General features: G+C 39.5%; 1 protein-coding gene across 3 annotated transcripts; it reads left to right on the top strand.

Annotated features, from left to right (window-relative positions):
* Positions 1-43,905: 43,905 nt before the first annotated feature.
* SLC38A4 (solute carrier family 38 member 4) lies at positions 43,906-136,698 on the top strand. 3 transcript variants are annotated; one of them, XM_049882911.1, is made up of 16 exons: positions 43,906-43,929; positions 104,022-104,252; positions 107,164-107,254; positions 107,757-107,872; positions 110,923-110,996; positions 111,454-111,546; positions 117,471-117,552; positions 117,641-117,723; positions 117,837-117,895; positions 118,901-119,176; positions 119,303-119,382; positions 120,642-120,763; positions 123,809-123,933; positions 130,891-131,035; positions 132,926-133,023; positions 134,722-136,698. In XM_049882911.1, the coding sequence occupies exons 2-16, from the start codon at positions 104,134-104,136 to the stop codon at positions 134,821-134,823; spliced, it is 1,665 nt and encodes a 554-aa protein (XP_049738868.1). In that variant the 5' UTR covers positions 43,906-43,929; positions 104,022-104,133; the 3' UTR covers positions 134,824-136,698. The 3 variants fall into 3 exon arrangements, with proteins under 3 accessions (XP_049738868.1, XP_049738869.1, XP_049738867.1); XM_049882912.1 differs by lacking the exon at positions 43,906-43,929 and adding an exon at positions 86,169-86,359 and having other exon boundaries at positions 120,663-120,763; XM_049882910.1 differs by lacking the exon at positions 43,906-43,929 and adding an exon at positions 86,169-86,359.
* Positions 136,699-144,179: the final 7,481 nt, after the last annotated feature.

Here is a 144,179-nt window from a genome sequence, read left to right as displayed (position 1 = left end):
TGCTGGAAGTTGAGCCATTAAACTTTGATATGAAATTTTAAAAGTAAGCCAATTATTTATGCTGGTTTAGTAGATCAAGGCTCACTGAGTAGCAGACTTTGCTAGTTGTGTTATGGCTTTGGGGGATATAATGGGTCCCATAGTAATTCCAGATAATAAGACAGTATGCATATAAAAGAATTCATTTAATAGGGCGCGTAACAGTATAAAACCGTTTATGGGTATAATTGAACAAGTGTGGTAGTCTTATTACATCATCAGGGTTCTTAGTTGTAGGCAACAAGGCCAAATTTAGCTGATTTAGGCAGAAAATTTTATTAAAAGGAGCTTAGGTAGATATCTCAGCCACCCACTGAAAGGGCAGAGACAGAGCCATCTATGCTTACAAAGCCATGCACCTGACAGGAGGGGGCGCTGTTTTGTTTTCCACATAAAAGCCTCAACAGCTAGCAGCGGTCTTCAGTGGCGAATCTGGTTCAGGATGACAAAATCTAGAAAAATGCCCCAGTCACGCTGCAGAACTGGTTTGGGAATCCATCGGTGTCACCTCACTGAGCTCTGCAGCCTGCAGCCTGCAGGGTGACTTAACCAACACCAAGCTCCGGTCTACACCACAGACCCTGCTGCTGCTGTTGCCAGATAGAGCCCTCTACAACCAGGGCTGTTGCATGGGTGTGTTGACAAAATCTAAGTCACCTTTGGCCCTAGTTCCAAAGGAGGCGAAGAAAGCAAGTTCCTGAAAATATTCACCTTCAGTAACGAGCAGGGTCTGGGCCGCCCACCCATCGAAGTGGGCGAGGAATTCTCCAAATATAGAAACAGAGTTCAGACACTGGACAGGTAAGAAAAATGCCACACACATATTTTGTAATTGTTTCTGTCTTTGTTTTTAACCTTTCCCTTGGCATTCTAAAACACTGACAAATGAGATGGTACCTGAACACAATAAAAGGCTACAGGAAATGAGCCCCAAGGTGCACAAGGATCAGACCATGGATATGAGGGCATTCACAGAAAGGAGAAATTGTTTTTGCAATAATCGTATGGTCCTTCAGACTACTGGTAGTCCTCCATTCTCGCATGGATCACTGTGTGACGTGAGGAGAGGTGAAAATTGAGGTGTTAGTTTAAAATGAAAGAAGTAGGTATGATTAAGTCTAACTCAGTATCTTACTTATGAAAGAGTTTAACCATGCAATATTGTTATTGGTATATAATACTGGTATGTATAAAACCATTCTTGTGATTCTTCTCTCCATTTCGCTTCTGTTTTCTCAGCTTATCTTGTCTTTTGCCTCCTTCCTTTCTTCCCCCCCCCACCCCAGTCTTATTGATTCAATCTGCTGCCACAGCAGCTTGTATCTCAACCATCAATGACACAGCGTTAATCCTGGTTCAATTTAATTCAATTCAGTAAATGTCTATTATTTGCCAACTATGTTGCAACATACCACAGATGTGACTACAAATCTAGCAGCATGTATTTTCTCTCCTTGTCTTCCTTCTCACAATTCATAACATATGGAGATGCCTCAAACAGATACTTGATAAAAACAAATAGATGAAGGAAGAGATTGATACAGACGAGGTACATACAAAAACATGTATATTAAAGTCAGCCACAAAATACCAGGAAAATACTTCTCTCTGTCACAATCTCTTTTGTTGTTTTTGTTATTCTTTAATATATGAAAATGCCCTGATTTTAGCTCACCATTCAATAGCAAACTCTAATGCATTTAGAAATTTACTATAGAGAAGACAAAACTTGTAATGGATAAATACAACAAGAAATGTTAGAGATGTCTATCTTATTTTTAATTCACTTCCAATATTCAGCAAATATATTCTCATAAAATAGTGAATGATATTAAGAAATGTGTATCTGAGATTAAGAAAAAGTTCTGAGGCAGTTATCATTTAAAAGAATTTAATTAAGATGCATTTGTTTAGACCTATTAGGTACCATTGCAGTCAATTTATTGGCAATATTGTGCTTTTTGCGTAACCATGGCTATTGTTGTACCCTAGGAAGGCAATGGTCCCATGCTTGCCAAGGCTCAGGGGAATAGGGCTAAATGGCTCCTATGAGTAGCATGTTAAAATCGAATTAATAACCTAATAAGGACACAGTTGTATTGCTTTTAATCTAAACATTGACCTTGTCACTTAACAGTCCTATTGACATGGATTAGCTATTTCTAGTGTAATTACTGTGGATTGAAGATATTTCTGTGAAAGAAGACTATTATTGGCAATAGAAGTAGTGATGACTAACAAATACTGAAATAAAAAGGGTCTGCTATTTCAAAGCAGTTATGTGACACATATAACCAGCTTAAAATTGAGCCCTGGTGGCACAGTAGTTAAGAGCTATGGCTACTAATCAAAAGGTAGGCAGTTTGAATCCACCAGCTTCTCCTTGGAAACCCTATGGGGCAGTTCTACTCTGTCCTATAGGGTCGCTATGAGTCAGAATCAACTCAACAGCAATGGGTTTGGTTTGGATTTGGTCTGAAACTTAAATCTGAGGGTGTTAAAGTGAAAAGTATGTGTAGCTCTGCTTTCTTTTATATATTCGTCATCTGTACAGGGTCCCCTTTCCCCACAGCTGCTCTTCCAAACCTTCATCATTCAGACACCGGGCAAGTAAGTCTCCTGCCCAATTCCAACTCCTCTTTGAGCAGATGACCTTGCCTCCTATGTTTCAGCAAAAACAAGGCTAGAACTCTCCCAAGACACGATTTTGTACTGACATAAAAACATGTGTAATTATTTGCTTGATTTCTGCATGTCTAGCCTGCTAAATAGAAAACTCCATGAAAGCAGGGATGAAGCCTGTTCATCAGTGTCCCCAGCACCCAGCACGTGGTCTACCAGGGGCTCAATAGGCATCTGTTGTGTAAAATGAAATAAAAACGAGCAGTTGATGATGCTCTTTATGTACACACAAACACCTCTCTGGATCTGTTTTCTTGGTGTGAAGGTTTAGGGTCCTGGTTTCACAGGACATCCAGTTAATTGGCCTAATGTTGTTTCTCAGTGCTTCTGTTCTACCTCTCAGTTAGTAGTGTAGTGCCTGGGATCTTAAAAGCTAGCAACTGGCCATCCAAGGTACAAGTGGTCTCCATTCACCTTGAGTGGGAGAGGAAGGAGAATCAGGAATCAGAGGAGGAGGTAGAAAACATGTCTGGTTGCCTCCATGAACAACTGCCTCCTTTGCCATGAGACCCAAAGAACTGGATGGTGCCCAGTTACCATTACAGAATGTTTCAATCAAAGATTATATAAAAGAATCCTGATTAAAGGGGAGTGGTGGGGAGAATGAGGAACAGAATTTCAAACTCTCAATGGAATCCAGACTTTCTGGAGACATTGAGGCTGGGTGAAACTATTGCTCTGAGATAATCTTTAAACTTTAAACCTTAAACCAAAACTATCCCTTGAAGTCCTCTTCCAGCAAGGCGTATTTTACTAATTAAGCTAAGCCCAACAATAGCTTAGCTTAATTAGTAAAATACACCTTCCTTGAGCATTGTGCTCTTTGAAAGAATTATCTATGTGAGATCGAATTGACAACAACTCAGAAGGTTAGATGAAAAGCTTAGGGAGCAGTGAGTTTAATGGTGGTGGGATAATTTGGATGGGATAGCAAGAATGGTTGCACAACTTGAAGAATGGAATAAATGCCACTGAATTTTACAGGTAGAAATTGCTGAAATACTATATCTTTTGCCATATGCAACCTCACCAAAATTTTTTAAAAAGGGTATCTGTCGTATAAATTAATGAGTATACTTCCTTCCCCTCATCTATAATGCCTTTAAAGCAGTTTTGCATTTAAAGTAAGATATATTAGTGGTAAAAAATCAACATAGTACATGATTGCATTAAAGGGAATGTTAAAGCCCTCCTCCCAGCTCAATTCTACTCCTTTCCTTCCTCACCTTCTTCTCTCCAGCCTCAGAAACTAATCTTCACCCTGTGCCATGGATTCCATCCTCTCACCCTCATCCTCTGGTTGTGGACTCCTTTAGAAAGCACTTCCCCTCTGCGTGGACAGCCAGGGAGGGGGGACTTGGTGGACAGTTACTCAGAGTAGCCAAAACAGTTGCAACAGCTGAGGGCTAGGACAGCAGTGTGATCAAGATGAAGAGTGACCAGGTGCCAGAGAAGTTAAATCAGTCATCAGTTCCTAAGGGTTAGTGTAGGCTAAAGAAAATAAGAGGTAAAGCAAAAGGTCATGGAATGCAGCAGGAGGTCAAGAATGTAGATGCAAGACCAAGTGACAGGGTCCAGGGCCATGAAGATGGATGGAGAAGAGATGCCCAGATTGCATTTTTTTTTTTTTTTTTAATTTTGGCAGAGCTAGCTGTGGGGCATACCAGTGCATGGTAAGGGCTGGGCTGATACTCCAACATCTCTTTAAAATGTCAACTGTATTAATTATCCCCTCTCTCTCCAGTATATTGGGCATCTCCCTTTTCCTCTCTTTCTCAGACTATACATGTGCTAGGTCTCTCTTACCTACAAATAAAACAAAAAAACACACCAAAAACCCTGTTTCTCAACCCTGTCTCCTCCTCCTGTTACCCCCACTGGATCTTTCTTTCACCAATCCTAGACTAGCTTCTTAAAAGAATCAGGTAAGCTCACTCTCTGCATTCTTCACCTTCCACTTGCTGCCCAACTAAGTTGATTCTGTGATCTGCCCCAGCACCTTGCTGAAAACTTTGCCAAAGTCGCCAACGACCTTCTCGTTAGATGCAGATAGTGTGTTTTTGTATATATCTGTGAATTGAATCTTTGAAGGTCTGACACTGTTGATTGCATCCTGTCATTGGCCTCTGACGTATCCTCTGCTGGCTCTGCTCCTCTATCTCTGGTTGATCCTCTTATTTTCTTTGTGAGGCTCCATTTCTCCATTCATCACACACACACACACACACACACACACACACACACACATATGAGCCCTGGTGGCACAGTGGTTAAGAGCTTGGCTGCTAACCAAAAGATCGGCAGTTCAAATCCACCACCTGTTCCTTGGGAACCCTATGGGGCAGTTCTGCACTGTCCTACAGGGTCGCTATGAGTTGGAATTAACTCGATGGCAACAGGTTTGGTTTTTGTTATGGCAGACACCCAGGTAACTGTATGGTAGCCAACTGGTTGTTTGGGTCTTCCCATTCCTGACCAGTTAACAGTAGTCAACCTGCCCAAACACCATCCCCTGAAACAATCCTGCTCTAGATTATTGTCCAGGATTGATTCTCCATTTATGTTAAATCTTCAATTCCTAGATGACCTTTTTTTCTTACAAGAAAGCATACTTGGTAGTCACTTTATGACATTATTGTTATTATGATTACGATTCATTAAGCAACCATTATTTGTCAGGGCCTCCACAGGGTCTTTCACTTTCAGTTATTTCCTTATTCATTCAGTTATTTCTTAGTCTGTAAATATTGACTGAATCTTACTGTGGTGCAGGCACTGTGGATGTATAATTTCTTATGATCACAACTAATTTGCAGGATAAAGCCAACCAGTTGCCATTGAGTTGATTCCAACTCATGGCAATCCAATGTATGTCAGAGCACAACGGTGCTTGCTCCATAGGGTTTTCAGTGGCTGAGTTTTTGGAAGTAGATAACCAGGACTTTTTTCCAAGGCACCTCTGGCTGGACTTGAACCTCCAACTTTCAGTTAGCAACCAAGCACATTAACTGTTTGCACCACCCAGGAACTTCACTTGAAAGAGAGTGTGTTGGAGGAGGTGCAGCCAAGATGGCAGAGTAGTCAGACACTTCCTGTGGTCCCTCTTACAACAAAGACCAGAAAAAACAAGTAAATCAATTATATATGACAATATAGGAGCCCTGAACATCAAAGGCAAAGTTGAGGAATCAGAATGAGTGGCAGGAGGAGGGAGAGATGGTTCAGAAGCACCAAGGAGTTGCCAGACCTGACCCAGCAGGAGCCAGCACCCTGCAAGCTGGATCGGCTGGTGTGCATGGTGAGGCATGCAGTGGTGCTCCGGGGGTGTTTTCCACATCAGGAGAAACTGAGCAGTGGAGAGTCTGCTCAACCCTCCAGAACCAGTGAGAAGTGGCGCTCAATTGGGAAAAGATAAGTACATGTGTGTAACCTACCATGTGGATCAAAAAACACCTCCTTTGGGAATAACCTCATTCCCATTTACCCACCCCTCCCTGCTCTGGCCAGCTTCAGCTATTGCCATATCCCCCGGGCTGGAAGTATAACCTGTCCCACGCTCTGAGCCATTCTCCCAGCTTTGGAGAGGGAACAAATTAACAAACAAGGAAAAAATAATCTGCCAGCTCCCCTAAGCTGGAAACTCAGGGCAGGCACAGCTCCTTTGCCTAGGCACAGACATAAGGGGTCCATGGACTTTGAATCCCTTTCACCCCTACATAGAACTATGTGTGCCCATTTCAACAGCATAGGCCCTTGTTAGCACAGTACAACAAGGTATATATCTGAAGCCTGATTTCAACTACATCAGCTATATGATGGAGTGGCTCTGCCCATCAAGCAGGGTCCTCACCTATCCACATCAGGGGCCTGAGGACTGGTGGCTCCACCCATGCCGCCTAGCCACCTGTGACAGGGATCCAAGAATAAGTGGTTGCTCCCAGTCCTTACAGCCAACAGCATTGGATGCCCGTGGTCCAACTGCAAAACCCACCCACCTAAGTGCTGTAGGAAACAGGGGCACACTTTCCTCGCAGACACTAGGGGCAGCCATGAGCCCCCTGCCTTGGTCAGCTTATGATTCCCTACTGCAGCCAGATACCTGTACCTACTCCAATCACCCTGCCCATCTAGAACTGTAGGTGAGAGCCTTTGCCACACACTTGGTGACCAACTACCCGGGCACCTGAGCTGAGTCCATACAAGAAAAGTAAATGGTCTTCTGGGCTCACATATCTAGTAACAGCTCTAACCACCTGGTGACAGGACCTGAGAGCTTCAAAGGCACCAATAATCAAACTAGCTCACACGAGCAGCCTATTTGAGCATATCAAAACAAAACAAAATAAGATAGGGTACAGTAAGCAAACATAAAATAAATATAATTACTTATTGATGGCTCAGAGACAACAATCAATATCAAATCACATAAAGAGGCAAACCATGATGGTTTCAGGAGCACTTAAAATGAAGAATCAAGAAATCTTCTGGAGGAAAAGAACTTCTTAGAATTACCAGAGTTAGAATTCAAAAGATTAATGTACAAAGCTCTTCAAGAGATCAGGGAGGAGATCAGGCAAAACACAGAACGAGCCAAGGAACACACAAATAAAGCAGTAGAGGAAGTTAAAAAGGTTATTCAAGAGCATAATGACAAATTTAACAGTCTGCAAGAATCCATAGAGAGACAGCAAACAGAAATCCAAAATATTAAAAATATCAGAATTAGAAAATCATATGAACATAACCGAGGCACTTTAAGTCAGAATTAGTGAGATTGAAGATAAGGCAGTTGACACCAACTTATTTGAGGAAAAATCGTATAAAAGAATTTTTAAAAAATGAAGAAACCCTAAGAACTATGTGTGACTCTATCAAGAGGAATAACCTATGAGTGATTGAGTATCAGAACAGAGGGGAAAACAGAAAATACAGAGAGAATTTTTGAAGATTTCTTGGTAGAAAGCTTCCCTGATATCATGAAAGATGAGAAGATATCTATCTAAGAAGCTCATTGAACCCCATGCAAGGTAGATACCAAAAGAAAGTCACCAAGACATATTACAATCAATCTTGCCAAAACCAGAGATAAATAGAGAATTTTAAGAGCAGCTAGGGATAAATGAAAAGTCAACTACAAAGCAGAGTCAGTAAGACTAAGCTCGGACTACTCAGCGGAAACCATGCAGGCAAAAAGGCAATGGGATGACATATATAAAGCCTTGAAGGAAAAAAAAATGCCAGCCAAGAATTATAAACCCAGCAAAACTGTCTTTCAAATATGATGGTGACTTCCAGCCAACATGGGGCCATATACAGACGCACCACACCGTCCCCCCACAGCAAAGACCCAAAAAACAAAGTAAAACAGAGACAAACATCATTCCTGGAACCTGAAGTGCCAAATGAAGAGAGAGAGAACTCAGCCAAGCACCGAATGGAATAAGAAACTGAAAGAGGACTGGAGAGTGAGGAGAGATACATGTGGAGGGCCCCATCAGCTAATGCAGTGTGGATCCGCCATCTTGGACTCCACTGGGGGATGGCAGACAGGGAGTACAGAAAGGCAGCTTTGCAGAACTTGCAGCAGAAGACAGAGCACCCTATAACCAGACACACACGCTTTCCCACCTCCCATTCTCTCCCTGCTGCTCTACCTCCAAGCTTTCTGGCTGGCTGTGGTGGCTCTGCTGGCCAAAAAGTACAGCGTCCACTGCTTGGACTTACCCCACCCATGTCTGAGATCAGCAGACAGGGAGTAAGGGAAAGCAGCTTCACAAACTTCCCAGCAGGAGACAGAAAACCCAGTAACGTGCAATATATGCTTTCCTAACCCCCACTCTTCTTCCCCTCTCCCTTCTGCCTCCTCTGCTTCCTGCCAGCTGTAGTCTGTTGACCGGGAGGCAACTGCTTTGGCTTCAGGCTGCTTGGACTCGCCCTGCCCACACTGGCTGGGCCCCTGAGCTGGTGTTGGTTCTTTCCATCTCTTTTGGTTTCTTCTGTGCCTCTTACCACCTCCCCCTCCTTTCTCTGGAACACCCGGCTCTGTGTGCCATCTTTGCTTCTTCTTGAAAGACTGTGAAGCCATGCTTCACTGGGGAACCACTCCCCTGGCCTGTAACACCACACAGGTGGGATCCCTGGGGCTTCCCCCCACCCCCCCCCCCCCGGCCGCCCTTGTTTTGCTTTGCTTTGTTCTTTTTTGTTTGTTTTCTTTTCGCACCTTGGGAGCCCCTTCTAGGCCAGCTGCACTGCATAGCTTAACAGCCAATCTGTGCAGCAGCATAGCTGGGATGGGATCCCTGGGGGCATTTCTTTTTTTTTCTTCTTTCTTTCTTTTAATTTTCCTTTTCTTTCTCTTTTTCCCATTCTGTCTTCATTTCTCAGTTCTCATCTCTCTACACTTATCTTGTTTTCCTGTCTCCTGAATACCTGATGCTGTGTGACATCTATACCCACTCTAACCAGCCTATACTGTGCAGCCTGGGAGCCAATTCCCCGGTGTTAGCAGCCCCACTAGTGGGACTCTGGAACTCAAGGGGGCTTTCCTTTTCCAAATTTTTATCTAGTTTTTTTCTTTCTGCTTTTCTCCATTTCTCAGTTTCTCATCTCTCCACTCCAATGGCAAGCTCCCTTAGCATTTTTTATCTTTCTTTGCTTGTTTGTTTTTGGCTCTTGTTTTTTCTCTTCTTTCCCACACCCCATTAGGTCCACACATCACAACTTCCCCCCTCTTTCCTGCCTACCTGCACTGTGCACTAAACATCACACCCCCGAGCAGCACAGGCATGGCCTACTGGAACCTGCCCAGCACTGATTTCTGGCCTGCCCTGTCAACCATAGTACGTGCCTCAAACAACCCATCACAGGCCCTCCCCTTCAGCTGGACCCACCCTGCTATACCATAGCCAAATGACTGGCCCTGCCCATTGGACAAGGAGGTGAAAAGTATCATGTCTACAGATAAGCAAACAACAAAGAACACACAGCCCGCCTGCTCAGACATAACCAAACAAAAAAGCAGAACAAAACAATCTATAATCAAGAAACAAAGAAAATAACTACTGAATGTCCCAAAGACATAAAAAAAAAAAAGGACAGGATGGGTCCAATAGGCATCCAAAATAAAATACCAGATGACTTTCCAGTAGAAGAAAAGGCATTAGAACTACCTGATAGGGAATTCAAATCTCTAATATTCAGAACAATCCAAGAGTTGAAACAAAAAGCAGATAAAAATGAGGAAAAAAAGAGACAAATTTTTGGAAAAGATGGACAAATTCATGGAAAATACAGACCAAAAAAATGGAACAATTCAGGAAAGTAAAACAGGAACAAATCGCCAAAATAAATTTACAAGTAGAAATAATATAAAAACAACAATTAGAGATCCAAAAGTTAAAAAAAAAAATTCATAAGATTTCAGACGTAGACGGTGTCATAGAAGGGCTGAAGAGCAGGTTTGAAACGATGGAAGACAGAATCAGCAAAATTGAAGACAAACACTTGGATATAACACTGTTTGAGGAAAAATCAGACAGACGAATGAAGAAAAATGAAGAAACCCTGAGAATTATGTGGAGTACAATCTAAAGCAAATATTTGTGAGTGATCAGAGTTCCAGAACAGGGAGAGAAAATGGAAAACACAGAGAGGATCACTGAAGAATTGCTGACAGTAAACTTCCCTAATATCATGAATGATGAAAAGCTGACCATCCGAGACGCTCAAAGAACACCATATAAGATAGACCCCAAAAGAAAAACACCAAGGCATACCATAATCACACTCGCTAAAATCAAAGACAAAGAAAAAATTCTCCAAGCAGCTCGAGAAAAACAAAAGTCACATACAGAGGAGAAACAATAAGACTAAGCTGTGATTATCCGGCAGAAACCATCCAGGCAAGAAGGCAATGGGACGACATATATAAAACAAAAAAAATTGCCAACCAAGAATGATATATCCTGCAAAACTTTCATTCAAATATGATGGTGAAATTAGGACATTTCCTGATAAAAAGAAATTAAAGGAATATGTAAAAACCAAACCAAACTTACAAGAATTATTAAAGGGAGTCCTTCGATCTGAGAACAAATATCAGAAACCACAGCCTGAAACTAGGACGTGAGATTGTACTAGCCAGATACAACCTAGGAAATGAACTGTCAAGGACTATCCAAAACCAAAGCAATTGCAACAGGGAACCAGAGAGGTTAATCTGTAAATGACACAACATCAGAACAAGAAAAGAGGGAATAAATGGAAAAGGTATAGAACTTTCTAATGGAGAGGAAGACAAGACGATACCAAGTAATAATAGACTGGTTCAAACCTAGAAAGATAAGGGTAAATTTCAAGGTAACCACAAAGAGAGTTAACAGACCTACTTATCAAAATAAAGAAGAAAAACATACAGTCTCAATAAAAACAAAATCTACAAAAATAAAATAAATTAAAAAAATTCACAAACAAAAGGAACTCAGCACAGAGCATTATGCTGAGTGAAATAAGTCAATCACAAAAGGACAAATATTGTATGAGACTGCTACTGTAAAAACTCATGAAAGTGTTTACATACAAAAAGAAAAAATATTTGATGGTTACAAGGGAGGGGAGAGGTAGGGATGGAAACAATAGACAAAAGATAAATGGAATCTTTGGTGAAGGATAAGACAGTACACAATACAGGGGAAGCCAGCATAACCTGTACAAGGCAAGTCCATGGTAGCTCCACAGACACATCCAACTCCCTGAGGAACTGAACTGCTGGGCTGAGGGCTGTGGGAACCATGGCCTCAGGGAACATTTAGCTCAACTGGCATAACATAGTTTATATAGAAAATGTTCTACATTCTACTTTGATGAGTAGTGTCTGGGGTCTTAGGAGCCTGTGAGTGGCCATCTATGATACTCCACTGGTCTCACTCCTTCAAGAGCAAGGAAGAATGAAGAGAAGTAAAGACACAAGGGAAAGATTAGTGCAAAGGACTAATGGACCACATCTACTATGGCCTCCACCAGACTAAGTCCAGTACAACGAGATGGTGCCCGGCTACCACCGGGCTCTGACAAGAATCACAATATAGGGTCCCAGGCAGAGCTGAAGAAAAATGTAGAACAAAATTCTAACTCAGAAAGAGAGACCAGACTTGCTGGCCTGACAGAAACTGGAGAAACCCTGAGAGTATGGCCCCTAGACACCCTTTTAGCTCAGTAATGAGGCCACTCCTGAGGTTCACCCTTCAGCCACAGGTTGAACAGGCCCATGGAAAAAAAACAAGACTAAAGGAGGATACCAGCCCTGGGGCAGGGACTGGAAGGCAGGAGGGAACAGGAAAGCTGGTAATAGAGAACCCAGGGTTGAGAAGGGAGAGTGTTGACATGTTGTGGGTTTGTAACCAATGTCATAGAACAATGCGTGTAATAACTGTTTGATGAGAAACTAGTTTGTTCTGTAATAAAAAATAAATAAATAAAAAATATGATGGCAAAACCAGGGCACTTTCAGATAAACAGAAGTTATGGGAATTTGTAAAAACCAAACCAAAATCATAAGAAATACTATACTAAAGGGAGCCCTCCAGTTAGAAAATGAATAACATCAGATAACAGCCCAAGACTAGAACACAGGACTGATCAACCAGATATCAACTCAGACAGGAAAGTCACAAATAAATCAAATGTAAAACACTGAAAATAGGAAACTGGAGACTTCAATATGTAAAAGATGACAAGATTAAAAAAAAAAAAGAGGGACTAAATAATGAAGTCATAGATATTTCATATTGAGAGGAAGTCAAGGTGATATCAAGAAACAAAAGATTTATTTAAACTTAGAAAAACAGACGTAAATATTAAGGTAACCACAAAGGAAACTAACAATCCTACACTTCAAAATAAAAAACAAGAAAATGTAGTCAACAAATACAAAATCAACAAAAATGAAAAGAAAATACATAAAGAATAACAACTCAGCAAAGAAAATTGAATGGAACAAAGAAACTGTCAACAACACACAAGTCCATCAAAATGACAGCACTAAACTCATACCTATCCATAATTATGCTGAATGTAAATGGACTAAATGCACCAGTAAAAAACAGTGGCAGGATGGATAAAAAAAAAAAAAAAATGATCCATCTATATGCTGCCTACAAGAGCCACACCTTAGCCTAAAGGACACAAACAAAAACTCAAAGGATGGAAAAAAATATATCAATCAAACAACAATTAAAAAAAGAGCAGGGGTGGCAATATTAATCTCTGACAAAGTAGACTTTAAAGTAAAATCCACCACAAAGGATCAAGAAGAACACTATATAATGATTAAAAGGTCAATACACCAGGAGGACATAACTATAATAAATATTTATGCACCCAATGACAGGGCTCCTAAATTTGTAAAACAAACTCTAACAGCTTTGAAAAGAGAAATAGACAGCTCCACAGTAATAGTAGGAGACTTCAACACACGACCTTCGGTGAAGGACGGAAAAGAAAGAAGCTCAATAAAGTTATAGAAAATCTAAATGCCACAGTCAACCAACTTGATCTCATAGACATATACAGAACACTCCACCCAACAGCAGCCAAGTATGTTTTCTTTTCCAACGCACATGGAACATTCTCCAGATGAGATCACATATTAGGCCATAAAGTAAACCTTAACAGAATCCAAGGCATCAAAATATTACGGAGCATTTTTTCTGACCATAAAGCCATAAAAGTAGAAAACAATAACAGAAAAAGCAAGGAAAAAATCAAACACATGGAAACTGAACATCTTGCTCTAAAACTACTGGGTTATAGAAGAAATCGAGGACGGAATAAAGAAATTCATAGAATCAAATGAGAATGAAAACACATCCTGTCAGAACCTGTGGGACACAGCTAAAGCAGTGCTCAGAGGTCAATTTATCGCAATGAGTGCACACATTCAAAAAGAAGAAAGGGCCAAAATCAAAACATTAACCCTACAACTTCAACAAATAGAAAGAGAGCAGCAAAAGAAGCTCTCAGGCATCAGAAGAAAGCAAATAGTAAAAATTAGAGCAGAATTAAATGAAATAGAGAATAGAAAAACAACTGAAAGATTTAACAAGACCAAAACTCGTTCTTCAAAAAGATCAACAAACTCGATAAACCACTGGCCAAAATGACAAAAGAAAAATAGGAGAGGAAGCAAATAACCTGAAAAAGAAATGAGATGGGCAATATCACAACAGACTCAACTGAAATTAAAAGAATCATATCAGATTACTACGAAAAGTTGTATTCTAACAAATCAAAAACCTAGAGGAAATGGACAAATTTCCAGAAACACACTACCTACCTAAACTAGCCAAACAGAGGTAGAACAACTAAATAAACCCATAACAAAAGAAGAGATTTGAAAGGTAATTTAAAAACTCCCCCCTCCCCCCCCAAAAAAAGCCCTGGCCCTGGCGCTTTCACTGGAGAGTTCTATCAAACTTTCAGAGAAGAGTTAACACCAGTATACTAAAGGTATTTCAGAGCATAGAAAAGGATGGAATGCTCCCAGACTCATTCTATGAAGCCAGCATAACCCTGATACCCAAACTAGGTAAAGACACCACAAAAAAAGAAAATTACAGATCAATATCCCTCATGAACATAGATGCAAAAATCCTCAACAAAATTCTAGCCAATGGAATTCAACAACATATCAAAAAAATAATTCACCATGACCAAGTAAGATTCATACCAGGTATTCAGGGATGTTTCAAAGTTAGAAAAACAATCAATGTAATCCATCACATAAATAAAACAAAGGACAAGAACCACATGATCTTATCAATTGATGCAGAAAAGGCATTTGACGAAGTTCAATACCAATTCATGATAAAAACTCTCAGCAAAATAAGACAGGAAATAGGAGGGAAATTTCTTAACATATTAAAGGGCATTTATACAAGCCAAGGAAAACCTGGTGTCACAGTGGTTAAAAGCTATGGCTGCTAACCAAAAGGTCAGCAGTTCAAATCCACCAGGCTCTTCTTGGAAACCCAAGGGGCAGTTCTACTCTGTCCTATAGGGTTGCTATGAGCCAGAATCAACTCAATGGCAATGGGTTTGGTTTTATGGGTTTTATACAAGCCAACAGCCAACATCATTTTAAATGGAGAGAGTCTGAAAGCATTTCCCTTGAGAATGGGAACCAGGCAAGGATGCCCTTTATCACCACTCTTATTCAACATTATGCTGGAAGTCCTAGCCAGAGCAATTAGGCTAGAAAAAGAATAAAGGGCATCCAGTTTGGTAAGGAAGTAGTAAAAGTATCTCAATTTGCAGATGATATGCTTATACACAGAAAACTCCAAAGAATCCACGAGAAAACTACTGGAACTAATAGATGTCAGCAAAGTATCAAGATACAAGATAAACATACAAAAATCAGTTGGATTCCTCTACACCAACAAAGAGAACTTTGAACAACAAAGAGAACTTTGAAGAGGTAATCACTAAATCAATACCATTTACAATAGTCCCCAAGAAGATAAAATACTTAGAAATAAATCTAACCAGAGATGTAAGAGACCTATGCAAAGAAAACTACAAGAAACCAAAAGAGACCTACGTAAGTAGAAAAACATACCTTACTCATGAATAGAAAGACTCAACATTGTGAAAATGTCAATTTTACCCAAAGCAATCTACAGATACAATGCAATCCCGATCCAAATTCCAACAGCATTTTTTGATGAGATGGAGAAATGTCATGGATTGACTTGTTTCCCCCCAAAGTATCTGTCAACTTAGCTGGGCCATGATTCTCAGTATTGTGTGACTATCCACCATTTTACGTGCTTGTCCACCATTTTTGTGTGATTTTCCTATGTCTTGTAAATCCTATCATCGTGATATAATAAAATTGATTAGTGGCAATTATATTGATGAGGTTTGCAAGATTAAATAATGTCTTAAGCCAGCCTCTTTTGAGATATAAAAGAGAGAAGCAAGCAGAGAAACATGGGGAACTCATACCACCAAGAAAGCAGAACTGGGAGCAGAGTACGCCCCTTGGACCTTAGGTTCCTGCCCTGAGATACTCCCAGGCTAAGGGAAGACTGATGACAAGGACTTTCTTCCAGAGTTGACAGAAAGAGAAAGCCTTCTCCTGGAGCCGGCACCCTGAATTCAGACTTCTAGCCCACTGGACTGTGAGAGGATAAACTTTCTTTGTTAAAGCCATCCATTCACTTGTGGTATTTCTGTTATAGCAGCACTAGATGACTAAGACAGGAAACAAATCTCCAACTTCATATGGAAAGGAAAGAGGCCCTGGATAAGTAAAGCATTACTGAAGGAGAAGAACAAAGTGGGAGGCCTCACACTACCTGATTTTAGAACCTATTATGCTGCCATGGTAGCCAAAACAGCCTGGTACTGGTACAACAACAGAAACATAGAACAATGGAACAGAATTGAGAATCCAGATGCAAATTCATCCACCTATGAGCAGCTGGTATTTGACGAAAGCCCAAAGTCCATTAAATGGGGAAAAGACAGTCTCCTTAACAAATGGTGCTGACATAGCTGGATACCCATCTGGAAAAAAATGAAACAAGACCCATACTTCACACCATGCACAAAAACAAACTGAAAATGGATCAAAAGCCTAAATAAAAAATCTAAGATGATAAAGATTATGGAAGAAAAAATTGGGACAACACTAGGAGCCCTAATACACGGCATAAACAGGATACAAAACATCACCAGCAATGCACAAACACCAGAAGAGAAACTAGATAACTGGGAGCTCTTAAAAATCAAACAGTTTTGTTCATCAATAGACTTCACCAAAAGAGTAAAAAGACAAACTACAGACTGGGGAAAAAATTTTTGGCTACGACAAATCTGATCAGGGTCTAACCTCTAAAATCTACAAGACATTGTAAAACCTCAACAACAAAAAGACAAACAAGCCAGTTAAAAAATGGGCAAGGGATATGAACAGGCACTTCACCAAAGAAGACATTCATTCAGGTGGCTAACAGATAAATGAGGAAATGCTCACTATCATTAGCCATTAGAGAAATGCAAATCAAAACTACAATGAGATATGATCTCACCCCAACAACGCTAGCATTAATCCAAAAAACACAAAATAATAAATGTTGGAGAGGTTGTGGAGAGAATGGAGAAACTGCTGATGGGAATGTAAAATGGTACAACCACTTTGGAAATTGATTTGGCACTTCCTTAAAAAGCTAGAAATAGAACTACCATACAATCCAGCAATCCCACTCCTTGGAATATATATCCTAGAGAAATAACAGCTGTCACACAAATAGATATATGCTTACCCATGTTCATTGCAGCACTGTTCACAGTAGCAAAAAGATGGAAACAACCTAGGTGCCCATCAACAGATGAATGAATAAACAAATTATAGTACATACACACAATAAAATACTACGCAATCATAAAGAACAACAATGAATCCAAGAAAAATCTCACAACATGGATTAATCTGGAAGGCATTATGCTGAGTGAAATTAGGCAGTTGCAAAAGGACAAATATTGTATAAGACCACTATTATACGAACTCAAGAAAAGGTTTAAACACAGAAGAAAACATTCTTTGATGGTTACAAGGGTGGGGAGGGTGGGAGAGGGATATTCACTAACTAGATAGCGGACAAGAGTCATTTTAGGTGAAGGGAAGGACAACACACAATACAGGGGAAATCAGCACAACTGAACTAAACCAAAAGCTAAGAAGTTTCCTGAGTACAACTATCTTAGGCTATTGTTGTTGTTGTTGGGTGCCGTCAAGTCACTTCCGACTCATAGTGACCCCATGCATAACAGAACAATACACTGCCCAGTCCTGTGCCATCCTCGCAATTGTTGTTATGCTGGAGCTCGCTGCTGCAACCACTGTGTCAATCCACCTTGTTGAGGGTCTTCCTCTTTTCCACTGACCCTGTACTTTGCCAAGCATGATGTCCTTCTCAAGGGACTAGTCCCTCCTGACAACATGTCCAAAATATGTAAGACTCAGTCTCGCCGTGTTTGCTTCTAAGGAGCATTCTGGCTGTACTTCTTCCAAGACAGATTTGTTCATTCTTTTGGCAGTCCATGGTATATTCAATATTCTTCGCCAACACCATAATTGGAAGGTGTCAGTTCTTCGGTTTTGCTTATCCATTGTCCAGCTTTCACATGCATATGATGCAACTGGAAACCCCGTGGCTTTGGTCAGGTGCATCTTAGTCTTCAATGTGACATCTTTGCTTTTCAACACTTTAAAGAGGTCCTTTGCAGCAGATTTACCCAATGCAATGCATTGTTTGATTTCTTGACTGCTGCTTCCATGACTGTTGATTGTGGAGCCAAGTAAAATAAAATCCTTGACAACTTAAAATCTTTTCTCCATTTGTCATGATGTTGTTCATTGGTCCAGCTGTGAGGATTTTTGTTTTATGTTGAGGTGCAATCCACACTGAAGGCTGTGTCTTTGATCTTCATTAGTAAGTGCTTCAAGTCCTTTTCACTTTCAGCAAACAAGGCTGTATCATCTGCATAACGCAGGTTGTTAGTGAGTCTTGCTCCAATCCAGTCCAGCTTCTTGGGTTATTTGCTCAGCATACAGATTGAATAGGTATGATGAAAGGGTACAACCCTGACATACACCTTTCCTGACTTTAAACCAATCAGTATCCCCTTATTCTGTCTAAACAACTGCCTCTTGATCTATGTTTAGGTTCCTCATGAGCACAATTAAGTGTTCTGGAATTCCCATGATCCACACAGTCAAACGCCTTTGCATAGTCAATAAAACACAGGTAGATATCCTTCTGGTATTCTCTGCTTTCAGCCAGGATCCATCTCACATCAGCAGCGGTTCCACGTCCTCTTCTGAAACCAGCCTGAATTTCTGGCAACTCCCTGTTGATATAATGCCGCAGCAATTTTTGAATGATCTTCAGCAAAATTTGGCTTGTGTGTGATACTAATGTTATTGTTCTATAATTTCCACATTTGGTTGGATCGCCTTTCTTGGGCATAGGCATAAATATGGATCTCTTCCAGTCAGTTGGTCAGGGAGCCGTCTTCCACATTTCTTGGCATAGACGAGCGAGCACCTCCAGCACTGCATCTGTTTGTTGAAACATCTCAACTGATATTCTGTCATTTCTGGAGTCTTTTCTTTTTGCCAGTGCCTTCAGAGTAGCTTGGACTTCATTCAGAACAATTGGTCGCTGATCATATGCTACCTCTTGAAATGTTTGAATGTGGACTAATTCTTTTTGGTATAATGGTGTATTCTTTCCATCTTCTTTTGATGCTTCTTGCATCATTTAATATTTTCCCCATAGAATCCTTCAGTATTACAACTCAAGGCTTGAATTTTTTCTTCAGTTCTTTCAGCTTGAGAAAAGCCAAGTGTTTTCTTTCCTTTTGGTTTTCTATCTCCAGCTCTATGCACATGTCATTATAATACTTTACTTTGTCTTCTCGAGCCGCCCTTTGAAATCTTCTGTTCAGTTCTTTTACTTCAGCATTTTTTCCTTTTGCTTTAGGTGCTTGAAGTTCATGAAGAAGTTTCAGAGTCTCCTCTGACATCCATCTAGGTCTTTTCTTTCTTAGGCTAGGTCCTCTAAAGAAGCAAAAGCAGTAAAGCATATAAATATACAGAGAGAGAGACTTATATCAAGGAAACGGCTCACATGATTGTAGAGGCTGGAATGTCCCAAGTCCATGGATCAGGATAGAGGCTTCTCTTGATTCACATAGCCACAGGGGCCAGCAAACCCAAGGCCGAGAGGTCAGAGAGCAGGGCTCTTGCTCATGGGCCATGAAGATTGATGAATCCCAAGATTGGCAGGCACGACTGCAAGGCTTCTCCTGATTGACGTGGCTGCAGGGACTGGCAAACCCAAGATCAGCAGGTTGGAGAGCAGGACTCCTGCTCACAGGCTGTGAAGATTGATGAATCCCAAGATTGGCAGATAAGCTCATAGCTCAGTTCCCAAGAACTGGAGGTCAGATGAACAGGAGACAGCCACAGGATCCAGAATAAGCAAAAAAGCCAGAACGTCTGCTTATATTCAGATGCAGGCCATACCTCCATGGAAGCTCCCTTCAACTTACTGGCTACTCATAGCAGATTCGATCATGGGAGTGATCACATATAAATGCTGAGAATCATGGCCCAGGGAAATTGACAAACAATCTTAAACACCACAACAACCAACCATTTCGAGGAACAGAATAGTAGGGGCAGTGGTCTGGGGACCATGGTTTCAGGGGACATTTAGGTGAATTGGCATAACAAAGTTTATCAAGAAAATGTTCTGCATTACATTTTGGTGAGCGGCGTCTGGGGTCTTAAAAGCTAGCGAGCTTCCATCTGAGATGCATCGATTGGCCCCAACCCACCTGGAGCAAAGGAGAATGAAAGACATCAAACACACAAGGAAAATATTAGTCCAAGAGACAGAAAGGGTCACATAAACCAGAGACTCCATCAGCCTGAGATCAGAAGACCTAGATGGTGCCCAACTACCACCAGTGGCCACCCCCACAGGGAACGCAACAGAGAGTCCCTGATGGAGCAGGAGAAAAGTGGGGTGCAGAACTCAAATTCTAGTAAAAACACCAGACTTGATGGCCTGACTAAAGACTGGAGGAACCCCAAAGGACATGGCCTTTGACTCTCTGTTAGCCCTGAACTAAAACCATTCCCGGGGCCAACTCTTCAAAGAATAGGCTGGACTATAACATAAAATGATACTCATGAAGAGTATGCTTCTTAGTTCAAGTAGATACACGAGACTAGTTTGGCAGCTCCTGTGCGGAGGCGAGATGAGAAAGCAGAAAGGGATAGGAGCTGGTTGAATGGACATGGAAAATCCAGGGTAGAAAGGAGGAATGTGTGGTGATGTTACAGGAATGGCAGCTAGCTCACATAACAATGTGTGTATAAATTTTTGTATGAGAAACTAATTGAGCTGTAAACTTTCACCTAAAACACAATTAAAAAAAAAAAAAGATAGTATATTGTTGTTTTGCAGATGATGAAACTGAGGCTGAGAGCTTTCTAGCTTGGCTAAAGCTCTAAGAATACTTAAAAGATGGCCCAATGATTTCAATTCAGAGCTCTCTCTAAGCTCTTTCACTAAGACACCTAAAAAAAAAAAAAATCATCTTTCATTGAGCACCCTGTGCCAGGATTTTTTCCATCCTTTACCTCATTACACCAGTGGGATCATTAGTTTATGGCCTGATATAACTTTTAAAACACAGGAGGGATTCATAGGGATGAAAACCTAAACTGTATAGCTTTGCTATCAGCCCTTTCACACTCACTTCCTCATGATCCAAAGAAGATCATGTGGAAATCACGTAAAGTGATTGGAGATTTACTTATTCATTTTTGTTTTCATGAAGCTTACAATAAAGTGGTGGCGGGGGAGACAGATTTAAACAGAAGAGTCTATTATTATAATCGAGAAAAGGAAAACAGAGTAATCAAATATGAGCTAATAATAACAAAGAAACCTGACTCAGATTGAGGGTCTGGAGAAGTTTCCTTGAAGAAGTGGTATGTGAGTTGATATCTGAGTGATGCATAGAAGCTAACTCCGTAAATGAGGGAGGAAGAGCACTTCTTTTTTTTTTTTTTTTTTAATTGAACTTTAGATGAAGGTTTACAGAACAAACTAGTTTCTCATCAAACAGTTAGTACACACATTGTTGTATGACGTTGGTTAGCAGCCCCACGACATGTCAACACTCTCCCTTCTCAACCTTGGGTTCCGTATTACCAGCTTTCCTGTTCCTTCCTGCCTTCCAGCCCCTGCCGCAGGGCTGGTGAGCCCCTTTAGTCTTGTTTTGTTTTATGGGCCTGTTCAATCTTTGGCTGAAGGGTGAACCTCAGAAATGACCTCATTACTGAGCTGAAAGGGTGTCCGGGGGCCATACTCTCAGGGTTTCTCCAGTTTCTGTCAGGCCAGCAAGTCTGGTCTTTCTTTTTGAGTGGAAGAACACTTCTGAATGAAGGAACAGCATATGCAAAGGCTCTGGGGGGAGAAGAGGGCATCATGCTTTCAAAATGTAAACAACTGGAGGATAGAGAATTTGGGGCAACATAGAGGGCAAGGGAGGTAGGCTGATTCAGATCATGCAAACCATGTATCATTTTCTTATCTTAATGGTGATCAAGGAGGACAAGGGTCACATCATTAGGTTTGTGTTTTGGCTACAGTGCAAAGAACCCGTTGGAGGGGCACAGGAAGATGTATGGAGAATAGTTAGGAAGCTATTGTTGCATTCTGTGCAGGAAACGATGATGGCTTGGACTAGTATGTGGCCATGGAGGAAGAGAGAAGTAAATAGAGTTGATACTTATTGAGGAGGTAGAATCAATGGGACTTACGGGCAGATTAAATGAGAAGGGATAGACGATAAGGTGTAAAGATTAAATTCTAGGTATATGAGATGCCTAAGTGGGTGAATGATGGTGCTCTTTACTGAGATAAGGGAAACCAGAAGTCCAGGCTTGGGGACATCATGGGTCTGGTGTGTTACGTGATAGAGGGGTTTATGGTACAACAAGAAGGTGACAGGAGGTACTGGTCTGGAACTCCAAGTAGAGACCTGTATGGAAAATATGAAATTAAGAATCTTTAGTGGAGTAGTAATTAAGCCATGGGAACGGATGAAAGCAAGTATAAAAGAAATACATAGAAAGAAGAGAAGAGGGCCTAGAATTGAGCCATCAAGAATGCCTTCATGAATATCTAATCCGGTGCCGTCGAGTCAATTCCAACTCGTAGTGACCCTATAGGACAGAGTAGAACTGCCCCAAAGAGTTTCCAAGAAGCGCCTGGCGGATTTGAGCTGCCGACCCTTTGGTTAGCAGCCATAGAACTTAACCACTACGGCACCAGTGTTTCCCATGAATATCTAGAATAGGCAAATGTATGGACACCAAAGTTTGTTAGTGGTCACCAGGAGTGGGAGGGAGGAGGAAAGAGGGAGTCATTGCTTAGAGGGCACTGAGTTTCTGTTAAGGGTGATGGGAAAATTTGGAAATGGGTAGTGGTATGGTTGCACAATATGATGAACGTAATGCCACTGAGTTGTACATGTGAAAATGTTGAAATGGCAAATGTTTTGTTTATATATATTTACCACGATAAAAAAAAAAGAACGCCTTTATTAAAGAGCTCACTCCCTAGTAATTTAAAAATGAAAACATTTTCTGAAGAAGTGTATATACTTCTTAAAATAAAATTTCTCTTTATCAAGTTTTCAACTCAACATCAGCAAGAAGATAAAAAATAATTGCACTTGTCTGGCTCCAAATAAACCTGTAATGTTTTATTTCTTTAAAAAAAAAAATTCCAAAGCATGCGAAAGGCTTGCATTTGTTTAAGTCTACCAATGTATACATGGGTGATTGTAAGTTATATGTCTCTGTACTTTTTTGTATGAATGAAGTAGTTTCATAATTAAACAAGAGCAATAACAAAAAGTTTCAGGGAATAAAGCCCAAGCCAATAAATCAAGCATGAGAACTAAATACCAGAAGCCTTAAGGGAAGAATAAAGAATTCGAGACATTTCCAAGGAGCCTTTGTAGGAAAGGTTTTAGGCCTATCCTGAGAGATCCTGCTGATAATTTAGTAGGAATTTTTAATATTATAGAGACCATAACAAATAAAAACTTGGTTCTACTTATACTTCAGGGTAATGAGAAGCAAGAAGTTGGCCAACATTATTTGCTTTGGCTGCATGGGAAGGTTATTAGTCTGGCTTAATGAATGGATGCTACTCTTGTGAGTCTATGTGTATGGGAATACATCATTTGAATACATTATTTCAAATTTGGAAGGAAACTCTATTTGAAACAAGAGTAGATAGAAGTGATCTCTAATCACCAGTGGCTTTGGTACTGTAACTGCATAATGAAACCACTGTCTCCCTTCTCATCACCACCTAGTACTGCCACTGCCATCATCCCTTTCTCTCTGCTACCTTCAGGAGAGAGAAAAGGATGATTTTAGAAGGTTTTTGTTTTTGTTAGCTGCTGTTGAGTTGGGCTCCAACTCATGGCGACCCCATGCACAATGGAATCAAACCTTGGTGATATATAGGGTTTTCATTGGTTGATTTTTAGAAGCAGATGACCAGGTCTTTCTTCCTAGTTCATTTAGTTTGAAAGATCTGCTGAAACCTGCATCATAGCAACATGCAAGACTCCACTGACAGGTGGTGGGAATCGAAACTGAGATTCCCACACGGAAGGTGAGAATTCTACCACTGAAGCATTACTGCCCTCTTTTAAAAGATTTCTTTCTCTAGAAACTTACTCAGGCCTTTACATTAAGAGATATATGGCTCAGTAGTGGACTGGTTTTCTCATTGCACCTAAAAGAACATAAACTACATTGTTCTGAGAAACTGTTCTTGAGAGATGTGGCTGTTTATATCTGCTTGTGAAGCAATTTATATAAGAAAGAGGCACATAAAACTATAAAGCCCAATGGTAGCATTACATCAAAAGGAACTGGGCATGGAGTGCTACCCCTAGCCCAGATATTTCTATTGGGCTGGAGGTCCTCAAGTCCACCTTGGACCACCCTGCTGGAGTCGCCCATATGGTGTTATTGTAGCATTAAAGAACTGTGACTTAGGGAAATGGTTGATGATGAATATGTCCCACCACCTGGTGGGGGAAGGAGAAAGAGCCCGGGGGAAAGACCAACCCCTGGAGTACTGAGGGCACAGTCACACTGTGAAGGTTTGAAGAAGGAAGCACAGGGCTCACGGGCCTGAGGAAGAGAGCCTAGTTATCCATGGGGTGATGGGTATGAAAGGCTTGATATTTTTAGTACTCTTTTTTTTGTGGGGGGGGGGTGACAACAATGAAATCATATTTAGCATATAGTTATTTTTCTCTTCGAGTTCCTGGGTGGTGCAAACAATGCGCTTGGCTGCTAACTGAGAGGTTGGAGGTTCAAATCCACCCCCTTGCTGTTAGATGCTGTCAAGAGACACCTCGAAAGAAAGGCCTGGTGATCTACTTCTGAAAAATCAAAACCCTATTTTTATGGAGCACAGTTCTATTCTGACACACATGGGGTTACCATGAGTTAGAATTAACTCAACAGCAACAGGTGCTGGTACTGGTTTTTCCCATATATGTTGTCATTTTTTCCCCCAAACTTTCAAAATATCTGATTAACCTACACAATTTTGTGTAATGATATTGTAGAGGAAAACAAGGATGGGGCAAAAATGCAAGTATTCATTCCCCTCTGTGAAGGCCCTTGTGAAGGTGGAAGCATTTCTTTGAGAGTGACTGTAAGGAGCAGCAAAGCAGTCATGGCCCGTGGCTGAAAGCAGTGGAGTGGAGTGGAATGTGCAACTCAATGGATCAGCAGTCAAGCGATCACTTAGAAGCAGAACTGGATTTCCCAAGAATGCTAGAATGAGCTGATACAAAGAGGGAGGGAAAAACGCACTTGGGTTCCATTAGAATCTCACTTCAGACTGCAGGATAGTGTGTCTCATACTCTCTTCCGTTCCTCTCTTCTTCTAATGACCTTCAGACTTTTCTTCTAATGACTTCAGCTTGGCAGAACCATGCATCTCACCTATGCCCACATTTGTCTTGTTCTGAAGATTACAAACAATTTGGGATAAAGCAATATTAAATTTCAATTAATGTGGTACAAAATGTCTTGGGCATTGTCAGAGAATGAACTATCAACTGAAACGCTATTATTAAAGCTTTATTAAGATATAATTTACATACCATACAATTCAATTATGTAAAGCATACAAATCAATAGTTTTTAGTATATTAACAGAGTTGTGCAACAGTCACCACAATCAATTTTAAAACATTTTCATTGTCCCCAAAAGAAAACACCCATTAGCAGTCATGCTCTGTTTACTCCAAGCCTTCCACCCCTCGCCTCAACCTTTGCCTGCTTTCCCCAGCTCTAGGAAACCACCAGTCTACTTTCTGTTTTTATGGATTTGCCTATCCTGGATACTTCATAGAAATGGAATTGCTGGATGCCTAGGCGTGCTGTATTAAAATCGTCTCTCACTGTCTCCTTAGCTGCTAATGGACATAATTCTACTAATGTCAGATGTCATCGAGTCAGTTCCAGCTCATAGCAATCCTATGTACAACAGAACGAAACACTGCCCAGCCTTGCACCATCCTCACAGTCATTGCTATGCTTGAGCCCATTGTTGCAGCCACATTGTCAGTCCATCTCTTTGAGGGCCTTCCTCTTTTTCACTGACCCTCTAATTTACCAAGCATGATGTCATTCTCCAGAGACTGGTCCCTCCTTATAACATGTATATGAGATAAAGTCTCCCCATTCTTGCTTCTAAGGAGCATTCTGGCTGTATTTCTTCCAAGACAGGTCTGTTCATTCTTCTGGCAGTCCATGGTGTATTCAATATTCTTCACCAACATCACAATTCAAAGACATCAATTCTTCTTCAGCCTTCCTTATTCATTGTTGAGCTTCCACATGCACATGAGGAGATTGAAAACACCATGGCTTCGGTCAGGCACACCTTAGTCTTCAAGGTGACATCTTTGCTCTTCAACACTTTAAAGAGGTCTTTTGCAGCAGACTTGCCCAGTGCAGTGTGTCTTTTGATTTCTTGACTGCTGCTCCCATAGGTGTTGATTGTGGAGCCAAGTAAAACAAAATCCTTGACAACATCAATCTTTTCTCCATTTATCATGATGTGGCTTATTGGTCCAGTTTTGAGGATTTTGGTTTTCTTTATGTTGAGGTGTAATCCATATTGAAGGCTATGGTCTTTGATTTTCATCTGTAAGTGTTTCAAGCCCCTTCACTTTCAGCAAGCAAGGTTGTGTCATCTGCACTTTGCAGGTTGTTAATGAGTTTTCCTCCAATTCTGATGCTGCGTTCTTCATGTAGTCCAGCTTCTCAGATTATTTGCTCAGCATACAGATCAAACAGGTATGGTGAAAGGATATATAACCCTGATGCACACCTTTCTTGACTTTAAACCATGCAGTACCTCCTTATTATGTTCAAACAGTTGCCTCTTAGTCTATGTACGGGTTCCTCATGAGCACAATTAAGTGTTCTGGAATTCCTATTCTTCACATTGTTATCCGTAATTTGTTATGATCCACACAGTCGAATGCCTTTACATAGTCAATGAAACACAGGTAAATATCTTTCTGGTATTCTCTGCTTTCAGCCAGGATCCATCTGACATCAGCAATGATATCCCTCGTTCTACCTCCTCTTCTGAATTTGGCTTGAATTTCTGGCAGTTCTCTGTCAATGTACTACTGCAACTATGTTTGAATTATTTTCAGCAAAATTTTACTTGTGTGTGATATTAATGATATTGTTTGATAATTTCTACATTCAGTTAGATCGTCTTTCTTTGGAATGGGTACAAATATGGATCTCTTCCAATCAGTTGGCTAGGTAGCTGTCTTCCAAATTTCTTGGCATAGACGAGTGAGCACTTCCAGAGTTGCATCCCCTTGTTGAAACATCTCAATTGATGTTCCATCAATTCCTGGAGCCTTGTTTTTCACCGATGCCTTCAGTGCAGCTTGGACATCTTCCCTCAGTACCCTTGGTTCCTGATTATATGCCACCTCCTGAAATGGTTGAATGTTGACCAAATATTTTTGGCACAGTGACTGTATTCCTTCCAACTTCTTTTCATGCTTCATGTATCATTTAATATTTTGCCCATAGAATCCTTCAATATTGCAACTCAAGACTTGAATTTTTTGTTCAGTTCTTTTAGATTGAGAAATATCAAGTGTGTTTGTCAATTTTGGTTTTCTATCTCCAACTCTTTGCACATGTAATTATAATACTTTACTTTGTCTTCTCCAGACACCCTTTGACATCTTCTCTTCAGTTGTTTTACTTTCATTATTTCTTCCATTTGATTTAGCTACTCTATGTTCAAAAGCCAGTTTCAGGGTCTCTTCTGACACCCATTTTGGCCTTTTCTTCCTTTTCTGTCTTTTTAATGATGTTTTGCTTTCTTCACGTATGATGTCTTTCCACAGCTGATCTGGTCTTCAGTCATTAGTGTTCAGTGTGTAAGACCCATTCTTGAGATGATCTCCAAATTCAAGGGGGATATACTCAAGGTTGTACTTTGGCTTTCATGGTCTTTTTCTAATTTTCTTCAACTTTAACTTGCATATAAGCTATTTCGAGCTGTTCCGCAGTTGGTCCCTGGTGTCATCCTGAGAGATGATACTGAGCTTCTCCATCATCTCTTCCCACAGATGTAGTCAATTTGGTTCCTGTGTATTCCATCTGGCAAGCTCCACATGGATAGTCACCATTTATGTTGTTGAAAAGAGTATTTGCAGTGCAGAAGATGTTGGTCTTATCTATCACGCTATCTCCTGTGTCATTTCTATCACCAAGGCCATACTTTTCAACCACCAGTCCTTCTTCGTTTCCGACTTTTGCATTCCAATCACCAGTAATTATCAATGCCTCTTGATTGCGTGTTTGATCAATTTTTCACTGCAAAAGTTGGGTAAAAGTCTTCAATTTCCTCATCTTTGGCCTTCTTGGTTGGTGCATAAATTTGAATAACAGTCCTATTAACTGGTCTTCCTTGTATGCGTATGGATATTATTCTGTCTCTGACAGTGTTGTACTTCAGGGTGGATCTTGAAATGTTCTTTTTTTTTTTTTTTTTACAATGAATGTGATGCCATTCCTTTTCAATTTGTCATTCATGGTATAGTAGACCTTATGATTGTCTGATTCAAAATGGCCAATACCAGTCCATTTTAGCTCACTAATGCCTCGGATTATTGATGTTTACAGGTTCCATTTTGTTTTTGACAATTTCCAATTTTCCTAGATTCATTCGTACATTTCACATTCTGGTTATTAATGGATGTTTGAAGCTGTTTCTTCTCATTTTGAGTTGTGCCACATCAGCAAATGAGGATCCTGAAAGCTCGATTCCATCCACTTCATTAAAGTCGACTCTACTTTGAAGAGGTAGCTCTTTCCTAGTCATATTTTGAGTGCCTTCCAACCTGAGGGGCTCATCTTCCAGCACAGTATCAGACAATGTTCTGCTACTATTCATAAGATTTTTTCACTGGCCAATTTTTTCAGAAGTAGACTGCCAGTTCCTTCTTCCTAGTCTGTTTTAGTCTGGAAGCTCTACTGAAACCTGTCCACCAAGGGTGACCCTGCTGGTAGCAAAGCTTCCAGTATCACAGCAACATGCAAGCCACCGCAGTATGACAAACTGACAAACTCATGGTGGAGCTACTAATAGATATAAGGTAAAGCATGTACCTTAGGGAAAGATGGTAGCCCTCTGAAGAAACCCAGAACTTCGTTATGCTATTTTAATGGAGCAAAGGAGGAAGTTCTCTGGTGCCAGTTCTCTGGTGCCATAAATCTTGCCCGCTCTGAACAGTGGCAATAAATGATGTCCATTGCCTATAGGAGGCTTTCTACTTTTATTACCTACTTTTACCTTTTGTTACCTCTATTTTACTACCCTTTCCTCTACCTGTTTCTCTGTACATGATATTTGGCACATAGACATGGCTGTCCAATTAGTATTTAATTGAGACAAACTTAGGCATTCTCCTCCCAAGACATGAACTGGGGCATGCTTGGATGTGATCTAACATCATCCTGTGGATGAGAGGAGCCTGACTTCAGGGAATCTAGGCTGATGATCATGTGTGCTTTTCTACTCATTCCTCTCCTGTTTATTCACCTGTTGATCATGCCATTAGAAGAGTGTCTGGTCTTTGCTCTGCTCCAGTCTTCACTAAGAACTTGTTAATATAGTAACATTGCAGGAATCATACAATATGTCATCTTTTATGACTGGCTTCTTTCACTTATCAGTGTTTTCAAAGTTCATCCGTGTTTTAGCATGGATCAGTGCATCATTTATTTTATTGCCCAAATAATATTCCATTCTGTGGACATACCATATGTTATTTATCCATTCATCAGTTGATGGACATTTGGGTTGTTTCCACTTTGGGGTTATTATGAATAATGCTGCTATGAGCATTAATGTATAAGTTTGTATAGACAAATGTTTTCATAGGACCATAATTGTTAGGTCACATGGTAATTATAAGTTTAAATTTTTGAGAAACTGCCAGATTGCCTTCCAAACCAGCTGTACCATTTTACATTCCCAACAGAAATTTATGCACATCCTGCCCAAACCTTGTTATTATCTGTCTTTTGATTGTTGCCATCCTAATGTGTGTGAAGTGATAGTTCATTGTGATATTGTTTGCATTTCTCTAATGCTAATATTATCTTTTCATGGGCTTATTGGGCATTTATTTACCTTTAGAAAAATGTCTGTTCTGATCCTTTGCCCATCTTTTAATTGTGCTGTCTTTTTATTATTAAGTTGTAAGAGTTTTTTATGTATTATAGACCTTTATCATAGATATATGATTTCCAAATATTTCTCTCCCATTCTGTGGGTTGTCTTTTCACATTCTTGGTAGTATCTTTTGAAGCACAAAAGTTTTTAATGTTGATGAAGTCCAATTTATTTTTTCTTTGATTTCTTGTGCTTTAGATGTCATATCAAGAAATAACTGCCAAATTCAAGGTCACAGAGATTTACTTACATGATTTCTTCTAAGAGTTTCATAGTTTAGCTTTTATATTAAGTCTTTGACACATTTTAAATTAATTTTATATATGGTATGATGGAGGGGTCCATCATCATTCTTTGTATGTGGACATCTGGTTGCTCCAGCACGATTTGTTAAAGTCTGTTTTTTCCCATTGAATGGTCTTGGCACTATTGTTGAAAACCATTTTCTGGACTCTCGATTATATTCCATTGATCCATATGCCTACCATTATACCAGTACCATATTGTCTTAATTGTTGTACCTTTGTAGTAAGTTTTGAAGTTGAGAAGTGTGAGTCATGCAAGTTTGCTCTTCTTCTTCAAGATTGCTTTGATCATTATGGGTCCCTTGAATTTCCATGTGGATTTTAGGATCAGCTTATCAATTTCTACAAAAAAACAGCAGGAATTTTGATAAGAATTGCATTGAATCTATAGATTAATTTGGGAAATGTGGCCATCTAAACAATATTAAGTCTTCAGATCTTTGAACATCAGATATCTTTCCATTTATTTAGGTCTTCTTTAATTTCTTTCCACTTCTTTTTTGTAGTTTTCAGAGTATGAATCTTTTACCACTTTTTTTAAGTTTATTTTAAATATTTTATCCTTTTTCATGCTATTGTAAATTGATGGTTTCTTGATTCCATATCCAGATTGTTCATGGCAAGTGTATTTTTGTTGTTGCAGTTAGTTTCCGTCTAGTCTATTCTGACTTGATTGGTATATTGATCTTATATCCTGCAACCTTGCTGAACTTTATTTTATCTAATAGTTTATATATATATATATATATATATATATATATATATATATGAAAGTCCTAAGAAATCCACTAAAATTTCCTATTGCTACTGTAAATAAGATATTTTTACTTCTTCCTTTCCAATATGGGTAGGTTTTATTTTATTTTCTTTCTAGCCCTGGTTAGAACCTCCAGTACAATGTTGAATAGAAGTGACAAGAACAGACATGCTTGTCTGAGTAGGGATATTACCTAATATGTTGCAATCAGAGAAAAGTCCAGGACTTTTGGTTTGATGAGCTCTCTCTCTCCCAATCTTTCTCTTTTTCTGCTTTATGCATATGGATATTGAGGTCTGTACCCTTTGTTTCAGCCACCCAGGGACTTTAAGAAGCCAGCCTTAGTATAAAGCTCAGACACAAGGCAATGTGGAAAGACAGAAAGAAACCAGTTCTCTGAGATGTTACTGAGTTGCTGAATCGCATCACCCTTTAAGTCCACCCTACCTCTAGATTTTTCAATTATAAGAGCCAATATGAGACTCTATTATTTAAGCCAATTTGAATTAAGTTTTCTGTTACTTGTAGCTGAAAGAATCCTCACTAATACAATGACTAATGGTAAAAAAAGGCAAAGTGTAGTAAAAAAAAGACATGGAATTTGTAGCTTGGTTTCTTATTTGACAGCTGTTTCTGATTGCCTGCCAAAGGCCAAGCACTGTTACATATAAACTCTGGCCACCTACTTGCAGCGTGACCTTAAACAAGTCTTATCTCTTTGGACCTCAATTTCCTCATCTGTAAAGAATGAGATTATGGAATTGGGCTAAATTATTTCTAAGATTTCTTCTTGCTCTGATGTTTAGATTTTGTTTTAAAAAAATGAATAACATCATCTCTTCTGGCATTGTGAATTCAATCATCTATTTATTAACTGAGATTATTGGATATTTACAAAATATGTGCTGAGATTAAAAAGATAAATAAGATATGGCTCCTGATCTTTTTTTTCTTTTTGTTTTTTGAATTGTACTTTAGATGAATGTTTGCAGAACAAACTAGTTTCTCATTAAACAGTTAGTACACATATTGTTTTATGACGTTGGCTAACAACTCCACGACATGTCAACGCTCTCCCTTCTCGACCCTGGGTTCCCTGTTACCAGCTTTCCTGTTCCCTCCTGCTCCCTAGTCCCCGCCCCTGGACTGTTGTACCCCTTTAATCCCATTTTGTTTTATGGGTCTGTCCGATCTTTGGCTGACGGGTGAACCCCCGGAGTGACTTCATTACTGAGCTAAAAAGGTATCCGGGGGCCATCCTCTCGGGGTTTCTTCTGTCTCTGTCCCACCAGTAATTCTGGTCTTTTTATGTGGGTTAGAATTTTGTTCTACATTTTTCTCCAGCTCTGTGTGGGACCCTTTATTGTGATCCCTGTCAGAGCAGTTAGTGAAGGTGGCCAGGCACCATCTTCTTGTACTGGACTCATTCTGGTGGAGGCCATGGTAGTTGTGGTCTGTAAGTCCTTTGGACTAATCTTTCCCTTGTATCTTTAGTTTTCTTCATTCTCCCTTGCTCCTGAAGGGGTGAGACCAGTGGAGTGTTTTAGGTGGCTGCTCACAGGCTTTTAAGACCCCAGACAGTACTCACCAAAGTAGAATGTAGAGCATTATAAACTATGTTATGCCAATTGAGCTAGATGTTCCCCGAGACCGATATGGTCCCTGATCTTAATGAGCTCATTGCTATTAAGAAAGCTAGGTATGTAAGCAACTAAGTGTAAAACAGTGTGATAAGTGATAGTAAAGATGTACATGACAAAGTATATTTGTAACTCAAAAGGTAGCATGAGTCAGGCAAAGTTTCAAGGAGGAAACAACAGCTGAGCTACGTTCTGTAGATAAATGGAAAGAGGAAGATGGTGAGAAAGAGAGAATATTCTAGATACAGAGAACATTATTTGCAAATTGAAAAATGTAATAAAGCAATAGTAACTGACAACAGCAATAACAATTGTATTAATAACAAATGTTTATTGATTATTTACTGTACACCGCGACTATTCTTTTCCATTTTGGGTATTATCTTACTCCACCCTTTGACAACCTCATAAAGTATGCAAATATTATCCTTATTTTACTGGGAAGCCCAGAGAGGTAAAACAGCTTACTCAGTTAATAAGTGATAGAACCTCAGACTGGCTACCCCAGAGCCATTGCACTAGACAGCTTTTCATGATGAGAATTCAGTGAGATACTATATTAACAAACTCCTTTCAAACTAGTAAGTAGAGTGTATCTGATCTAACAATGAGTGAAAAGAGGGAGGAGTAGGTGTGTAAAACATTTAAATGTGTTGGGATCAATTATACTAAATGAATAATATCAAAGGTGCAGCCTTGGGCTGAAAGAGGAAGCGATGAGTCCTGGCCGAATCAACTGTGTGAGCCGACTCTGAAAAAATCTCTGGTGTCTGTCACCTGCATTAGACTATGAGCTCCTTAAAACACCAGTACGTCTTCCTTATGTTTTTGATATATTTTGGTATCTGGCATAGAGAAGACAGATGTTCAAAAAATATTCATAGAACGAATGAAAAACTTTCATTTTTCACTTTGCAAAAAGGGAACCTCACTGAATTCCTTGGATTCTTCCTATTTTCCCTGTGTTAATATTTATCCCATTAATAACATCTCCATGAAAGAATTCTTCCTTGAGATGGCAGCTTGGAAATTAACCAGTTCAGCTCTGCAGCCTTGAGGTACCTTTCACCTCAACAGCCAGGCACTTAGGCAAACGCATTATTGACAGAGCAAATCTCCGAGTATCTTTTTAGTGTCTATAGACTCTTGTGCGCCCTGGTACACGGTGGTTAAGAGCTACACCTGTTAACTAAAAGATCGGCCGTTCGAATCCATCAGCCACTCCTCAGAAACCCTATAGGGCAGTTCTACTCTGTCCTATAGGTTTGCAGTGAGTCGAAATTGACTTCACAGCAACAGGTTTATAGACTCTTGTGCATTTTCTTTGTTAGAGATGCCTAAAGAGCTCTCTGTTTTTTAAACTTAAGAGCAAGGCTGTATATAAATCTCTCTATTCCAGTACCCATGAATCTTGTCTTTTTTCTTTGTTAACTTTGGGGCACAGTCGTGCCCTCTCTTTGACTAGTTACTCCTAAATCTGGTGCCTTTAACATTCTAGACCAGAGACAAGAAAGGGATGGCAGGGCCTGGGAGCCTGAGTTTCCTAAAGTGAAGGTATGAGGCCTGCTGATGCCTTTCCTGCTAGTCTTTTCCTAACATTAAACTAGACTGCAGACCCATGAGTGCACTGATCATTTTGTCAAAGTGAAGTCACTGGTTACAGTACTTATTGGTGAGGTGGTAATGTGCAGTAGGAGCCCTGGTGGCACAGTGGTTAAGAGCTCTGCTGTTAACCAAAACGTTGGCAGTTCAAATCCACCAGTCACTCCTTGGAAACACTATGGGGCAGTTCTACTCTGTCCTGTAGGGTCACTATGAGTTAGAATCAACTCGATGGCAATGGGTTTGGTTTGGAATGTGCAGTAAGGAGCCTTGATGGTGCAGTGGTTAAACAGTCCAGCTGCCAACTGAAAGGTCTGCAGTTCAAACCCACCAGTAGCTCTGCGGGAGGAAGATGTGGCAGTATGCTTCCGTAAAGATTACAGCCTTGGAAACTCTATGGGGCAGTTCTACTTTGTCCTGTAGGGTCACTATGAGCTGGAATCAAGTCATTGGCAATGGGTTAATGTGCAGTAACAAGAAGCCACATCACCTGTGACTTTAAAATGAAAATTAATATCAGGTTTTTACATGTGTTTCTCCCAGCAATAAAAACAGGTGATTTGCCAGAAGAGCAAAACTAAGTTAATAATTGCCGGAATCATATTTTTAAACTAAATACTAAGAATTCTAAACATTTCCAATATATCCTCATTTTTTCCCGTCCCATTTACCAGGGAAGAAACAACGTATGCCTAAGAGCAATGTTTGCCTCAAAGACTTTAGGACTAAGGCAAAAGGCCAAGGACTGGTAGCTGTTTTAAAACCAAGACAAACCAAGCCAGTTGAGGTAGAGTCAATTCCAACTCCTGGCTGTCCTAAAGGCCTGCAGAAGAAATCATTATCTCCTTAGGGCTAAGCCACAGCCCAGGCACGGCTTTAGAGGTTGAGAAACACACTTGGGCTTTGGGTTCAGTTGCTGCCAGTCTAGGAGTTGCCAGGCCATAGTTCCTTTCCCTCCCCTGTTCCCTACTCATTTCCTGTCATTAACATACAGGGGAGGCTTTTATGGCTGGGAACAGAGCAAAGAGGAGGAGGTAGACGCAGGGGGCCTGTGTAGCCTGTCCTTTCTGCCTTGCCTGGAAGAGGGGCACAGAGGAGTGCCTTCCCCTCACCAGTGCCCCAGCCCATCCAGGCCATGGTCCCCCAGGATGAGAAGCATGGGACTTCCTGAAGACTGTACGCTGGATGGGGCTGTCCCTCTACGAGCTTTTCCAAGTGGCTCAGAGGGCAGCAGTAGTGGAGTAAGTACCAGAGCCGGGGGCAGGGGAGAAGGAAGAGGCGGCTAGGAGGTGACTGCACTGATGGACTGGTTTATGGGCCCCTTTTGTGCAGAAATAACTAGGGCACTTTGAAACGGAGGAACTATACCCTGGTGTTACTTTGATGGGCTCTATATAAAATATGATATACTATAAAAAATTTTTTTTTATTACATTATGTTGTATTGTGCTACACTATAATGATAATATACATTATATTATATTGTACTATATTAAAGTATGTATATTAATTTTCTTCTCTGCTACTAGATTTAAACTAATATAGGGGTGGAATTTTTATCTGAGAATGAACAGGCAATAAATATTTGTGAATGAAAGAGCAAAAGAAAAAAACACACATTTTAAAAAAGTATTGTAGTAAAAATACAAAGAACACAACATTTGCCAATTCCACATCTTTCACAGATACAGTTCACTGAAACCAATTATACCAATCATGTTGTGCAACCATGACCAATAGCTGTTGCCAAATGTTCCATCCCCATAAACAAAAACCCTCTGTTACCGAAACAATGATTCCCCCTTTCCCTGTCCCTCTTTACTGGCCACATAAAACAACTGTTTCCCAAAAATAAAAACAGAAATTCTGCCACCAACCGGTGAGTTCTATTTTCTTTGTAGTAATTTCCTTGTGCACCTGAGGTACGATGAGAAAAGTGTAAAAAACACTCAATGCTGTTGAGTCGATTCTGACTCACAGCAACCCTATAGGACAGAATAGAACTACCTCACAGGGTTTCCAAGGCTGTGAATCTTTACAGAAGCAGCCTGCCACATCTTTCTCCTGCAACAAAAGTGTTCTCTAGAGCAATTACACCAAAGATCAGCTATGTGGCTTTCTTCTGGCAGTTAGGACACCGAGGCCATCTTCCTCTCTACTAGGGCCCTACACATAATGCCCACCATCTGTCTGTCAGTTTGTTGTGGTGGCTTGTGTGTGGTTGTGATGCTGGTAGCTATGCCACCAGTATTTCAAGCATACCAAGGTTGTGAAGATGGAGCAGGACTGGTCAACATTTTGTTCTGTTTTACGTGGGGTATCCATGAGTATGAACTGACTTGATGACAACTAACAACAAAGCTTAGGTAATAAGTGGGGTCTCTGTGTAGTGAGATGATTTTAAAGTGAGAGCAAGACTGACAGAATAAAGGATTTCTGAGTAGAAGGCTCAATTTAATGAGGAAGTCTGGAATTTGTATTCAAAGGCCAAATGTCACAATCATCTTGTACCAGCTCTTGCCTTTGAATAAGGAAGGCCCTGTCTACCAGGTGGGGATTTCCCTTCATGTTATAAAATAAACTGCTAGCACAGAAATTGGTTACATTAAAAAATACAAAATCCAGAATCTGGGATTGAGGTGTGACTTTGTCCCTTACGTGTTAAATATTGCAGAATCTTGCAACACATCTTTCCTAACATACAACATGCTGCAATATGTCAACAGAAGTTTAAGAGTTAAGGAACAAACTGTCAATCTCAGTTTCGAGTTGACTTTCCCACTCTTCTGTTTGTTTGTTTAAGGTTTACAGGAACCTCTGTTTGCCTCACGTAACACACAGTTCCAATTCCTAGTTACCATACAGTTGACTCCCACTCATGGTGACCCCATGTATGTCAGAGGAGAACTGTGCTCCATAGGGTTTTCAGTGACTAATGTTTCGGAAGTAGATTGCTAGGCTGTTCTTCCAAGGTGCCTCTGGGTGGATTTGAACCTCCAAACTTTTCGTTAGCAGCAGAGCACATTAACCATTTGCACCATTCAGGGACACCTCATGGAACATACTCTTCTCAAAATGGAGGTCTTCAATGCCTCCTCATTCTAGGCTCATTCCTTACTAACTCACTCAGAGGCTCTCTCCAGTTCACAACCTGGTTTATTATAATGATCAGAACCTTTTTTTTTTCCCCTTGAACTCTTTGTGGCAAGCTGAGCTAACAAATTCCTCCCTCCCCACCACCTCCTGAGTGGAGGATCTGGTATCAAAAAGATTCCACCACGCTGGATCATTCCTCCAAAATAGCAAAGGGAGTCACCACTGACAACTTGTGCGCTATGACTCTTAGTGCAAAGTGGCTGGCATCAGGCAGTGCACTGCGTTAGGCATGGGACAGGAAGAATAATTCTACTTTTCTCTAGATAAGTAACATTTGTTATTAGAGGTCCACTTGTGCGTTGTAATGGATTGCTTTTCCTGTGGCCTTTCTAGCCATGGTCTTGTAACTCCCACCTAAGGGATTGGGCAGACCTGTGTGATAGGGTAATTGTGGCCCACCAAGGGGATTGGTCAGTTTTGCCATCCTGCTGGGTTTGAAATGAGCCACCCCAGAGGGAGGAAAGAGAAGAGCCCACCACCACCAAGGAAAGAGAGACCAGCAGGAGAGATTGGCAGGAAAGACCCACAGGAAATGGTGCAGTGGCCTTCCAGGCTCATGGGGCGAGAAACCTGAGTACCTCTGGTGGAGACTGAGGGCCAGGGAGAAGCCTACACCAGACCCATGCATTTGGGACTTGCCAGCCTCCACAACTGCGTGAGCCAGTTCCTTCATATGGTTTGGTTCGTGAGTTCTGTGAGATGTTGTAGTGAATTAGGGAACCCAAAGACTGGAGAGAGAGTACTGAAGGGGGGAGGAGGAGTAGTTGATGTTAGAGATGATGGAATGGTTCAGCAGCTTGGAAAAATTGGACGTTTGGGTCATCTTTAATCTCCACCTCATCGGAACCAGCTTTGTGCTGATCCTTTCAAAAGAAATTATTTGCTTAGCTTGATTCACAGGGGACCTAGTAACATGAACCAGTCAGCCCTTGGCTCTCATTGGTGGGAAGACATAACTGGATTTGGGGTCCCACAGTCAACCCATTTCTGTAACTAGAAATTGTTTCTCTCTGGAGGGAATGAGCAGAGAACAACTGAGGGAAAGGTGTCTTCTTGCTACGTAAAACAATCATCCTACCTGAGATGGATCTCTCCCCTTTCACTATCTCAGGACACCAGCAGCATATCCTGATTCAACTGGAGGCTGAGCTTCCCAAAGGCATATAAATATGCTAAGTTTGCTACCACCTTAAGCAACAAAAACCTTCCTCTCACTTCCTCAGAGAAGTCTTTCACCAGGCCCAAGTGAACCTTTGTCACTTAATATAGGTATATATTTGTGTCACAATTTGATTAAGATATTTTGTCCTACCAAGTTATAAACTCCATGAGGATAGGGATTGGGTCTGTTTTATTCACTGTTCTGTCACTAGCACTTAGCATTTAGGAAGCACCCAGTAAAACCCGCTGCCATCGAGTCAATTCTGACTCATAGCGTCCCTATAGGACAGAGTAGAAGTGCCCTATAGAGTTTCCAAGAAGCGCCTGGCAGATTCAAACTGCTGACCTCTTGGTTAGCAGCCATAGCACTTAACCACTACACCATCAGGGTTTCCACCTAGTAAAGAGCTGGGTTTAAATAACTAAACATGGCCAGAGACTGGGAGCTGGAAGATGGTGGGTAGTTCAGAGTGGTTAGAATAAGAGCTATATGAAACGGTATGGTTGAGTGGTGCCGTGATTGTCCAGGCAGAAAAAGACGAAGGCCTTGGTGTACGACTGGCCAGCTGGGTACATGCCGTGCTGTTTCCGGCTGAGCAAGAATACAGATAACCTACTTGTGGCTTGGCGTCGAGGACTGTCTGTGTGATGAGCACTCTCCTTGCTCAGCTGTGTCCAGGTGCAGAGTGGACTCTGCTCCCCATTTCACCTCCTGGATGGGACTTCAAAGACTGGACCCTGAAATCCCAATCTTGGACACTACAGTGGGATCCTCTAAGATCCCAGAAGTAACCCCTTTGGAGGCCATAACACTAAAGGAACTCAACCATAAACATAATTCATGGTATTACTCAGTTTCTCACATGAATCAAAATTGAGCTCATGTAAAAGAAAATCATTGTACTGGTGTTAGAAGGCTTACAGAGGCTTACGTGATTACATAGAGAAAGAGATAGTTACTTTCCTAAGAATTGTTTTAAAAATTATAATTTCATCGCTAAACATCCATTTGAGGTTGCGACATTGTTGGGAGGAAAACAACAATCGGAGTCTTGGTAAAGAAAATGTTCGGAAGAAGAGAGGGATTAGGTGCGGAAGGGGGGACACTGAATTTGGAGTCACGAAACCTGGCTCACGTTCCAGTTTTGTCATGTATTGGCTCTCTGCCTTCGGACAAGTCATTTAACCTCTCTGAGCTGAACGGGGGAAAACGATAATACCCACATAACAGGCTTGCTTTAGTATCAGCTCCAATACATGTGGAGGTGCTTCATAACCTAAAGCCTTTTGAATGTTACTAATTACAATTATTGACTTAAAAAATGATCCATGTTAAAACTCAGCTGTCAAAGAAACAATTTTCTATACAAAAGTCTACTAAAATCACTGCTATCGAACTTCACAGTGTTGTTGTTGTTGTTGAGTCAATTCCAACTCACGGTGACCCCACGGGTGCAGCGTAGAACTGCTGGGTAGGGCTTTTAAGCTTGTAACCTTTTGGAAGCAGATTGTCAGGCCTTACTTCCAAGGTGCCTCTAGGGTGGATTTGAACTACCAACCTTTCGGTTAGTAGTCCAGTGCTTACCCATTTGTACTACCAGGTAACCCTAACTTCACAACGATAATCCATAAATCAAGAAACGTCATAGCACTGCCATATGGCATTTTGAATAAAAATTGTGTTCTGTCTTTATGCTCAGCCACCACCCATCTGTCAGCAGAGGCTTGCATGCTGCTATGATGCTGAACAAGTTTCGGTGGAGGTTTCAGACTAAGACAGACTAGGAGGAAAAGCTTGGCAATCTACTTCTGAAAAACCAGCCAGTGAAAACCTTATGGGTCACCCCAGTCTGATCCTGTTGTGCATGGAGTCACTGTGAGTCAAGGGCCAGCATGACAGCAGCTAACAACAAACAACTTCTTTCCTAAGGGATTTATGCTAGAATTTATTAATGACTATTCTCTGGTTCATTAGACCTCAGAAATGTTTCTCGAAAAGGGCTCCACAGCCATAGAGAAATACTCCATGCTCAATGCTAAAGGAGTTGCAAAACCTTGACTAATTTAAACCTCTGACAAATACCACAACAACTTTTTTTTTTTTTTTTTTTTTTAACACAGTGTTTCCCAGACTTAGGGGAGAATAGAACTCTGTTTGCAAGTAACAGCTCCATTTCTAAGGAACACATTTTGGGAATATTTTCTATATAGACTTTTCTTAAAAGCAGCCATCACAAAGCTAATAATCACTGCTAGGGCAGTATGTTAACATAACTTGAAAGTGGGGAGCTTCAATCAATTCAGCTTTATCAAATGGTGAGTAAATTCTAAATGCTCAGTAAGCCTTTTTTCTAGGCTGCAAAGATTTTACTTTTCCTTCATCACTAGGTAAATTTGTAGCACTGTCTGAAAATAACTTATGCCAGGAAAACAATGTGTCTAGAAATGTGCTCTGTTTTTCAGATGGAGAAACTGAGTCATTAAGAACTTAAGTAACTTGTCCAAGGTCACACAAGGTAGCAGCTCTGAGATTCAGGCTCACTCCGTCTGCTTCAGAGTCCGTGAATGATTTGGTGATAAACCAACATGTTTTTCACAACGTGGTTTTGCAGGAGTACTAGATACGGCTGCTTGCCACCCTTTCAAATACTGGTTTAAAACAAACCCTTGAGGATTATCGGGTAGGTTCAGGCTGGCCTTTAATGACTCAAGCTTTTGATTGTAGCACAGAAGATAAAGGGTTGTCAGTTGTCTCATACCATCCTGACATTGCAGTGAGTTTTTGCAAACTTTACTGATATACAATGGATTCAAACATAGCAACGATCATGAAGATGGAGCAGGACTGGGCAACATTTCATTCTGTTATACATAAGGTTGTTATGAGTCAAAGCTGGCTCAATGGCAACTAAGAACAACAACAAAAATATACAGTAGCCACAAAAGGTGGCAAAATTGAACTTTGCTCAGCACATCATTGCCTTATAGATGAATGAAACATTCATTTTCACATCAATCTACAATCAAATTAATATTACTGGCACATACAGAGGAATCGCCCATAGCTGTCTAATAAATTAGTCGATGTAACACTGTTTTTGATTTTTCTGTACTTAGATGCTAAAAACTAAATAAATAGGTAATTCATTAAAAAGTGAGGAGCTACACAGTAAACTAGTTTCTGTCTTACAGTTGTGTTGATCTCATCTTCATTTGTTTTCTCTGGAGTGGGTTTTTTTATTTTATAAACCTGGGTTTTACTTTTATTAAATCTCAGTTTAGGCAGAGAAAAATTTATATCTACCTTGATTTCTCCCTAATCCTCTTCCATTTCTACCAATCTTGACATTTTAGTAGCTTTATGAAAGATGCTGGCATTTATTTAGTAAGAATCAATGGGAAAATGTAGTAGTGTAAAGTGAATCTAGTTTCAAAATTTTTAAAAAGGCTTTAAAATTATTCTGATGTAACCTAATTTCACAAAATGGAAACTTCTTGTTAGGATTAACTACAGAGGTATTGTGGGGGTGGGGAGCAGGTAACCAGTTTTCATAAAACAAACGCTTCTTACCTGTTGCTTTTTTTTAGTTTCCAAAATGGTGGCTCCCATTCGTTGAATTTGCAGTGTAGGATGGTTTTAGTACAATTCGATGTGTTAATACCGTGTTGCTAATCTTCCTGATTATTATACTTTATCCGAGTGAAGTTTTGTTGTTAATGCATTTGAATTATGATGTTGGTAAAGAATATGAAGAATATTAAGTATACCAGGGACTGCTAGAAGAATGAACAAATCCACCTTGGATGTACAGCCAGAATGTTCCTTAGCAGCAAGGATGGCGAGACTTCATCCCATGCACTTTGGGCATGTTATGAGGAGGGACCACTCCCTGAAGAAGGACATCATGCTTGGTAAAGTAGAGGGCCACTGAAAAAGAGGAAGACCCTCAAGGAGATGAATTGACACAGTGGCTGCAACAGTAGGCTCAAATATAGCAACAACTGTGAGGATGGTGCCCCACTGGGCAGCGGTTTGTGCTATTTACATAGGGTTGCTATGAGTCAGAACCTACGTGACAGCATCTAACAACAACAACATTATGTTTCTTAAAGCTCTAATGGGCTGTTGGTGTTCTAGTTAACGGGAACTACGAAATGAGAAGCGTCTAGGTGTTCATGCTAGAACAAACAATGAGACTTACCATTCTGAACAAAGTTGAATTGGAAGTGTGCGAGTACTGAAAGTAAATTCCGTTGCCTGGTCAGTTTGCTACACTGTTATGTCAGGACTCCACAGAATATTTTTTTCCTCCCAAAAGAATGACAACTGACTACGAAATAGACAGGGAATTGTCAACATGTTACATGAGACTTCTTTTCAATAAGAATGTTGGTTAACATCAGAAGATGGTTTTAACAGAAACAGTTTTCCTTAAAATGGCGGGTAGAACCTTCAATAAATAGAATTGAAGTCATAGCGCTATTCATTACATCCTAATTCCATCTCCATATTTACTAAGGATTGTACTTAAACTGAAATTCCAGGAAAAAAGACCCCCGACCCGTGGTTAGTGCTAGCAAGCCATCTCCTGCTTTGCTCCTGGATAAAGTGGCATTTTCTGTGAATGACAAATGTTTATTTACTTTTTCTTTATATATAATGTTCAGGTTTGACATCCCCAAACCTGCAGGAAGTTTAGCAAGTCACCTTCCCTGAACACTTTTTTACAGACTTGAAAGTGAAGATCAATATGTATTCCTACATATCGGACAAATCCAATAAATGCTACCTTGACTAAAGAAGAAACCTAGCCGTTAAAAAAAAAAAAAAAAAAAACTCACACCAAGATCTCATCTGTTATCAGGGACCCAGGAAAGAGGGCTCCCTGGCTGCAGCTCCCAGGCTTCACTCTTGGGGGACTGCTGGACAACCGGACCCCACCTGGGAGGATGCTTTTGTTTACATCTCAGGTTGCCGCCTACCGATTGGTGGCTGGACTCGAAGGGAGGGTCCGCAGGAAACGCGACACTGGGGATGCTGCCCCCTATCACATGATGGAAATTTCCATGCTTTAGAAAGGGGAAAAGACAAGAAAGAAGGGTGTCTCAATCTAACCTTTTCCGATACTTCCCCTGGATCCGAATCCTGAGAGGGTAGAAAAAGAGGCGGGGTGAGTGAAGCTTTTGTGTTTTCTGTTAGACTTAGAGACTTGTCAGTGTGCAAATCTGTGGCTGGACCCCAGCCTGGATGGGTGTTTGCATGTGTGCACCCGGGGGACACACACACGTGTGCTACCGGTCTCTCCACAGCCTGGGGCTTAGGTTAAGCGCTGTGACGCTTCTTAACTATTCCCTGATTATTATGGTTAGTTTTCAAACGATCGCACTTTGGGCGGGTTATTGCAGGGCAGTTGACCGGATTCACTAGAAATTAAGAAAACCAGGGCACACCGAGGGAAAAAGGGACTGACTGGGAGGGCTCGTGTGTGACTCCCTTTTCCAGGAGAGGTGATTATTCCAATGCAGCCTATTCCTGGGGGCGGGGGGGGGCGGCCGGAGCGCAGGGCACCCCCGGCCCCCCGCCCAGGAATTCCCTTGGCGCCTGATTTATTGTTGTGTGCTTTGGGATCGCCTTCCCCGGCTCTTGCCGCACCGCCTGCGGAGCTAAGGCGCCCGACCCTGCCGGGGTTACTGGCTCCGGGTCAGCTCGGCATCGTGCTGCCGAAGTGTTACCCGAGTCGCGGGACCCGCGCCCGCGTCCTCAGGGCGGGGACACTAGGTGCAGGGCTTAAAATAGACGCGTCGTCTCCGACAGCTGGGCCGCCGAGGTCAGCACGTTTCCCCGGCGGGGAACTCCGGCCCCGGGGATCTCAGGGCAGGAGAACGGCGACGGCAAACCGGGCCTGGCCTCCGGGAGGTGGGCGGGTGGGGAAGACCGAGCGGGCTGGGACAGATCTGACCCGCGCCGTCGGGCTGAGCAGCTGGAGCGCGCTGGAGAGCAGAGAGCGCGGTGCAGGGCGCGCGGGGCGGGATCGGCGATTGGAATCGAGCGAACCGAGAGCGCGTCGGAGAAGATGGAGAGGGCGACAGTGAGAAAAGTGACGAGAGGCCAGATCCTGAGAGAGTGAGGGCAGGCGGGAAATTGGAGACAGGAGGAGAGAATGAATGAAGGGAGGAGAGAAGGGAGGAGGGAGCCGGAACTCAGGGAGCTCCCCGGGAGGATGGGTCTGGAGCATCTCGGAGTCCGCGGTAGGAGGGAGGTGAATGTCCGTGGCTCCCCGCAGCACGGCAGGGGCGCGGGGGCTCTCGGTCCTGAGATGGCACAGGCGGGTGCTGCGACCTGGACCGGAGCTTGGGCAGGGTGAGGTCGCCGAGGGAGGAGGGGAATCGGCAGCACCTCCGCACCCCCCCCCCGCCCGCCCCGCCCCCCTCCAGCTCCTCTTAGAGATCCTGCAGAGGGAGGTAGAGATTGGGCCTCCACTATGTGCGCCAGGACCCGCCCAGGAGGTGCGCACCTGGTTGAGGGAAGACGGGTGAATTCAGGGCGGAACCCAGGCGAAGGAGAGGCCGTGGCGGGTATACCAGGGCGTTTGCCGGGGAGAGAGGGGCACCAGTTGGGGGACTTGAGAGCCTTGGAGAGGGCCCCGAGATCCCGAGCGGCAGTCCTCGGCAGAGCCTTGGAGAACCTGGGCCCGGTTTCGCTGAAGGAAGACAGGTCGGCTGTTGATACTATTTCTCGGAGCAAAAGGTGCATATCTGCCTGACTCAGGGGAGTCTTATATCCCGAGGAAAGAGGTAAAGGGGTTCCTGAGAGCCCTGGAGGTGTAAGGAGACTTGGGGTGGACACTTCGCGCGACGCCCCCTCGCCCAGTGCCCCAGCTCCCAAGGCCAGTACCTGCCTTCTTAGTTACCCACTTAGGAGGGCAGCTCCTTTGCCTTAAGCGAAAGCTGGAAGTATGCGGGGGCGTCAACTTGGATGGTCAGTTCCCGATTTCCTGGTTTCCTAGATCCATCTTTATTTGCTTCAGGACAGTCCAAACAATCATTATGATTAAATTGTTTTATGTTGTAAAGAGGAGCCCTGATAGCGCTGTTGTTAAAGCGCTCGGCTGGTAACAAATATATCAGAGCTTGGAACCCACCAGCCTTCCTCCCCCAAGAGAAGGATGTGGCAGTCTGCTTTGGCAAAGATTACAGCCTTGGAAACCCTATGGGGCAGTTCTACTCTGTCCTACAGGGTTGCTATGAGTCGGAATGGACTGAATGGGTTTGGTTTGGTGGGTTACGTCGTAAACAGAGCATCTTACACCTACATCACAAAAACAGCGCTGCAGTTTCCAGGACCAGGTAGCCAGGGCCATGGTTTGGGTTTGTTTCAACTTCTATTACATATAGCCTTTTGTAGACCTTAACTTTTGGGGGTGTGGCGGGACAATCGGCCCATGTTATCTTTTGTTGTTGTTCCCACTACAAACAAGTTTCTAAAGAGTGAGTGAGGTTGATAAACTGTCTCCTTAGGGAACACAAGAAATGTGTGTGTGTGTGTTGACAGAGCTTCTCTCAAGAGCTAACAAATGAATCTACAGAAAATCTCTGCTCTGGCTAGAAGCTTGTGAGGATAGAGACACTGAAGAGAACATCTGATCTCTCCAATTTACCAAGTACCATATGTGTGTTCAGAGGCAGGAAACTTTTATTGATCTGATTTTATCACAAAGCCATAAAAAGCAGAAAGACTGGTGTAAAGAGATAAATAACTTTGGAGGCCGCAGGGGTAGGAGATGAGTGCTTCTGGCTGAGTGTGCAACTCTAGGTGCTCCAAGAAGGCTTTTCTCTACCTAAATGATAATAATAATAACAGCTCATACACATAGATAGCATCGTATTTCTTATATGTTACTAAACGCTTCCTTTATTTTAATATTCGACCTTCATAACAACTTTATGAGATAGGCTCTCTTATTAGACCCATTTTATGGATCAGGAAATGGGGAAGGTGGAACATTTTTAAAGTCCTATTTGGGCATTAATTGCTCTTAGTGAACAATTGTCTTTCACTTTGTGCTCTATCATGAGCAGAGCTGGACAGGTGACTAGGGATCCAAAGCTGACTTCTTGGGCTATTACTGACTAATCCTATCAATCCAAAGACTTGGTCCTGGAGCAAAAGATTGAATCTCTACAGCCCAGGGGCTGGATTTACTTTTAAGTGCCATTCAAGAAATGAATAGTACAGTATGTTTCATATCAGTTCATCAAAAGCTGAGGACAAGCATAATAAATATAGCAGCTTGTGAACTTACGCACTAAATAAACCTTTTTTAATATCATTGTCTTTGTCTTTCATTTCTGCAGTGTTTTTCAGACATCTATGTATCAATTTCATTTTCTTTTGTCTTATCCTTTTGACTGACTAATATTTAAGTTTAAAAAAAAATTAAACCACTCTTTACTTTTTACATATCCAAAGCAATCATTTCTGTAAAACACGGGTTCGATGTAGCTTAATGGCTGGTTACCTGTTTTTGATACATACCAAAATAATTCTATACCTAGCACAATTTTTAAAACTGTGTCTGCATATACCACCTGAAATCATTTTACATACCACAGTGGAATATACGCAGCTCTTTAGGGTGTACATTCCTGATGGCGCCTTGTAGGCAGGGTAACAGGTGGGAATAAGGCAGAGACTAAGGACTGTGCCAGCAGTCACACAGCTAATAAGTGACAGGCTGGCATGAGAACCAAGTCCCTTCCTTCTATGCCAAGGCTTCTACTTGTTCCAGGAAAGTCAGCAGTAACATAAAGAATACTGGAGTGGGGGGAAAACAAAAACTTGAGGAAGAAGAGGGTTAGAAAGTTGTTACTCAACAGACTAGGATGGGAGAGATGGCAGAAATGGAATAACAGTGTCACTTTCCTTTGACCGCTGGTCTTCTTCTGGTCTTCCCCTCCACTATTTTTGAAATCATCTCATTCCATTCATTCATTCCACAAACCATCATTGAATATCATTATCTTCCAGGCACTATATTAGGGAGTTTCTTTTGTTCCTGTCTCCCCAAGAACTAGATCCAAAACCAAAAACCAAGCCGATTACCATCGAGTTGATTCCAACTCATAGCGACCCTATAGGACAGAGTAGAACTGCCCCATGCAGTTTCCAAGGAATGCCTGGTGGATTTGAACTGCTGACCTTTTGGTCAGCAGCCGTAGCTCTTAACCAGTATGCTACCAGGGTTTTCAGGCAAACAATAGGTGTTCAATAAATGTTTGTTGAATAAATGAATTAGTCTGGTGAAGGAAAGTATAAATAAACAAACAGTTCCACTACAGCATGATAAGGAAAAGTTAGATTTGAGCATTCTGTCACCTAACTTGGCTTGCAAAAATGACCAGGGAACATTTCAAGACTAGGTCATGCCTAAGCTAGGTTTTGAAGCAGAAATAAAAGTTAACGGGGCAAAGAACTGGAGGAAATTGGGAGAGGACTCTTAACAGAGGGACCAGCCTGAAAGAAGGAGTAGCAGCATTGCGAATTTAAGAATTCAGGTCCCCAGAGTGAGGAAGCTATGGGGTGAGCTTGGGGAGTAAGGCTTGGTCAGGGAGGTCCTTGCACATCTGATCTGAAAGTGACCCAAAACTCTGCCCCTCTCTTGAATTTCAGAAGTGACCTGTGCTGACAGGAAACAAAATTACTGAAGACAGGAATTAGCAATACAGTTTACTAATTTATCATTTTATTATGGCTCCATAATAGAGAACTATAGCTTTTTAGACTCCTTATATTGTTAGGGTTCTAAATTGGTGCTCAAATGGAGAGACTAGATTTTTGTGTCCCCTGCATGGGAAAACCAATCAGTATTGTGCATCTCAAGGGGAGATTCTATTTTAGCATAGACACAATCTACACAATCACACAAAAGATTTCTAAACAAGGGCTCTTCTGTACTTTCAGGAGCCACGGGGGATTTCTCTCCTTATTTTAGGGCTTAATGGTTTTATTTTTCATTTTAGTGTGTTATAGAGGAGTCAGGAAGTAAAGATGGACAATTTTTTTTTTTTTTTTTAATATGGTGAGATGGGGAATGGAATGACAATGCAGACTCTGATCATCCTAATACCGAAGTACATGTTTATGCTAGCTAGGATTCTGGGTTTTGGCAAGATTCCAAATAATACATTTTAATAACTATATTCCCTGTTTCTTTCTTTTATAAGAATTTTTCATTCTCGGTTCAGAGGTCTGCGTGCCTGTTCAACATACTACGTTTGTAAATACGTTTGTTGGTTGCTATCCAGTCGATTCCTACTCATAGATACCTCATGTGTTATAGAGTAGAACTGCCCCATAGCGCTTTTAAGGCTGTGACCTCTCAGAGGCAGATCACCAGGCATGTCTTCAGAGGTGCCTCTGGGTGGGTTCAAACTGCCAGCCAAAAGGTTCGCCTAGTAGTCAAGTGCTTAACCGTTTGCAGCACCCAGGGACTCCTCAGTCATACTGTTGTTAGGAAGGGAATTCGAAAGTAAATGAAATCTACAAGAAATTCAACACCTAATTTCAGTCAATAGATTAACTTTCATTACTACATTTTTTCTCCTTATTTATTTATTTTTTCCAATGGCATGTGTTTTCAGTATTGGAATGTGTTCCCAGTATTGGAATGCATGCTTATTAACTGTGTTTAAATTTTTGGCTGGTAATATGGATTTTGAGAATCTGATCTGGTAACACAAGCCACCTATGAGGCAAGTGGCACTCTAGTTCTGCCCATCTGTGGTTTAACAATGTACCAGTAAGAGCTAGATAAGTAATTTATTGTGACTTTCCATTGGGTTGCATGGGGGAACCTCTGGTTTTCCGAATATGGCACAGAAAAACCAAAACAAAGCCATCAGGGCTTCCTAGCTATCACACAAGAAAGCCATAATTATGCTTGCAAGCCTTATCTTACAGAAATAAAGGGGGAAAAAAAAAAGCAAAAGTTTACAAAACTAACATATCCTGGAAACATCACCTAATAGAATGCTCAACCCACACAACAATGAGGCTCCTACTCCAGTTGGCTGAACTTCACGAATTTCAAAAGGGACCCACCTTCATGCTAAATGCATTAGAACGAGAATAACCCTTACCTCTGAGATCCAAAGGCATAAAAAGTGCCTGGCATACATTTATGCCAATGGTAACAAAAGAGTTAAATCCTCCACATTTTAGCATTATGTCCTTCGGCAAATTTCTTAATCTTTCTGAGCTCCAGTTTTTTTTTCATCTGTAAAGCTGAGGCCCTAATAGTGCCTACCTCATAAGATTGTTACAAGAATCAAGTGAGTTAATACATGGAGAATGCTTAGACAATGTCCGATACCTAGTAAGCACTCAATACATGACAGTGGTTGTTACTGTTATTACTTCTACCACCCAAAGCATGATTTCAAATGTTAACAAATGTCCATGTTAAATGTTTTTTGATAACGTGTTTTCTTCTGTCATAACTGAAATGAAGGAAATATAAAGGAGGAAACAAACAAAAAAGACTAAATAATACTCATACAGGATAGTCGGACCCAGAATAATGTCATTCCCTGTACAATACAAAGATAAAACATTCTCTTTTTTTCCTGTTGACTACTTTCCCCCAGTGTTTCTGATAAATCGAATGTGTATCCATCATTAAAATGAACATCATCTTCAATTCCCTCTCACTTTTGTGTTTTGATCACTGAGGTAACGCAGGTGCCTCACACCATGCCTGGCATAAATACACACGCTCGGTGTGTGTTAGTTGCAGAAAGGAAGCAAGGAAGTAAAGTCTGTTTCTTTCTTTAAGTTTTTTTTTTTTTAAGTAAACACTTTTTCATTGCAAAAGACCTTTGCAAAGTAAATTTGGGTCATTGTTGGTAGTTAGTGAAAATATTTTTTTTAATTAAAGTCAATTATTGTACATGGTCAGTTGGAGTCCTGGTAGCACAGTGGTTAAGAGCTCGGCTGCTAACCAAAACGTCACTGGCTCAAATCCACCAGCCTGTTCCTTGGAAACTCTATGGGGCAGTTCTACTCTGTTTTATAGGGTCGCTGTGAGTCAGAATCGACTCGGCAGCAATGGGTTTTTTTGGTTTTATTGCACATGATTAAGAGTGCAAGCCCTGGAATAGCTGAGTGAACATGAATCCCAGTACCATAATCTTGGTGAAGATCATGGATTCCAGAGTTGGACTTTCCTGTTCAAATCTTGGCTCTACCATCTGGACTTCCTGGGTTCATATCTTGGTTCTATCACTTTCCAGCTAAATGAACTTGAGCAAGTTACTTATCCCATCTGTGTTTCCTTTTCTTCTTGTGTAAAATGAGGGAAATAACCGTTCCTGCCTGGGTTTTTTTTTTTTGGGGGGGGGGGGATTTCTGAAGATTAAATGAGCTAAACTTTGTCAAGTATTTTGAATCCTATATGGCACTTTATAAGCATTAAATGTGTTTGTTAAGTTAAGCGGTTAAAAGAAACCCTAGTTCTTCAATGAGATACAATAAGGGTACCTACCTTATAGAATTATTGTGAAGCTCCTGCATGGCGTGTAATAAGCACTGAATAAAATGTTATTATTACTATTGTTCTTATTGCCCATCTTTACTTCTATTTTCTGCTGTGAGGATTTGGGGCCCTGATTTAGCCCGTTCTTTTTCTTTTTTGGACCATTAAAAGTCTTATTGATTCTACTTCACCTTTCTCCCTAACTCTTTCTACCCGTGTTTGCCCTGTCCTTTTGCCTTGCGTCATTGACTCCTTTTACACTGCATACTCCTCAGGACAAGGACTTTGCTCTTTGTTTTGGCATAATTTTATAGCACTGGGTACACTCAGAGTACTATAAAAACGTTAAAGAAGAAAAAGAAAAATGTAATTCGCCAGGAGACAGCCTTGACCAACAGCTGGTCGGCTGCTGCTGTTTGCAGTGTTGGAACTCACAGGAGGCCGTCCAGGACCATCCCCAGGCGCTGGCTTGTGGCGCCTGGGTGACGCCAGGCCGCCTGGGTGACTGCGGGGTGCAGGGAGCATGAGCAGGATCTCCACCTGAAGGGAGGACCACAAGGGGCCGTCGCCACGGGGACACGGCAGTTATCACAGGTTTGCCTGCTTTTGCTACGACTTGGGGAGAGAGATGACCTTGGACGGGAAATGAAAACGAAATGTAGCAAAGAAGTCAAAAGGGAGGACAGAGAGGAATTCTTTAAGGAGAGACGCTGTGCAATCCAGTCTGTTTTAAGAACCTTCCCGCGTGCCAGATGGGGCTGCACATGCCTTGTTTTCTGCAATTTTACCAAATGGGAGAAATGTGTCATGCACAATGTTGTTCTAAATTATATGACCAAATTTATTGTTAGTGATCTAACTAAAAGGGTTCGTGTTTCCAACTTAGCTTTTTTAAAATAATTTTTATTGTGCTTTAAGTGAAAGTTTACAAATCAAGTCAGTCTCTCACACAAAAACCCCTATACACCTTGCTACACACTCCCAATTACTCTCTCCCTGATGAGACAGCCTGCTCTCTCCCTCCACTTTCTCTATTCGTGTCTTTTTCATCAGCTTCTAACCCCCTCCACCTTCTCATCTCCCCTCCAGGCAAGAGATGCCAACACAGTCTCAAGTGTCCACCTGATCCAAAAAGCTCACTCCTCACCAGCATCTCTCTCCAACCCATTGTCCAGTCCAATCCATGTCTGAAGAGTTGGCTTCTGGAATGGTTCCTGTCCTGGGCCAGCAGAAGGTCTGAGGACCATGACCACCGAGGTCCTATCAGTCTCAGTCAGACCATTAAGTCTGGTTTTATGAGAATTTGGGGTCTGCATCCCACTGCTGTCCTGCTCCCTCAGGGGTTCTCTGTTGTGTTCCCTGTCAGGGGAGTCATTGGTTGTAGCCAGGCACCATCTAGTTCTTCTGGTCTCAGGATGATGTAGTCTCTGGTTCATGTGGCCCTTTCTGTCTCTTGGCCTCACAATTACGTTGTGTCCTTGGTGTTCTTCATTCTCCTTTGATCCAGGTGGGTTGAGACCAACTGATGCATCTTAGATGGCTGCTTGCTAGCATTTAAGACCCTAGATGCCACTCTTCAAAGTGGGATGCAGAATGTTTTCTTAATAGATTTTATTATGCCAATTGACTTAGATGTCCCCTGAAACCATGGTCCCCAGACCCCTGCCACGCTGGCCTTCGAAGCATTCAGTTTACTCAGGAAACTTCTTTGCTTTTGGTTTAGTTCGATTGTGCTGACCTCCTCTGTATTGTGTGCTGTCTTTCCCTTCACCTAAAGTAGTTCTTATCTACTACCTAATTAGTGGATACCCCTTTCCCACCCTCCCTCCCTCCCCCCTCTTGTAACTATGAAAGAATGTTTTCTTCTCAGTTTAAACTATTTCTCAAGTTCTTATAATAGTGGTCTTAGACAATATTTATCCTTTTGCAACTGACTAATTTCATTCAGTATAATGCCTTCCAGGTTCCTCCATGTTATGAAATGTTTCACAGATTCCTCACTGTTCTTTATCGATGCATAGTATTCCATTGTGTGAATATACCACAATTTATTTATCCATTCATCTGTTGATGAGCATCTTGGTTGCTTCCATCTTTTTGCTATTGTAAGCAGTGCTGCAATGAACATGGGTGTGCATATATCTGTTCATGTAAAGGCTCTTATTTCTCTAGGATATATTCCAAGGAGTGGGATTGCTGTATTGTATGGTAGTTCTATTTCTAGCTTTTTAAGGAAGCACCAAATCAATTTCCAAAGTGGTTGTACCATTTGACATTCCCACCAGCAGTGTAGAAGTGTTCCAATCTCTTCACAGCCTCTCCAACATTTATTATTTTGTGTTTTTTGGATTAATGCCAGCCTTGTTGGAGTGAGATGAAATCTCGTTGTAGTTTTGATCTGCATTTCTCTAATGACTAATGATCGTGAGCATTTCCTCATATATCTGTTAGCTACCTGAATGTCTTCTTTAGTGAAGTGTCTTTTCATATCTTTGGCCCATTTTTTAATTGGGTTATTTGTCTTTTTGCATTGAGTTTTTGCAGTATTATGTAGATTTTAGAGATCAGGCGCTGATCAGAAATGTCATAGCTAACAAGTTCTTCCCAGTCTGTAGGTAGTCCTTTTATTCTTTTGGTGAAGTCTTTGGATAAGCATAGGTGTTTGATTTTTAGGAGCTCCCCGTTATCTAGTTTTTCTTCTACATTCTTTCTAATGTTTTGTATACTGTTTATGCCATGTATTAGGGCTCCTAATGTTGTCCCTATTTTTTCTTCCATGATCTTTATCGTTTTAGATATTATATTTAGGTCCTTGATCCATTTTGAGTTAGTTTTTGTGCATGGAGTGAGGTATGGGTCTTGTTTCCCTTTTTTGCAGATGGATATCCAGTTATGCCAGCACCATTTGTTAAAAAGACTGTCTTTTCCCCATTTAACTGTTTTGGGGCCTTTGTCAAATGTCAGCTGCTCGTATGTAGATGGATTTATGTCTGGATTCTCAATTCTGTTCCATTGGTCCATGTATCTGTTGTTGTACCAGTACCAGGCTGTTTTGACTACTGTGGCGGTATAATAGGTTCTAAAATCAGGTAGAGTAAGGCCTCCCACTTTGTTCTTCTTTTTCAGTAATGCCTTGTTTATCCAGGGCCTCTTTCCCTTCCATATGAAATTGGTGATTTGTTTCTCCATCTCATTAAAGAATGTCGTTGGGATTTGGATTGGAATTGCATTAAATGTATAGATTGCTTTTGGTAGAACAGACATTTTTATAATGTTAAGTCTTCCTATCCACGAGCAAGGTATGTTCTTCCACTTATGTAAGTCTCTTTTGGTTTCTTGCAGAAGTGTACTGTAGTTTTCTTTGTATAGGTCTTTTACATCTCTGGTAAGATTTATTTCTAAGTATTTTATCTTTTTGGGGGCTACTGTAAATGGCATTGATTTGGTGATTTCCTCTTCGATGTTCTTTTTGTTGGTGTAGAGGAATCCAACTGATTTTTGTATGTTTATCTTGTGTCCCGATACTCTGCTGAACTCTTCTATTAGTTTCCGTAGTTTTCTGGAGGGTTCCTTAGGCCAGCTTAGCTTTATGCATACCTGGAACCCGATGGAATGGTTGAGAGCACGGCTTAGATGGAACTATTTTATTGTAGCCCTGAGAACACATTTCACCACTGTTAAACACTTCATCACTCCTTTACTCCTTCTTGTCTTTTGAAGCAATTCTTTAGTCACATGGTAACAGCATACTTTTTTTGGTTTTTGGTGTCTGACACCTTTTGGGCCTGTATCCCTATGCTATATTTAATTGCACTTGCTGTACCTTGGAGTCCATACTGTTGGGTGACTGATACATATTTAAAACTTTTTATTTGAGGTAATTCTAGATTCACAGGATGTTACAAGGCTGGTACTCAGAGTCCTCTCTACCTTTCTCCCAGATTCCTCCAGTGCTTACATCTGACATAATTATAGTACAGTAGCAAAAGCAGGATATTGACATTGGTACTATGTGTCTGGGTATAGTTTCTGTGTCATTTTATCACATGTGTAGATTTGTGTGACCGTCCCTACAATCAAGACACAGAACTTCGACCATCACAAAGATTTTCCTTGTGCTACCTTTGGCTTTTTTGGTTTTTACCTGTTAAGTGATGGAACAGTTAAGTGCTCGGCTGCCAACTGAAAGGTTGATGGTTTGAATCCACCCAGCAACTCTGAGGGAGAAAGACCTGGCGATCCGCTCCCGTAAAAGAGCCAAAAAAACCCTATGGGGCAGTTCCACTCTGTCACATGGGTTGCTATTGACTCCTTGGCATTCAACAACAACCTGTTTACAGTCACACCCTCTTTCTGATCCACACCCCTGGCAACCATTAATCCATTTTTCATCTCTATAATTTTGTCAATTTAGAATGTTGTACCAGAGGAATCATACTGTATGTGACCTTTTTGAACCTTCTTTTTTTTAACTCAGCATAATATTCTTGAGTTTCATTAAAGGTGCTGTGTGTATAGGTAGTTCATTCCTTTTTACTGCTAAGTAGTATTCCAGTTGTTTATATTCAGTGGTAAATTTTTTCTCAATTGATACACTAATTTAGAACTTCAGGGGAATCGAAGAGGTGATGAGGGCACTAGGTGAGGTGAAAACCGTGAGGACAAAATTTGAATGCCCTTCTTTTCAAAATGGCATTTGTGTGTTATAGGGCAAAAGGACATAAAAACTACAACTTCATTTAAAACGGAGATCAACATTGGAGGATTGGAAAGGGGAAAAGGAATAGGGTAGGGAAAATAAGATGTAAAATGAGGTAAAAATAAGATATAAAATTAGACCAAACCAAGCCAAACCCACTGCCATCGAGTCGATTCCGACTCATAGAGACCCTATAGGACAAAGTAGAACTGCCCCATAGACAGAAAGGTATAAAATCTACTACCTTTTAAAATGTTCACACCCATGTGTTAATTGATTCTGTGATTTTACCTTTAGTTAAGGCAATTAAAAACAAACATTTGCCATGTAATTGACTCAGATTCATGGTGACCCCATATGTGTCAGAGTAGAACTCCACAGGGTTTTCAATGGCTGGTTTTTAGAAAGTAGATCGCCAGGCCTTTCTTCTGAGGCACCTCTTGGTGGTCTCAAACCTCCAACCTGTTAGTGGCTGAGTGCTTAACTGTTTGCACCACCCAGGGATTCCATAAGGCAAGTTAGGTTTCTTGAAACTAATAAAGACAATGCCTCTGCATAGGAAATTCCCTCCCAGTCTATGCCAGTCACTCAACTGACAAGTCAGGGGAAGAGGCTTGGCTGCAAGTGACAGTGAATGACTCTTCAGATTGGAGATGGGGGTCACCAAGAGTCAAACAGCACCTTTTACCCAAGGGCAACTATCAAGGTCAGGGATGTCCAGGTGTGGAGGCCATTATTGCTACACTACCCAGGCCTTTCACCTCCACCCACTGGCCTGGTGGGACGGGTATCTCCCAGAGATGGCTGCCAGTCGGGTTTTCAAATGAGAATACTATCCTCCACCTGAATACCCACAAGCATGAGAAACCCGGAAACTGGAGACTTTAACTGGCCAAAGGAAATGCATCATTTCTCAATAGTACCTACAACAGGTAGGCTTGACCTCCCCCGCCCCGCCTCCAGCCAGAGCCAGTGAAGAGCTTCCTGTTCCCCAACTCCCAAGAAAAGGAGAGAACAAAATATCTACTGCTGTCAGTATGTTCTTAAATACCCCTTTGAGCTTTTAAAATTTCACATTTTGGACATTCAGAGATGTAATATCAACTCACAGAATAAAACAAAGTTTATCAGTCAGGAGTCCTGACTAAAGCTGAGTCTTACAGAATACATTGCCCTAAGTCTTGATTTATATTATTTCTGCTGACAGAAAAATATTCCTTATTCCAAAAGGTGTAGGGGATAGGTAGGGGATACTGGTTTCAAAGCCTAAACATATGAAGGACGTGGCCAGAGCTAAAATAATCCCTAACTCCTTTTACAGGCAGATCTCCTTTTCCAAGTCTTTGGGAGTGGAATAGAATGGTTTGTTCTGTCCTTATGGTGCATTTTATTTTGAGTAAACATTAGCTACTTCACTTCACTTTGAGGACTGTTCTTTGGGTCATATGTCCTGTGTGTGTGCACCATAAAGGTCCCACAGCCTGTGGTAGGGCAGATAACTCAGCCCTGCAATATTGAGGAAGTGAACACTCCCCTGAGGTCAGGGGCCTGCACAAAAGGCCCACTGAATTTTGTTTTCCTCTGCTATATGGTGCTGTTGACTTATTTGACTGATGATGACAGTCCTTAGGAGGATGTGATAGGAAATGTAAATATGCTGACTATGGCAGCCAACATTGCAAGCATTGTTTTTTTAAGGGGCAGTGGGAAAATTTTTTTTTGTAAGCTTTTTATTTAAAGAGAAGAAAAAGAGTTTTTGTGAAAGATAAGCAAAATAGAAATGCCTCACATCATATATAAATGTTGACAAAAATCAAATATTAGCTATACATTTCAGATGATTACCACTATTTTGTAATACTATAGCAGTATCCACAAATTGAAGAAAGAAACTAGATATAATGCTTTACATTATTTAGACCAGAATTTCATAAAGCTCAGATTCTTTAACGAGGCAGTCAAGGTCAACCTCAGCCAGACTCTGTATGAATATTCCATTTTAACCAGACTCTTGTTTTGGTATTACTCTATAGGGTCGCTATGAGTCGGAGTCGACTCGACTGCAGTAGGTCAGGGGCCAAATATCTGATCCCATTTCTCCTGCCTGGAAACCCCTCCTCACTCTCTCTAAAGCCACAGCAGTCTTCCTCCACGAGACCTGTTCTATTTGCTCCAGCTTTCACACTGGGCTCTCTGGCTCAGTTCCGCTTGTCTTGAAGACAGGGAATCCGATCTTTTACAATAGGGTCTGACACAAATGGATGGTGATGGAGACTCCTTACACTCACAGGCTCTGAACTCAGACATGGGGGGTTGAATCCTGACCAGCCACTCACTTACCAGCTGTGTGTCCTTGGGGGCATCGGTTCGCTCACTTGTAAAATCAGCATATTGATAACACCTATCCCACAGGTGAGGGATTAGTGAGTGATACAAGCGCTTGGCAAAGTACCGAGTCTCAATGAAAATTATCATTATTTCTGTTAACCAGCACCAGTTGCCACCAAGTTGTTCTGATTCATGTCAACCCCATGTATTTCTGAGTCGAGCTGTGCTCCATAGGGTTTTCAATGGCTGTGATCTTTTGGAAGTAGATTGTGTCAAAAATAAACACCTCAGAACACCATTAACCGATTGTTATGCAGGTTTAATAGATGACTTTAAAGTCGGGCAATACCTCATCATGGAATGAGTTAGTGCTCCAATTATGATTTTCAGGGTGCTATTTTTTTATATATACATACACTTTTATCAGGAACTTTGGACATTTTTTGATTGGTTGATGATTATGTCAGAATACATAAATCTCATAGGCGGGCAGTATGTACTCAAACATTATAAAAAATAGAAAAACAGAAACCTTGCTAAGACAGTCACAAGATCAGTGAGCCATGGTTACAAGACCTGTGGAGTCTCGGAAACAGGACATATTCATTAATCTTCAACTGCTTTCTGAAAAAATAAGTTCCAAATATTTCAGTAAGCCTGATGACTTAAATACAATTATGTGAAACTAGACTACTTCTAAAAGTTATACATCAAGGTATAGCTATACAAAAAAAAATATATAGGCATTAAAAATTCTGTATGTATAAATACATATATACATATATGTATACACACTCATGCTCCATATAACGTCCCTTCGGGCAATGTCTGACCACATGCATATACATCTGTGGTCCCATAAGGTTTGTTTTGTCTTTTTTTTTTTTAAGGAAAGCAGCCTTCCTTTTGTTCATTATTTCTCTCTCCCCCCCCCCCCCCTTTTTTTTAATGGTTTTAAAGGCCCCAAACCCCCAGAGTGAACAAGCATCAGGGCTCTAGGGACACCGCAATCACTGTAGCACCTCCTCCCCCCCCTCCCCCTCCTCCTGGCTTTATTCCCCGACCCAGCACCGCGCCCCTGTTCACACCCAGCACAGGGCAGGGCCTGCTGGCTCCTTCACTCCTGTTATGGGCGCTGGCTCTGAAGGCAGTGGCTGTACTTGATCAGGAAGTGGCTGCACCAACAAGGCTGCCGCCTCCAGCCTACCGTTCGGCTCCCGCACACCCACTCCCGACCTAGTCCCGTGGCCACCTCTCCTGCGCAAAGTCCCTACCCAGCTGCCAGTGCGGCCCCCACCTGGCCTGCAGCCACACACTCCCCAAGGCCAGCCTCCTGTTATCCAGTGGGTATAGCTCTCCAGCTTTGTCCAGCGAGCTTTACTGTGCTTGGTTCATAACTACAGATTGTACGGGGACTGCCTGTATATAACATGGTGTTCAAAAAACGTCCAAATCACATAACATCCTATTTCACACAATGTATTATGGACGTCAAGTGACGCTTGACCATATATATAATTACACAGCACATAGGTTTCTAACATTGAATACAGTGACCTTTACTGTGGTGGGTAAGATAGCTCTCTGTTTTCACCATGCAAAACTTTTACTTCACAATCACCAGGTCTTTCGAGACACCTCTGGGTGGCCTTGAACCGCCAACCTTCCGTTACGATTATTGTTAGGGAGAACTTAAAAAAATGAAATTTCACACATTATCAAAATAAACAGGAGTCAGGTTCAAGTAGAGGAGGCAGAATGTAGAAGGTGATTGTTTCGGCATCTTTGGGTCTCACAGCCATGTTACTGTCATAGCAAAGGACAGTCTCTCCTATCAACCAGGAAGAGAGACTCTCTGGTTGCCCACCCACGGAGACTGGACACAAATAGATTAAGACAGAAAGATTCTTCCTTTCTTAAGTCTAATAGAAACATGTATGGCTTTGCACAGGTTTTATTTTTGGTAAGAGATAATCAAATGATGGATGAATTTCTATAAAGACAGGAATGAATGCCAGATACTGGCTTTGAAGAGTAATTAAAATAGCCTCATGATGAGTCAAGGAGCCCTGGTGGCACAAGTTAAGCATTTGGCTGCTAACCGAAAGGTCAGTAGTTCAAACCCACTAGCCGCTCTGTGGGAGAGAGATGTGGCAGCCTGTTTCCATAAACCCTATGGGGCAGTTCTACTCTGTCCCATAGGGTTGCCATGAGTCGGAATAAACTTCACGGCAATGGGTTTGGTTTTTGTTGTTTTTTCAGTGATGAGTCATCTATCCTTGAAGCTATTTACAAAAAACATGTAGCCTTAGAAAAGTGAACAATTCAATGAATTAACTGGTTGGTTGAGCTACACAACACTATATTTTTAGGTTTTCTGACATTCTCCTATACGTTGGTTGATGTCTCACTGAAACATAGCTTTAGTCAAATCAAGTATGTAAATCTTAGTGCTCTTTTGGTTACCAAAACAAGAAAACCCAAACCTAATGCCATCGAGTTGATTCTGACTCATAGCAACCCTAAAGGAAAGAGTAGAACTGTCCCATAGGATTTCCAAGAAGTGGCTGGTAGATTCGAACTGCTGACCTTTTTGTTAGTAGCCAAGCTCTTAACCGCTGCGCTACCAGGGTAAGAATGATGTCGAAATAAACAGCTTTTTTTGTGTGCAGAATTATAAATCCGAACACGATGCATTTAGACTACAGCATGCAATTACAAACAGAATGGTAATACTTTAAATAGCCAGGTAGATGGGGTTTGGAGTGAGGGGTGCAGCCACATAGAGATTATAATTTTATCTTGTTCCTGAGGCTGCAGCTTAAACAAATTACTGTTTGTTAAATTCTTAGAACTGTTTGTGTGTATGTGTTTCAAAACAACAACCTTCCCTCTAAAGATGTTCCCCAGTAAGCCACACTTCCTGGGTAATGGCACAGGCACACGGATATGCAGAAATTTCACAGGCACAGAAGAGGGAAATTTTGCTTCAAAGTCTCTGCTTGTATAGCTAAAAGTACAGGAAAACTCTTTATTACCTGATTAGGGAATGTAGTGTTCTAGTTATATAGAAACTATTATACCTGCCATGGATTGTTGATTTTCAAAGGATTAGAATACTACAACGTCCATTTTAAAATCAAAGTTTTATTAAACACAATTTTATCTTTCAGTATTTCAGAGTGTCTCTGGGTCATCACTGTAAAATTTGTAATGACAAAACTAAAAAAAAAAAAAAAGGGGGGGTTAATAGAAACTTCTGGTTGATAGAATGAAATTATAGTACCTTCCTTCCACTTTCAAACTTTTCTGGGAGAAATAGCAAGAAAAATGTATATCCTAATCCTTAACTAGTCAACTTAAACTTATTTTGTATGGAAAATTGCTAACTTATTCTGAAGTAGAGAGAACAGTATAACGAACCTCCGCCTTCACTCAGTTTCAACAATGATCATACTTGATTGTCTCATTTCATCTATACCCCCACCTTTCCTCCTACTCTCCACCACAGTTATGACCAGATTATGTTAGAAGCAAGCCCAAGTTATCATATAACTTGATCTATAAAGGATTCAGTGTGGATCTCAAAAAGACAAGAACTCTTTAAGAATAACCAAAACATCATTATTACACCTTTAAATAAGTCAACGTTTCCTTAATATTATCAAATATTCAGACAGTGTTTACAGATCACTGATTATAGCTCTCTCTCTCTCTTTTTTTTTTTTTACTCTTAAAAAAATGATTCAAACAGAGTTCACACATTCATTGGTTCACATGTCTCTTAAGTCTCTTTGAATCCATAGGTTCAACTTCTCTTCATGTCTTTTTTTGTCTTTTTTTTTCCCTCAATTCATTTGATGATGAAACCTAGTCATTTGTCCTATAGAGTTACCCACGTTCAGAAGTTTGGAAATTTAGGCAACTTTTCAAATATCATCCTTGAACTCCAGTATTCTGCCTTCTTCAATCTAATCTCTTAAAATTGCTTTCCTTCAACCTAAAAAATAAACAAACCATTTGCCATGGAGTTGATTCCAATTTATGGCAATCCGCATACGTCAGAGTAGAACTGCACTCCATAGGATTTTCAATGGCTCTGATCTTTTGGAAGTAAATGCTTAGGCCTTTCTCCCAAGGTGTCTCTGGGTCGATTCAAACCACCAAACTTTTGGTTAGTAGCCAAGAACTTAATCATTTATGTCACCCAGGGACTCCTCCATCCAATATGATATTGTCCTTGGTTGCTTTTTAGTCGATTCTGACTCATGTTGTTCTTATTTTCAGGTGCCATCGAGTCAGTTCCGACTCATAGTGAACCTATGTACAACAGAACGAAACACTGCCCAGCCCTCGCCATCCTCACAATTGTTACTAGGCTTGAGCCCATTGTTGCAGCCACTGTGTCAATCCATCTCATTGAGGGTCTTCTTTTTTTGCTGACCCTCTACTTTACCAAGCATGATGTCCTTCTCCAGAGATTGGTCCCTCCTGAAAACCTGCCCAAAGTATGTGAGACGAAGTCTTGCCATTGCTTCTAAGGAGCATTCTGGCTCTACTTCTTCCAAGACAGATTTGTTCATTCTTCTGGCAGTCCACGGTATATTCAACATTCTTCACCAACACCACAATTCAAAGGCATCCATTCTTCCATCTTCCTTCATTTGTCCATCTTTCACATGCATATGAGGTGATTGAAAAAGATTATGGTTTGGGTCTGGCACACATTAATCCACGAGGTGATATCTTTGCTTTTTAACATTTTAAAGAGGTCTTTTGCAACAGATTTGCCCCATTCAATGTATCGTTTGATTTTTTTTTTGATTGTGCTTTAGATGAAGGTTTACAGAGCAAATTAGTTTCTCATTAAACAATTAATACAGTATTGTTTTGTGACATTGGTTGCCAACCCCACAATGTGTCAGCACTCTCACCTTCTAGACCTTGGGTTCCCCATTACCAGCTTTCCTGTCCCCTCCTGCCTTCTTGTCCTTGCCCCTGGACCGGTGGTCCCATTTAGTCTAATTTTGTTTTATAGCCCTGTCTAATCTTTAGCTAAAGAATGAACCTCAGGAGTGACTTCAGTACTGAGTTAAAAGGGTGGCCGGGGGCCATGCTCTTGGAGTTTCTCCCATCTCTCTCAGACCAGTAAGTCTGATGTTTTTGTGTAAGTTAGAATTTTGTTCTATACTTTTTCTCTAGCTCTGTCAGGGACCCTCTATTGTGATCCCTGTCCGAGCAGTTGGTGGTGGTAGCTGGGCACCATCTAGTTGTGCTGGACTCAGTCTGGTGGAGGCTGTGGTAGTTGTGGTCCATTAGTCCTTTGGATTAATCTTTCCGTCGTGTCTTTTGTTTTCTTCATTCTCCCTTGCAGACGGAGTGGACCAGCAAAGTATCTTAGATGACCACTCACAAGCTTTTAAGATCCCATATGCTACTCACCAAAGTAGGCTGTAGAACACTTTCTTTATAAATTATGTTATGTCATTTGAGCTAGATGTCCCCCAGGACCATGGTCCCCAGCCCTCAGCCCAGTAATTCAGTCCCTCAGGGAGTTTGGATGTGTCTATGAGGCTTCCATGACCTTACCTTGTGCTGACTTCCCCAGTATTGTGTACCGTCTTACCCTTCACCAAAGTTACCACTTATCTGTTGTCTAGTTAGTGTTTTTCCCTCCCCACCATTCCCCTCCCTTGTTACTGTCAAAGATTGTTTCTTTCTGTGTGTAAACCTTTTCATGAGTTTTTATAATAGTGGTCCCATACAGTATTTGTCCTTTTGCGATTGACGTATTTCACTCAGCACAATGCTCTCCAGATTCATCCATGTTGTGGGATGTTTCTCAGATTCATCATTGTTCTTTATTATTGCATAGTATTCCATTGTGTGTATGTACCATAGTTTGTTTATCCATTTATCTGTCGATGGGCACTTAGGTTGTTTCCATCTTTTTGCTACTGTGAATAATGATGCAATGAACATGGGTGGGCATATGTCTACTTGTGTGGCAGCTCTTATTTCTCTAGGATACACTCCTAGGAGTGGGATTGCTGAATCATATGGTGTTTCTATTTCCAGCTTTTTAAGGAAGCTCCACATTGTTTTCCAAAAGGGTTGTACCATTTTACATTCCCTCTAAGCAGTTTTGAGTTTCTTCTAGATGTTCTGGCCTTTACCGAGAGTGGTGTGTTGAATTCTTCTACTATCATTGTGGAACTGTTCATTTCTCTTTTCATGCTGTTAGAGTTTGTTTTATGTATTTTGGAGCCCTGTCATTGGGTGTGTAGATATTTATTATTGTTATATCCTCGTGGTGGATTGTCCTTTTAATTATTATATAATGCCCTTCCTGGTCTTTTATAGAGCATTTTGTTTTAAAGACTATTTTATCTCAGACTAGTATTGCCACTCCTGCTCTTTCTTTTTTGCTGTATTTTTTTCCATTCTTTGATTTTTAATATATTTATGTCTTTCTTTATAAGGTGTGTCTCTTGTAGACAGCATATTGATGGGCCCTGTTTTTTTTTAAACCATTCTGTCACTCTCTGTCTCTTTACGGGTGCATTTAAGCTATTTATGTTAGTGTGATTATTGATAGGTATGAGTTTATTACTGTCATTTTGCAGCGCTTTTTTTGTGGTTCTGATGTTTTCTTTGTTCCTATTACTCTCCTGTGCTGAATTCCTTTTGTTTGTGGATTTTTTTTTTTGTCTGTTTTTGTTGTTTTTATAGATTTTGTGTTTACTGAGACTTTTTCTTTATTTTAATGAGTAGGTTTGTTAACTTTCTTCATGGTTACCTTGAAATTTACCCCTATGTTCCTAAGCTTAAACCATTCTTTTATTGCTTGTTATTGCCTTGACTTTGACGCCATTTGAAAATTTTATACCTATACCATTTATTCCCCCAGTTAGTGTTCTGAGGTTGTTGTTGTTTACAGATTGACGTCTCTCATTCCCTGTTGTAAATTTTTTAGTTTTGTTTTATCCTTGAGGGTTCATTATCTAGGTTGGTGTCTGGCTGATGCTATCTTATATGCTAGATTCAGGTTGTCTGATGTTGGTTTTCTCACTGAAGGACTTCCTTTAATAATTCTTCTAAGTTTATTTTAATTTTCATACAAGTTTGTTTTAATTTTCATGTGTTCCCTTAATTTCTGTTTATCTGGAAATGTCCTAATTTCACCATCATACCTGAATGAGGGTTTTGCAGGGTGTTATTATTCTTGGTTGGCTGTTTTTTTCTTTCAAGGTTTTATAAATGTCATCCCATTGCCTTTTTGCCTGCATGGTTTCTGCCGAGTAATCAGAGCTTAGCCTTATTGTTTCCACTTTATATGTGATTTTTCATTTTTCTTGTGCTGCTCTCAGGATTCTTCCTTTGTCTTTGGTTTTAGCAAATGTGATTATGATACGTCTTGGTGATTTTCTTTTGGGGTCTATCCTATATGGTTTTGTTGAGCTTCTTGGATGGTCAGCTTTTCATCTTTCATAATATTAGGGAAGTTTTCTGTCAGCAATTCTTCAATGATCTTGTCTGTGTTTTTCATTTTCTCCCCCTGTTCTAGAACTCCAATCACTCACAAATTTTGGCTTTTGATTCTATCCCACACCATTCTCAGGCTTTCTTCATTCTTTTTTCTGATTTTTCCTCAAACAAAGTGGTATCCAAGGGTTTGTTTTCAATTTCGCTGATCCTGTCTTCCATTGTTTCAAATTTGCTCCTAAAACCTTCTCTTGCACTGTCCATTTTTTAAATCTTGTTCTTTACCTTTTGAATTTCTAATTGCTGTTTTTGTATCACTTCTAGTTGTTTGTTTATTTAGACATTTTGTTCCTGTATTATTTTCCTGAATTATTCCATTGCTTTGCCTGTGTTTTCCCTGATTTTGTCTGCCTTTTCCATGATTTTGTCAATTTTTTACTTGTTTTTGTCTGTGTCTTCCTTCATTTCTTGAAGAGCCCTGAATATTAGAGTTTTGAATTCCCTATCAGGTAATTCCAGTGCATTTTCTTTTACCAGGAGGTCATCTGGTGTTTTATTTTGGTCTCTTTCTGGAGCTTCTGTCCTTTTTTTTTTTTTTAAACGTTTTGATATCGTCTGCTGTCTTCGGGACATTCAGGAATTATTTTGTAGATTGCAGATTTGTTCACTTCCTCTTGTTTTTCTGTTTTATTTGGTTATTACTGTGCAGGAGGGCTGGGCTTTCTTTGTTGTTTGCTCATCTGCGGGAACGATACCTCTCACTACTTCGTCCAGGTGGGCAGGGCCAGTTGCTCAGCAATGGTGCAGCAGGGCAGTTGCAGCAGGGGGGGATGGTGGGGATGGGTGGGGATGGATCATTTGTGGCACTTACTGGGACTGACAGGATGTAACGGGGGGGCAGAGCAGAGTGGGATCTGGTGGTCTGCACTGGTGCTGCTTGGGGGTCTGGTGCTTGGCACGTAGTGCAGATAGGTAGGATGGAAGGGAGGGGCTGTGATGTGTGGAGCTAAGTGGGTGAGAGAAAGAAGAGAGATACAGAAGCAAAACAAAAAGTAAATAAAATGATGGCGTGGTAGGATTCAGTGGGTGGGGGCAGGGTAGACCCAGCAAGGCTGTGTGCCATGGCTTTGTTGCCAAGCGGTGCAGCTTGGTGTCGAGAAGATGCATGGCAGTGCACAAGGGAAGGTGGGCAGAAGAAAGGAAAAAAGGGAAGGAGAGAAAAGAAAAAAAACAAAAACAAAAACAACAAAATAAATATGGTGCTGGGGAAGCTGGCCACTGGAGGTGGGGCAGAATAGGGGTGGTGGTGAGCTGATGTTTCACTCACCAGGCGGTGGAACATGGCTTGTCAGGAAGGGGCAGAGGCAGCACAGGGCCTAGATAGGAGGGAGAAGGAAAAGGGAGAAGGGGAAAGATAAAGGAAAATAAAAAATATGGTGCTAAAGCAGCCAGCCTGTGGGGGTGGTTCAGTCTCAGGAGCATCGTTTGATTTCTTGCCTGCTGCTTCCATGGGTGTTGATTGTGGATCCACATAAAATGAAATTCTTGACAGCTTCAGTCTTTTCTGGTCCAGCTGTGAGGATTTTTTGCTTTCTTTATATTAAGGTGTAATCCATACTGAAGGCTGTAGCGCTTGGTCTTCATGAGTAAGTGCTTCAAGTCCTCTTCACTTTCAGCAAGCAAGGTTGTGTCATCTGCATGTCACAGGTTGTTAATGAGTTTTCCCCTCAATCCTGATGCTGTGTCCTTCTTCTTATAGTCTAGCTGACTCATAGTGACCCCATGTGTGCAGAGTAGAACTGCTCCATAAGGTTTTCAAGGCTGTGATCTTTCAGAAGTAGATCACTAGGCTTGTCTTCCAAGGTGCCTCTGCGTATGTTTGAATCATCAAGCTTTTGGCTAGTAGTCGGGTGCTTAACTGTTGGTGTCACCCAGGGACTCCTCCCTTCAGTATGTTGTTGTCAGGTGCCATTGAGTTAGTTTCAACTCATAGCGACCCTGTGTATAACAGAATAAAACATTGCTTGGTGCTGTACCATAAAAAAAAAAAAAAAGCCCTCCTAAAATTGCTTCTTTTTTAAGCACCAGTTGCTCCTTGTTGTCATGCCTTTGTCTTGAGGATCTCCAGTCTATATTTTGCCCAAATAGCCTTCTGCTTAATACTCAGGATTAACTTAACACTTCTTTCTGAAAGAACCTGGTTGACCTGAAATGTTCTTTCACTGAGGTTTCAAAATGTGTACTGGTCTCCTCACCCAGAGGTGCTTGCTCAACTTTTTCTAAGATTGCAAGATATAATCAATAAACAGTGGGTGTTGCTTTGATTTTACAAATTGCATGTTGTGATGACATTTAAAAAAATACTTTTCTATTATTGACATACCCCAAAGTCTATATAATAAAATTATATACATGGAGTCAACTTTAAAATGGGCAGAGGACTGTGGTTTATTTGAAACAAGACTGGCCATGGTTGATAATTGTTAAAGCTGGGTATTGGACACATTAGGGCCATTGTATTTTGTAAATTTAAATTTTTCCATAATAAGAAGTAAAATGAATTGTACTGCATTATCTAAGCTAAGTAATTAGGTATTTGATTTTGGAAGCCTATACTGTAATTGGAATTGACTCCATGGCAACAGGTTTGGTTATTTTTTATATATATATACTGTAATACTTTGTTGAAAGATCATCAAAAAAAAAATCATGCCTAAGGAACAATGGGAAATGCTGGTGGCATAGTGGTTAAGAGCTACAGCTGCTGACCAAAAGATCGGCAGTCAAGATCTACTTGGAAACTCTATAGGGCAGTTCTACTCTGTCCTATAGGGTCACTATGACTTAGAATTGACTCAACGGCAATGGGTTTCATTTTTTTTTTTTTTTCTTTAAGGAATAATGCACTTGCTTTTCCTCTTCTGCAAATCTGATTTGCCTAAAAATGTCCAGTTTAAAAAAAAAATCAGCATATAAATAACATTTAAGGAAAATGGGGAAATGGTTTGGAATGTATAATAATATGACTTTTCCAGAGTTGCTTCATAGGTTTTGTGGTGTGCCTAAACTGCCTTTCTTAAAAATGAATAACCTATGCTAGCGTGACCAAAATTACACATCCCTTGAAGTCTTCCAAAACTTGGCAGAAGACTCCTAGAGGAGGAGCGACTGACTAGGCAAGACCCAAACCACTTGTTTATTACATAAGAAAAATAATCTAGGATGGAATATGGAGGTTGTACTTACATACTCTTCCTACTACAACATCAAATGAATAAGCAGCTCTAATGGTGGCACAGTGGTTAACAGCTACCGCTGCTAACCAAAAGGCCAGCAGTTCAAATCCACCAGGCAGTCCTTGGAAACCCTTTTGGGGCAGTTCTATTCTGTTCTGTAGGGTCACTATGAGTTGGAATTTACTCAGTGGCAATGGGTTTTTGGTTTTTTTACTCCTCCAAGGTTAAAGTCAAAAGCACACCTTTCTAAAATCGATCAACTTTTAACTTTAGTCTTATTTCTGTTTATGCTGCTTAGCTCTTGAAAAGTGGTTACGTTTAATACTTTGTGCTTACTTTCACTGTATATACTAGAAAATACTTTTCAAAAGTCTAATAATTTTATTAGACTTTTGATTTATTTGATAGTAATTAATTTTCATTGTAACTACCTATGCAACTGTAAAACTCATAGTGTATGCTGATTTGCTGTAGTTTATCTTTTCTGAAGTTGTATAAACTTAACTTCATTATATGCAAATTCCTAGTCTGCCTAGTTGAAGGTAATTAAGGGAAAAAGAGAAGGAACGGGGGACTGACAACGGAAGGGGAAGTAAAATGGATGCGTAGTGAGAGGAGAGGCTTTTTTGTGAAGGCTGGGAGACAGAAGGGAAACCTAGGACCCAGGGTCAGGCCTTAGAATTGGGTTTGGTTTGGAGGGGAGGGATCTCCAACCAGTGCAGAAAGGGCTGGCAATTTATGCTTTATGATGTAGTTTTCAAATCCTCAGTTAGAAACACTTGTCTTCGAGTGGCAAAAGAGCAGGCTTGAGAAATATCTACTCATCTAGGCCTAGTAGGTTAATTATAAGTTACAAGAACTTCTTCCATACCCAGAATCTAAGTTAGTCATTTTTCCTGGGCCCATACGGGGAGCCAGCAAGCAAGAGACAAAGAATGACTCTAATCCATAAGGTCAGAAAGGCATCAGACATTTTGATGGAACAAACCCACGTACTGAAAATGTCTCCTGGTATGTGTATGTTGACCTACGACAAAGCAGTATGAGCTTTCAATTGTTGAAGCTCTGGGGGAAAAAAAGTGCTAGAGAAGTTGTAGTGATCAAAAGATGGAAAATGAAAATTTAATTTTGCTTATTATTACTAATTTAAGATTAGATTCATTCTGTAAAAATAATAAGTACTTGGAAGTATTCTAAGTACAAGTATTTAGAAATATTCTTATGGTCTCGTATTAAAATGTTACTACTATATACATTTCCATTTTGCAGAGTTTTTTTTTTCTTTTTAATATTTTATTGAGACTTTGGTGAAAGTTTACACAGCAAGTTAGGTTCCCATTTGACAATTTTCCACACAAATTGTTCAGTTGCAGAGAATTTAATATGTACCTAACATATTCTTGTATGCTTCTTTTTTTTTTAAAGTTCTTATCTTAGAAGCACAAATATGCTTTGTATTGCAGAGGTTGCTATGAGAAGTCTACATAGTGTATTATTAAATACCAGGCCAGAGTAAACAGACATTGTAGCAGACCAAGGCAGTGCTGCAGGCATTAAGACTATGTCAGCATGTCTGTGTATGCATATACACACACACGTATATAGATACATACACAAACATACATATTTTCAGGGTTTCCTACATGTGAGACATTAACTCTATAATGAGTTAGCACAAGACAACAGCTTGTGCTAATGCCTAAGTAGCTGTATATTTTAAGGGTCTCCCTGAAGGAAGGAGCCATTTCTCCCAGGGATCTGATCATTTTGTAAATAACAAAAGTTTGGGGACCATTCCTGAAATGTTTGCCAGGAGACCCAGGGATTAGACTTTCCATCTGATTTTCAGTCAAGAATACTGAATGAAATTCTTGAACTGAGGTTTGTTTGTTACGTGATATCCGAAACTGAACCCACTGCTGTCAAGTTGATTCCGACTCATAGCGACCCTATAGGACAGAGTAGAACTGCCCCATAGAGTTTCCAAGGAGTGCCTGGTGGATTCAAACTGCCGACCTTTTGGTCAGCAGGTGTAGCTCTTAACCACTATGCCACCAGGGTTTCCTTGTTATATGATAGATAATTATTATTCTTATGATTCAAAAAAATAATCTATGCTTAATAGATTCTCATAAAAATGTTAAGTATCAAAACCTTTTTGTGTGGTTCACTGATTTAGCTACACCACCTCCACCAACAACTAATATTTATTTATTTATTATTATATCCCAGGCCCTGTTCTAAGCTCTTTACATGTATTATCTCATTTACTACGGAAAAGTAAATGAAGAATAGACATGCTTTCTTTAGTAAGGTATGGTTCTGTGCAACCAAAGTAAATAAATAAATGGAAGAATGGAATAGAATAAAAGATAAAAAGAGATCTTAATTTCCAGTCTACTCAAGAGATAAAAGGAGGACTATCTCAGTATGGTTCATAGAATTATATATAGAGAGAGGTATACCAAAACAAAAAACCAAACCCATTGCTGTCAATTCCAATTCATGGTGACTCCATGTGTTAGGGAAAAGACTGCTCCATAAGGTTTTCTGGGTTGCCATCTTTACAGAAGCAGATCACCAGGTCTTTCTTCCATGGTGCTGTTAGGTGGGTTCAAACCGCCAACCTTTAGGTTAGCAGTTGAGCTCAAACCATTCAGGGCCTGTGATATCTTATGTATATCATGTAGACAATTATTATCAAATAATTTCAGCAGCCATAACATAGAATAACTAAGTATGATTACATGAGGCAATGAAAAGCTTTAAAAGAAAATTGTTCTTAAACTTTAGGTGAAAGCTTATGTGCCACAAAACCATGCTACCTCGTCTCTTTCCGCACCCTGAAAACAAATCTCTTCATACACCTAAATATTTCTGCTAGAGACATCTAAAAACACTTTTCATCTTTTTTCTACATATTTCTAAACATTTATATTAATGTGATAAAAACCAATAAACTCCCTGTACTGAGAGTTTAAGAATTATTTAGTTAATAATAACTTGACCAGAAAACGCTGAGTAAAATCCTAGGGGGTCTGTCAACAACGCCTCTCAGCCTTACTTTCTCCTATTCCACATTGCAGTTCCTACTGTTCCTTCCATCACTGGGCATGGGTGTCTAGATGACTACACGTTGGAAAGTGAATAATTCTGTGGACTGTTTTTTTCATTGTTTGACCACCAAATAGAGGGACTGATGATTTTTAACTAAATTTACGTTATAAATTTTAAAGTGTGTTTTTGAGACTATGAATCTTAGGAGTCTGGATAGGTATTAAGCCTAGAGGCATCTATGTTTGTGTAATGATTATACTTCAATACCATTTTGTTTAGGAGGAAAACATGGACTTATGTCAGTGTATGCAACATTCATGTGGGAATAGCTCAATATGTCACCAACAGAAAGACTTACTATTTGAAAGGGTGACATGGAAAAGATGGAAAGTAAAATACCAGAGTGGACATTGCCAACTCCCATCAGCATTATATTTATTCCCATTTAACCACCTAATGGATGAAAAACAAAAAAAACAACATGTATCCTAAATATCACAAGAATATTTCATAAAGACAGTCAATATTTTAAAATAATGTTATTTTAAATTTCTACAAAGCTTTCTCTCAAAGCACCTGCATGTATTTCCTCATCTCTAGGTCTCAGAAAATGAATCAAACTGGACCTAAACCAAGGCTTTGACATCATGCCCTTTTTCAACTTCAACTCAAATTCTTCACAATCTTATCTCAGTTAACCTCAAATTAATCAGCAATAGCATGTATGTATGTTTGTAAAACAAAACAAAACAAAAACCCAAAAACCAAACACGTTGCCGTTGAGTCCATTCCGACTCATAGAGACTGTATAGGACAAAGTAGAGTTTCCAAGGAGCAGCTGATGGATTTGAACTGCGAAATTTTGGGTTAGCAGCCAAACTCCTACCACCATACCACCAGAGCTCCATATGTTTCTAAGACTCCCCTGAATTCAAGAAATAGAAGGATAGAAGATACCCAACAATTAATTTTTTTATTTGATTGAGAAGTTATCTCAAAGACAACCAATTATCCATTCATGATGCCAGCTCATCCATGATGGATTAGTGATGATTAAAAGGATTACTGACACTTGAATCAACTGATCATGATTAGACCAAAACTGTGTGGCTGGCCGATTTGGGAATCAGTATTAAAAATGCCCAGCAACATCAAATCCATGCATGTAAGTAAAACGTAGGTCACTTACTTTGGCATTTGGAAAATATGTCTCAGTATATCTCTAGGTCTTCATGTTTTGTCAGTCTCACTGAAAAGAGCAATAACCCAAAGCAAAACCAAACCAAACCCCCCAAAATCTACCAGCCAATTTGCATGTTTAAACACTGGCTCTGAGAACAGGTTCAGGAGTAAATATGTATCATGGCACTGTTCAGCTTCACAGGTTAGTTAATATTAAACAAACACATTGCAAACCACGTCTAATTACGAGGTTGTTTTCTGAGATTCCATGGGTCAGGGTCACAACCTGCCATATTTCACCTTTACAACAGTGCTGATCAATAGTTTAGCAAATGAAATAACGGTCTGATAAAAAGTAACGATACATTTGTAAAGCAAAATGTGTTGAAAGTAATTTAATACTATGATCAGTTTTGCTAATTTCACATCACCGTTATAGATGAACAACAATGAAAATACCTTATATATTCATAATACTTTCAAACATCCATTATCTCATTAAACCCTGACGGTAAACTTGTATGATAGTTTTTAGATACAGATGAGACTCAAATGAGAAAACTGAGTCCCAGAACATTTACATGACTTTATCTATTTATTCAACAAAAACTTATAAAGTAGGTACCATATCAAGTTTTGAAGCTAGAGGTGGTTTTTAAAATAGACATATACCAAACAGATGATGCTTACTGTATTCCAGACACTCTTCTGTAACTGCTCTACCAATGTTAGCTCAGTTAATTTGGACATAACAGCAGTATAAGTTAACAACAACAAACAACGCATTGCCGTCGAGTCGATTCCAACTCAAAGCGACTATTATCTCCTTTTTACAGATGAGGAAACTGAGACACAGAGATGGCAAATAACTTGCCCAAAGTCGGAGAGCTAATACATGACAGAAATTGGATTTAAATCTAGGTAGTCTCTGATTAGTCCAGAGTCCATGCTAACTGGCCCCATGCTTTGCTGAATAAGACACAGTGTCTGCCGTTGTTAGCGAAGTGGTTAAAGCACTTGGCTGCTACTCGAAAGTTCAGCAATTTAAACCCACCAGCTGCTCCACAGGAGAAAGATGTGGCAGTCTGCTTCTGTAAAGATTTACAGCCTTGGAAACTCTATGGAGCAGTTCTACTCTGTCCTGTAGAGCTGTTATGAGTTGGAATGGACTCAAGAGCAATGGGTTTGGGTGTTTGTTCTGCCCTTGAGGACTTCAAAGTCCGGAAGTTCAGACATGTTAACAAATATGCTACAGAGCAATGTGTACACTAAGTTCAACAGTAAAGTTTGGATGAGGCGAAGGCAGCACAGAGGAGGGAAGGGTTAACTCTACCTTTTCTTGAGGCTCAGATAGTCAGCGACAGAGCAAGAACTGATCTGAATCTTTGAACTTAGACTGCGGAGTCAGTGTGCTATCTATTTCATCGGGCAACTCCATATTTGATAATAGAGTTTGGAATCACAATGACAAAATGAAAATAGAAGCATAGCATATAAACTGAAGGTTAAAAGCTGAGCTTTGAGTAGGAAAAACAGGCACTATGGCTTCTAATAGGTATAAACGTAGGTATGGATATACAGATCTTTCTTCATATATGTAATATATAATATCTAATTTAACATATACACGTGTATCTTGATGGAAATGTATATAGCAACTCAATCGCAAAGCTCCTCAGTCATTCTAAGACTTGTGGTCACTCGGAACGAAAGAAAGCCAAATGTTAGGAAGTAGAAGGAAAGCCTAAAGACATGGAGACACTGATGAGCGCCTTTCTGGGCAGGTAATACATGTTCAGTGATTACTCACTGATTGATTGAAAACTGGAAAGAGAAAGAAAAAGGCTAAAGCTCATTCATACTGCTGTTCAGCTTTAAACTTTGGTGAACATTTTGATGAGAAAGATTGGTTAAATAGAAATATTTAGAATCAGGATTTAATGTCAACATATTAGGAGTTATGTCCAACATACCTCTATTGGGCAAACACTTCAAGATTTCTTTGACCATTATATAGTGTAGTGTCATGGACTGAAATTATGTCTCCCGAGAAATATGTGTATCAACTGATTTGCAGTATTCTGTGGTTGTCCTCCATTTTGTGATTGTAATTTTATTTTTTTGCCAAGTGAGTAGAAGTTTATTAGCAAGCAGAGGGTTAGTAGTAAAAGCACACTTGACTAGGGAGTATCAAGCGGGCTACTCAGATATAGAGAGAATCTGAGAGCCTGTGATTGTAATTTTATGTTAAGGAGGACTAGGGTCGAATCGTAACACCCTTACCAGGTCACATCCCTGATCCAAGGTAAAGAGAGTTTCCCTCGGGTATGGCTCTTAAGAGATAAAAGGAAAGGGAAACAAGCAGAGAGTTGGGGACGGGACGTCATACCAACAAGAAAGCAGCACCAGGAGCAGAGTGCATTCTTTGGACCCGGGGTCCTCGACCAGGGGAAGATTGAGGACAAGGACCTTTCTCCATAGTCTACAGAGTCAAAAGCCTTCCCCTGGAGATGATGCCCTGAATTTGGGCTTTTAGCCTACTTTACTGTGGGGAAATAAATTTCTCTTTGTTAAAGCCATCCACTTGTGGTATTTCTGTTATAGCAGCACTAGATGACTAAGACATGTAGCTACCATTTACTTACATTTCTAAGTTTTTTAGTCCAACCAGTGGCAAAAAGAGATCCACGGAAAGAAAGAAATTATTTGGCCAGTTACAACTGCAGTTGTGTTTACGATGTATTTTAGGCTTACAAAATTTTATTTTTTATTTATTAAAATCGTGATCAGCACATAATAGGTCCTCAGTAAATAAGTGAATGAATTTCATTTGATCCTCCCAAAGGTTCTGCTGTCACCCCAGGAATTACTCCCCATTTTATAAATGAGAAAACGAAGGCCCGGAAAATTTACCGACTTGTTGATAGTTCCACAGCTAGTAAGTGATGGAGCCAGAACTTGAACCCAAATCTTCAGAACCTAAATCCAACGCTGATTGTTAGCATAACAGAGCAGGAGGAATGTGGTAAGCCATTCAGATTCTTAGGGTATCTGAAACCTCCTCAGGTAGATTAAAAAGGATGACTAGAGACCTTTTCAAGTGAGTTTCAGTGAAGCGCCTCTCAGGCTTCCTCAGAAAAAGCTAATGTTGCAAGTGTTAAGTGAGCATGAACAAAAATGCTATCAGTCTTTTAAACACAAGAGAAAAGGCACAAAAACAGCTACTTGAGTCAATACCATTGCTGTGCACACATGTATAAATCAGATCACCCATCATTAAAAAGCACTGTCAGGATTCCAATTGTTGCTTATTGTGTTATAACTAAAAACCAAACCTGTTGCCATTGAGTCGATTCTGACTCCTGATGACGCCATGTGTTGCAGAGTAGAACTGTGCTCCATAGGGTTTTCAAGGCCGCAAACTTTCAGAAGATCACCAGGCCTTTCTTCCAAAGTGCCTCTGGGTGGGCTTGAACTGCCAACCTTTTTGTTAGTAGTCAAATGCTTAATCATTTGCACCACCCAACAACTCCTTATTACACTATAAACCAAACCAAACCAAACCTGTTGCCATCGAGTGAATTCCAACTCATAGTGACTCTATAGGACAGAGTAGAACTGCCCCACAGGGTTTCCAAGGAGTGGCTGGTGGGTTCGAATTGCCAACTTTTTGGTTAGCAGCCAACCTCTTAACCAGTACACTGCCAGGACTCCTGTTGCACTATACTAAACATCAAAAAAAGAATTAGAGACTAAAGATGTTTGCAAATTAAGACATTACTATTATTGGTAAATCGATATATTACTCATGTAATTTACTTAAACATCTCTTTATAGGTAGGTTCGAATATAATGTAATAAAATTTTAAATATGTTGAACCTTAGATTTTAACTGAAAAATATTTTTCAAACATCTGGAAAGGTAATAAAGAGCCAAGATTTCTATACTTAAATATTCAATTCCTATAAGACTTATAGTATACAAGTATACTTCCTTTTACATATTTTCATTATTTGAGGCAAAATACCTCATGAACTTGAGCTCTTCTGTTTTTAGCCAAATGATAATAAAATAATCTTGATGGTCCAATCTCAAAGCTTCGAGGGTAGACATTCTCTCTAAGGATGCGGTGTAGGGAAGAATTGCCTTGTGCTACTCAGGTGGCATTTATAGGCTGCAATAACCTTTATTATCTCTATTTCTAACAACATACATTTTCTTCAAATATGTGAAATTTTTAGCTCTATGTGGCTTGCTTGGCTGGACTTTTTTTTTGTGAACTCATTGAATGGTACAGAACAAAGAATAGACATGGTATCTGAAGCCCCCCGTGACCCCAACCGTGACTCCCTCTACAGTCTTCTTTCTCAACTTTCCGGAACATCAGGCAGCCAGTACCTGCTTCTTAACTCCTAGCCTTGCTCGTGCTGTCCCCTCTGCCTGCAGCTGCTCCCTCATCCCGTTCCTCCCGGCTGACTCCTGCTTATTCTTTCAGTTTGAGCCCTGTTATCACCTTCTCCTGGGTGGTGCAAATGGTTGATGAATGCGCTTGGCTGCTAACTGAAAGGTTGGAGATTTGGGGGCACCTCAGAAGAAAGGCCTGGTGATCTACTTCCAAAAAACCAGCCATTGAAAACCGTATGGAGCACAGTTCTATTCTGATACAAATAGCATCGCCATGAGTCAGAACTGACTCCACAACAACTGGTTTACGGGTATCGCCCCCTCCAGGAAGTCTTCCCTGTCTTTTTCAACCCAAGTTGGAGACCACAGTCCCTCTACCCTCAGATTTCATGGACATTTCACCCACCACATTATGTCCCCATGACCTATTTTAGCATTTGATGTCCTTGAGAGACCAGGGTTTACTGAGCACTTTTTATTGTCTCTCTTGCCTCAAAAACCCAAACCAAACCTGTTGCTGTCGAGTCACTTCTGACTCACAACGACCCCATAGGACAGAGTAGAGCTGCTCCATATGGTTTCCAAGGAGTGCTTGGTGTATTCGAACTGCTAACCTTTTGGTTAGCAGCCATTGCTCTTAACCACTACGCCACCAAGGTTTCCTTTCTTGCCTTAGCCCCTAGCATATAGTCTGGCATATGTAAGTGTTTAATAGTGTTTATTGAATGAAAAATTGAAGATAACTCTTGATTATCCTATAACAGAAGCTGATCATCTCACAGCATTATGGAAAAAATATGTTTTTGCAGCACTATTTTGAGTTCTATTAGAATACCTCTTGCTGATGGGAAAAAATAACTGGAGATGTATAATTTTATTTAGACTGTAAATAACTCATATAGCACTGTTCAGAATCAAAGATTACTTTTAAGGGAGTTTATTGTTTGCTGGTCAAGTACCCAAAATATTCTAAATAAAAATAGAGATTCAGCTAGTGGCTAATGGCTGGGATTAGCAATTGTTGCCAACTCCAGGACAGGAACTCTTTGTATCTGTTGCTTTTGTTTTTAATAATGCTTATTATTTTTTGATAACAAAAATAATGCATAATTTTAAAAAGGTTAGTTGGTAAATATAGATGAGAAAAAATAAAAAGCATCCGTATATCCTATAGGACAGAGTAGAGCTGCCCCATAGGGTTTCCAAGGAGCGACTGGTGGATTTGAACAGCCAACCTTTTGGTTAGCAGCCAAGCTCTTAACCATTGCACCACCAGGACTCCAATCTAGAAATAACCACTATTAATATTTTATTGTATGTTCTTTTGAGAATTTTTCCTTTGCATATGCTGTTACATATTATATACATAACTTGTAAAAACAATATAGGGCTCATTTTGCTATTAGATCTGGTGGCATAGTGGTTAAGTACTACGCCTGCTAACCAAAAGGTTGGCAGTTCAAATCCACCAGGTGCTCTTTGGAAACTTTATGGGGCAGTCCTACTCTGCCCTGTAGGGTTGCTATGAGTCAGAATCGACTTGATGGCAATGGGTTTTTGTTTTTTTATCTTGCTTTTATAAGCATATTAGAGTTATAATTTCTCTTCCATGTCTTCGATATTCTTTGAATATGTGATTTGTAATTACTGCTTAATGTTCAGGAAGGCAGCTCTCTGTCAAGCAACTAATGGCTCCTTGCATGTAGTGTGAGCATTCACTTTGTCCTCTCACAATTCACTCTGAGCATAAGAAGGAACTACTATATTTTATTATATGGCAGGATCCATCAATTAAAATAATTATGGAAATGTTTCTTGTCGGAGCCTCATAAATGAGTTCTCAGAGAAAGGTTTGGGACGCACAAATTGAATCAGTGTCTTTAATAAAGACTTTCATTTATGTACCTACCATGAGCCTAGTGTAGCCTAATATTAATCAAGGTAAACAAACAAAATGGATTGGTTATAACTAATCCAAATTGGCCATCTAGATGTCCCTGAATCCATTCCCAAACCTCCTAAATATGCCATCTGCCCCAGTGCCTTTCCTCTGATGCTGCTCTGTTGAATGAAATAAAACATTTACTTTCCCTGAGTCAGCTCTCCTATACTTAAAGGAAGACTGGCACTACCAATTTTATACCCAGACCTCCAGGAACTGTAATTCCTAACTAAAACAACCCATAAAGTACAAAAGCTTAGTTAATGTTGCTGTGCTGGGGACTACTAACCCCCGGAGCAAAAGACCAGTACATCAGGCAACAAAGCTGGCATAAAGGGCTGTAACTGCAAGATGGCCCTGCCCTGGAGAAGCTTAAAGCCCAGCAGTAGAGATGCCCTTCACACACAGAAGCCTGCCCTGTCCTTTACTGAGGGGAGTCCCTGGTTGATGCAAGTTGTTAAATGCTTGGCTACTAACAGAAAGGTAGAGGTATGAGTCTACCCAGAGGTGCCTCGGAAGAAAGGCCTGGCAATCTACTTATGAAAAATAGGCCATTGAAAGGCTTATGGAGCACAGGCCTACTCTGACACACATGGGGTCACCATGGGTCAGAACCAACTCAGTGGCAACTGGTCTTTTACTGAGGAGACCTGACTCAGGAAAATGTTTGAGTTCACTGAAAAGACAGGAGATGTTAACGTCACTATCTAATCTTTTTCTCCCTCTGTTCAAATTCCTTTGAAGAACACTTCATGGTGGGCAGGCACTCCTTATTTCAGTGTTCTGGATAGATACTGAAAAGACCAGCGTTATCATATGTTTTGGTTATTAACGATGCTGATTATTCTACCGTGGAGGTTCATGTTATTACCATTTAGGAGATGGTGGTGTAGTGGTTAAGAGCCCGGCTGCTAACCGAAAAGTCAGCAGTTCAAATCCACCAGTTGCTCCTTGGAAACCCTATGGGGCAGTTCTGCTCTGTACTATAGGGTCACTATGAGTCGGAACCGACTCAATGGCACCTAGCAAAAACAACAACTGCCTTTTAAAGTCCTGCCGGGTGCTTCTCTCCCTCCTTTGACCTCCACCTCATCCCAGTCTAGCCACACAGCCTATTCAGTCACAGCTAGAGAAATGGTTAGCACTCCAGATTCAAACCAGAAGACACCAGCTGACAAAGTCCAGTCATTGACGAAATTACAAAATTAAGATACATAGAAATTGTTCTGGTAAGGAATTTACTTTTAAAGTAAATGGCTAAGTGGAAGAATGAAAGAAAACAATGGAAATTAATGTGCTTTGGTCCAAGAAGAATATAATTTTTTTAAACCATCAATTGCTATCCATTAGAAAGGCAGTCAAGTGGACCCAGCACTGCACAAATACAGCATTCTGTATGAAGAATTTAATTAACAGGGCGATTTAGTTGTTTAGGAAGTGTTGTTGTAATTATTGTTAGAATCGTACATCTCTTAGTGCTCTACTGGTCTCAAACAGGCATCTGAAAGGGTAGGAATCATTCTTTAAAGCAAGCTTTTAAAAGCTTTAACTTAACATTTAGAATTCTCAGTACATTGTTTAAGCCGCAATCACCCCTAAGCCTCGTAGACCTTGTTATCCTTCTTCAACTTGATCAATCTTCTTAGGTAACAGCCTGGAATGTACTGAACTTGTGATAGACTTTTCTCTGCATCGTTTGAAGGAGCCCTGGCGACACAGTGGTTAATGCGCTCTGCTGCTAGCCAAAGGGTGATCAGTTCAAACCCACCAGCCTCTCCATGGGAGAAAGATGTGGCAGCCTGCTTCCGTAAAGATTTACAGCCTTGGAAACTCTACAGGGCAGTTCTACTCTGTCCTATACAGTCACTATGAGTTGGAATCGTTTTGTTGGCAGTGGATTTTTTTTTTTTTTCCTGCATCATTTCAATGTGGGATCAAGAAATGAAATAGACCAGACGAATTTAAGTTGTTTAAAAGGGCAAAGGCCTACAACAAAATATTAGGGTTTTTTTTTTTTTTTTTCCCTATCAGCTGAGGCTAAAAGGAATTTTCTATTTAAGTGGCAAAGTCAGTGTCAACCTGCACCAAACTTGTTTGCTAATTTTGCAACAAAGTAGTTGACTATTCAAACATTTCCAAAATGGTCTATTGTATAACGGTAAAAGTGGTTTAGGCTGGGTTTGAAGAGAGGGGGATGCCATCCACTAAGCAATTTCCTCGGAAGTCATGGGTCATTGCATTTTACTTCATCAGGGAGGTTTCTAGAATGGAAAATGAGGGCCCCTCTCAAGGGCCTGGATGGGGAGACCATTTGGGACCTCATATTTGGAAGGGCATCAAATTTAGACTTTTTGAAGGTATCAAATGAGGCTATATTCATATAGTCATTTGTACTGAATGTGTGTTAAGGTGTTATTGTGTTAAATATACTACAATCTAGTAACCCTGTTTTGGATATTTTTTAAATTATGAATATATTTGGAGCCTCAAAAAATAGAAGTCCCTTAAGCTTCCATTGATATCCAAGAGGCCCTGCTGAATGGAAACGAGGAAATTATTTATCTTCAATTCTACATTTACAATCAGTTTGTTATGTGGCTTTTTGGCTAATATTCAATTTGATTGCCTTTTATTCCTTTTTTTTTTTATCCTGTAAGTTGAGGTTAATAGCTACATAACCGTGAAGAGAAATAGCTCAAGCTTTCATCACTCTGCGAGTGATAACGAAGAATATGGCAGCACAAGTATATAAATGTTTGATCTGCCTTCAGAAATTTAGCTATTTGAATAATTTAGGAAGATTTCTGTTACATTTCTGTACGGAATTTTTTCTTCTTTTTCTTTTTTGCATGTATCCATATTAAAAGAGAAATAAAATGAAGAATTTGGAGTGCCAAAGCTATGACATCAAAAAAAATCACAATTTCTCTTCAACACTGTAAGCCTGAAAACCAAAGTCACATGTGAAAAAGAAATAAATAGTTTTATTAACTGCAATTGTGTTAGTGTCTTCCATTTTTAGGAATGACTTGGCGGGTCAGATAGACATGTATATACAATGCAATAAAGAACAGTTGGGTTAATGTAAGGCTGTTGTCCATATTTGGAAGCACTGATATTGGTTGTAGGATGAGAATAGGTTTGCAATCTCGGGATGTGATCTACTTAATTAAACTTTGAGTTTATGAATCTGTGAGCTGAAAATGATAATGAGTTACTCTTGGAAATAAGATAAATACAAACAGGGTAATGTAGAATAGTTAAAAAAGAAGCAGTAGCAAGAAGAATGGTGGGTGACGCAGTGAAAAATCAAAGTGGGAGGAATGAAAGCAATAAATGCAGAAGCAAGGACAATATAAGATTAATAAAAGTTAAGCACTTTGGCTTCTTAGTCATCACCATTTCTACCTGTCTTCTTCTAATTTGACTATAACCAGATTTCATTTCCAAGTGCTAATTATTTTGTCCCATCAGAAATTTGAGTACAATCATGATGAGAACAAGAGGTTATCTTTCCCAGTGTCATTGCAAAATGCTGTGACGATCTGGCCGAGGGGATTTTTTTTTTTTTTTTTAATTGCTAACTAGTTCTGATTTCATCCAGCTGGAACTTGCAGGAAACTGTTGAAAGTAGAAATTTTAAACAGGATGTTCAATGGTTTTAAATCTGGCTAAGAAAAATGCTAATTCAATGGATAGGTGTGATCTGAATTAATGAATCATTAAATTTATTTTGAGTAAATAACAGATTGGGAGGTACAGTCCAGTGTCTTCTTTCTACTCTTTGAAGGTGATAACAACAGATCGATGGAAAAGGTGCTGAAATGAGTGCGTTATCACTGTGTATTCTTTCTCTATTTAAAGAAAAATGAAGATGTTGCAATTTTCTTATTATGAAATGATCACATAAAATTCATGAGAATGTATTGTGAGCTAGTGAAAATGATAAAAAAGAAATAGTAAGACCAGAAAAAAAGCCAAACTACCATTGACCCAGTTTAAATTCTATCCATCAGCCTTTCCTTCTGCCATCGTTCTCAGGCAGGCAAATATTACCAAACCCAAACTATTCATCCACCTTGTCACTGTCCTCTTCATTCCCACATTCACCCTATCATCTCTCCTGCTCCCTACTCTGTGGATTTTACTATTTTCTTCTGATGCTTTCAGGAGATCCTTATCACTAAAAATTTGAGTTCCTTGACTTAATGCTTTTTACTGTCTGGGCTATTCCACTTTTGATCCAGAAAATCTTGACTGCAGCCAGGTTCGTGCTGTTGCCAGAAAATGCTTTTAGCAATTCTGCATTTTTCATCCTGGATGTCTTTCCCTTTCCTCTCTACCTTTTGGCATCTCCTTAGACTTTAAGGAAGTCTTCAAGTTCCATGGGCTGCCGGACACCTTCTTGGATGACCACAGCCTCTGGAGACTCATCTTCCAGAGTCTTGGACTGCATTGTGCAGTCCTGCTGATGTTAGTTATGTTATAGTCAGGGAAGCCAGGTACCCTTTATGTGGACATATTTTCCCCCAACCTCCAACACACAGACCAAGTCTCACATACTTATATGAATTCCTTATGTCAAGAATCAGTTAAAGAGGTTGTCTTCTCATTGCCCAGACATGCTTCATTATTCACTACTCACATACTTTTCATTTTATTAATTTTTTGTCTGTACATATTCTGCTCCATTACCTCTTTCTACAGTGATACTTGGACCAAATCAGAGCCTAACTAAACTGTGTTGCATTTTTCATGCTTTGGAAGTCAAAGGTGCACAGACTTGTTACCAAACGCATATGAAATTACATCGTGATATGATTTTAAGAAATATTCAGAAGTCCTGACTACAGTATTTCATTATGAAAGGAAAGTTACTGTGAGTTTTGTCAAGGCTAGACTATAACATTTCCTTATTGATTTTGGCCATGTCTAAATAGGACAAATGACCAAAAAAAAAAAAATAATAATAATAAACCTGTTCCTAAACTATTTTAATTCAGCTCACTTCTTTTATGAAATCGGTTTCTATATGTGTATATTTGATTTTTGAGTCCATGTTATAAACATTGTGTGGTATGAATTTTGCTATATGGAGTAGGTTCAAAAGAAATATGGAAGAGACTATAAAAAGAGATGCTGCTTTTTGTTTTAATCCAGCATGCAAATTTACTGGAATTATTTAATACACTTGAAGATCAGAATTACAAGGAAGCCTTAGCTTGTTGCATTTATATATTTACCTTGACCCTATTTTAGATGAGGAAACCACATTATGAAATTCACATATTGGCGCACATTCATTCTTCTGTTGGCCTACTACTATTTATTAAATGGAATTTTACTAACAGAGAAATATTTAATTCATACTAACTATTTCAGGGTCTTATACTCATCTGGTATCTTTGCAAATGAAATCTTTTGTTGAAAGGATCATGATTACCTGATGGAAACAGTAATTTAAAAAGAATATTCTTTAGATTTCCCTGAAATTAAAAGTAGCACATTTGTTATTATCATCTTTTTTTTTCTAGACCATAATTATTCTCATCTGATAAAAGACAAACTACAGAGTAACTCTGAAAACTAAGAACAAGCTAACTAAGAGACAAGGAAAAGTTAATATGCCATATTAAAATTAAGAGACAACACAGACACATTTGAAAGGAAAACAGAAATGGGCAATTAGACATTTTACTTCATGTTTTTCTTCAGGACAATGTTTAGTTTTTTTTTTGTTTTTAGAAATAAGAAATTGACACAACTGTTGTAAGCTACCATTGCTTCTGATGGGTTATCAGATTTTTCATTTGCGCCATAAATATTTAAAAGGCAATATTTAAAAGGCACTTAATTCTGGATTAATTTATAAGCTGTTTTTCTTGCCTCAATTTCAGAATGATAAATCTAGTTGATATATTTACATTTGACAGAATAAAAAAATTATTTGCCAACACGTTTTAACTCTTCCTGTGATATATGGAGAGCTAAACAGATTTTTTTTTTAAAAGAGGAAAAATGTCCACTTAGAAATTCTTGAGAAACTCCAAACAGCGTTTTGCTTACCTGATTCGTTGCCTTTTGAGCGGTAGCTGTTGCTGATGATGGCCTATGATTTCCAGTCTTACAGCATCTTAAGTAACTTACTGCCATTTGGAAGCGTCTGCCGTTTTCTAAAACTCCCTCTGAACTAGTCAACGAGTCAAAAGAAAATGGCCTTTCTGCTATGTAATTAATATTTTTTTTGCATTGTCATTACTAGATTTCATTAAGCAATCTGATTCTGTAATTATTATTAATATTATTGTGCTGTTTTTACTTTTCAATTCATAAACCTTCTAGAAAATCACCATTTTTAGATTTATCAGTCAACCAGCCTATAGAACCTTGATACAGAATAACGCCAGTCAAGGTGGAACTTTCAGTAAGTATTTTGCTGTATAAAAGCCAAGATTCTAAAAAGCAAATAGAAATTGGTGTAACCCGTGTTTAATCCAAGTGTACTACAGTAAACTGACTTAGCTTCTCTTTTTTTTTCAAAGAGCTGACGCAAGTTGGACAGAGGGAGGTGTTGGGGCGAGGTGGTGGAGTTGATTGGCTTGTCCTGTTCACTCCCACTGGTCTTTAAATCATTGTCTAGTTCCCCAAAGGTTCATATAAGTCAACTCTGCTACATGCTTCTGCCATTTCAGACAATTCAGAAAAGACTGCCCAGGACTGGATAGATCATTAAGGTAAAGCTATTTTTACATGAATGTTTGCAGTGTTAAAAGAATGCTTACTTTTCTGTTTTATTGCATCGTTTACTCATTACAAATCAAAAAGCTTTTCTCATTTTAAAAAAGATCAGTTGACTCTGATTTCAGACATTGAAATTATTTACCCAGGTCCTGACTGCTCCCTCTTGTGCAGATAATTTTGTCTTTGAGCATAAAATTAGGACGGTGGATAATAGGAAAGGGAAACGTTGTGAAAATGGTAGGTTGCAAGTGGTTAGGTATTTATATTTTCTGGTTAATCACTGAACACACTGAAGAGTTGACATACTTTGTCTTAGGAGAAAATGTAAATATTTAGAAGTGTGTTCTCAATGTCACACCAAGAAAGCTTTCTTTATCTTGAAAAAGAAACACAAAAACTTAGACCGATGAACACTATCATCATGTGACCGCAGAGCTCAGAGTTGATAAGCATTTGGGCTGCGGCATCATCAGATGAAAAAGAAAAACAATTGTACTTTGTCTTGTCTTCTTAATTTCACCATTTCAGTGATGGAGTATTTCTAGAGCAAATTTAATAAAGTGAGAAATTGAACAGAACATAAGCATGGCTTTAGATTTTGCAGGACTGGAATTATCTAAAAGTAGAGCATATCTCAAATTACTAATTAGAATGGGGCGGGATCCCCAGTAGATTTTAGCATCCTTGTATTTTGGGCATCTGACAGAGAGCGTCTGGTGATGGTTTAATTAACTAAATTCCCAGGCAATAGCTAAACTAAGAGCGTTTGATAAAGCAGTTTAAAAATATTTGAACTGATGATATATTACATAGTCAGTTGGCTAAGAGGTTTTGTTTTCAACAAACTAAAGAATCTTAGGGGTGTCTTCTAGAAAGGATTGTCTTCGATGTTGCAGTTCAAAATCTTCTTGTTGTTCAGATTTGTACTTAGATAATGATTTGGGATTTTCTTGACAGTATTTACATTTGTATTCCTAGAAAGTACATCAGCAACATTATAGTTGTGAGAAACATAGTTTCGATGGCTAAACTCTTGAGTTTTCTTTAACTAGTTATACAGTATGTTTTAGGGGTCACCGAAACTATTATTTTTAATATTTGAGTTACTTTAATGAAGTTATCTTCATTATATATGTAACGGATAATAACATTATCCGTTACATAATGTAGACATTTTGGAATTTACTACGTCCACAATTCATGACAGGGTTAGTAAATGTCATGTATTAAAACATACAGCTGTCTCAGTTATCTAGGGCTGCTATAACAGAAAAACCACAAATGAGTGACTTTAACAAACAGAAATGTATTTTCTCACAGTGTAGAAGGCAAGAAATCCGAATTCAAGGTGTCAGCTCTAGGGGAAGGCTTTCTGGCTCCGTTGGTTCTGGAGGAAGGTGCTTGCTTCTTTTAGCTTCTGCTCCTGGGTGATCTTCATGTGGCTTAGTGTCTCTCCACCTCCCCCCCTCCCTTTTCTTGTTTAATCAGTTTTATATCTCAAAAGAGATTGACTTAAAACACAACCTACACTAATCCTGTCTTATTAACATAGTAAGGACAACTTGTTCCCAAATGAGATTGTAATCACAGGTTTAGGTTTAAGATTTACAACATATATTTTGGGGGGACATAATTCAATCCAAAACAACAGCATAAAGAATTTGCTGTATTAATGGTATACATGCTGTACTTTTCTGAAGAAACTACTGTTTTGGAAAATATGAACTAAAATTTATGTGGGAATTTATGTTTAAGATATGGTCTAGTTCTTTTAAGAACAGAGTTAGAAAGTCGGTAAGCAAAGTAGTATATTCTGATTTTTAAGAAATCCTTTATACTGATCAAATGGTTGGTTTAATTTTTATATTAGCAAGCATTCTTAGCAAAGGGAAAAGTCCTAGCATAGGGTCATTTATTATAACTTCTCTAGTTTTTCCTGGATATTATTTCTACTGTTATATCTGAATAGAGAAATGCAGGCAATAAAATATTAGCACCAGCAATGAGAAATAGTCAAGTAAGCATGATTCTGCTATTACGGGCAGTTTCTTTTCTAACATGTACCTCAGACTGAATGACAGTGATTGTTTTCATGGATGCTAATTTCTGTCGAAAATCATGCCACAGACTACTTAAGTCGCTTGATTACTGGTATATGGTTAGGATGGCATTGTTGAGGAAATTGTTTAAGAGAATTTAATATAAAGATAACATTAGGTTGATTTCATTGTCAAAGCTGTATTCATTTATCTAGGGTACATTTTGTATGGATTTAAATCAGTTCCTTAGAAACAAGATAGTTTAGCTTTTAGAAGTTAAATAACTAGCTACTTCCTACTTGCTCAACGCAAGGGTAAATGCAATGTGAGGCTATCTGCTACCATCCCTAGATTTCAGAGTGGATTTGTCAGTACTGGGTTGGCATGATCGATAGCGTTGCTATGAGTTGGAATTGATGTGATGGGGTTGGCATGAAAGACAAGACAAATAGCGATGGTGGGAATCTGATCTAGTAACGTTGTCTCCTTTTCACTTTCACTTATCAGGTAAAATAAATGTTTGCAGGAACTAGGAAAGGTCATAACTTTTGCCCCTTGACTCAGGGACAGTTTGGCTTTCCAGATTTAATGTCTTTGCTTGAAGTTGAACCACTAAGTAAAATTTGAGAAATGTACTTTTTTAAAAAAAATCTTTATTGTGCTTTAAGTGAAAGTTCACAAATCAAGTCAGTCTCTCATACAAAAATTTATATACACCTTGCTATGTATTCCTAGTTGCTCTCCCTTTAATGAGACAGCACACTCCTTCCCTCCACTCTCTCTTTTTGTGTCCATTCGGCCAGCTTCTGACCCCCTCTGCCCTCTTATCTCCTCTCCAGACAGGAGTTGCCCACATAGTCTCATGTGCCTACTTGATCGAAGAAGCTCACTCTTCACCAGTATCATTTTCTATTCCATAGTCCACTCCAATCCCTATCTGAAGAGTTGGCTTTGGGAATGGTAGAAATGTACTTTTTAGCTATTCTTCTATCTTGAATTTCTTAGGTACCTATTCAAAGCACAAGACATTAAAACATTTAATAATGAAAATTTGGATAAAATAAAGAATCATCTACTTGTGACATTTAGATGTCTCTTAGTAAATGTGGTGAAACTGGAAATCCTCTAATGACATGGTATTCTAAAAATCTTTCTTTCAAGTTTTGATTTTACATCTTCATGAATGACTGGATTGAATGAACAATTCAGTTGAACACTATACTGAATGTCTGAGGCAGAGCTCTCTGGAGAAGCAAAACCAGTAAAGTGTATAAGTATATATATATAGAGAGAGAGAGATTTATATCAAGGAAATTGTGCAGTTGGAGAGGCTGGAATGTCCCAGGTCTGTGGCTCAGGCTGGAGGCTTCTCCTTATTCACGTAGCCACAGGGGTTGGCAAACCCATGATCAGCAGGTCAGACAGCAGGGTTCTGGCTCACAGGGACTGACAACTCCCAAGATCAGCAAGCAAGACAGCAGGTAAGCTGCTAGCTCAAATCCCAAGAACTGGAGATCAGATGAACAGGAGCCAGCTGAAGGATCTAGAGCAAGCAAAAAGCCCACAAGCCTTGCCAGAAAGTCTGCTTATATCTGATGCAGGCCACACCCACAAGGAAAATCCTTTTCAACTAATTGGCTACTCACAGCAGATCCTATCATGGAGGTGATCACATTATATCAAATCTCATCATGGAAGTGATCACATCATCATCAATCTCGAAACTACATCAAAACTGCCAAACTGCTGAGAATCATGGCCCAGCCAAGCTGACACACAGTCTTAACGATCACATTGGAAATCCAGTTGGCTTTTGTAAGACTTCTTTGTATCACAGAGATACTTAACTTCATTGGGGAGAAAGGCTAGGCTACAGATGTCCTTTGAAACCAAATTGATTTTTCTTTTAGAAGAGTTTTGAATATTCTTTGTGCAGCAAAACTGTTCTGACAACTAAAGGGAATTTTTTCCATTTCATATTGAAGTATATTAAAAAGCTATAATATTAATACATACCTGTATGTATAATGGAAAGCATATAAAGTTGTATTGGTCTTAATAGAATTTAACACCAGGGGCTATGCTAAATGCTAGAGTCTACACACCAGGCACTAATCCCACCTTCATGAAGCTTTCAGCTTAGTGGAGGAGACAGTTATTTATCATACAATCACACAACTAAACATGTAATTATGAAGTGTGATAAATACCTTGACAGAAAGGACGTCAAGCTACGAGAGTACAAATGGGGGATCAGAAAAGCCTTTCTGACTAGGTGGCATTTAAAGATTTTCAGGTTGTTATTGTTAACATTGGGAGACACCTAGGTTAAGAATATGGGGAAGGGCATTCTAGGCAGAGGGAACATCATGAAAAAAGGCCATGAGGTGGCAAAGGGGAAATAAAAGAAGCGTAGTGTACTCAGTGAGTGAGGGGAGGTGTGATTCGATGTGGGACTCAATTGCTCAGTCTGGGTTAGGGTATGTACAGCCTTATAGCATATTAGGAAATTTGAGTTTATTTTTGAAACCCAAACCCAATGCCATTGAGCCAATTCCGACTCATAGTGACCCTATTGGCCAGAGTAGAACTGCCCCATAGAGTTTCCAAGGAGCGCCTGGTGGATCTGAACTGCCAAAGAGGTGTGAAAATCACTGTGAGGCTTTTAGCAGGGCAGTCATTTGGAATAACATAATTGTCTTGGACATAGAAGTGGGTGACTTTTAAATAAATGTTGAAAGAAGGACTGATAGGACTTGGAGATAGACTGGACAAGAGTAAGGGGTGGGAGTTAAGGACAGAGAATGGAAGGTGTCAAGACTGATGGTCAGGTTGCTGTGGTGAACAGTTGGGTAAATGGAAGTGCTATGTCCTAAGGTGGGAGCAACAGAAAAATCTATGCCTATGAAAATTATATTTTCTTTTTTTAAAGGTTTGTTTATTTATTTAAATCTAATGCCTTGGCTGGAGAAAATTTATTTTCTGCCACCTACAAAGCTTGCCTTTTTCCCATCTTTCTTTCTTTTTTTTATTGAACTTTAGATGAAGATTTACAGAACCAACTGGCTTCTCATTAAACATCTAGTACACGTTTTTTTATGGCATTGGTTAACCACCCATGACATGTCAACACTCTCCCTTCTTGACCTTGGGTTCCCTATTACCAACTTTCCTGTCCCCTCCTGCCTTCTAGCCCTTGCCCCTGGGCTGGTGTGCACCTTTAGTCTCATTTTATTTTATGGGCCTGTCTAATCTTTTGCTAAAGGGTGAACCTCAGGAATGACTTCATTACTAAGCTAAAAGTGTGTCCAGGGGCCATAGTCTTGGGGTTTCTCCAGTCTCTGTCAGTCCAGTAAGTCTGGTCATTTTTTGTGAGTTGGAATTTTGTTCTACATTTTTCTCCAACCCTGTCCAGGACCCTCTATTGTGATGCCTGTCAGAGCAGTCAGTGGTGGTAGCTGGGCACCATCTAGTTGTACTGGACTCAGTCTGGTGGGGGTTCTGGTAGTTGTGGTCCATTAGTCCTTTTGACTAATCTTTCCCTTGTGTCTTTAGTTTTCTTCATTGTCCTTTGCTCCTGAAGGGGTGGGACCAGTGGAGTATCTTAGATGGCCACTCACAGGCTTTTAAGACCCCAGGCAATACTCACCAAAGTAGAATATAGAATATTTTCTTTATAAACTGTTTATGCCAATTGAGCTAGATGTTCCCTGAGACCATGGTCCCCACAGCCCTCAGCCTAGTAATTCGGTCCCTCCGGGAGTTTGAATGTGTCTATGGAGCTTCCATGACCTTGCCCTAAATGAGTTGTGTTGGCTTCCCCAGTATTATGCACTGTCTTATCCTTCACCAAAGTTACCACTTATCTCTTGTCTATTTAGTGTTTTTCCATCCCTACCTGTCCCCTCCCTTGTAATCATCAAAGATTGCTTCTTTTTGTGTGTAAACCTTTTCATGAGTTTTTATAATAGTGGTCTCATACAATATTTGATTTTTTTGATTGACTTATTTTACCTAGCATAATGGCCTCCAAATTCATCTATGTTGTGAGATGCTTCACATATTCATCATTGTTCTTTATTGTTGAGTAGTACTCCATTGTGTGTATGTACCATAGTTTGTTTATCCATTTATCTGTTGATAGGCATCTAGGTTATTTCCATCTTTTTGCTATTGTGAACAATGCTGCAGGGAACATGGGTGTGCATACGTCTACTTGTGTAACGGCTCTTATTTCTCTAGGATATATTCCTAGGAGCGGAATTGTTGAATCACATTGTATTTCTATTTCTAGCTTTCTAAGGAACTGCCATATCATTTTCCAAAATGGTTGTACCATTTTGCATTCCCACCAGCAGTGCTGAAGAGTTCCAATCTCCCCTCAGCCTCTCCAGCATTTGTTATTTTCTGTTTTTTTTTTTTTTATTTGTGTCAGTATTGCCAGCGTGAGATGTTATCTTATTGTGGTTTTGAGTTGAGTTTCTCTAATGGCTAGTGATTGCAAGCATTTACTCATGTGTTGAAGATCAGGTGACCGTAGGAGGATGGATTTACATCTGAGTTCTCAGCTCTGTTCCATTGGTCAATGTATCTGTTGTTGTACCAGTACCAGGCTGTTCTGACTACAGTAACTGTGTAGTAGGTTCTGAGCTCAGGTAACGTGAATCCTCCTACTGTATTCTTCTTTTCAATAGTGCTTTACTTATCTGGGGCCTCTTCCCTTTCCGTATAAAGTTAATGATTACTTTTTCCAGCTCTTTAAAGAATGTTATTGGGATTTGGATTGGGACTGCATTGCATTTGTAGATTGCTTTGGGTAGAATTGTCATTTTCACAATGTCATGTCTACCTATCCATAAGCATGGTATGTTTTTCCATTTACATAGATCTGTTTTGGTTTCTTGCAGTGGTGTTTTGTAGTTTTCTTTGTATAGGTCTTTTACATCCCTGGTTAGATTTATCCCTAAGTATTTTATTTTTTTAGGGACTATTATAAATGGTATTGTTTTCCTGATTTACTCTTCATCGTTCTCTTTATTGTATAGAAATCCAGCTGATTTTTGTATGTTTGTCTTGTATTTTGCTACCCTGCTGAATCAATCTATTAGTTCAGTAGTTTTCTCATGGAGTCTTTTTGGTTTTCTATGTGTAGTATCATATCCTCTGCAAATAAAGACAGCTTTACATCTTTCTCACCAGTTTCTCACCACTTTATTTCTTTTCTTGCCTTATTTCTCTAGCTAAAACTTCCAGCACAGTGTTAAATAGGAGTGGTGATAAAGGGCATCTCGTCTTGTTCCTGTTCTCAAGGGGAATGTTTTCAGCCTCTCTCCCTTAAGAATGATGTTGACTGTTGATTTTGTATAGATGGCCTTTATAATGTTGAGGAATTTCTCTACTATACCTATATTATTGAGAGTTTTATCAGGAATAGGTGTTGGACTTTGTTGAATGCCTTTTCTGCATCAGTTGAGATGATCATATGATTCTATTTTTTTATGTAGTGGATTACATTGATTGATTTTCTAAAGTTGAACCATACTTGCATACCTGGTATGAATCCCACTTGGTTGTGGTATATTATTTTTTTGATATGATGCTGAATTTTATTAGCTAGAATTTTGTTGAGAATTTTTACATCTATATTCATGAGAGATATTGGTCTGTAATTTTCTTTTTTTGTGGTTTCTTTGCCTGGTTTTGGTATCAGGGTTATGCTGGCTTCATAGAATGAATTTGGAAGTTTCCCTTCCTTTTCTATGTCCTGAAATAGTTTGAATAGTACTGGCATAAACTCTTCTCTGAATGTTTGGTAGAATTCTACAGTGAAGACAGTTGGGCCAGGCTATTTTCAGTTGGAAGTTTCCTTTTTTTTTACCTTTTCAATCTTTTCTTTTATGGGTCTGTTCAGATTTTCAACACCATTTTATGATAGTTTGGGTACGTAGTGTGTTTCTAGAAATTTGTCCGTTTCCTGTAGGTTTTCAAATTTGCTGGAGTATAGTTTTTTATAATACTCTGTTATGATCCTTTTTATTTCAATTGGGTCTGTTGTAATGTCCCCCATTTCATTTTTTCTTTGGGTTATTTGCATCCTATCCTGTTTTTCTTTGGTCAGTTTGGCCACTGGCTTGTTGATTCTGTTGCTCCCTTTCGAAGAACCAACTTTTGGTTTTGTTGATTCTTCGTATTATTTTTCTATTCTCTACTTCATTTATTTCTGCTCCGATCTTTATTATTTCCTTTCTTCTGGTGGCTGCGGGCTTTTTTTTTTTTTTTTGCTGTTCTATTTCAATTTGTTTGAGTTGCTTAGCTAGTGTTTTGATTTTGTCTCTTCTTTTTTGACGTGTGCCTTTATTGCTATAAATTGACCTCTGAGCATTGCCTTTGCTCTGTCCCAAAGATTTTGGTATGATATGTTTTCATTCTTATTTGATTCTAGGAATTTTGTGATTGCATCTTTGATTCCTTCTATTACCCAGTGATTTGTAACCATAGTGTTATTCAGTTTCCATGTAATTGATTTTTTCTTTTTCTTTGCTCTTGTGTTGTTAATTCCTACTTTGATGGCATTGTGGTCAGAGAAGATACTTTGTATTATTTCAATGTTTTTGATTTTGGTAAATGTTGCTTTGTGGCCTAAGATGTGGAGAATATTCCATGTGCATTGGAAAAGAATGTATACTTAGCAGCTGTTGGGTGGAGTATTCTATATATGTCTGTGAGTTCAGATTGGCTGATTGTGGCCTTTAGATCTTCTGTGTCTTTGCTGAGTTTCTTTCTAGATGTTCTATCCTTTACCAAGAGTGTCGTGTTGAAGTCTCTTACTATTATTGTGGAACCGTCACTTTTTCTTTTCAGTGCTGCTAGAGTTTGTTTCATGTATTTTGGAGCCCTGTTATTGTATGCCTAGATATTTATTATGGTTGTGTCTTCATGATGTATCATCCCTTTAATCATTATATAATGCCCTTCTTTGTCTTTTATGTGGATTTGTTTTAAAGTCTATTTTATCTGAGATTAGTGTCGCTAATCCTTCTCTTTTCTGGTAGCTTTTTGCTTGATATATTTTTTCCATCCTTTGATTTGTAATAAATTTACGTCTTTGTTTTTAAGATGTGTCTATTTTTTTTTTTTCTATTGTAGACAGCATATTGATGGATCTTGTTTTTTTAATCCATTCTATCATTCTCTGTCTCTTTATGGGTCCATTTTGGCCATTTAAGTTCACTGTAATTATTGATAAGTATGAGTTTATTGCTGTCATTTTGTAGTGCTTTTTTTGGTGATGCTGGCTTTTTCTTTGTTCCTCTTAGTCTCCTGTGCTGAATTCCTTCTGTTTGTAGATTTTTTTTAATTTCTTTTGTTTTTGTAGATTTTGTTTTCACCAAGCCTATATTTTTTCTTCTTTATTTTGATGAGTAGGTATGTTAACTTTCTTTGTGGTTACCTTGAAATTTACCCTTATCTTCCTAGGTTTAAAAAAAAAAAAATATCACCTTGCCTTCCTTTCCATTAGAAAGTTCTATACCTAGACTGTTTATTCCCACTTTTATTGTTCTGACACTGTTGTCATTTACAGATTAACCACTTGGTTCCTGTTTGTAAATCTTTCAGTTTCAAATAGGCCTTGGGAGTTCATTTCCTAGGTTAGTATCTGGTTGGTGCGATCTTTAATCCTAGATTCAGGTTGTCATCTGATGTTGTTTGTTCTCAAACCAAGGGACTCCCTTTAATAATTCTTGTAAGTTTGGTTTGGTTTTTACATATTCCCTTAATTTCTGTTCATCTGGAATTGTCCTAATTTCACCATCGTATTTGAACAAGAGTTTTGCAGGATATATTATTCTTGGTTGGCAATTTTTTTCATTCAAGGTTTTATGTATGTCATCCCATTGCCTTCTCAGCTGCATGGTTTCTGGTGAGTAATCAGAGCTCAGTCTTATGTGACTTTTCATTTTTCTTGACCTGCTCTCAGGATTCTTCTTTTCGTCTTTGGTTTTAGCGAGTGTGATTATGATGCGTCTTCATTTTCTTTTGAGGTCTATCCTATATGGGATTTGTTGAGCTTCTTAGGTGGTCAGCTTTTCATCTTTCATGATATTAGGGAAGTTTTCTGTCAGCAAGTCTTCAATGATCCTCTCTGTGTTTGCGATTTTTTCTCCCTGTTCTGGAACTCCAATCACTCAAAAATTTTTGCTTTTGATTGTATCCCACATCATTCTCAGTGTTTCTTCATTTTTCTTCATTCTTTTCCTGATTTTTCCTCAAAGTGGTATCCAAGGATTTGTCTTCAATTTCACTGATCCTGTCTTCCATTGTTTCATACCTGTCCCCAGACTTTCTACGACACTGTCAATTTCTGAAATCTTGTTTATGTTTTAGATTTTAATTGTTGTTTTTGTATGATTTTTAGTTGTGAATTTATTTTGACACTTTGATCCACTGTTTTGCCTGTATTTTCTTGAATTCTTCCGTTGTCCTGTCTGTATTTTCCATGAATTCACCTATTTTCTCCTCATTTTTGTCTGCTTTTTGGTTCAACTCTTGGATAGCTCTGAATATTAGAGATTTGAATTCTCTGTCAGGTAGTTCCAGTGCCTTTTCTTCTATTGGAAAGTTATCTGGTGTTTTATTTTAGACACCTACTGGAGCCACCCTGTCCTGTTTTTTAATATGTTTTGATATTGTCTGCTGTCTTCGTGACATTCAGTAGTTATTTTCTTTGTTTATCGATTGTAGATTTCTTTGTTTTGTCCTGCTTTTTTTTGTTTTATTTGGATAGGTCTGAGCTGGCAGACTGTGCATTCTTTGTTGTTTGCTTGTCTGTGGGCACGATACTGTTCACCTACTTGTCCAATGGGCCAGTCACTCAGCTATGGTACAGCAGAGCAGGTCCAGCTGAAGAGGAGGGGCTGGGATGGATTGTTTGTGGAATGCGCTGGCGCCAACAGGCCTGGCCGGGAGGTCAGCACAGGGCAGGTTCTGGTAGTCTGTGCCTGTGCTGCTCAGGGGTGCAATGTTCAGTGTGCAGATAATCAGGAGGGAGGGAGGAGGTGGTGATGTGTGGAGCTATGTTGGTATAGGGAAGAAGAGAGAGAGGAGAGAGAGAAAAAAAATTGCTCAGGGAGCCTGCCATTTGAGTGGACAGACAAGAAACCTAAAAATGGAGGAAAACATAAAGGAAAAAAGAAAAAGAGAAAAACAAATAAACCAAACAAAAAAGGAAAACCCCCCAGGAATCTTACTGGCAACTGACAACTGAGGAAGTGGCTCCCAGGCCTTGGGACACAGCCTGTCTAGAAGGGATGGAGATGGCACACAGCATCAGATTTTCAGAAGACAGGAAAAGAAGGAAAGTAGAGAGAGATGAGAAACAGATAAATCAAGAAAAACAAAAGAAAAAGAGAAGATAAATAAAGAAATAAATAAAATAGAAACGCCCTCAGGGATCCTACCGACTGGAGAAATGTTTCCCAGGCCTCAGAGTACAGCCTGTCTAGACTGGGCAGAGACGGGACACATCACCAGGTAGTCAAGAGACAGGAAAAGAAGGAAAATAGAGAGAAGAGAAACTGAAAAATGAAGAAAAAGAAACAGGAAAACATAATAATAAAAATTAAATTAAAAAAAAGAAAGAAATGCCCCCAGAGATCCCACTGGCCTGACTGCAGAGTCCGGGGAAGTGGCTCCCATTGGAATGGAGAGATGGAAAACCTAAAAATAAAGGAAAACATACAGGAAAAAAAGAAAAAGAGAAAAATAAATAAATAAACATTTAAATTAGAAAAAGAAAAACCCCCAGGGATTCCACTGGTAACTGACAACTGGGGAAGTGGCTCCCAGGCCTTGGGACACAGCCTGTCTAGAAGGGGAGGAGATGGCACACAGCACCAGGTATTCAGGAGACAGAAAAAGAAGGTAAGTAGAGAGAGACAAGAAACCAAGAAAAATGAAGAAAAACAAAAAGGAAAAGAAAAAAGCCCCAGAGATCCCACCAACGTGGCAGTGTGGACTGGGAAAGCAGTTCCCCAGCCAGGCGGAGCTTCACAGCCTGTCAAGAAGAAGCAAAGATGGCACATGGAGCCAGTTGTTCCAGAAAAAGGAGGGGGAGGAAGGGAAAGACAGGGAAGAAATGAAAAGAGGCTGAAAAAAGCAACACCAGCAACAAAGAAATGGTGGGGTGAATCTGAGAGGCATGGAGCTGGCACCTCCTGACTGAGTGACCACAGCCCACTGGGAAGTGGCAGAGGCCAAGAAGGGTGGGGAGGTGGGAAGGTGTGTACTGCTGGTTACACGGTGCTCTGTCTCTTGCTGGGAGCTCCACGAAGCTGCTTTCCTGTACTCCCTGTCTGCCAATCTCTGACAGGAATCCAAGATGGCGAATTCGTGCTTCATTAACTGATAAAGGACCTCTGCTCCATTTCTCTCCTTCTCTCTGGTCTCTGTCAGTTTCTTATTCCATTCACTGCTTGGCTGAGTTCTTTACCTCTTCATTTGATACTTAGGGTTCCAGCATTAACGTTTGTTTCTGTTTTACTTAGTTTTTTAGGTCTTTGCTGTGGAGGAACGGCATGGTGCTTCTGTCTATAGCTCCATGTTAGCTCCACCTCCTGAAAATTATATTTTCAATCACGATGTTTGCCAGTATCTTTTTTTGTCTCTGCTAGCCATTCAGAGATTCATTATTCAATAAGTATTCAGAGAAAGAGTAAAAGTCTTATGTCTCAGTTTCCTTAGTTTTGAAGGGGCACGTATCATGAGCTCTGGTGGTGCAGTGGTTAAGAGCTCAGCTGCTAACCAAAAGGTCAGCAGTTTGAATCTACTAGCCACCTCTTGAAAACCCTGCAGGGCAGTTTTACTCCGTCCTATAGGGTCACTATGAGTTGGAATCAACTTGACAGCAACGGGTTTGGTTTTTTGGTTTTTTAATCATGCTTGCAATGTTTGTGAGAGTTTTGAAAAGTGCAAAATCCTCTTTTACAAGAGTCTATGGTAAATTCTATGCAAGTATAGATATGTATATAAATACTACACAAGTTTTGTAGATAAAGACAGCAATTGGATTCTGATTATTGGAAGAAAGCAAAGGTATTTAAAATCTCTGAGGGCCCCTACAAGCCAAACTTCGACACACACAATCTCATTTAAACCCTTACAGTACTGCTTTATGGTAAATGATATTACCCTCATATTGTGAATGGGAAGGTGAAAAAGTCAGAAGTTAGTTAATTTGACCAGGAGGAAAAGTCAAACTGTGATATATTTTGAAAGAACAAAACCAAAAAACCCTGATGAACAATAACAGTGTCATCAACAAATAGAAATTTTGAAGAATTCTGAGAAGCCAGAAAGCAGATAGGATTGGAAAAACTGAGAAGGAGAAAAGGAACCTAGAGCTTGAGAGGCCAGGATGAGAATGCTTCTCCCAGAGGAAGCCTTGCAGCTCAAAGCTAAGTCAATGCCTACGAAGAGGAGGCATGGACTACAGGCTACCAGTTACCAGGTGTTTACCAAGGAAGCTCAGTTTGGACATCTTGGTTCATTTGGGATGCTGCTTTTGCCCATAGACTAAGTTTGTGATCTAGTTTGTTAAGAAAGCCTAAGGAGGGATCCTACAGTAGATACGAGGGCATCTACAAAGGAGAGATAACAAGCAGGGGAATTCGTTAAAGCATTTTACCTCCAGAGCAACCTGTCCTAATAATGCCAGCTGTGTACAGGAGTGGGATCCTCCTGGGTGCTCCTCACACATACAAGCTACAGAGAAGTCACCTACCCAGAACCTACAAGGAAGCAACCCCTCAATGAAACGGGCCTACGCCACTTCAAAGAAACCCTGCACCAGCCTCTAAGTTAACCAGCAGACTTGTTCATTCACTAAGAATTTAAGGAAAGCCCAACTGCATTAATGAGAAGGACCAAGATGAACAAACAGAATAACTAATTCCAGAATAAACACATAATTTAGGGAACAAAAGGGATCTTTTAAAAACTTCCAATTGGTATCTATGGAGAGATTTCAGAAAATATTGTATCCATAAAACAAAACAAGTAAAAAAAAAAAAAAAAGACCTGATAAAAGAGCAAAAAATAAGAACAAATTCTTAGAAATTAAAAAATGATTGATGAAAATAATAAAAGTATGATTGAGGAAATAAAAAACTTGATTGATGAAAAATTGGTTGAAAATAAAATAAATAAAGTTGAAGACCAAATTGGTTATTTTGGACATAGCATTAAGGATATATCTCTGAGCACTGAGAAATAAGACAAAGAGGGAAATAGAATGGAAAGTTTAGCAATATGGATCAAGAGGTTCAATACTTAACTAATACAAGTTTTAGTAGGAATAAACTCAGGGAAGAAAATAGGTTTTAAAAATAGTAGAACATTTTTCTGAGCAAAAGAAAGACGCAAGTCTTTTGATTGACTGGTCCCTCCACATACTAAGCAGAATATTTTCAAAACTATTCACTTCTAGTCATATCTTGGTGAGATTTCAGATAAGGATGTGGAGAAAATTTCTAAAATATATCAGATTTAAAAATGGAATACTGGTAACTTATCCACAAAGAAACCAAAGTCAGACTTTTCAGTGGAAGCTAGAAGTCAAGGAACCAATGTCTTCAAAGTTCTAAGGGAAATTGATTTTGAATCTACAGTTCAAACAATCAACAAAGTTTAAGGACAAAATAAAGATATTTTCTAACATGAAAGAACTCAAATTCTGTTCACAAGAATAGGCACATTGTGTGAAAAAAATTACTCAAGGCAGAATTTCAACACAATGCAAAATGAAGACAGAAGATGGCATGGCATTCAGGAGACACTGGCAGCTGACTGAGACCCTCGAGGATGGAGGAGAAAGCTATTCGGAAAGTAAAAGAACATGGAAAATACACTTTCAAAGTTTTAGTAACATAGGATTACATTTCATTTATAAGGTAGACAAATACACTACTTGGTTCTTCCAGGCATACTATTTACAATCATAATGTTGTAAATGCTGATTATTGATTTTCAGTGTTTGGAAACAACTTATAGACAAATGTTGAGAGACTTAATCATTTTACACAGCAGAGTGGAAATATTACGAATTTCAAAATCGTACAAGTGTTTCTATAAAATAAGTGGGAAATGTAGGAGAAGGAGAGGTAGAAAGACGTATACTAATTTTCATATCTTTCATAGATACCAGTCCAGAGCTGATAAATTGAATTCAGAGAGGTTTTAGTGAATTATTTAACATTAAAATGGAAATATCAGGAGAACTAAAAACCTTTGGTGGTGCAAAATGTTAACACACTCACCTGCTAACTGAAGAGGTTTGAGTCCACCCAAAGGCATCTTGGAAGAAAGTCCTCGCAGTCTACTTTCAAAAACTCAGCTATTAAAAACCCTGTGCAGCATAAGTCTGCTCTGACCCACATGGGGTGGCCGTGAGTTAGAGTTGAATGGACAGCAGCTAGTGAGGGTGGTGCTAGGAAGTGAGGAGGGTACTGTGTGGTGGGTGAGTAAAACCTTTGTGCTCATTTAATATGAGCCTTTATTTTTTTTTAACCATATATATTCTTATTTCTCTGGTAGCTTTAGCGATTTTTTCTCTTTATCTCTGATGACATGTACTTTCACTACCTCATGTCGATGAATAGATTCATTTTTATTCCTTCTGTTTGAAGCTTTCTGTGCTGTTTTAAATTCTGAGAACTATTATCTGTCTTCAATTTTGAAGGATGACCTTGCCATTTTCTCTTTTTATTTTGTCTCTCCTTAGTCTCACAGTTCTTTTGTATTAGATGCGTGTTAGAGTAGAACTGTGCTCCATAGGGCTTTTAATGGCTATGACCTTTCAGAAATAGACCACCAGGCTTTTCTTTGGAGGTACCTCTGGGTGAATTCTAATCTCCAACCTTTAGTGCTTACCATTTGCACCCCCTAGGGACTCCTCTTTGGTACTCAAGTACCCAATAAACAATTCCTGTGTATCTGGCTCTACAGTGGGTATTATGGGGAGAATTAAACGAATGTAAGACACTGCCTACTCTCACAGTCTGTAATCTAACTGAAGAACAGAAACAGTCGTAAAATTTAGAGTATGTTAAAACTTTTTCTTGGTTTTTTTTTTTTTTTTTTCTCCTCATGCCTGTTAACTTCTTCATATTTTTCATCTCTGTATCTATTTGTGGTATAATTTGGGTGATTTTCACAGATCCATCTTCCAGCTTCATAACTCTCCCTTTGGCTGTGTTTTCTTTGTTTCGATGACTGTACTTTTTTTTTTTTTAAGAATTCCTTTTTTGGCTCTTTTCAAGATCAACTTGATCTTCTTTTACAATGTTCTTATTCTGTGGACTTTTTTCCCCTTATTTTGAATGCTTTCATTATATTCATTTTAAGGTCCCTTTTAAATTGTAGCTCCTCAGATGTGAATCTTACCATTTCTTGTGCCTACTGACACACTCATCATAGTGAGTTTCCTTGTATGTTTTGTAAATTTTGTAATTTGGGGTGGTGAACTTGTCTCAAGCATGAGTTGCCTTCCACAGGCATACTGCAGTGGTACCAGGTTTTGGAGACATTCCTATGTGGTAATTTCATGTTTGTCAGAGGACTTGTGGGTTTTATGAGTTCTGGAGCAATTCTTATGTTAGTTTCTGTGCTCAAGATTTCCTTACCAAATGGATAGTGCCAATTCCAGAAACACAGCTTTTGAGAGTGATACCATTTCTCCCAATATAATGGTTCAACAAGAATTAGATGAATCTAATAGTAAAAATTTCAGGCGAATACACGAACAACATTTAGTGGACTCGTAGTATTTTTTTTTTTTTAATTCAATGCTGGTCCACCCCTTTTCACTTTACAATTGAGGAAAATGAGGTCCAAAAAATGTTCAATAATTTGTGTTGAGATCCAGTGCATTTAAGGTAGAGCAGAATCTAAAAATTGGATCTCTTCATTGTTAAAATATATTTTAATTTGATGTAGATGGTGATGGATGCTGATTCAAAGGAAAACCTGTATTTCTCTTTGTTACTATTAACTTTGGCTTCATGATTCAAGTGACTGGAAAGTTGGCTCATCAAGCCTGATCCTAAACTGTGTTGCATGTTATCAAGTATTTTGGTGGTGTTAATTCTTTCATGCTCAGTTAGCAAATTAAAGCACTAATTTTCTTATGTTACTGCTAGTAGAGACACTGGGAGATTCTGCCTTGGCAGATCTTCCTTTGTCAACAATTTTCTTTTGTCTCCCTTTCTTTTAAATCATGCAACCTGCTTGCACATACTGAAAGCTTCTTTAAAACTGCTGCCACATCTTAAGATTTGTTGAACTAGCAAAGCACTTGCCATGTTCATTATGCGTAAACCAAAAACCAAACCCATTGGAATTGAGTCGATTCCAACTTGTGGCAATGTACTCTATAAATACCTATTGATTTGGCAGTTTGTTAGTCATTTTCCTTGTTCTCTTCCATTTTTTAAGTGTGAAGTTTTCAAGAATTTACTTCTTTTCCATGTTTCTATACAGAGCATATACAACATATGTGATTCATTTTCATTTATATAATTTAAAGAAAATTGTAATGATTTAATTTGTGTTCTGTTTGCAGAACAGAGTGTTCTGAAAGTCAACACAAAGTAGAAGAGCCTTAAGCTGAAGGTACAGTATATTATTTACGCTGAAGGAGCTCGTGTGTGGAATAGAACGCCCTGACAGCTCAAATGGATCCCGTAGAACTGAGAAATGTCAACATCGAACCTGATGATGAGAGCAGTAGTGGAGAAAGTGCTCAAGGCAGCTACACTGGGATAGGAAATTCAGAGAAGGCAGCAATAAGCAGGTATGGGGTTAAAAATCATCAAGTCCCATAGAAAAATGAGAAAGGTTTATGAAAGTGGAAAACAAGGTTCTTGTCTAGAAGAATTGGGTTATTGTCTATTTTAGACAGCAATGGCATTGATGTTACTGGATCAATTCCCTGATCCTGAAATATAATAATGTCAGTCTTTTGTGTGACTGATTTAGAATTGAGATTATAAAGTCCTCATCCTCATTAATAATGTAGAATAATTTAAATTATATTATCCTATCATTTCTCTTACTCCTTGGACTATTTCTTTCTCAGGTGTCCTCTAAGTGTTGCTTTGAATGTCCTTTAAATGTTGTTGCATCTCCAATGTTAAGGACTCTTATCTCTCTACAAGTGTCTTCTGAGAAAGTTCAGTCATAATGATCATGGCTCCACCCACCGACTATATTCCATCTTTTCAGCCCATTAGACTTCTCAGCTGTGTTTCAGACCATTGTATCTGTCTACTATACATCTCTACTAGATGACTTATGTGTCTAAATTATCTCATATATAAAGTCAAACTTGTAATCTCATACTGAGCTATCATTCTCTTCAAAACCTTCTCCTCCTCTAGTAATCTCCATCCTGGTAAACAGTCACCACTATCATTCAACAATTCAATCAAATGTCTAGGAGTCAACTTTGACTCATCCCTTTCCCCAATCCACACACTCAGTGATCAACTATCTCCAGTTGGTTCTACCTCATTAACATTTCAAGTCCACCCTCTTGTTATCCAATCTATTGCCATAATGGAAAGAGTAAGAATGTTTTTGTGAAGTTTGATACAATATGTTCTGGAGCAGTCATAGTAACCTGCCTTTTAACTCCTCACTGAAATACTGGTCATTATTTTGCAATTTTATAATCACTCGAAAAGATGCGTTTTGTCTTTGTTTGGCTTAGATTGGTTCTTTAAAGTAAATTTTTGAGAAATTTGACATGAGGCATTTATTTGGAATCATTGTACTTATGTTTTCAATATATGCTGGGTTTGGTATCAAAGCATTTAAGACACCGGGGACACTTCTCATATATGTTATACAGCCTGGGCCTGTTTTATGACTATAACTCATCTCATGCCAAAATAAGAACATGAAACTGCCTCAAAAAAAGAAAATAATCTGTTTACTTACAAAATTTTTTAAAAAGTACTCATGGAATACAAGAATCTAGTTTGTTGATTAAAGTAAAAAATAGGGTGTTGGACATTCCTAAGTTTAAATTCTAGGTGGCACTTTTGTTTTTAGAGTCCTTAGACCCATTTTGAGCTTTATTCAATCCTACTGTCTCAGTTTCGGTTATGAACATTATGTACCAGTCTTTACATAGCAAGTATATTTACTAACACAGACTATTAAATAAAGCACAACGTGGGGGGAATGGGGCAGTGATAACGGAAGAAGGAAGCATGTTAGGGCCTTATGGTATCATATTTCTCCTATGAGAAATATGGGGAGAACCCCTGGAAATGTTCCTAACTTGTATGCTGTGAGAATTCCTTGAGTTCTAGAAAAATACATAAACCTCTTTGGTTTTATCTGCTGTTTGTATCTACAGCTTACTTTGTTCTCTATTCTCAACAAGTAACTCTTCCACCCCTCTTCTTTACCAGATTATTTGAAAAATCCTGTCCTGTTATTAAAGATGCTTTGTATCGATCTCATTATCATCCTATAATTATTTCCTGCTTTTGATTTCTAAGGGATATTTTAATAAAATCCCTCCAATTATTTTAATTTACTATGTCATGCAAGAAATGTCCTAACAATTGCCATTTATCTAATGAGAAAGCACTGTCAGGAAGCATGCACAGTTGAGCATTTCATATAATGAGACAAAGCCTGTTTGGAATTTACCAAAAGTGTTCAAAATGCACTAGTGGCAGCTGGACTCATTAGCCAAGGCTTTTGGGGAATGTGGCTGGTACTAAGCCCATATCTATAACCCCCCCAGCATATACAATATAAGTACAATTAGGGGAGGCACCTATGACCCAGCTGTGCTTAAATAGACCACAACCCCAGTGTTCTGTTGACAGTGACGTTTTAAAGTCCTCCCCTCAACTCTTGCATAAATTCATTGAATTTTCTTAACATTTTTCTTAGTTGCATGCACTATCTAATAATCTAGGGACATTTTCAGAGTAATTAAAATATACACACACACACACAACCAACCAAACACAACACAGAGCTACCACTGAATTTTACATCAAGGGATGTGTATAAAAAGATGGAGACAAAAAAATGTAGAAATGCCAACTGGAGACGCATTTGTACCCCTAGAACTGTGTGGTGCTATGGAAGACCAGATACTTGGAGTCTGGTGGGTGTGAGCCCACGATTTCTCTTCTCTGAGCCATAGTTGCCTCTTCTTTAGAGTAGGGGCATGAAAGTTCTCTCACAGAGTTGTTTTGAACATCAAAAGAGATGAGGACCACAATGCCCCACACATGGTAGGCACTTAATGACTGCTGAATTCCTAATATTGTATGATTATGGTGTGGTAGTAGTTGAGGAAGCTCACTTCAAATCAGGACTGTGTACCCTTTCTTCAGAAGGATCCCAACCGGGGAAAAAGTTAGCTCTAATTATTCTCTATCTTGTATAGTTAATGTGGGAAAGAAGAACTGTGGCATAAAAAGTTCCACTAAAAATAATGTTTTCTTCCTTCATAACTTCCTCCCTCTCATTCAAAGTGTATTCACAAATGAAGTGTAAGTGTTGGTCTGGAAGGAGCACTAGTGGAAAGGAAGAGAAGAAGAAAAGAGTTTTCGATGTCTGGTTTTCCTTCCCCCAATTTAGTTACGTAGATCATCTGAAACATAAATATTATTTAGAGCATTTACTTAGATGTTTTGACTTTCTTATTTTCCTTTGTGTGTGTGTATGTTCAGTCAATTTGCTAATGAAGATGCGGAAAGTCAGAAATTCCTGACAAATGGATTTTTTGGGGAAAAGAAGCTGACAGATTATGATGATGAACATGTAAGTTAACCTATGCTTTTAGGCAGTAAACAGGCCTTGAGGGTGTCTGATCTACCTAGGTCTCTGTGGGAAAACAATGTGACTGAAATTTTCCAAGCTTTGATCAGCACATTCTCTGTTTATTCAGGCCCTTACTGGAATAAGGGCTTGTTTTTCCTGTTCGCCATATGGCTGCATAAATCATTTATGAAATTTATTTGTTTTTTGGAGAAATCATTCTAACCCAAATGTAATCTGCAATCATACATGCTTTCTCTTCTTTATGTTATTCGACCTGTATTTTGTACTCAGACCCCTGCTGAAACCAAGCACTGAATTCCATTGAAAATTACGTACTTTTATTGAGGTTGAGTAATAGCTTTTAGTCACTGTGATTTTTATCTTAGTCTTCCGTTTTAGACTGTAATCTCCTCCAGTAATGATCATTTGAGAGTAAGAATAACCCAAAAAAGGTTCTTCCTTTGGCAAATGTTTGCTTATGATGCGTCCCTTTTGCTTCAAGCATCCTGGAACCACCTCCTTCGGAATGTCTTCATTCAATCTGAGTAATGCCATAATGGGCAGTGGAATCTTGGGCTTGTCCTACGCCATGGCCAACACCGGAATTATACTTTTTATGTAAGTCAATGCACATGACTACATTCAGTGATAAAGTCCATGCATACCTGGTATTTTTCAATTAACAATTCAAAGTTTGATCTTAGTGAACAGGAATGCGCTGAGAAAGTATTAACAAATTTCTCTCACATTTTGATAACATAGCAACCTAAGTTAGAACAATCAGAGCAATCTTATCATGGGACTTGCTCAGCCATCCCTAACCAAATTGTGGAAAGTTTTTATGGTCACCACCCATATTGCTAAAGCAGCTCTTCTAGTCCATAAGAACCATTCCACAAAGCCGTTTATTGTGCAGTGGGTGCTTAAAAATAGTGTGTAGTAGTCAAAAAGTGTTTAGTAGTCAAAAAGATCTTTCTCAGAAGCATATCTGATCCTGTCACACTTTTAGGATAAAGACCCCATTCTTAACCTGGCCTAAAGAGCCCTGCATGTTCTGGCACCATCTCATACACCATCCCCTGTGCCCCTGTGTGCCAGGCTCACTGGCCTTCTCTATATCCCATGAAGGTGCCAGGTTCCTTTCTACCACAGGGTCTTTGCACATGACTTTCCCTCTGCTTGGAACCCTCTTCTCTTCTCTCTTCCTTTTGTAAACTCCTTCCCATAGCTCAGTCCTTACCTTAATGCAGTCTCCTCTGACTTCTATGACAAGTGCAAATCACCTTATGTACTCACCAGAGTTTTAATACTTTAGCACATTTGTCTGATTTGTTTGCCTACTGTTTGTCTCCCTTGCTAGGCTAAAATCTCTAGAGAGTAAACCTATGTCTGTTTCACTCACCACAGGTCCGTATCCTCAGGACCTAGCACGGTGCTGGGCACAGGGAATATCTGCAGAGCAACTGAAGCTTACTGCTAAACCTATGCACTTTAGCCGCTCTTGATCAAATGCTGCCTAAGGGTAGCAGTGTCATGCGGCTGACCTGTAGGATGGATTCCACATCAGTGACAGACAGCCACAGATGCTTACGTGTATTACATAATGCTTGGCGTTTTCCAAGACACAGTTGGCAGCAGTGAAATTTTTCACAAGAATAAAATCTAACGTCAGTCAGGCATCGGCGTTAATGCAGATTGCAATCCCAAATGCAGCGCTAGAGAGTTAAATAACTGTCTAAGAATGCAACATTTATATTATAAATATACACTATTTATTTTCTAAGCATCACTTACGATTAGATAATCACACAGCTATTTGAGGGCTAAGGGTCAGGGCTATAAATATTTATATTGTGTTAGAGTGATGATAAACGTTTTCTGCTTTGATTGAGTTGTTTTATGTGTAACACTCTTTAGCTTAATGAGTTTTTAATTTTGGTTCTATAAGCCATGTTTGAGATAAGCTAATTTTTTAAAAAAATTATCTGAATCTTAATGGCTAGAGATACATCCATGTATATTTTTGTATACTTTTGTAATGTACACTAACTCTAAGACAAAAAGACTGCCTACTACTTAGTAAATACACATACTATTACAATTATTTAGGAAGTTATTATAAATCTGTGATAAATAGGAATATGAAACACTTCCAATCCTAAAGCCATAGCTCATTTCATGAGAGGAGAATATTCCACTTTTGTACCCAAGTGCCTCATTTCAGTCCTATAAACATCTAGCATGTTAATTTTACTAGAGCAATTGAATTGCTAAACCTCATGGGGTGTGTTTTGTGTGTTGGTGTAGTACAGGCTAGATTCGACTACCTCCCTGAATTCAGAGCGACACAGTTTTTGTGTTACTATTTGTTGTCAAAGCAAATATTCATTTAGAATACAGAAAATGCTTCTTATATCTGCAGGGAACTGAAGTATGTAATCTGATTTATAAAACTCTTTAAAAACAGGTAAATTCGTAAGGCATATGGAAAAACATTTGAATAAGCCATTGGTTAGGCATTCTGGTAAACGAATGTTTTGTGGAAAATAAGAGCACATTATAACTAGAGTAGTTATATTGAGTAGTTATAAGTCGTGGTCCCAAATATATGTTGACTTTATCAGGAATTACCAAAGAATTGGACCAATTGTGGGGAAAAGGTTTAGTGTGCTCTTATCGTGTAAAATAGACAAAGAATAATACATCTTTTTTTTTTTCTTTTTAATTTCAGGTAAAGTTTAGTATTGGCCCTTCATTTACTATGTAGATGCTCCTATCTGCACCATTCCACTCCAGTTCTTGTTTTGGGAAAACACTGATCACTATGTGTTTTGTATAACAACATATGTAAACAAGCCATACATCATACATGCACGTGAACAGGTAGAGAGGGTTCTGAAACTAGAAATTATTCTTTCTGGATACAAAAAAAGGAATTTTCCTGTACCCTGTACTTACCTTTCTCAATTATACATGCGATTGGCTAAGCCTCTGGTTCACGAGGCACTTTTTCATCTATCAGACAGGATCAGTAGTAAGCCATGACTCTGACTCATGGCGACCCCACGTGTGTCAGAGTAGAGCTGTGATCCATAGGGTTTTCAACGGCTGATTTTTAGGAACTAGATCACTTCTGAGGTGCCTCTGGGTAGATTTGAACCTCCAACCTTTAGGTTAGCAGCCGACTGCATTAGTTATGGGCATCACAATGGAGCTCCAAAATGGAGTTCAGACATTACATGCTTCTGCTTCTATATTTCTAGGTTTTAGATGAAGGTTTAGTTAGAATATTGAAGAGACTTACAATTCTTAATGTTCATATGAATGTCATATAAATATGACACATATAATGAGTGACTAGATGTAGTAGAGCTAATTTTGCTAACTATTTAGCATCTAAATTATGAATCAGATTTTGCAAATGGGTAACTCTAAGAATACTTTAGGAACTTTGGGTAGTAGATTTTGGCGTATAAAACATAGCAAATTCTAGTCTGTGACATTACGAGCTATGTGTGGAGTTCTGAAAAGAACTCTTCAGCTTCCCTAAACCCTCATACTTTTGGAAAGTTAATGATTGGAAAGATTAAGGTGATCATTTATATTTACCAATATTCTGCCTTATTTATTGTAGATACTTTATTTTCTACTCTCTTTCCCCATTACAGAATCATGCTGCTTGCCATGGCAATATTATCACTCTATTCAGTTCATCTTTTATTAAAGACAGCCAAGGAAGGAGGTATGTCACTCTTAAGTTCAACACATCCTGTTTTGATCTTCATAAAAGGGTACTTCAATCTATGCTTCCGTAACATTATCATGATTTTACTCAATTTCACATTTCGTTTTTTTCTGACCCCAGTGACATGATTTCTCAATGTTTTTAGTAATTCGGGCAAGTGAGAAATGAGTGAAAGTCAGCTGGCTCAGGTTCAAGCCAAGTAGAAAAGAGAGACTTTTGTTAGATGATAAACAATTTGACTTGCATGCAACTAAAATAAATGAAGCCATTGCTTATTGTTTGGAGGCGATTTTAATATATTTCTTATTCGTGTTTGAGGTTGCATTTTGGAGGTTTATAATTTGTGTACGGTGTTTATGTCCCTGTTTGAGACTCTAATGTAGAATTATGTTATGTAAATATTTTAGGCATTAAAACAATTCTTTTAACAGGGTAATTTTATCTTTGATTGCAGGCTCTTTAATTTATGAAAAATTAGGAGAAAAGGCATTTGGATGGCCTGGAAAAATTGGAGCTTTCATGTCCATTACAATGCAAAACATCGGAGGTAAGGGGATATTGCTTTCAATAATAGACTGCTTAAGCTTTCAATAGAGTGTTCAACGCATAAGAAAGCTTTGTGGCAACAAACAAGCACTTTAAAAACAGAAAAATAGCTGCTTTATGGGTCTTAAATTTCAAACATAAAGTTTCTTAGTTTTGCTGTCCCACTTTAAGTAAAAAATGACAATATCTAAGAATGAAATACCATAAAGCCCCACCAAGTGAATTCTAGATTTAAAATATATAATTAAAGCCTTCTTGACTTCTTATGTAGGCTTTAATCAACACTTTTAAAATTAAAACATTAGCGCTTATTTCTGTCATTGCCAATGCAGTTTTTTCATATGTATGATTGAGTTTCTTTCATAAAACTGAAAATTAAGTATCTGTGGGAAACAGCCAAATTCTGTGGTTCTTAAATACACAACCTTGTACAGAACCAGCCTGTGAGAGGATGTGTCAGAAGCATTATAAACCACAGGCTCCTTGGTTCTACAGAGTCTTAGAATTCGGATTACAGTTTCCAGGTTAGAATCTGCAAATATATATTTTTAACAGTGCTTTCAGGTGATATGCTTGTCCATCATCTTCACACTGGTTCTGTGATTTAAGATATTGTGTTTTTGACTTTCAGAAGGCATCCAGACTCATATTTCTTTTTTTTTAATAATTTTTATTGTGCTTTAAGTGAAAGTTTACAAATCAAGTCAGTCTCTCACATATAAACTTATATACACCTCACTACATACTCCCATTTACTCTCCCCCTAATGAGTCAGCCCACTCCCTCCTTCCAGTCTCTCCTTTCGTGACCCTTTTGACAGTTTCTAACCCCCTCTACCCTCTCATCTCCCCTCCAGACAGGAGATGCCAACATAGTCTCAAGTGTCTACCTGATGCAAGTAGCTCACTCCTCATCAGCATCTCTCTCCAACCCATTGTCCAGTCCAATCCATAGACTCATATTTCTTGATGATTATCTCCTGCTGCATGGCCCAGACTTCTCCCCACATGCCCGTTGCCGTCAGTTCCAACTCATAGCAACCCTATAGGACAGAGTAGAACTGCCCCATAGGGTTTCCAAGGAGCACCTGGCAGATTCTATCTGCCGACCTTTTGGTTAGCAGCGGTAGCTCTTAACCACTACACCACCAGGGTTTCCATCTCCCCACATAGTGGCACTTATCTTGTCCACTCCTAACCAGTCCCCAAACCTGCTAATCTTTTGCTCTTTCTTCTTTCAGTGAACAGCATTGTAGTTTCTTAAGCCAGAAATCTGAGCACCCGCCAAAAATTTCCCTCTTTCCCTAACACTGCACATCCAATCAAATACTAAAACTTCTCCATTCTATCTCTTATTTATCTCTTAAATCTCTCTTCTCCTTCCATCCTCACCACCACAGCTCCGGTGATCACCTTCTAACTGGTCTCCCTGACTCGAGTTCCCCTGCTCCCACCTTAAATTCATCCTCCAGATAAACTTTCTCAAATTCAAATCTATTCCTGCTTCTCTCATGCATTAAATTCTTTAGCATGTTCTCGAATTTTCAAGAGAAATTTTAAATTCCTTGGCCTGACACATAAGGCTCTTCATAATTTGTCCCCTGCCTACCTTTCTGACACCTCAACTACCAACTCCATATCTATCTATCGATCATCCATCTAGCCATGCATCCATCCAGCATCTCTCTATCCCCTATGCATCCTGCATCATAGCATAACACTGTATGTTCTCCTAATGGTATTATTTAATATTTTTAAAAATCCTCTGTGCCTTCTTTGCACATGTAATTTCATCCCCTTGAATGTCTTTAGATGATCCTCTAACCCTAACACACACACGCACACACACACACACACACACACACAATTTCTCTTTCTCTCCTCACTGTGGTTCATCCCTTCTATAGGCTGTTAGGTTCAGTTCCTCTGGGATCCTTTGGCCCTCTTGGTTATGTATCTGGTATGTTATTGTTTTTTAAAAGATATCTAAAAACTTTTGAGGTAGAGAACAGACTTTTGGTGTTTGATGTACCTGAACCTGAGTCTGTTTCTGTCACCTATAATCTGTGGCCTTGGGAAAATCACTTAACTCCTCTGAGTCTTTTTCCATCCATGAAAATGATAATTCCCCATACTTACGAGGGCATTGTGAGGATTGAATAAGATAACCTAGGGCGCGTGATATGGGCTGAGTACACGCTTCCCTTCTCCTGTTCTCTGCTTCACTATCCATGTATCTGGAGCCCTCCTGATTTTTTTTTTTATAATTATAAGACACATATAAGCTAATTGTGAAAAGCTAAAACATTTCATAAATCGGTAAATTACAAAGAAACATTTACGTAAGTCGCCCTCAAAAATAACTACGTCAGGTTTTCCTGTATACTTAATTTAAGAAATACATTGTTATTGTAAAAACTGGATTATAATACGGTTTTGCAGCTTGCTTTTTTATTTAACAGTATACCTTGAATGTATTTAGATGTAATTCTTTTTAATGACTGTAGACTTTGACATTGTACAAATGTACCATAATTGGCTTACTGAACCCCTTACTGATGAACAGTCAAATTGTTTCCTTTTTTTTTTTTTTTCAGTATTACAAACAATGCTGCAACGAATTCACTTGCACAAACATCTTGCAAGGAGGCAACTCCTTCTGATACATAAACTCCCTGGAGTTTTATCAGGGTTTCTGGAATGGAGAAATTTGTTTAATAACCTTTCTCCAACTGTACCTACTCCTGATAATGAATCGTTGATAAGCAGACAAATAAAATTCAGCCATATCTTAATGATTTATGTTTCCTTCTTTTCACATTTTTGTCCATTAAGACTACAATCCTGGGTAGAATTTGACAGTCTCAAGCAGATTGTCTCGTTCATTTTACTGAGTTGGGGCCACAAGCATATAAGCTCCCTCCGTTTTCCACCAAATAGACTTCTTTCCATTTGGTTCTCATTTTCAGCCTTCTCAAGATGAAAATTATCAAGTACTTCACAGGATCACCTCACAGTTGACTTAATTTACTTGTCTGGACAATTGAAATCACTGGATGTAAGCATATTTCGCATTGAACTCAACAGTCTGAGCCACTACTATGGTTTTAAACGATGAAATAAACTGCAAAGTGGTCTCTCGTTCAAGTCACACACACATAAGAAATGTGCCTTTCTAAGAGTGAGATGAAGTTTCACAATACCGCCCTGAAAATGCTCTCACTTTAGTCCCTCTATGAGTTGGAAATGACTCGATGGCAACGGGCTTTTGGGTTTATATGGTTAGTTTTTATTTTGGAATAAGGAACATTGCTTGTATTTCTGTACTCAGTAGCTCCACATTTAGAACGGTTAAGTTTCTCAATCCCTTGGAAAATTAACATTTACCACAGATATTTTAACATTAGCAGAATAATGTTGACATTACCCAGACAGGTCTGGATCATTCTGAATTTTAAGAAGACCAAACACATTAACAGTGGTGACATCACTGAAAGCCAGCAATTAATAGCTCTAAAATTGAACGGGACCTCACTGAGCCAGTTAATCAGAACTATCTCCTGTTTACTCTGTAAGATTTAGCTTTAGCCAAGGTCTTTGTAAAGATTAACCAAATAATGTTTACAGAACACAGGCCAGGTATTGTAAAAACTCATTTTCCTTTGACAATAGGGAAGAAGCACTGGCCCAGAAGTCAGGGAACCTATATTTTAGGTGTGGTCTGCCATTTTCAAGCCGTGTGATCTTGGACATGTCATTTAACTCCTCTAAAGCTTTATATTCTTAGCGGTGGAATGAGGATAACAACATACACTTTCTCCTTTCCTGGGGCTTTTCAGCTGATCAAATGAAATGATGTGAAGGATTAAACAATGTGGGAAATTGTTATCAACATTATAACTTTTGTTTGAAGTTCAGGAAATAATTTTTAAAACGTTGATTGTTATTGTTAGTTGCCATGGAGTTAATTCTGACTCATGGCTATCTGTTTCAAATGTCTTTTAGCACACACTTAAAGATCTGTGTAAAACTTGTTGGTTTTGTTTTTAATCAAGTCTTTTGACATGTGCCACATAAAAAATTAGCATTAGACTTCACTGAGAGAAAGGACTTGGAGAAGGGTATTGTGTATTTATGCATATTTGTACATACGCATAACATATAATTTGCCTACAAAATCCCTAAAATCATTGGCAAATTGTATGTTATGCACATGTATAAATACATTTTTCTAGGGAGGAAGTTTACAGATTTCATCAGATTTGCAGTAGTGTTCCCAATCACACAATTATCTAAGCCACTTCCTGTCAAGTCAGTTCCGGCTCATGGAGACCCAAGCGTGTCAGAGTAGAATTGTGCACCATAGGGGTTTTAGTGGCTGATCTTTTGGAAGTAGCTTGAGAGGACTTTCTTCCAAGACACCTCTGTGGAGTGGAACCTCCAACCTTTTAGTTAACAGCCAAATGTGTTAACCATTTGCACCATCCAGGGACTCAATCACTTTTCTAGGAGCTCAAAATTCTACCACTTTGGATAATTTCCTATTTGTGTAAAAGGAGACTAGAATATAGAGATAAAACCTAACTGGCAAATGGTAGGGTGGGGAAAAGCTATCATCTCCTGCATTCTTTAGTCAATCCAAGATGATAGCAGTTTAGACAGTGGGCTGTCTGAGACTTTGTGTTCCCCTCAAGGAGATCACAGAGGACTAAAGTGACATTCATTTTGGCAAAGCCAGAGTGATGTGTAGTCTACTCAGCTCTGCCCTACAATTGTCCCCTCTTTCTCTGGCCCATGCCTTTTGTTGCCAGACCCTTGCCCAAGTTACAGACACCAAAACAGATACTCTCAAATGTTACGGATTAAATCGTGTCACCCCAAAATGTTTGTCGATTTGGCTAGGCCATGATTCCCATCATTGTGTGGTTGTCCACCATTTTGTGATCTAATGTGATTATCCTATGTGTTGTAAATCCTAACCTCTATGATGTTAATAAGTCGGGATTAGAGGCAGTTATGTTAATAATGCAGGATTCAATCTACAGGTTTAGGTTTTATCTTGAATCTATCTCTTTTGAGATATAAAAGAAAGAACTGAACAGAGAGGAGTGGGACTTCATGCCACCAAGAGTAAAGAACCAGAAGGGGAGCACATTCTTTGGACCCGGGATCCCTGCACTGAGAAGCTCCTAGGCCAGGGGAACATTGATGACAAGGACCTTCGCCCAGAGCTGACAGAGAGAGAAAGCCTTCCTCAGGAGCTGGCACCCTAATTCAAACCGCTAGGCTCCTAGACTGTGACAGAATAAATTTCTCTTTGTTAAAGCCGTCCACTTGTGGTATTTTTATTATAGCAGCACTAGATAACTAAGACACTCAGTATGGGTCATTCTGATTTATAACTAATGAGTATAAAACTTTGAAACTGTAGCTTCCCTGAAAACCACAGAGTTGGATTCAACACAAACCAAACAAACAAACAAAAAATGTTGATTCTGACTCATGGTGACCCCATGTGTCACAGAGTAGAACTTCTCCATAGGGTTTTCTTGGTTGTAATCTTTACAGAAGCAGATTGTCAGGCCTTTTCTTCCAAGGAAGAACACTGGGTGTGTTCGAACTGCCAACTTTTCAGTTGATAGATGAACACAAACCATTAGCACCTCCTGGGCATCTTGGATTTAACACAGAAACAGCATTACTACTGTTAGCAAAGGTCCACATGTAAGAACTAGAGAGCCAAATGGTTATTTTTGAAAAGAACTTGGAAGCCGTGCAAAATACATGGTGACCTTTCTTTCCATTTGAGAGATTAGATGCTCATCTTATTAAGAAGAAATGATGTCCTGAATGTCATGACTTCTTACAACTTTGATGTGCCTTTAGTGCAAAGCACACCACTTAGCTGTCACATTTTCCTTTTTAGCAATGTCAAGCTACCTCTTTATCATTAAATATGAACTGCCTGAAGTAATCAGAGCATTCATGGGACTTGAAGAAAATACTGGGTATGTCTTATATTCTCTATAGCACCAACTGATTCATTTTACTTGGCCTTTTCTGATCCTAATAGCCTTGTCTCTCTTTGTCTTCTAGAGAATGGTACCTCAATGGCAACTACCTCGTCATATTTGTGTCTATAGGAATCATTCTTCCGCTTTCTCTTCTTAAAAATTTAGGTACAGTTATTTTTTTTAACTGAAAGTATTTTTTATTTGCATTTCATATTCTAGTAGGTAAGCTGACTGTAGATGCCATATTCACCTTCCAGAACTTTTCTGCTAACTCCTAGGTTACCTTGGTTATACCAGTGGATTTTCTCTTACCTGCATGGTGTTTTTTGTCGGTGTGGTAAGTGATTTATTGACCTGATCCTTGTAGCTTCATGAAGCATGAGATGCTTTTAATATCTGATTTAGTGCCTTCATTTTTGTTCAAGCTCTTCAATAGCATGAAATAGTTCTTGCATCAATCGCAATTTTCTTTTGTTCTAGTTTGGAATGTGAAATGAGCAGTCATGAGTTTAAAAATAGTTGCGCTAGAATGTCAAGGCTGCTGCTAATGGTATGTTCTAGGCACAATGGGTATATATTTGGAAAAAAAATGAAAACTTCAAGCGGGAACATGACCTTAATCCAGTATTTAGAGGGTGGAAGGAGTGAAGAGTCCCAAAAGGTGAGTGAGTAGCCTATTTAAAAAAAAGCTAGTTGCCATCGAGTTGACTCCGACTTATGGTGACCTCATGTGTCACTGTCCTCCAAGCAGTTTTTAGTGGCTGATTTTCAGAAGTAGATCGCTAGGTCTTTCTTCTAAGGTGCCTCTAGGAATAGGCTGTATAATTAGCCTTAACTGCGTGAATCAGCCGTGTTCTCTTACACATTCTACTCACAAAGAGAGAGCAACCACGGTGGAATTAAAGAAAAAAGTCTTCCCCAAAAAGGGGGGCAGCTTTTTCAGTATTATGGATGTCAAAATTAAAACATTTCCCCAAAGAAGAAAGCAGCAATGCTATTTCAGTAATTGATCATTACTATTTTTTGGTGACTCATGTCATCATTAGTTTGAAGAAATATAAGATACGCAATGGGGCAGGAAAATGGTTGTCTTTCTCATGGAAGGGGATAAAAGAGGGCTGGGTTGGATTCATGCGAAGAACTGTCCTGCTGACTCTAAGGGCCTGGTAGTTCCAACCCTATCATTCCCTTCCTTGGAACAGAGGCTAGGGGAAGACACCTCCTTTATACATTAGTCTAAAATGAATCCCCACTCTGAATAAGCCTCAAATGTAGATTTTTGCTTATTTTTCCTCAAAGGGCTGAGTTTTTTTCTTTTTTTTTTTTTAATGTCTGGGTTTAGGTGATTTACAAGAAATTCCAAACACCTTGCCCTCTGCCTCTTCTGGATCACAATGTTGGAAATCTGACATTCAACAGTACACTTTCCATGCATGTTGTGATGTTACCCAACAACTCTGAGGGTACTGGGGTGAACTTCATGATGGATTACACCCACCAGAATCCTGCAGAGCTGGACAAGAACCAAGCCAAGGGCTCTCTTCATGGCAGTGGAGTAGAATACGAAGCCCATAATGATGACAAGTGTCAACCAAAGTATTTTGTATTCAACTCTCGGGTGAGTAAAGGCGTAAGCCTCTAGTGAGCCTAGTGGCCTCTGAGTTTTTATTTCACAAGCTGAGGTGGCCAGGGGTTGCCATCTGTGCTGGAATGCTAAACATGCGGTGTTGTCTTTGTTTTTCAGACGGCCTATACAATTCCTATCCTAGCATTTGCTTTTGTATGCCACCCTGAAGTCCTTCCCATCTACAGTGAACTTAAAGAGTAAGGCAGCCATCATTTTAGCATTCTAATTTGTTTTCAAAGTGTGCTGATATGTTAAAGGTACTTTATGCAGAAGCATGGTTTATAGCTTTCTCTTGAGAGAAAGTTTGTGCTACCACCACTCCTCAGTAGTGTGCTTTAACCAATACAGTAGGAATCAGCCACTCAGTGCACTACCTTCCTGCTTTCTTCTTGCCTATTCCTCTACCCTAATGGTTCACAGCAGGTGGAGGGGGAGCCTACAGCAGTAGTGGTTTTTGCAGGTGTGGGAAATTCGAATTTTGGTGGGAAGCAGTGATGTTACCAGACCCTCAAGTGATGACACCCATGAAGACCACAAATTAGTGTTAGGGCGACCTTGCCCAAGCTATTGATGCCACTTGTGGTCACTTCCTAACCCTTGTCTAGAAGGCGTTTACCATGAGAGATGGGGCAACATCTGCCTTCCTTGTCTCATCTGTAAAATGCAGACATTTGCTAGACAATCTTGTTTCTTCTACTTGCTAGTCCATGGCTCATTAATAATCTTTTCCGTTTAAGGTGGTTGACATCTACTTGGGGACAAAGTGGAGTCTGAGCCCATCTGTTGCAGCTCCTCTCTCTACACTTAGGGGAGGGTGTCACATCGTAGTTCTCAACTCCTTTAGCCCAGTCAATAACCCCAGTCTTCATTCTCACTACATAGCAGTAACTTTCCCCATAAATTCTGATCTACCTCATAAAAATTTTTTTTGGAACATTTTCAATTATTTTGATGCATTTGGTTTCCTTTGAAAACGCTGGTGGTGGTTACTCCAAAGGCTTGATGATTGACCTCGGGCAGCTGGTTGTCCCCTAGAATCGGTGTCCAGACACTGTCCAGGTGGCAATACCAGGCTTCCCGAAGTCTGAGCTCCTGGCAGTAGTGCTGTGCTGATTCTATTAGGCCCTTTTCCTCATTAAACTCATTCCACCATGAAATTCAAAAGCTTTCTATATTAGGAGCCAGGATGACCTTTATGTTAATTGCATTCTTAACTATTCAGCACACCAGCTTACTTATCGCCAAGAAGAACTGTCCCTCTTCTGGGGCAATGGTTGTTTCTAAGACAGAAGTAGTGTTTAAGAAAAATGGAAACAAACCCTCCACAGCTGTCTAAGACAAATTTAAATCAGCTATAAGTTTATGCGTTAGTGCTTTTATAAGACATACCTTCTTTCACTATTTAATTTTAATTTTAAAAAGTAATATTTTCATAAATTAAAAAACAAAAACAAAGGTGTGTTCTTTTCCCTTACAGTCGGTCCCGGAGGAAAATGCAAACAGTGTCAAATGTCTCCATCACCGGGATGCTCATCATGTACCTGCTTGCTGCCCTCTTTGGTTATCTAACCTTCTACGGTAGGTCTCTATCAGAGTTCCTCTCTACAAATCCTGGCTAGACTGACCATTAACTCAGGTAGCTATAATTCTTTCATTTACCCTCTCTAAGTAGCACGATCTAGAGATGATACCCACGCAATTAGTATGCTATTTTAGCTTTGTCACTTGACCTAAGGAAATGAGGTCTGAACCAGCCTGGCTAACAGGTTGCAACAATTTGTAAATTAACGCATCTTTTATTTAAAAAAAAAAAAAGTTTCTCAGATTATTTTCCTTCAGGGATAGACTGTAATTCTTTGGTTTGACCCCCTAGTCATCTCAGTATAGAAGCAATGAGAGTGAATACAATAGCGTGTTGTAAAACTCTTTTGGTGGAACAGCCACCTAACTGCCAGGCAAATGGTAGAAAAAGTACAAAGTCTTGGAGTTTAAACTTATTTCTTATTCATCAGTCAGGTCACATCCCGGCGGCTTGGAGCATTAGGCAAATTTTCTGGCTTATACTATTCTATTCTGTTATACTGAATGGCTCCCTAAAAAAAGAGAATTCCCTTAAATCTTGAAATTTGTTACCCCATCCCCTCACCAATGTGACTCTGGCTACATTTGATTGTGCCTGAAACATTTTCCCTCTGGCATTTTAACAGTACAGAAAAAGACTAGGATCATTATTTCCTTCCCCGAAGCATGGCCCGATAGACAAAGGTCAGGGAGTCAAACATTGATCTGATAGCATATGGTCACATAAATACATTTTATGTATAAACCTCTCTAACTTCTTGATTTTTAATTTTTTTCTGACTAGCTTAGTAAATTAAATTGATTGCATGACAAGGTGGAGGCGAAAACACCACTTGCATAGGTTTTATTCTACTTTGACTATTAACTAAGTACTTGCTTGCATAGTAGTTAAGTGCTACAGCTGCTAACCAAGAGGTCGGCAGTTTGAATCTGCCAGGCGCTCCTTGGAAACTCTATCGGGCAGCTCTACTCTGTCCTACAGGGTCGCTATAAGTTGGGATCCACTCCACGGCGGTGGGTGCTTTAGATTGGGCATTAACTCCTTACTGGTCCTGAGTTAATGAAACCCGTGGTCAATACTGTTGAAGGTATTTTCATCCCTTTTTGTCTGTTTTTTTAAAAATAATGTTTTATTTGTTTTTTTCAGTGAAAGTTTATACATCAGATTAGGTTCCCATTTGACAATTTCTGCACAAACTGTTCAGTGACGTTAGTTACATTTTTTCCAATGTGCCAACATTCTCCTTAATTGCATTCTGGTTATTCTGTTTTCAGGACTCCAGTTTCCCTGCTGCTTTATCTTCTCCTTTTTGCTTTAGAGTAATTGTTGGCCTTTTGGTCTCATATACATGGTTTTCTTTTCTTTTTTTTTTTTTAATGAAGCACCATACTTACGTTAATATTCTTTATTTTGTGTGCCAATCTGTTATTTTGCTAAAAGATGATCTCAGGGGATAGTTTTTCAAAGTGTAAAGACTATCTCAGGGTGATACTCTCAGAAAGTCCTTTAGTCTCAACTAGTCCAGTAAGTCTGGCCTTCTTAAGAACCTGAGTTCTGTTTCATGTTTTTCTCCCATCCTGTCAGGGTCCATCTCTTGTGGCCCTGATCAGAATGGTCGGTGGGAGTAGCTGGGCACCATCTAGTTCTTCTGGTCTCAAGGTAGATGAGGTCGTGGCTTTTGTAGCCTGCTAGCCCTGTTGACTAGTTTCTTCTCTGAGACTTTGGTTTACTTCTTCCTTTTTAACTAGTTTTGAAGGAAGTAGTGGGAAAATCAAACTATATCTGATTTCTTAAGTATTTCCTAGTTATTTGTGTCTGGAATCCTGAATGAATGTGTTTTCGAGGAGGGCAACATCTTAATCCTAGAGCAGTAAGATCCTGTAAAATCATATTAATTCATTCTTTCATGTTACTTATAGTTATTTTAATGAGTTTCACAAACAACAACAACAACAAAAAACCTGTTGCCATCGATTCTGACTCATAGCTACCTTACAGGACAGAGTAGAACTGCCCCATAGAGTTTCCAAGGAGTGCCTGGTGGATTTGAACTGCCAACCTTTTGGTTAGCAGCCAGCCATAGCATTTAACCACTATGCCACTAAGGTTTCCATGAGTTTCATAAGACAAGTAAAAACTTGAAAAAGTCCAAAAGTCTGTGTTTCAATGTTGTGATGGAGTCCTAACTGACTTGAAATTGCACTTGAAAGAGCTTTAGATATCGTTTGTCTTAGGGTTTCCATACTGAGTCCAGAGAACCTGCATCAGGGGTTGCTGGGCAGGTGGGAGCAGGGGTGGTGCGATATAAGGGAAAAGCTGGTGGGGTTTAGAGCTTTTACTCCCTTTAGCCAGAGCACCTCAGCCTCCCATTTGTTTTGTAAAGCTTCTGTGTAGCAGAAATAGATTTATCACAATGCAAATGAGCTAGAGACACACCTCAGCAAATTATAGTAGCTCCTGCAACTGTATAATCTTCGGGGCCTCTTTGTTCATTGAAACAAAGGTCAACAGCTAATAAACTCAGAGACAGAGTAACAGTGGAACTGTCTGGATTCCCAGGCCTGGGTCCTTTCCATTGCACTGTGCTTCCTCAGTGAGATGTTGCCATAGTTCACCAGTGCCAACTTGATAGCCACCTTCCATCTGTCTGTTTGTTGCACCGTAGTGGTTTGCATGTTGCTGTGATGCTGGAAGCTATGCCACAAGTATTTCAAATACCATCAGGGTGGCCCATGGTAGACAGATTTCAGCAGAGCTTCCGGACTAAGACAGATGTGGAAGAAACTCCAGATGACCTACTTCTGAAAATCAGCCAATGAAAACCCCATGGATCACAACAGAATATTGTCAGATATAGTGCTGGAAGAGAGCCCCCCAGGTTGGAAGGCTCTCAAAATACACAGTGGCCTCAAAAATGCACTTGAACAGACCAGTGATCTTGAAAATGGCACAGGACTGGGCAGCATTGTACACAGGGTCATCATGAGTCATAGCCAACTTGACAACACCAAGTGAACTCATTCGTTCCTTCTTCTTTGTAGGAGAAGTCGAAGATGAATTACTTCATGCTTACAGCAAAGTGTACACCTTTGACACTCCTCTCATCATGGTACGCATGGCAGTCCTCGTGGCAGTTACATTAACTGTGCCCATTGTCCTGTTCCCAGTAAGTACATAGAGCTTTGGTGAAAGAAACCTGCGTGACCCCATAGATTAGTATGTATATTCTGACCTAATGTGGATTTAAGTATAATGTGAGTTTTCTATGCCTGAGGAAATTATTATTTTTATATAGAATTTTGAAGCCACTTAAAATTTACTATGTAATGTGTAGGTATAACAACTATTTTAAGTGTTGATTATTTTAAAGTGTAAGAAAAAAAAAGATTTATTTTTATACTCAAATTCACAAAGCAGATCTGGAGCTCCTATCTAATGGATTAGTAAAAGAATAGGGATTCATATAACTTCTGCAGCTTGAAAGCCAAAACCACATTAACTTTCAAATCATATTGCCTTTTCACCACAGCTTTGAAGGCATTTCATATTTTTTCCAGTTTGTCGTGTTGCAATAACCCCCAAAGTCAGCCTTATTTACTCTGACGCCCTCAAGGCTAATAAGAAGGGGAGCCATGTTAAGTCAATTTCAGTAAATTACATACTAGAACCAAATTTCTCAAAAAAGAGTTACGTTATCCATCATATATCTCCTCTACCCTCCAAAACTGACACATGCCCTCTGCCAGACACATACTGGGATGGCCCCTTCTTGGCACTTGCCGTTGGCGTCAGTTTGTTCTGGGATCACAGAGGAAGACTGGCGGTGGAAACTTGAGCTGCGTCAGCTAAAACCACCACCTATGGATAAACATAGGTCTTCACCCTCCTGCCGACTCGTCTCCTTTCATAAACACTGAATTTACTCATTCATGTTGCGGGGGGGAAATAAACAACTCAGCAAACAGCACTGCCCTGTACAGAATGTTCCATACAGGGCCCAGCTTTTTTTGAGGACGACTTAGATAACGACACTGTAGTCACTTTAAATGCAGCTTGTGTGCTGAAGAATCTTTTTTTGCGACATTCTTTTTTCATGAGTGCATGAAACCAGATCCTTATTACTGTGGCGGCTAATATTTTACTTTTAAATAATGTCTTGCCTCTAATATGTCTGAACGTATTTTGAATGACACACAGCTTTAGCCTAAAATCAGCTCCGTCATGGATACGAGGCAGAAGACAGCTGTACACAGAAGCTGTACTCTAGGGTAGTATTTCCATTCAAACACCTTCACTGAGAAAAGAGTACCTGGACCCTTCCTTTTTATGGGAAAAGATATCGCTGACTAAATTTTGCTATATGGTAGGCACTCGCATCCTTGTTGAATCAAAGCATTTTATTAAAGAAATCCATTGTATGCTTCTGTATTGTTTTATTTCAAAACCCCAAGTGAGTACTTTTAAGCTATGGTCTCAAGAGACTGAGAATTGCCTGTAGTCACAGCTGGTTGTAACAGTTGAACTAATGCAGTGCTCATGCCATGACACTGGTGACTGCAGTTTTGACAATGGGAAGTAAAAGTGAGCCTTTCCTTTACTCATAAAGATTTCACCTCAACATTGAAAGCCTAGGTCTCCCATGAAGGAAACCAAAGACACAAGGGAAAGGTTAGTCCAAAGGACTAATGGAACATAACTACCACAGCCTTTACCAGACGGAGTCCAGCACAGCTAGCTACTACCACCAACTGCCGTGACAGGGATCACAAGAGAGAGGCCCAGACAGAGCTGGAGAAAAATATAACTCACACAAAAAAGACCAGACTTGCTGGTTTGACAGAGACTGGAGGAACCCCGAGAGTATGGCCCCCAGACACCCTTTTAACTCAGTACTGACATCACTCCTAAGGTTCACTGTTCAGCCAAAGATTAGACAGGTCCATAAAACAAACAATAATACACATAGCTCAACCATGTATACAAGACCAAATGGCCACACCAGCCCAGGGGCAAGGACAAGAAGGCAGGAGGGGGCAGGAAAGCTGGATGAATGGAAATGGGGAACCAAGGTCAAGAAGGGGAGAGTGTTGACATGTCATGGAGTTGGCAACCAATGTCACAAAACAGTGTGTGTATTAATTGTTTAATGAGAAGATAATTTGCTCTGTAAACCTTCACCTAAAGCCCAAGAGAGAGAAAGCAAGCCTAGGTCTCCCTGTAGAAATTCTTCCCCTGCCTGTCAGATAAAGTCCTTGTGTATATGTGACCTTCAGGAACAGCAAATGTTTGTAGCATCTCCCATTAGATGCCCATTAGAACCAAAAGGGAAGGAGCCCTGGTGGCACAACAGTTAAGTGCTCAGCTGCTAACCACAAAGTTAGTGGTTAGAACCCTCCAGAGGCTCTGCAGGAGAAAGTCTGGTGATCTGCTCCCTCTAGGCAGATTATAGCCTAGAAAACCCTGCGGGGCAGTTCTATCTATCACATCAGGTCTCTATAAGGCAAAACCAACTGATGGGAACTCTGGTGGCTTAGTGGTTAAGCGCTACAGTGGCTAACCAAAAAGTCAGCAGTTCAAATCCACCACGCACTTCTTGGAAACCCTGTGGGGCAGTTCTACTCTAATTCTTTGTGGGTAATCCACTCTACGACAATGGGTTTTTTTGTTTTTTTTTTTTAATAACAACTCAGTCTCATTGCTGTTGAATCAATTCCAACAAACAGCGACCCTATAGAACAGAGTAAAACTGCCCTCCATAGGGTTTCCAAAGCTGTAAGTCTTTACGGAAGCAGACTGCTACATTTTTCTCCCACAGAGCAGCTGGTGGATTCAAACTGCCAACCTTCTGGTTAGCAGCGGAATGCTTTAAGCACTGAACCACCAGTGCTCCTTCAAATAATGACAGAACCAAAATGGACCATTAGGACCAAAATTCAAGAAAATAACTAACTGCCGTTCTCACTATATATTATTAGTCAGCATTAGCATTTAAGAAACACTGTGCACATACTTCTGTCTTCACCCTAACGATGTTATATTAAAATGATCTGTATACATGCTTGCCCTCCCCACCTATAAAAAAACTCATTGCTGTCGAATCGATTCCAACTCATAGGACAGAGTAGAACTGCCCATTGGGCTTCCAAGGCTGTAACCTTTACAGAAACAGGTTGCCACATTTTTTCCCCTGTAGAGCAGCTAGTGGGTTCGAAGTGCCGACCTTGGGTTGCTAACCTATGAGTGGTTAGCAACCAATCTCTTAGCCACTACGCTACCAGGGCTCCTTCTCTGCCTTCCCCATGGGTTGTAAGTCCCTGGAGGTGAGCAGTGTGTACACTGATGAGCTCAACAATGTTTGCCAAGAAAAATGGTCTCCAATGAATCTTGCCTTTTTCTGAAATGCATAAACTGCCTTTTCTAGAAAAAGCACAGGATATTTTGCTTTTGGGCACTTTCCATAAACCACTGTTTTCTTGAGGATCAGGGCTGAATGAACCAAGCCTCCCTGCATGGTAATGGATGCACAGAGTTGCTGACTTAAAATGTGTCTGGTCTCCTGGTCCCAGTCAAATCCTACAAACCTAAATGCAGACACTTTTTCACCAGAGTGATAGAAGTATTAATGGTGTTTTTGTTTGCTTGCTTCTTACAATTTAAAGGCAAAAATTTCAACGTGTGCCAGCGTGGTTCTCATGAAAGGTTTGTTTTTTTAATTAGGAAACTCATGACCAATAAGAAGTTTACTTACTTTGCCTTTATATTCCACAAAAGAACAGTAAAACAAAACCTAACTGGGATTAAAATCTATCCGTTTTAGGTCTTATTTTGTTTCCCCCTCTTTCAACAAATAACTGGGCTCTCTTAGGACCCAAGAAGGGATGACTGGGTTTGATTTCTTCTTCTTCTTCTTTTTTTTTTTTTTTTGCCTTTTGATAACTCCATTTATCATCTTATCTCCAATTAGGTTAATTTTTTCCTTCTTACTAAAAGACACATAGAAACTGCCTGTAATGTTTGTTGAACAAATGAATAAATGAAGTGAATTAAGAATTTACACTTTTCACTAACAGTCCAATATTTCTCTTCTCTTTCTTTGTAGGATGGGGCTGATACGGGGTGGGGGTGTCTATTAGGGGGCTGTGCCCCCTTCCCAAGAACTGATTATTGCCATTTTCAGCTCATGCTTCCCTCCATGCAGTAAAGTTCCCACATCACCATGAAACACAGAAAAACAAATCATCCTGACAGGTTTATCATGAACACACAGACTCAGATTCCACCTGCCACACCTTAAAAATAGAGATCACATCTGGGGTCCTCTAGCTCACTCCATTTCGTTTTACCACGGTTAAATCATTCTTTGCACTTTTGTTGCCTTCCCATCTCCTCCTTTGAAGCGTATGTAGATATAGGTATAGGAATTGGGCAGATGTTGCTGTGAATTGAATAGAGGAGTGATCCCAGGTATTCCCAACACCCTTACCCAAAGCAGTCCTACAAAGTGAAACTGTGATTCACTTCTAAGCAATGGGATACCTGGTTTTGTTTTGTTTTAAGAATTTAGAGCCAAGGCTTCCACTTTCTCCTCCGCTTCCATAGTTCTGCCCCTCACATTGGGTCCCCACGTCAGAATACACCACCTCCTGACAGGCTCCTATTCAGGGCACTCTCTGGAAACAGCAGTGTTTTCTTTATGGCTACATAGAACCTTCCCCAGAAGCATGCTGGGCTTCTGCAGTGGCCTCACTGGGTACTTCCCTCACCCATAGCACCTGACCCACATTCCCAGGTTCTTATAAGTGTCAGTAGAGAAAAGGGTACCTAGCAAAGTCAGAGAGGGCAGTGCTTTATGGGTAATAAGCCAGAGTTGCTGCTGTCCTGACACAGGTAAATAGAACTGCCGAGGACCTTTCGATCCCAGGGTCACCCCGCAGGGCAGCATTTTAACATGGCATGTCCAGCAAGTTTCCTTCTGATTCTTTTCCACCACCACCAGGCTGTTGTTGTCGTGTGCCATCGTAGCAACCCTATAGGACAGAGTAGAACTGCCTTCTAGGGTTTCCTAGGTTGTAGTCTTTACTCCATGGCAACAGGTTTAATCTTTATGGGTGCAGATCACCAGGTCTTTTCTCCTCCAGCCTACCTTCTCCAATTCCCTGATGCCCTCTCCAGGAATGAATTGGTAACTCTGTACGCCTTGCATTCTGTTTGGGGTTTTGTTACTCCTTATTCACTGGGAGGAGCAAGCTTCTTTTATGGGAACAATTACTGCAAATACTGCGACAATTTCTACCTATTACTCCTGTAAATTTTCTGTATTCTAACATTATCAGGCCCAACCTTAGTCTTTCTGGGAGTCACGAAACCTTAGAAAGCCACGTTTACACTCAGAGGCCCCAGCACGTGTAGGAGTGCCTGTACTCAACTTATTGAACTGAACGCACAATTTTAACAAAGGATTTTTTTTTTTAAGCATATAGTTGTAACCTCTGACACAGTCTTTTAAAGATAATAGAAACACCGCATTTGAACAGGTTTAACACTTTCAGAAAAAATAAATCCGTAAGAATTATGTGTCAAAGAAAGCTAATTTAAGCCGACCAAGTAGACCAGCTGAAAAAAAAACCAATATTAAATAAACACTCACTTCACTGAAGGTCACAGGCGGGATTTATAAGCTGCTGAGGAAAACAAACACAAACCATTTGCTTTCCTCACCCTCCTTTTCAGAATAAGCTTCATAATTTTCACTAACCCGATTTTTAAAATCCTCTACAGAGTCACTCCTAAAGCATTGCCAGAAACTGCCTGGTTTGCCATTGTCGAAATGAAATTTCCTTTTAAACCTAAACAGATGGCTTTCATTTTTGGTGGAATGGTATGAAAGGAATCCCACATTAGAAACTGCAAGCAATTCAGCTCGGATTTTCTGTCGATCATACATGTGTTTCAAAATATTGTTTACATTTTCTCTTTTAAATGAGTTCCCATCTCCACGCCATTAAGAGACTCCGGAGCTAAACATTCAAAGTGAAAATCAATCCCAGCATTTTTAAAAATGGGACGGCCGAGCTTCACTGAAGTATTCGCTGAAAAGCCAGTGGACTCATTCCACTAAGTCAAAGTGTTCTCTAAAATATTCAGAAGATAAGAGTATTTTCAGTTTTGTTCAGCTGTTCAAACATACGCAGCACCCCCTCCCTTGACCCACAAGTATCTCTTTATCAAGTTACAGCCAAGTAACTCGAGCAGCTGCTGCACATGGAGGCGCTCTTGACCTTTCGCCTACTTACTTCAGCTGATGAAATAGGGATGAAATCTGTCAAGGATTCTGAGGGGAAGGAAAAGAGTCTTGCTGTTCAATTTAACTCAGCATTTACTGAGCGTCTGCTATGTGCAGGACACTAAATGAGACATTCCGAGGGATATTAAGATTACTAGGTCCTGTTCCTTGCCTTTTGTGGATTTATAATCTATTGGTTAAAAAAAAAAAAAAAATTTTTTTTGTGGGGGGAGGAAAAAAGGAGTAAACACAAAAAAGATTGTGTTTTTTACAATACCAGATGATAAAAATGTTACCTAAAATGCAAAATTAAGAAAAACTTAGGCTTGCAAAAATTCCTTTCACAAAATGTGTAAATCAATCCAGCGCTTGCCCTTACTATTTCATCTGGTCTGAGGAGACACGAACAGAGATCAACAGGGCTTTTACTATGTCTCATCTATATATTTTATCTCTTTCTGACTGAGATTATTTTTAACAAAAAATTATGAAAACAGACAAAATGAGCACAAGATGTATCAACGAAAAATGATGGCTAAGAGCTCGGCTGCTAACCAAAAGGTTGGCAGTTCGAATCCACCTGCTGCTCCTTGGAAACCCAATGGGGCAGTTCTACTCTGTCCTATAGAGTCTCTGAGTCAGAATCGGCTCCACTGCAATGGGCTTGGCTTTGGGTTTTTTGAACTCAAACATTAAAAAAAAAAAAAAATTAAAACGATCAAAATCTTCTCTTTAGGTAAAAGGAAAAAGAAAATGATTTAGAGGGATGAGAATGTTTGAAATACTAATTAAAGTCAAGAAATAAAGAAGTGATCTTGCCTTTGAACTTTCTCATTGCAGATTCGTACATCAGTGACCACACTGTTATTTCCCAAAAGACCCTTCAGCTGGATAAGACATTTCTTGATTGCTGCCATAATTATCGCACTTAATAATATTCAGGTCATACTTGTCCCAACCATAAAAGACATCTTTGGATTCATAGGTAAGTTCAGAAAGGCTTTTATTTAATCAACTCAAGCTGCCAAAAAACCCAAAACCAAACCCATTGCCACTGAGTCCATTCCGACTCATAGTGATCCTATAGGACTGGGTAGAACTGCCCTCTAGGGTTTCCAAGGAGTGGCTGGTGGATTCACACTGCGGCGCTTTTAGTTAACAGTCGAGCTCTTAACCACTAACCACCAGGCTCCAACTCAAGCTTAAAAAAAAAAATAACCAAACCCGTTGCCATGGAGTTGATTCCAACTTATAGTGAGCCCATAGGACAGAGTAGAACTGCCCCATAAGGTTTCCAAGGAGTGGCTGGTGAATTTGAACAGCCAACCTTTTGTTTAGTAACCAAACGCTTAACCACAGCACCACCAGGGCCCCACCTTAACTCAGTCTTCTACCCTACCAACTACCCACTTCCGTCAAGTCCAATTCATAGCGCCCCTGTAGGACAGAGTAGAGCTGCCCCATAGGGTTTCCAAGGAATGGCTGGTGGGTTTGAACTGCAGATCTTTTGTCTAGCAGCCGAGCTCTTAACGACTGCACCACCAGGGCTCCTAAGTCAAGCTTATACCTTCTTAAATGGCATGGGCAGAGCAGGCTCAGGAGATTCCCATTAGCCCCACCCAGCACCAGCCCCAAGTTTACCACCCTCCCAAGTGACATTGGAAGTTACTCATTCACAGGGTCAGAAAATGTTCACACTAGAAACTACCTTATAGGCCATCTGTAAGGTCAGGCTATTTAGGGTTTCTGACAGAGGAGGAAACTAACCCGGTGGAAGGGAAGTCACATACCTTCTGATGAATCGAAAAATTGTACTTAGGTCTTAGCTTTTGTCACCAAGAGTCAGGAACATAGGTTTTTACCTACAGGAACCTCTCTCAAGTCTATGAGTATCAGCTGAGCATTAAGGGTTTTCTTCAGAGGAGGAGGATGATTTTGTAAAGCATGATATTTCCCTTAACTGTGTGACCTGTTAACATATTTAATGTTTCATCCTACTGACTGAAGGGTTACTCACATTTGAAGTATAATATAAACTTGGAAAAATCAGGTGGCTGCTAAGGGCATGTGATTAATTCAGCCTCTGTAGTATTGACGCAGTGGCTGCAACAATGGGCTCGAGCATGATTGTGAGGATGACACAGCACCTGGCAGTGTTTTGTTCTGGTGTACATAAGGTCGCTACGAGTCGGAACTCACTGGATAGCACCTAACAACAACAAGATGTATTTATATTACTACCAGTACAGGTGCAGCCCAGGTGCTGACTCATGACGACCCCATGTGTTTCAGAGTAGAACTGCACTTCATAGGGTTTTCAATGGCTGTGACCTTTCAGAAATGGAGCCCTGGCGGCACAGTGGTTAAAGTGATCAACTGCTAACCAAAAGGTTGGCAGTTCAAAACCACCAGCAGCTCCATAGAAGAAAGATGTGTCAGCCTGCTTCCATAAAGATTTACAGCCTTGGAAAACCCTGTGAGGTTGCTATGAGTTGGAATCGACTTGGCAGCAGTGGGCTTGGGGTTTTCTTTGTTTGTTTTTTTGACCTTTCAGAAGTAGGTCACCAGGCTATTATTCTGAGGCACCTTTGGATGTAATCCCCTATAATTTTTTTATTACATTCAGTTTTTTTATTATTTATTATATGTTATGTATAGTTATTATGCAGCTATCACATTAGGTACATTATAATTTTTTTTTTAATAAACATGTCTTTTCTGGAAAAGCAACCAAGATAAATAAGCCTATGAGATTTAAATGTGTGCTTTTCGTGCTGAGAAGAATAGGGTAGCTTTCCACTTGGTTTCTTTTGAAGTGCGTTCCTTGCCCACCTGCCTTGCTGTGTAAGACAGTGACCTGTGTTTCTCTCCTCAGGGGCTTCTTCCGCCACAATGCTGATTTTCATCCTTCCAGCAGCTTTTTATATTAGACTTGTAAAGAAAGAATCTCTTAGGTCACCCCAAAAGATCGGGGTAAGTAAGGCTTTCTATCTCCCCCATTATAAAATGGTGCTCTTCCACTACTTAGCATAAACAAGAAAATACATGTTTCAGAAAGATGAATTGATAAGAACCAAAATCAGAGATATGCTGGAACTCTCTGGTGGAGAGAAAGGGGGGTGAATTTCTGGTGCAGAGATGATTCCTGGATTCCACCTCTTCAAGTATCAAAGATACTGCGTTGAGTCCTCCCTAGGTGTCAGACGCTCACATGGGCACAGCAGTTTGCACCGCCAAGTGCAAACCGCACAAACCGCGCGAGAAGGAATTAGGCTCCCTAGCAGTGTTAAGAAATTACTCCGATATTTTGGTCATGCTATTTAGGTTTGCAAGGCCAAAGAGAAGACTTTGCTTTTGTTTTCCCCTCCGTAGAGCCCTGCCGTCCCCTGGAGAGAACATTCCTCAGTCTGTGGACTGAGATCTAGAACTATTCATTTTCCAGTTAACCTCTTTAGATATCAAGTATAATCTTACTAGAGAGCACGTATTTCTTTTCCATAAACTACAGAAACACGTACTAGAAATAATTGTGTGTTTTTCCAATAACTAAATATTATCAATAGCTACTTAATAAAGTCTTACATTAAGGCCTGAAAAGACTACTTCTTACTGAGTTACCCTGAATTTTTTACTGGGAGTCATTTGCCTCCCAGGGTTGTTCAGAAACTTCAGGACTGTGTGTATCGAGGATCCCCCATCATCTTACCAGGGCTGAGCCTCTTCCCCCAATATCCACTCTCTGTAGTCAGTCTTGCTTGGACTTTTACAGCTTTGTGACCTTGGCCTTTTGGAGCCACTTTCAGTTTGATCAGACGTAAAACAAGTAAAATTATCTCCTGGATACTTTCTAGTGAGAAAAACTTTAGCTGCTGCTTCCTCAGATATTTCAGCAGGAGATTGATCTGTGTGTTAATATAGAAGGCCCCTTTTAGTGTTAAAATTCTCAGATATGTTTATTTTCTTTAATATAATAATTATTAATATAAATATTATGTGTTCATTGTGGAAATGTTTTAATTATGCAATAAAAAAAAAAAGACCTACAGGGAAAAACCACAATAACCCATGCCTACCATCCAGAGACATCAGTGTGTATATATGTGTATGTTATATATTATATGGTGTATATGTATACATCTGGGATGTATATATGTATACATATGTATGTATATTATGTGTCTATGTATATACACAGACACACACACATATACTTTAGGTCTTTTTTTTCCAAGGAATATGCTGCATATATTAGGCTTTTGTTTTTGTTTGCTTTGTAAAATTGGTATCATATAATTCATACTATTTTTTATGACCTGCTCTTTTTTGCCTAGAAAATGGCAATCATTTCCTATGTCATTAAATATTTTCTTCTATCACTCGATATTTAATCATCACAGGATATTCCATCATTTTGATTTACCATAATCAGCCATTAACATATTGCTGAATGTTTAGGTTATATCTGTCCACTGTATTCTCCATCCTTCCCCAACTAGGGTTCCTAACTGACAGATGTGTTAGGTGTGGACATCTGGGCTATAAGATTAATGCAGTTCAATATGCAGATCAGTTTGCTGCCTTACTTAAACAACATATCAAAGCAAACTGTGCTAAGCGAATATGGTTTCTCCCTTCCTCTGTGTTCCCTAACAAGTTTTCTGTGAATTCCAGGCTTTAATTTTCCTGGTGATTGGAATCATTTTCATGATTGGAAGCATGGCCCTCATTATAATGGACTGGATATACAATCCTCCCAATTCCAAGCATCATTAACCCAAAGAAAAAATACTTTTTTCTACTGGAAATGGTTGCGAGTTATGCTCCAAAAGACATTTGAGTTATCTTGGTTGGAATGTTATTGGTAGGAAATAACAGGAAGATTCCAAAGACGTTTACTAGTAATATCACCAGGCACTGCGGAAGAGAAAACCATCTTTTTTTTTTTTTTATCAAGAATGGCTGTTTGTGTGTTCAAAATCTGTGGTGCACATTTCTACCCAGGTTTTCCCAAAGCTGTGTGAGATGATCAAGGTGTGTTTTTGCTGCTGGTCAAGCAGAATAAGGGTAGCTGCATGTAATGGTCATTAGATAATCCTCTCCTCCCCCTCCAAAAAAAAAAAAAAAAGGTACCAAATGCTTGTACTCTCGGAACACCAAACAAAAATGCCCTGGTGGCAAAGCTATCACCACTTAATGGCACGCCTGATGGGCTGCCCCATGACGTACATGAGTGATCAGACACTATCTAGAGCATCTCATTATCAACAGTAAAGAAATGTTTTCTCTATCCTGTCTGACATTGAATTAGCCACTTTTTCATTCAGTGGATTTTTTTTTAAGTGCTAAAGCATCTTACTAAATAGAGAGGGGCTTGATTTAAATTACAGAGCAACCAAAAAATGCTAATAGCGAAACCGCCTGTTCTGAAAGCATCTGCTTCTTCACGTTGTTCCTACTCCTCTTGCCCTCCTTGTTTTCACTGAACAACGCTCTCCCTCCCGTCTTCCAGCCTCATTTAGAATTTTTAGAAGACCACGATTCATGTGGAGATACACTACCCAGTATTGTTTGCTACATTTTTATTTGATAACCATTCAGTGCGGGAAACTGTGATTTGCTATATGTTCATGTATATAATCGTATTCTGTAGTCATCAGAATTTTAATGTATGGTACATTTGATTTTTTTTTTTTTACATGTGTAGTTTTTTTCTCCTCACAGTCAAAACATTTACGTTATTGGGGGTGGGAGCAGGGAACTTTCCTGTTGGCAGGCTCAAAAATCCATTTGTATGTGTCTGTCTAGTGGGGATATTTTAAAATTGAAACCTAAGTTATATATAGTTCGGTAATGCTCTTCTTCAATGTTTACAATAACACCATAATCATCTACAAGAAAATAAGTCCCTTATTTGCAAATAGTTATCAATACTAAGCTTATTCTTTTCATTTGTTGTTGTTGGGTGCCGTTGAGTCAATTCCAACCCATAGGGACCCCATGTGACAGAATAGAATTGCCCCATAGGGTTTTCTTGGCTGTAATCTTTAGGGAAGCAGATAGGCAGGTCTTTCTCCCACAGAACAGCTAGGTGGGTTCAAACGCATCGCCAGCCTGTTGGTTAGCAGCTAAGCATTTAACCATTGTGTCATCAGGGCTCCTTTCTTTTCATTTAACTGTTGCCTTGGAGTCTACCTGGGCTCAGAGGAGCTGCCCTATAGGAGAGAGTAGAACTGCCCCCATAGGGTTCCCAAGGCTGTAATCTCTGTGGAAGCAGACTGCCACATCTTTCTTTTGTGGAGCAGCTGGAGGGTTCGAACTGCCGACATTTCGGTTAGCAGCTGAGTGCTTAACCACTGTGCCACTAGCCCTTCCTTTTCATACATCGTGCCTATAATAGGATTTAATGCATTTTTAACTTGCACGGGTGTTCACTAACATTCACCTGCCATTTAATACAATGTCGACTGATTCTCCATAAAAATAAAAGTGTTAACACTACAAAGAAATACAAGCTACCATTCTTGCTCACTTCTATAACATACACAAAATGGATTTAAAAATTACTATTCACTGCCTGGAGGTTTTAGAGGTTGCTATATATTTTTTTTCCATCAGTGGCAAGAACATTTATTGTATATTTTACATTTTGGCAAAGCCAAGTTTGATAATAAACTCTTACTAAATCATATTTTAAGTTTTTCTAAAATGTGACTAAGAAAATATTCACTTGTTTTATGTATTATTTTCAAGAGGCATAATACTGTAAAATGGCACACTTTGTCACAGAAATTGAGCATTGCTAGAAGCTATCATAACTTTTAAGTTACTATTAGTGGAAAAAATTTGCTGAATGACATTTTTAAGATATATACCCATTGTCATTCATCTGAAGAGTGTATCAAAATAGTTGAAAGTGGAGAAAAGTACCTTCTGTTAGAAAAATGTTTAATTTGAACATATTTAAATGTAAATATCAAAGATTAATAAAAAAATTGGAAAACTAAAATTTGTATATATTTTAAAAGCTTTACATTCGAAATGACTAACTTGAAAATATCAACATGTATAATTATATTAATATTCAAAAGCAATACTACAGTGCCAAATAATAAAGCATCATTTTTCTCATGGCCATTATCAGATTAGAGTTCATATAAACTGCAGGGCAGACATACATATGGTATCATGTGCTAGTTAATTTAACCCCATTTGTAAACAGAAGAAAATTTTATTTTCTTATTTCATTTATAAGATGGTTCAATGTATTGGGAGGCTTTTTTTTTTTTTTTATTACAGAAAGTGTACGTTGGTATATAATAAATGAACTTTTCAAATGACTATGATGTGATTTTCTTTCTACTGTTGAAAGGATTGTGAATTATTTGTACGTGAAACAAAATATTAAATTTGACTATTCTTTCTTATTATATTGGTATATGTTCCATTTTCATTGTTAATCTTGACATCTAACTAATATATATAGCTGTCAAGAAAATAGCTGCCATCTTATCTTGGCAAAATAAACATCTAGTCCTAAATAATTTTTATTTTATATCACATGTATATACCTCCTAGAATGAGTATAGGGGAAAGGAATCTCTTTATGATTAATTAGAGAGAACTCATTTAGGGTGGGAAGTGAAAGAATAAAAAAGAAACATGGGCATAAATAAAGATGGGAAATGTGGAAGAAGGGAAAGCAACATGAGAATGTTAAGAACTGGGTAGAAATGGACTATTCATGGGATTGACGGGTCATGTGGTAAGTGTATGCTTAATTTAATAGAAACTGCTGAACAATTCTCCAAACTCAGTGTACAATTTTCATGTCAATTAGTAATATATAAGAGTTCCAGTTCCTCCACATCTTCACCAACATTTGGTATGATCTTTTGTATTTTAGCCTTTCTAGTGGGTATGAAGGAAACCCTGGTGGCGTAGTGATTAAGAGCTATGGCTGTTAACAAAAAGGCCGGCAGTTTGGATCCACCAGGTGCTCCTTGGAAACCCTATGGCGCAGTTCTATTCTGTCCTTTAGGGTCACTGTGAGTCAGAATTGACTTGACAGCAACAGGTTTGGTTTGGTTTTGGTTTTAGTGGGTTTTTTGTGGTTTTAATTTCCATTTTTCTCATAACTACCGATGTTGAAAACTTTCTCACGAATATCTTCTTTTGTGAAACGTCTGTTCAAGTGTTTTTGCCCATTTTTAGAATTATTGTGAGGTGCCGTTGAGTTGGTTCCCACTCGTAGCAACCCTGTATATAACAGAATGAAACACTGCCCTGTCCTGCATCATCCTCACAATTGTTGCTATGTTTGAGCCCATTGTTGCAGCCAGTGTATCAGGTTGTTAATGAGTCTTTCGCCAATCCAGATGCCATGTTCTTCTTCATGTTTTTAGAATTAGATTGTCTTTCCTTGTAGATTTGTAGTAGTTCTTCGTATATTAGGGATACTTTATATATTTGCGACAAATTTCTGGATATGTCCTTCATCAGATTGTAAATATATTTTCCCAATCTATGGTATATCTTATCATTTTTCCTAAACGTTTCCTAATTATACCTTTTTGGGACCTGGTCTTTATAGCTTGAAATTCTGCTATCTATGACTTAATGGGATAAGATTAATTAGAATGACATTGTCATAATTACATGTTTAGATTTGCAAATGCGGAGGGATGAGGCTTCTATTTTTCATTTTTGTTGATGCGTTTTTTTGTTTCATAGTTAGCATTATTAAATGTTTGCTGATCTAATTCTGGTTTTATATAGATATTTGATTAAAAATAACTTCTTCTAAGTGACTTTGAATCTTGGTTGGTGACTGGTACCACTTGGATCCAAAACATCAAAAACACTTTCTGGCTACTTGTACTCAAGTTTATTAGTTTTCTTGTTACCGGCACACATAGATTAAGCGGGAGGAATTAATTCATGTGATCCTTATTTACTGCCCTGGAAAGGCTGCCATTTTCCCTTAACTTCTCTGCATTCCCTTCATGTGTAGAAGCAGTTTGCATAGCCTCTGCTTCTGGATCATGCATCTCATCACTGTCTTTTTCCAATAAAAATTTATGTAATCATTAATCAAAATATGATGTTGAGAAAACTAATTGAAAAAAAAAAAAAGTCAGTTTAGAGCCTTACTTCACAACATACCCCCAAATAAAGGATGCAATATGCAACCTAAAACCTAATCAGTTGACATTTCAGGAAGAACTATTTGTTAGATAGCCACATGGGAAAGTAAAGCACAATGGAAGAAGTCCCAAAGGCAAAGATAAACACACATAACTATATAACAGTGAAACCTGATTCTGTACATTATAGAATAAGTGATTTTTAAAAACTACACACACACACACACGCACACACACAGACCAACAAATACTTAATGTATGAAAAGGTTGGAAACCCTGGGTAACACGAGATCACAGAAGAAAAATAAATGAGTAAATATTTACAAATAGTTTGACTTCATTATGAGTTAAAAAACATGCAAGGCAAAACCACAACTAAATGGAATTGTTTTGTCTATCAGATTACTAAAACAAATAAAGATGGTAGTCAGTGCTGGTGAGTGTGTAATTCTGCCTGTGCAATTCTGGTGGCAGAAAATCTTGGCTCGACCTTTCTGGAATGCAATTTGGTAATATATACAAAGCACGTTAAACATGTGGCAGGATGGCCTTCCAAATTCCTAATTCCTTGAACCTGTGAATATGCTACTTTACGTGACAAATGGGACCTTGAAGATGTAATTAAGGTATGGATTCAAAATAGGGACATTATTCTGGATAATCTAATCACCAAAAACAAACAAACAAACAAACTCATTGTCATCAAGTCAATTCCAACTCACAGTGACCCTATGGGACAGAGTAGGACTGCTCCATAGGGTTTCCAAAGAGTGGCTGGTGGATTCAAACAGTTAACCTTTTGAAATCCAGTCATATGAGCCCTTAAAAGCAGACAACTCTTCAGGTAAAGTCAGAAAAATGTACCATAAGGGGTAGTCAAAGAAATTCGAAGTATGAGAATGATCAGCTGACTATTGCTTCCTGAAAGACCACATGGAAACCATGAGAAGAAAATGAATTCTGCCAGCAACCTGAATGAGCCTAGAAGCTAATCCTCACTTAGGGTTTCCAAATAGAAGCCCAGGCAACTGACACCTTGATTTCAGCCTGTACTTAGCGAAGCCCGCCAGATTTTTGACCCACAAACCTGTGAGATAATAAATGAATGTTGTTTCAACCCATTAAGTTTGTGGTATTTTGTTATGACAGCAATAGGAAACCATGAAATACAATATTCATGCCCTTTGATCAACTAATTTCTAGGAATCTATTCTTAGGAAAAAATCAGAGTAGTGACCTGAGTTTATATGTAAATGTATTCTTTCAACATATAATGGTTACAATTTTGAAATACTCCAAATGTCTCAAAGTGTGGAACGATTCAATAAATGAGAACAGTACTTTCATAGGTTGGAATATGATGCAGTCATTAAAATGTCTTTGAATAATTACTAATAAAATTTAAAACTATGATATTGTATTAAGTGGGGGGGAAACAAGAATAAAATCTTATTATCCCCAAATTAAAAATTAATTAAAAAAGTCATGTAGTCACGATGACGGAATAGACAGATGCTTCCAGCGAGCCCTCTTTACAACAAAGACCAAAAAAAACAAGTGAAACAAGTATATTTATGACAAGCTAGGAGCCCTGAGCGTCGAAGGCAAGCTTAGAAAACAAACAGAGGAAGAGACGGTTCAGGAGTGGAGAGGAGTTACAGGACCTGAATCACGGAGAACCCTCAGGCACCATTCCCCAGACCAGCGGCAGCAGGCTGGTATTAGACTTCAGCTGCAGTTTCCCCAGGGAGAAGCAGCCAGCCACACAGCCTACTTATACCTTTGGAACCAGAGAAGAACAGGGCTCTCAGCAAAAGCTAAGTACTTGCATACACTTTACTGCACCCCCCCCCACCCCCAAGGTGGCTTCAGCGGATGAATTCCCTGGGCCTGAGACAGGCACTGTTGAGTGCCTAGAGCCATCCTCCCAGCCTTGAAGATGGAAAAAATTTACAATGGGAGGAAAAGATGATTTGCCAGCTCCACTAACTGGGGGAGCTCAGGACAGAAGTGGCTCCTGTCCAGGCATAAACGGTCTGTGGGTTTTGAGCACCTTCTCCCTCTGCATGGACCTATGTGGGTCTATTTCAGGAGAATAGGCCCTTGTTGGCAGACTCCAGCCATTTCAGCTGTGTGGTGGAGAGGTGGCTGTTTGATGTCTGACATTGCTTTGCCTATTAAACAGGGTCCTCACATACCCACATCAGGGGCATGAGGACTGGTACCTCCACTCAGGTCACCCAGCCACCTGTGACAGGGGTCCAAGGATAACTGGTACCCCCCAGTTCTTACAGCCAAAAACATTGGGTGCCCATGGTCCATCTGCAAAACCCACCCACCTGCATGCTCTAGGGAACAGGGACGCGCTTTCCTCAGAGACACTCGGGGGTCGGTTCTCAGCCCCTTGCCTTGTTCAGAGCGTGACCCCCTCCTGCAATCACAAAGCGGTATATACACCAATCACCCCTGCCCCTTTAAGACTGTAGGACAGAGCCTGTACCACACACTTGATGATCAGCTACCTGGAAACCTGAGCTGAATTCATACAAGAAAACTGAATGGACTCCTAGACTGATATACCTGATAAGAGCTCTAGCCAGCTGGGGATAGGACGTCAGAGTTCCAAAGGTGAAAATAATCAAGCTAGCTCACTCAAGCAACCCATCTGGGTATATCAAAACAAAACAAAGCAAGAAGCTACGACACAGTAATCAAGCATAAACTGATACAATAACTTATAGATGGCTCAGAGACAACAGTCAATATCAAGTCACATAAAGAAACAGACCATGATCACCTCAACAAGCTCTCAAAACAAAGAATCCAGGGATTTTCTAGATGAAAGTGCATTGCTGGAATTACCAGAGGCAGAATACAAAAAATTAAGATACAGAACCCTTCAAGACATCAGGAAGGAAATAAGGCAATACGCACAACAAGCCAAGGAAAACACAGATGTAGCAATTGAAGAAATTAGAAAGATTATTCAGGAACATGATGAAAAGTTTAATAAGCTGGAAAAATCCATAGACAGACAGCAGTCAGAAATTCAGAAGATTAACAATAAAATTACAGAAGTAGACAATAGAAAGTCAGAGGAGCAGAACTGAGCAAGCAGGAGCCAGAATTTCTGAACTTGAAGATAAATCACTTGGCACTAATATATTTGAAGAAAAATTGGATAAAAGAATTTTAAAAAATTAAAGTAACCCTAAGAATCAAGAGAAATCAAGAGGGACTCTATCAAAATAAATAACCTATGAGTGATTAGAGTACAGAACAGGGAGGGATAACAGAAAATACAGAGAGAATTGTTAAAGATTTGTTGGCAGAAAACTTCCCTGATATCGTGAAAGAGGAGAAGGTATCTATCCAAGATGCTCATTGAACTTCGCATAAGGTAGATGTTAAAAGAAAGTCACCGAGACATATTATAATCAAGCTTGCCAAAACCAAAGATAAAGAGAGAATTTTAAGAGTAGCTAGGGACAAACAAAAAGTCACCTACAAAGGAGAGCCAATAAGAATAAACTTGGACTACTTGGCAGAAACCATGCAGGCAAGAAGGCAATAGGATGACTTAATTTAAAAAATTGAAGGAAAAAAATTGCCAGCCAAGGATCATATATCCAGCAAAACTGCCTCTTAAATATGAAGGTGAAATTAGGACATTTCCAAATAAACAGAAGTTTAGGGGATTCGTAAAAACCAAACCAAAACCACAAGAAATACTAGCGGGAGTTCTTTGGTTAGAAAATCAATAATATCAGGTATCAACCTAAGACTAGAGCACTGGGCAGAGCAATCAGAAGTCAACCCAGACTGGAAAACAACAACAACAAAAAAAAGCAAAATTGAAAAAAAAAAAAAGCTCAAAACAGGGTAACACCGATGTTATTATATAAAAGAAGACAACATTAAAACAATAAAGAGGGACTAAGAAATGTAATCATAGATCTTCCATATGGAGAGGAAGATACAGCGATACAAAGAAATAAAAGTTAGGTTTAAATTTAGGAAAATAGGGGTAAATACTAAGGTAACCACAAAGGAGACAAACTATCCTACACATCAAAATAAAACACAAGAAAAAAATAGACACTCAGCAGAAACAAAATCGACAACAGATATGAGGAAAAGACAATAAAGACAATCTACTCAGCACATAAAATTAAGTGGGAAAAAAAACTGTCAACAACACACAAAAAAGGACACCAAAATGATGGGACTAAATTCATACCTATCCATCATTACACTGAATGTAAATGGACTAAATGCACCAATGAAGAGACAGAGAGTGGCAGAATGGATTAAAAAACATAATCCATCCATATGCTGCCCATAAGAGACACACCTTAGACTTAGAGACACAAACAAACTAAAACTCAAAGGATGGAAAAAAATATATCTAGCAAACAACAATCAAAAAAGAGCAGGAGTAGCAATACTAATTTCTGACAAAATAGACTTTAAAGTTAAATCCATCAGAAAGGATAAGGAAGGACACTATATAATGATTAAAGGGACAATATACCAAGAAGATATAACAATATTAAATGTTTATGCACCCAGTGACTGGGCTGCAAGACACATAAAACAAACCCCATCAGCATTGGAAAGTGAGATAGACAGCTCCACAATAATAGTAGGAGAATTCAACACACCACTCTCGGTGTAGGACAGGACATCCAGAAAGAAGCTCAATAAACACACAGAAGATCTAAATGCCACAATCAACCAACTTGACCTCATAGACATATGCAGAACACTCCACTCAACAGCAACCAAGTATACTTTCTTTTCTGGTGCACATGGAACATTATCTAGAATAGACCACATATTAGGTCATAAAGCAAGCCTTAGCAGAATCCAAAACACTGAAATATTACAAAGCATCTTCTCTGACCATAAGGCCATAAAAGTGGAAATCAATAACAGAAAAAGCAGGGAAAAGGAGTCAAACACTTGGAAACTGAACAATACCCT

Source organism: Elephas maximus, chromosome 4, assembly GCF_024166365.1.
Source record: "Elephas maximus indicus isolate mEleMax1 chromosome 4, mEleMax1 primary haplotype, whole genome shotgun sequence".
In the NCBI taxonomy this organism is placed as follows: Eukaryota; Metazoa; Chordata; class Mammalia; order Proboscidea; family Elephantidae; genus Elephas; species Elephas maximus.
Note: the sequence above shows the minus strand (reverse complement) of the source record. Positions and strands in the feature narration are given on the sequence as shown.

Coding starts and splice junctions, on each gene's coding strand:
- SLC38A4 (XM_049882911.1), top strand. CDS start 104,134: ATGGATCCCGTAGAACTGAGAAATGTCAACATCGAACCTGATGATGAG. Junction 111,547..117,470: donor TACAATGCAAAACATCGGAG/GTAAGGGGATAT, acceptor TTTCCTTTTTAG/CAATGTCAAGCTACCTCTTT. Junction 117,724..117,836: donor TTCTCTTCTTAAAAATTTAG/GTACAGTTATTT, acceptor GCTAACTCCTAG/GTTACCTTGGTTATACCAGT.